General features: G+C 40.7%; 8 protein-coding genes and 1 long non-coding RNA gene across 12 annotated transcripts in view; 2 read left to right on the top strand and 7 right to left on the bottom strand.

Moving 5' to 3' along the window:
• Window positions 1-32,056: 32,056 nt before the first annotated feature.
• On the bottom strand, window positions 32,057-40,652 carry LOC112564722 (transmembrane protein 106B-like). Its single transcript, XM_025239735.1, has 7 exons — window positions 40,257-40,652; window positions 37,595-37,813; window positions 37,226-37,289; window positions 36,160-36,328; window positions 35,097-35,293; window positions 34,671-34,724; window positions 32,057-34,239 (listed from the first exon to the last, which is right to left on the bottom strand). Exons 2-7 carry the CDS (start codon window positions 37,809-37,811, stop codon window positions 34,143-34,145), a joined length of 798 nt encoding a protein of 265 aa, XP_025095520.1. The 5' UTR covers window positions 37,812-37,813; window positions 40,257-40,652; the 3' UTR covers window positions 32,057-34,142.
• A 17,312-nt stretch (window positions 40,653-57,964) lies between these two features.
• Window positions 57,965-96,018, top strand: LOC112564851 (excitatory amino acid transporter 1-like). Of its 2 annotated transcripts, none has more exons than XM_025239924.1 (9): window positions 57,965-58,417; window positions 58,748-59,752; window positions 86,435-86,477; window positions 86,827-86,959; window positions 87,454-87,640; window positions 87,825-88,058; window positions 88,377-88,571; window positions 90,231-90,365; window positions 91,031-96,018. In XM_025239924.1, the coding sequence occupies exons 2-9, from the start codon at window positions 59,199-59,201 to the stop codon at window positions 91,194-91,196; spliced, it is 1,647 nt and encodes a 548-aa protein (XP_025095709.1). In that variant the 5' UTR covers window positions 57,965-58,417; window positions 58,748-59,198; the 3' UTR covers window positions 91,197-96,018. The 2 variants fall into 2 exon arrangements, with proteins under 2 accessions (XP_025095709.1, XP_025095708.1); XM_025239923.1 differs by having other exon boundaries at window positions 57,965-59,010; window positions 59,142-59,752.
• A 625-nt stretch (window positions 96,019-96,643) lies between these two features.
• Window positions 96,644-99,083, bottom strand: LOC112565288. Its single transcript, XR_003099384.1, has 4 exons — window positions 98,920-99,083; window positions 98,561-98,666; window positions 96,952-97,037; window positions 96,644-96,842 (listed from the first exon to the last, which is right to left on the bottom strand). It is a non-coding gene; the product is annotated as an uncharacterized LOC112565288 (long non-coding RNA).
• Window positions 99,084-99,092: 9 nt separating this feature from the next.
• Window positions 99,093-101,145, bottom strand: LOC112563945. Its single transcript, XM_025238419.1, has 5 exons — window positions 100,956-101,145; window positions 100,225-100,401; window positions 99,687-99,836; window positions 99,310-99,429; window positions 99,093-99,097 (listed from the first exon to the last, which is right to left on the bottom strand). Exons 1-5 carry the CDS (start codon window positions 101,032-101,034, stop codon window positions 99,093-99,095), a joined length of 531 nt encoding a protein of 176 aa, XP_025094204.1. The 5' UTR covers window positions 101,035-101,145.
• Window positions 101,146-104,425: 3,280 nt separating this feature from the next.
• LOC112564591 lies at window positions 104,426-108,058 on the bottom strand. Its single transcript, XM_025239515.1, has 9 exons — window positions 107,895-108,058; window positions 107,469-107,648; window positions 107,126-107,296; window positions 106,800-106,943; window positions 106,399-106,519; window positions 106,043-106,220; window positions 105,549-105,645; window positions 105,127-105,212; window positions 104,426-104,656 (listed from the first exon to the last, which is right to left on the bottom strand). The coding sequence occupies exons 1-9, from the start codon at window positions 107,995-107,997 to the stop codon at window positions 104,624-104,626; spliced, it is 1,113 nt and encodes a 370-aa protein (XP_025095300.1). The 5' UTR covers window positions 107,998-108,058; the 3' UTR covers window positions 104,426-104,623.
• A 3,570-nt stretch (window positions 108,059-111,628) lies between these two features.
• Window positions 111,629-115,762, bottom strand: LOC112564478. Its single transcript, XM_025239322.1, has 9 exons — window positions 115,595-115,762; window positions 114,906-115,085; window positions 114,454-114,633; window positions 113,895-114,044; window positions 113,621-113,741; window positions 113,319-113,490; window positions 113,050-113,143; window positions 112,480-112,565; window positions 111,629-111,916 (listed from the first exon to the last, which is right to left on the bottom strand). Exons 1-9 carry the CDS (start codon window positions 115,695-115,697, stop codon window positions 111,893-111,895), a joined length of 1,110 nt encoding a protein of 369 aa, XP_025095107.1. The 5' UTR covers window positions 115,698-115,762; the 3' UTR covers window positions 111,629-111,892.
• A 3,575-nt stretch (window positions 115,763-119,337) lies between these two features.
• Window positions 119,338-124,957, bottom strand: LOC112564617. Its single transcript, XM_025239565.1, has 9 exons — window positions 124,637-124,957; window positions 123,614-123,808; window positions 122,774-122,965; window positions 122,224-122,406; window positions 121,786-121,909; window positions 120,980-121,145; window positions 120,452-120,548; window positions 120,071-120,156; window positions 119,338-119,651 (listed from the first exon to the last, which is right to left on the bottom strand). Exons 1-9 carry the CDS (start codon window positions 124,827-124,829, stop codon window positions 119,625-119,627), a joined length of 1,263 nt encoding a protein of 420 aa, XP_025095350.1. The 5' UTR covers window positions 124,830-124,957; the 3' UTR covers window positions 119,338-119,624.
• A 3,069-nt stretch (window positions 124,958-128,026) lies between these two features.
• On the bottom strand, window positions 128,027-135,084 carry LOC112565333. The gene is made up of 10 exons (XM_025240738.1): window positions 134,993-135,084; window positions 133,259-133,564; window positions 132,190-132,384; window positions 131,902-132,093; window positions 131,337-131,519; window positions 130,893-131,010; window positions 130,203-130,371; window positions 128,922-129,015; window positions 128,624-128,709; window positions 128,027-128,319 (listed from the first exon to the last, which is right to left on the bottom strand). The coding sequence occupies exons 2-10, from the start codon at window positions 133,446-133,448 to the stop codon at window positions 128,293-128,295; spliced, it is 1,254 nt and encodes a 417-aa protein (XP_025096523.1). The 5' UTR covers window positions 133,449-133,564; window positions 134,993-135,084; the 3' UTR covers window positions 128,027-128,292.
• Window positions 135,085-139,016: 3,932 nt separating this feature from the next.
• The window catches only part of LOC112564972, a 10,429-nt gene continuing 6,265 nt past the window's right edge, over window positions 139,017-143,180 (top strand). For all 3 annotated transcript variants that reach the window (XM_025240161.1, XM_025240160.1, XM_025240159.1), the window contains exons 1-2: window positions 139,017-139,359; window positions 142,167-142,361. In XM_025240161.1, coding sequence (XP_025095946.1) covers window positions 139,251-139,359; window positions 142,167-142,361 — 304 coding nt within the window. In that variant the 5' untranslated portion in view covers window positions 139,017-139,250. The remainder of the gene's footprint in view (window positions 139,360-142,166; window positions 142,362-143,180) is intronic.

Raw genomic sequence — 143,180 nt, 5'->3', positions numbered from 1 at the left:
TCTGCAAAATCGCTACAGGGCCATGAAACCGAAGACTGACTTTTCGGACGGATAGAAATAGTTGGAAGTTAGTGATCTTTCATGAAGACAATGACACCATCACAAACTGATTAGAAAATGATTTCGTACAATGTGTGACAAGCGAGAACAGACTGTGATTTTGTGATTTTCACTGACTTGGTGTTGGAGTGATCAGACATTTGTCAGACAAGTAAGGACCGCTGGTATCGTATCTTTATTTCTTTGTTTATTTTATTTGGCCTTTGACCAGCATTGTCGAACCTTAGAAATAAATAAAGATACAATACCAGCGGTCCTTACTTGTCTGACAATTGTATATATATAACCGAATTCCTTCATGGAGGAATAATACAGGCTGCGTCTCTCGTGTTTTCCTTCTTTTCATTCTTCTCTCCCCTGGATGTATTTCATGAGAGATAAAAAAATACAAAAAGAAAGAATTTAAGCTAGTAACGGTAGCTGGTGGGGTAGTGTTGGGACTGGTTTCTACTTGCCACTCCTCAACCTATCCTCACTTTATTAATAACGGTAACCTGCTTAATCTCCGGATGCTAACATTTCGCAAACGAAGTCAACTTTAAACCACGAGACACTTCAACACTCGGTGATGACACGAATGGTAGCGCACTCCATGTGGAAATAAAAATCCATTTCTGTGTGTTGGTGACGACTGAAACTCGAGTCCAGAAGGTGAGAATGTCCCCAGAACAAGAGCCGCCCAGCACTCGGATAACGAAACACAAGAAATAGAGGCGAGTGGCAGCAGGCGCACCTTCTGAGGTTTAGAACTGAAATGTCCCGTGGCTGGGGTCGCTTCATCACCTCCCTTCCCCCAATCTCTCAAAGGACTATTTCCATCGGAGAAGAGCGATGACACGTCGCCGGGGGTCAAACGGATTTCCTGCGCAGCGATCAACGGGAACGGGGCGGACACCCGACTTAAAGATTTACTTACAGGGCAAGCATGTGACCTCTTGCACACGACAAGTCGATTAGTTTCATTTTAGGAGGTTTTTTTTTTTAAGTAGATAATTATTACAGTGTGGCTCATTTACTGATACAGTGTGTTGTAGTCTAGTGGTTAGTTCATATGTAGCAGAAGATGGCTGGTTCGAGGCTTGGACTGTGAACACTTCTCACCCCCTGTCTACCCAACAAATCCGTCTCTCCAGTTATGTCTCGGGTGGCGGGGTAGATCTACAACACTCCACTCGTCACACCATATATTCACACCCTAGACAAGGTGAACCACTTACAGCTCACTCCGCTTAGGTTGTGAGGTCCATATATTTTTTTGCTGACCTTTCACCTACCACTCAGAGATCAATGAAAGTATTTACAAGAATACAATGTTCAACGCACAGAACCAAGAACAATATTTTTTCTAAGTCTTCCTAAGACCTGCTTTCATTACGGAGGGTCTTGTCCAAATATTTTGTGTAATGCCAATGGACTTGGGCTTCCTTGGGAGTGGAACAGGGGATTATTACAGAAGAAGTTCTTCTAACACTTCTGGGATTGGCTGTGTAGGACGGGGTGCACAACAATATTTTTTTTTCTTTTTTTTAATGCGATTTTTTTCTTGTTTTTAGTTGCTTGTTTCATTAAAGTGCTCAAGTCTCCTTTCTTTCCTTCCGATTTAGTTAACTTGACTAATGCAGGCAATTTTCGACCCCAGAATGCCGGGCGCTCCGCTGAGTTAGAATACGAGGAAGAAATATCTGAGGAAATCCTTTTGTTGACGCAAAAGCTGATTAGCAGGAGTGTACAAACAGTTTCGTGTCAGGTTATCATGCAATCGTGTCTGACACGGCCCCTGAATAGGGGAACACGCGCACACACTGCAGCTGTTGCAGGGGATGGGGATGGGGATGTGGCTGCAGTTCGTCCCGCCCTCCCCGGGATGCAACTGTGATTTACAGGCCATGTTGCGACCCTGATCCCACTGCGCTAATCACCTCCTAGGAGGTCGGCTCAAGCACCCGTCGAAATCTCCTCCCTCCTCTCCCACCCGACATGCTGCAAAGTGAGAGTCTCGCTTTTGTCACTGTGACCCGCGAGGTCAATTTGTTTTTCGTCTGTGTACACGTGTGATCGTTTGTCCTGCTGCCGGTCGTTGGAGGGAAGACATGGACAGGACAAGGTCCGCTGCTCATGCGTGTCTTGGGTGATGGTGAGCAGGTCCGGCACAGGACGATCAGTCCAGGAATGATGACAACATCGATGTGCTTGCTAGATATCCTCCTCCAATAAACCCTCGTCTGACAATTGTCCAGTCTACATGATTAGAGCTGATGGTGTTCCAGCTGTTCCATGTTCCATATGAACAGAAAGTAGCCTGTAACTTTGAATCGAACATTTATTTAGTTGTTCTTTGCATTTCTGCTCCCCTCCGCCCTTTAATCATTTCCCCTCCCTCTTCTCTCTCAGCTGCAGTTGTCGAAGCAACAAATACAACGTTCATCAAGATTTAGACTTTCACGAACGACGCTCGAAGTTTGCTTCCAGAGAAGGAAATCCGCGAGTGACCATCTGTCGTCTGAGCTCATTGGCTTCAAATGTCAGCTAAACGGCGGAGGTCACCGTAGGGTCACTGTGACATCATTCGTCTAGGACTGACCTTGAAGTTATGTGGGGTCGAATGCATGGAGAGACACAATGGACAGGACCGAGGAGAACATGCAGAAATCAGGAAGGAGAGAAACACAGAGACGACTTTTGCTTTTTCACTTGCCCTCGGAAATGCGCCCCTGATGCTGACTTCATACAACATCAGCATCCTTTATTATTATTATTATTATTATTATTATTATTATTATTATTTGTCCGTAAAAGTGATGGCCAGTACAGGAGGGCCGCCTGGTGACAGGCTTGTTTCTGGACACGTCTACGAATACCATATCGACATCATACGAACACTCGCGCAGTCCAACCCGGGGAAAGTTTCCAGCTGGTTGTCGGAAAATTGCTTTTGCCAGCAACTACATCAGTCGGACGTGTGTCAAAGGATCGAGGGGGAACCTGCTCCCAGCTTTTTCATCTCCATCGTGAATAAATGGGAGTTATCTCGCCATCAGACACGGCCATATTTCAACCGTTGAGTGTTGGGGGGTCATGATGGCCACTTCACTGAATGTTCTAACTGCTGGTGAGGAACATCAACCCACTTACACTGGTCGGATCGGAGGCATTTCCTAAGAGAGGCATTAACCCCGTGTGTCTTGGTTTCAAGATGTTATCACAGATGAAAACAATAATACCGTTAGGTGAATAGAGCGTTTTTCCTCTAAGAGAAACTTGAATGGTTGATTATAACAGAGGGCAGGTGAGATGGATACAAATTGACCCAGACTGTAGATAACAGAAGGTATTCAGACTGCTATCAGCAAGACCAATGACATATCAAGTGCTGACAGCGACAGTAGACTGTCTTCCACCAAACCTTTCTTTTTTTCTTACTCTCCGAGCCCATTAGTGTCTGTTTAAATAGAGAAGAAAGCGAAGGATGTCAATAATAAAGAAGTACAATAAAGAAATGGTTAATGTTCAAAGGCGATTATTCAACGGTCAGTGTCTTTGTTCAATGTAACGCGAACACAGAGAATTTAAAGATCGCATACACAAACACACGTACGTGAGCACGCACACACATACACGAGGAAGGACGACAGGGGTGGAAAAGAAATGTAGCGGCTCAAAGTACCCGGGACACAGCCGAAGAATGAGCAAACATTTTTACACAAACATGGAAGTCGATCATACAAAGCCATGGAAGGTTCCGCTATGACAGCCACGTGCGTGCGCACCTGTGACAAGCGACCCCCACCTACCCCTACAGTCAGCTTAGCAAGTGTTCACCTCCACGTCCACGCTTCTCCTCCCTTCTCTCCTTCCCGTACCCCGTTACCGTCTTCCGGGTGGCCCACAAGCATCCTTCGCCACCCGGCAGTCACAAACCCTCCGCTAGAAGCACCCACAGCGATGAGGTCTGCCTCCTGTCGCACGGACCCCACACGCGGAAACACACACACACACACACACGCACACACACGCGCGCGTGCACGTGCTACGTTTTATAATCCTTATTATGTCAGGACTCGCGACGACAGCTGCGCATCAGCCTCCGTCAGGCTTCGCTCAGTCCGCACGTGCAACTCATCAACCTAATGGCGTGCTCACGCAGCAGCTACAGCACGTCACACCTTGCCGTGCTCCTTCAACACGCCACGTGCAATACGTCACGCCTGGATGCCGCTCACTCAACACATAAACTACGTCACACTTCACTCAGCCATGAGCAGCTGCTCACCATCCTGTCGCTCATCTCTCCTCAGAATTTCTCCATAGTTAAATAGTCAAAATAGTTCGTGATTTTTTTTTCAAATTCAGCATCGAATTAATAAATCCAAAAAAAAAATGAGATAATCACGTGACCTCTGTCGTTTCCTAATGACGATGAGGGACATTTCCTCTTACTAGGACATCTGGAAATGTGTCACTTGTCTGTTAGTTTGTCTGCAAACCATTTACCCTATGACCGCCACCCACTCTTCTTTTTTCGGGTATTTGTTACGTTTGTACCAAAACACATTAATAACGGGAGGGTCTTACCTGGACAGGCTCGTGCGCACATCCAGTGTGGAGGGTAAATAAAAAAAGAGTAACTGTCAGACCAAACAACGAAATAAAAGGCGGTCCACAAGCTTAAGGGCTCAGGGCGCAAATATAAGTATGGAAGCAATCGTTGCCGATTTCTTTTTTTTTAAGATTCAGGTATAGATGAGTGCATCACTGCATTACCATGAAACGAAGATATCGTCTGCAAACATTTCTTTCAGGGTGAGAGAAGAGGGGACAGAGAGAAAGACGGAAAGAGTCAGGTGCCTGTCATAACAGACTGTGAAGTCAGACGGAAATCTGTCACCTGTGTCTGGGGGGCGTTTTCACTCCCTGCACCACGGAGGATTCCCAGGCCAAGAATTCTCTGCTCCAATCATGTTTCCCCCGTATTGTGAGATGAGCGTTCAGATTAATCTCGGCATTGTGGGTATGACCAGCCGTCGACGTCAGACAGTGGCATGCCGAGACTGTAGAGTTTTCAGCCACCCGGATTTCTATACCCGGTGGCAGCCGCTGGCTGCCGTGTCGTCGCCTCTAATTAGCACAGGAAGGGTTAAGGAGATTTATTCATAGCCTCCTGACCTACCACAGTGCCACTTCTCTAAGCCTCGCCATGTTTGCTGCTTCGTGTCAGGGTGGAAGCTGTGTGACGGGAGAATGTTCCCCCCGAGAGAACAAAATGCCATCCAGAAATGCCAATGAGGAGAAAAATAGAAAACATACGCGTTGTGCGTCAGAGAAAGTTGATAAACATCATTCTTCTGATGACCAGGGCTTCTCTGTCGCTGGACCAGTTGGACTGAAGGTGTCAGAAAATAATGATGACATCCCTATTTAAATTACTAAATTCAATGACTGAAAAAGAAAAAAATGATGGCTGATGATGGGAAAATGCGCTCTATTAATTCCGTATTATTATCATTATTTATTCAAAATGAAAGCACGTTCTGTGACATTCATGATGATGATGATACACCTACATGCACCTACACTTACACACACAGACAAAAAAAAATTTAACAGACTCCATAATGAGCACTTTCCTTTTTGGATTTTTTTTTTTTCGTCTCTCACTTCCCCTTCAGCAAAGAGGACGAATCAAGCACATGATGCCGGGGAAATCCGTCTTGCGAGCCAGTCACAGACTTATTGTCTTACTGTTGTTGCCGTATCACTGCCAGCAAGCCCACCTCTGCTTATTGTTTTGGCGATAGTCTTCGCTTGGATCTTGTCCAAAACGTCTTCTGCTGGCTGATTGGCGCAACAGGTCGAGATACAGCAGACCTATAAAGTCTGAGATTGCCAAGGTTCGCGGAGGTACACAATTCCACCTACAGTGGAATCAAACAAAAACCTCGGTGCAGACAAGGGAGACCCTTTACCCGCTGATCTTTTGTGAGTCGGGTGGATGAAGGAAGGGGGAAGAACGGTGGGAGAAAGAGTTGCCATTTTTGCAATGGTCTTTCCTTTTTCACATTGTTTTTTGTTGTTGTTTGGTTGGTTTCCTTTGAAGTCTGTGAGTGAGAAAGGGAGACTATTGGATAATGGGGAATGATGGGAAAGAAGAAGAAGCGTTGTAATTTTTTTTATTTTTGGGTCATGGTGGTCGCAAACGGAAGTGAACCATGACCTCATTGGCAAAGTCATCTCTATGATGGCGTTAGTCAGCAAGCAAATTTATGATAACCTGCATAATCCGTATCAAATGTTATTTAAAGAATCGGTGATATGATTGGACACTTTTTGAAGGCTACAATTTCAAGAAAAGAGAAAGAGAACAAATAAGAATCAGACAACTCTTGGCATTGAATATTTTCATTGCAAGTAGTTTCTTCTTTTTTATATAAAAAATAAATAATTACACTGAGAATGCAGCTTATTCAGGAAACCTCACCTCCGCTCACCTGTCTGATTAACTATGCATAGACCATCTCACACGCACGTCTGTGAATGTAAACAACAGACTTATCTACCACTCAAAGCGCCACCTCCCGTCACAGGTAGGTGAAATAACTTTGGTCAGTGACTTTGAAACTGCCTCTAATGCCCTTCCATTCTTACGGGTAGAAGACAGGTGGGCAGGTACCTGCTATGCCGGCGTCGCCACCCGCACAAAGAGAAAAGGACCTTTGATTGGGGTCAGCGCGCAAGTCTCTATGACCCCCTAACGCCAGTGTTTACCTGCTTGCGGGCCCTACTCCGGGGGTTCGTCTGCCATCTTTGTGGTCCCCTTGGCGGGGGTCTGTTCTGCTCAGGTAGGAGCACAAGCCTCGTTTTATTGGCCGAGCGTGACTCGGCAGGTAAGAGGTGGATTGACAGCCCGAAAGTTGTCCTCCGCTCCTTCTCGGCCATCGTTAAGCTTATTTATTCCCATCGCTGATTTTTAATAGCATGTGGCCAAGTGGCGATGGGTGGGTGTGGGCCACTTTTATCTCGCAGCGGCTGAAAATTCGAATCACTACAGAAAGCATGGACCGCAGACGATGAAATGTACGACAGCTTTCAAGCAAAGAGGATTTAGGTTTGCTTGTTATACGAGTCGTCAGCCAGGATACTGAAAAGTTTTTGTTTTCTTCTTTTCCCGTCTTTTCACTGTCCGTTGCCCTGTTGATGACTTTCTTTATTCGTTCTTTCTCTTTCTGTAGGGGAGGGGGAGACGACGGAGATGGATATATAAATATATAGTGAGAGCCTGTTGAAATGTCTATACCCTGCCTATGTCCCTCAGGTAACTGGGTGTCTACCACACCTACTCTATTTCGGGTCACCTGTGTGAGCCAGTATCCATGATTCTTGAGGGAACTTTTCTTCCATCATGGCAAGTGTCAGGGCTTTCTGTTCTCACCCTTGGCTATGAAATGGGAAACTATGATATCTATGTCTCTATCCAGGAAGGAGGATTGTTGGAGGGTATCTGGTTCTCTACTTCTGCTTCATCTTTGATATTGCTGGCTCTAGAGATTATTCTCATTGTTTGGTTCTGGACTTTCTCCAGGTTATGTTGGTGTGTCTTGACTGCTAACATCCATGGACTTCATCGAGGTGTGATTTTCCCAAATCTCCTTTCTACATTGTGTACCAGCCAGCTTTCTCATAATGTTTTCTTCTGGCATTGTCTTCAGCGCTGGCAATATTTGCTTCCACACTTCAGTCTTTTGTCTTCAAATTTTAGTGGAGCGTCTCCCATTATTAGTTTGTGAGCTTGTGGTTTGTTAGTGAAAAATTGGTTACATACACCAGTTGTCTGCCGAAGCTGCGATTTTGTCTAGAACATCCTGTACATTGCTGTTGTTCCATACTCTTCCGAGCACCAGAAAAAAAGGCAGCATGGATTCCTTTGGGTAGTTTTGGAACAAGTCGCTAATGAAGAACTCCTGCTTGTAGAACACCTTTCTTCAAGAGCACCTTCCGGCTACAACGGAGGTAGTATATGGTCCACTGGTATTTTTATTTCTTTATACTCATCTATTAATTATTAATGTTATCAAACAGAGAAAAATACCATCTAGACAGAGAAAGTCTGTAACAGTAACCAAACAAGGTCCTTACCAGCACAAAGATGAATTTCTTAAAGGAAATCATTAACAGAAGTTTAACGATGCAGAAGTCTGTCTCACTTTAAGAAAAGCACAATATTCTTTTACATTTTACTGTCTTTTTGATGACTTTTCTCTGGGGTACGGCCTCCTACTACTGGAAGCTTTTGCTGAAATACTTTGCTTCTGTCAAGAAGCCTTCCCTGCCACTCCTCGCTCGTTTATTATCTCTGTGCCAGGTTTAGAGAAGGTGTGTCAAAGATAAGCTGCAAAGCATCTGAACATTTGAACTACAAAAAAAGTTTGTCATTTCTTTTAACGCACTTGACTATATGGTTAAAGGAGTGGTCGGTATAATTATTAGAGGAAGCAGATGCAAAGGAGTTCTGTGGTAACAAAATCAAAGGATGCTGTACAGATGGCATGAGTGTAAATTATGTTTTTCTCCTGTGTTCAAAGGAAGGTGAGGAGGGAGCAGAAGTTCAGTTTATGCTATGGAGCGCAGACAGAAAAAAGTAGTCACAAAAAAAACTCAGATTAATGTGTTGTGACTTCGCAAGAAAGGGTGGGCAGTGAGCAAGCTCTTAATCGGGTAGATCATCTGAGAGGGACCGAGCAAGCCAGGGAGTGAAGAAGTAAACATGTGAGTTTACATGTGTGAGTCTGTGAATATGTGTATTGCGTGATATCGATGACATATTATTTCTGTGTGTGTAACATGTATATATATATTTTTTGGTGTATGAGACAGCGATCAAGATATCTATTTTCATGCGCCTTATCCATGAAATGTCAGGTTTGTCTTCATCTACCTCACAGAAACAGAAGTTATGTTAGACTGCGTTGAATACCTGTTCTTGACATAAAATTTATGTTTTTTCTTCGCTGAAGGCAGATAACAAAGTGAAGCGAGATAAGTTATTCGGGTACATTTACCTGATTTTGGAAGTTTCAACTCCCTCTCTCTTCCCCAGGCTGACAAAAACAACAGCAAGATATTGGGTAGATCACTGTCTTTTGTCTCCTCTTCTTTCCTCTTCTCCTCTGACGAAAATCAAGTACCTGGCTCCAGGCCACAGCCACGTCACATCACGTGTGGTGTGCGCATGCGGACTGGGGAACTTTTCTACTGTAGAAAAGCAAACTTCGTTTGTTGTTGTTTTTTTTTCTTCCCCAGAGTTCTCCTCTAGAAAACAACTTATAGACAGAAGGAAGTGTGAAAACTAGAATTCAACTGAGTTTTTACAGACCAGCATTCGAATGCTGAACATATAGTCCATAATCTATTGTCAGCTATGAGACTAGTTTGATCACGTGACCGAAGTCAGCAATCCAGTATCTTTATGCATATCCGCGGCTGTAAAACCATGGCCTCCAGACAAGACAATTCCTATTCCGAGACTTGACAATCTCCCTTTCCCCTCAAAAAAAGAACTGTAGAGAAATTTGACTCTAAATAGCCTGGCCGATAAAAAAAAAAAAAGACCCGATACATGCAGATGACATCCTCTTGTAAAGTCTGAGTCATCTTACACATCTTGTCACCGAAGAAGGAGGTCTTAACCAGGACTACAATCTCGATGATCGGAAAACCTATTAATGACAGCCGGAAAGTATAACCATGACACAAGAAAGTCAAAACCATTCATCAAGATATCGTTCAGGGATGAACAAGAAAAGAAGGCGGGAGAGAGAGAGAGAATACCGACACGTGGACAGGGGAGACAAGCAAAAGCTCCACGAAGGTTTCAAACAACAGCAAAATAAGAAGAAAATCAAGGAGGGATTTAAACAGTATCACACCAGACAGACGAATGGAGAGACAAAATAAGAAATATCAAAATGAAGAAAAAAAAACGCAAAACCGAAAATATAAAAATAAAAGGAAAAACGAAAAACAACAACAAAGAAATATAAACAAAACATTAAACAGACAACAAAAAAAAAAATAAATAAAAAATAAAAATTAAACAAAAAAAGAGATAAAAAGAGAAAAGTTTAAATTATAATCTAACAACTTCAATTTTTATCATCTGCAGTGATATTTCAAAGGGCAAAGATGAATGCGAAAGGTCTCGTGCTGGCAAGTGAGAAAGTTCATATCAACACCACAGCGCCGAGCTTAGTTGCAATGTAAGCGAGGCTCGCCCAGCAAACAGGAGGGTTTTCATATCAAGGTTTACACACGCTGGTAGCGCAGCTCCCTGCCCCAGACCTTGGGCAACTCCTCACAAGGATCTCAAGTGCGCATCAAAGCTGCGCCGGCTGCAGCGACGCCCATCTCGCCAAGACGCTCGGCTCTCCAAGCACCAGGTGCACCACTCGGGGCCCTCGTCTTTGTCCTCCACCGGTGTTTGCCTCGCCGCTGAGTGCACAACACCAAAAAGTGAGCTGCAGTATGGCGGACAGGGGGAGGAAAAAAAATTCTAGTGGCTTTAAAGTGCTTTGCAAATGAGAACAACGTCATCAGGGCATTCCATTACCCAAGCTCATTGACACACGAGCGTACACGCACGCGTACAGACACACCCACGCAATGAATTAAAAGCTTGGGGTGGTATAAATGTATTGCTGTGAACAAGAAAACATGAATTGATGTCCGGAGATCAAGAATGTACCTATGAACATAGAAAACTAACAGGGAAACTATTTGTAACTGCGAATGTGAAAAGAACTCGCACTGTTAGAGAGAAAGAGAGACAGAGAAAGGTAGAGACTATAACGATGCCTTACACACATGTTTGTAGTTTCAAGTAATTAAACATTATTCTCTAAAGCTCTACACATGAAATCGCAGCTGGACGATCAGCCCTCACATTTCTGACCGACACTACGGAGGGTTGAAGTGACATTTAAAGCTGAATACCTCCGTCCTCTGCCACTCCGAGGGTGAGCATCTCACCATGCCTCGGCCTCTTCATCGACTGGAGGTGAATCCTGCGAGCGTTTTTCCGCACTAAACGTCATTACCAATGCTGATGAACGCGCATTTCGATAAGAGGTCGGCCATTTTGTCTTCGGGGTCCAATTTCCGCTTCCGCTTGGCGGCGGGCGAGCACGTTCAACGCCGCAATAAGCGGAAGGCCCTAAAGAGAGGAATAAATCGTCTCCTTTTCCTCCCTGGCATTTACAGTTATGGCGTTCAGGAGTCGAGCCCCTTCGTCATCAGAAATGAGGTCGAGACAAGGTAGTGATAAAACTGCCACGGAGTTTGATAACTTTGTCATCAGCGAGGGCCAATCTGGGACAAAGCTCAGATTCGCCAGATAGACACTCCAAAAGGTGTCACACGATAGTAGCATGCTGGGGCTTCCACACGGCTCTCTCCTCCGAGTGCTCCATCTCTCCCCAGACAGCAGTCTCCCCAGTGCCAGGTCGATGTGAGGTAGAAAGAGATACCAGGTGTGAAAGGGTAAAATTGTTTTACAGGTAACTTATCCTGCTTTTAAAACACAATATTGGGATGATACTGTCTACTGCTGAGGAAACTGTCATCTAAGGTTACTGGCACGGAATTTCGGAGCAAGAAAAGATAATTTAAAAAAATTATATGTCATATAAGTCTTCGAAGATGGGGAGTGGTGAGAAATCTTATAGTATGTTCAGCTTCAGTGACTTACAATGATCAGACCCAGACATGGGTCACTGCATTGAAATTACGAAGACAGTTGCCACGTCCTTCATTGCCCTGAGACGAAGAAGCGGGAAATGAAAGGGTAGAAGTCCTGACACGAAATAACTGTCCAGCCCTAAGTCCCGGAGCGAGGAGGGTGGAAGTGAAGGTGGAGGATGGAAAGAAGGACTGGGTGGGCAGCCTGCCAGTCGGCTCAAGGTCTCATTAACTCCTTCACCATGCACCCGCCTAATCGACAATCGTATTACCACGGACCAGGAGAGTTAATCACACTGTCATACTCGGGTGTGAGACTATTCCGTCATAAAACTGCGTTGCCGACAGGGGGAAATAACTAGTGCCGATGGACTGACACAAAAAGAAATAAGAAAGTAGAGAAGATCTATCAAGCGATAACACAAATCATTCAAAGTCTCCATGAAATATGAAAGCTATGAACCTTCGTTAATGGCATTGTAAGCTACACATATCTTGTCATGTGATGCAAAATTTCATCACCGAAGAAGTCTCGACCAAGTCATCTCAGCGCTGTGTCTCAGTATTTCTAGAACTTTGACACTACAGTAGGTGTGCGGCAAGGATGACCATTATCACCTGTGCTATTTAATATCTTGCAGAACATTATGAAACTCACCACAGAGCGAAATCACAAAGTCAAGGAAGTCTCCCATCGAATACAACTTCTCATTTATCTTCTCCCTCGTCTAGCCAGTGAGAGGTTCAGATGACTGAGGTTGTTCATTGAACCTTGTTAACATCCCTATTCTCCTCCCTCTTTCTTTCTCTCTCTCACACACATTCTTAAGCCCAGAGTACAGCTAGCCGGCACCTTGTGGGCACTGTTGGATTAAGCATGTGGTATTTTGTAAACACCGAGGCTTTCACCGGGGGCTTGTGTTACGTTGTGACTCCCACTTGGGGGCAGCCGGTGCAGTGGTGTTTTAAAAGGAAACACTCTGAGCACCTTCAGCCAGGAGGGACAAGAATGCTTTGGCATTAGCGTTTACCGAGAGCCGACATGAACTTCATATAGAGCGAGGCCTTGTTTCCTTGTTTGTCTCCCCTGTCAATGTTGTCTGTCAAGCACTGGGAGGCCTGGCGGTCTAGCTTTTCAAAAGAACAGTTTCCATCTCGACTTCTAATATTTAAAACCCCGACGGATCAGAAGCCGTAACACGCGGCAACCACGGCTACGTCACGGCAACGTTGAGCAAACGCCGGGCCTTCCGCCGGCTAACTTCAAAGGCGCTGAGGGTTGTCGGCCTTTTGTCCTCCCTGATCGCAGAAGTGGATGATGTTGACACAACGCCAGACCCTGCGCCACGCAATGATAATTTCAATCCGAGGGCAGTCTGGTGGTCTTTGTAGCTGCAAGACGTGCTTATTCTCCAGGAAATCTCGAGACGAGGGGAAAGGGGAGAGAGAAAGAGAGAAGTGGGGAGCGGAAGGGGAACAACTGACTTGACAGCGGCAAGGGGTGTCAAATCACTTGTCTCGTGGGATCCGTAGATTAAAGTTGCGGATTAAATGTTATTATAGACGGGTACACGGACTTTTCGTCGACGGACGTTTCGCCGCCGGACGTTTCGGAGCCGGACGTTTTGCCGACCGGACGTTTCGCCGCTGGACGTTTCGGAGTCGGACGTTTTGCCGACCGGCGTTTCGCAGCCGGACGTTTCGGCGCGGGGCACTTCATCTCGGCATTTCAGGAGGGACCTTTAGCCGAAGTCAAGTGTGTGACTCCCCTTAGCTCACACATTTCTCTCGCCATTGTATCAATGTTTTTTCTCAAAGCTGTTGCTCATAATCTGTGACAATCAAAGTGAACTGTCTGTGAAGTCTGTGTGTAAAATTTGTTTGAAATAAAGAATTATTGTGTAATCTAGTAGTTACTTTCATTCTTTGAGAAGTAAGTAAGCTCTCTCTCTCTGACATAATGCGGCGAAACGTCCGTCGGCGAAACGCCGGTCGGCAAAACGTCCGACTCCGAAACGTCCGGCGGCGAAACGTCCGTCGGCAAAAAGTCCGCACACGTTATAGACGACAGTTGTACCTTCTTCTTTGCTTCCTGTGTGCGTGTATTCTGGTATACTGAAGCACGTATACACTACTCAGAACTACTGTCATGGCGTTAGACAAGAAAGACGTCTTTGAAGTGAAACTTTGTTTACTAAAGACGTATTTCAAATGAGATCAACATTCAACCTTACATATTCTAAGAAAGTATGTACTTATTGAGTGTAAATAAATTGTCTTTTATGATGTTTTCACCTGCAGACCACGTGAAACTGTTGAAGTCAATGCCAGAAAAGACCAACAGGTGTGCAATGAACGAGGCCCAGGTAACACGAGGGTAAACAGGTGTCCAGCGGTCACTCAAAGTCATTCGACTAAAAGAAAGTAGTGCCCCTTCCCCCTCTTGCCCACTGTCCCCTTCGCTTACCCACTATCCTCTCCCCCCTCTTAGCCACTATCCCCTTCTCGATAAGCAGATAATCGCACCAGCGGATGCACTCGCCCTTCAGTGCACAAGGGAGGTAAGTGAAAGAGACAGCGGGATCTTCCTGTTGGATCCTCATATACCCCGATGTCATTGTGTGCTGAAAAGGGCGCTTCATTCACAAGAGAAAGCCGTTATCTGTTGTCAGTAGTCAGACCCAAAACGAGGCTATGCCCCCCCCCCCTCTTGTTAATACCACCGACTGAAATGTTTGGTGTACGTCGGTTATTGAGAGGACAGGCAGGTAACACCGAGAATTTATTCATGCATACAAACTAATGTCAGACATCTGTGTGATGGCCGCTTGTAGATGATTGAGTGCAGGGTGGAGGCACTCTGAGTTCGGGAAGTGTCTGTACCGGAAGGTGCTAAGCTGACGTAAGCAAAAAAAAAAAAAAAGTCGGGACTAATCTGGATTGCCTCGGGGGTGGCTGGGTAGTTGGGTGAGGGATGGCGCTAACAATTAGCCCGCGGCCGTAATTACGTCGCTCTCATGTTTACTCTATTCTACCTCGCAGTATGTCCTGAGGATAAAAATGGGCTGAAACTCTCAGAACTCGACACCAACATTACGTGGAGAAGTATCTAGCGAACGTGGAGACAGTGCAAACAGAAAAAAAAGAAACACGAAAATAGGTCAATCACCTCTTTGACCTCAATCGTGTGGGGCAAAACATGTGTGTGTCTTGCTAGTACCGTGGGCGAAGAAAGACCAACATCATGGAAGGTGTTGGCATGGTTCTCTTTCGAAGATTTTGGCGTGATGCTGACATTTAGTTGTTCTTACTTAAATAAGCATTCAAGCAAACTAAAAAAAAATTATGAAGAAAGTGTACACGAAAACACACATACACGTGCGCTCGGAAGGAAAGAAAGCAATGCCCTCTTTGTTGCTCATTCTGATGATTTGAAGTGGACGTATAAATATTTCTCCACAGACCCATCAAGCTTGTCTCCGATACGAGCACATTGTTGGCATTGTGTGTGATTACCCGAGTCACTCGATCGGAGCTGGGTGTGATAAGTACTTGCTGGGTACACAGACGGTCCTTAAGAAGCAGACAAGAAAGAGGAAATCAGCTCAGATCATCCTGTTGACTCGGCACGCCGCCACAGCTCACCTCCATGACGTCGCCATGGTAACGGCTACGAGTTACCTGGGATTGAAGTATGTCTAAACATTGGACATTCTTATCATAGTACAGCGCGCGTCTTGTTAGAGAAGAATTACCCAGACTGAGCACTAGATCAGGAACGGAGGTAAAGAAGGAGAAAAATAATTCTCCAGCCTAAAGAACAATCAAACGAACAAACGCGGGTTCAAGTTAATAAAGTTTATGCATGATTATATTGTATTGTAAAAATAAAAATCCCTCGCTTAACTAACCGCCGAGGGGATAGGTGACGCATGAGGTCACGTGACCTGCTTTCTGACTCAGTAGTCAAAGGTCTCTGACGTCGCCCTGCGCGTCAAGGGGGCGCGACTGCGGTGGCGGCTGACGACGCCGCCCGGTGCGATGTAACGGCGTTTTATCACAGTTTGTCAACTCCAGTCGTTGGACTCCGTTTCTCCAAAGCGACTTAATCCGGGGCCTGAGCGACCGGACGAGACACCTTTAGCCCTCGCCGCTACAAAAGTCTGTCAGTCTGTCGGAGAGATTTAGTTGCCATCTTTCAGGTGGTCTTCGCCATGGCCGGTGTACATGACGGGTCAGCACGCAAGGCAGCACACACGAACACACACTCCTGGAACTACTGGGGAAATAAAAATTGAAAAAAACGGGGAAACATCTCCAGTGGGGTGACGAGGAATTAGTGGTGGTGGGGGAGAGAGGGGAGGGAGTTACGAGAGGTGGAGGAGATGGGAGGGAAGCGCGAGAGACTGTTTCATTTGAGGAAGAGCCACATCCTGGCATGTGTAGTCACGTGTCTAAATTCACACTTTTAAAATATTTCATGGAGCTGAGGAGGTCTGTAAAAACCTTCCAGTGGCAGCCGCTGTCTTTTTAGACAGTTTGTGGCTTGTGGAATGTATTCCTGTTCCAGTAGCTGGGCACGCGCTTGAAACTTTCATCTCCTACCTATCTCCAATCTCACGATCAAAACAAACAGTGAAAACAGTCATAAACATGGCTTCACCGCTGAGCGAGGTCCATGGTGCTCGTGGCAAAGGCGTTGTGAGGTTGTGGGAGAGGTGTTTAACAGCACCAATAAACCAATAAACCCAAACACGTACAAACAAGAAACACATCAGAGGTCTCCATTGCAGCTTTGATGACTTTGATGCCGAAGAATTTCCATTTTCAGTCAACAAAGCTCCGGTCTACAACTCCATGAAGATAGAATCCAAAGTCCGCAAATGCAGATTTTCGAGTTGAAATGAATAAACCACTTGTTAGTCGCGTAGAAGTCGCAGGAAAGAAAAGCAGACGAGGGTTCAGTGCTTGTTGACCGCAATCCACTCCATGTCATTCTGGGTTTTTTTTCTGGTCACGCACGACCAGTGCAGGAGGACACGTTCCTGGCGACACAACTAGTAGTCCTCCACAGGGCGAGGTCACCGGGGGCATCAGACGAGCAACTTCCCAGCAAAACAAACAGAAGCTTATTGACAGAGGGGCTGCGGTGGGAGCAACAACAGAGAGGGTCCTGAGTGTTTTATGGAGAGAATAAGCCAGAGTGACCACACGAGTACTGGCGATCTTGTTGATAGGCTCGTAGTAAAAGATAAGACCTGTTTGTTCAACTGTAGTCAAGCGGGTTCGAGTCGCACGCGAGGGCAACGGAGAAAGAGAAACCTTTCTCTTGAGGTCAAGGAATGCGAACATTCCCTGGCCCGCCACCCCACGTCCACGCTCTTCTGTTGAGTGAAGCAGCTCTGTCTTAGAAGGTATTAGAGAAACAAGAGAAAACTTCACACATCTGAGCTATGACTGATGTACATCTGATCACCAACTCCACACGGTAATTTAGAACATGGAAACACCTCAGTAGCTACCATTGAAGGAAGTGTGTACAGGCAAACTTCTTGTCTCGCCGCCATCCGTTCAACTCTTGCTGGGCGAGAGGCGCGGGTGGCGACATTAAGAAGGTCTATGATCTAGATTCTAGAGTAACTTCAGGAAAAGTCCGTTATGCCACAAAGTATGGTCTAGGCGGGGTTAGCGGCAACAGGCTAGTTGAAATCCTCAAACAGACGCAAACACGCATGCGCAGCAGACCTGCTTCTTTCAAATGACGACCTCCGCTGAGAGACGAACACGAGCCGAGGGCTCGGCGAGCTCTCGTCGTGACGACAAAAATGATGAGCTGCTTGATTGACAGACGTAGCACACGGGGTGACACACGGCGCCGGAGGTTTGTGGAAGGGAAGGAGTGGACTTGATGGAAAGGCGGCGTCGCTTGCTGGGGATGAATGTTGCTGCTGATGAGGAGCCGGCGCCCATGTCTGTCCCTTGTGGGCTCACGTGCAGCCAGCGACAGCGAACTTTATACCTTTTCAAAATATTTTGATCCCATTTCAGTGTTGTGTTTTGCTTTGCATTTCATTAAAAATCGTACTGGTCATTGGAGAAGACGAAGAAAAAAAGTGAATAAAGAAAAAGTCCCTGAGGCTCAGTCACTAGCTGAATCATCTCTTAGGAGACTGAGGACTACTTTTATTTGTTTTTTTTTAAGGATTTCAATAGGTTTTTTTCACAAGGTAACTTATCTTTAGAAATTTTATTGTGTCCACCATTTGTTCCTTTATTCAAGAATTCTTCATTTAGCCAATGAAGATCAATGTACTGTCTCAGCCCGCTATCTCGCCTCTTGCCTCCTTTTCTGGGGAAACGGATTTTCCTCCAAAGTCACCGCCTGGTTCAGGATCATATTTTGAAAGAGAATGACAACATAGCCAACTCGATGAAAATCGAAGACTCTAAACATTGTGAAAACCCATTATATATAACATCTGTATTCTGTAAATAAGATATATACACAGCGAGTTCTCTCTCTGTCAGTTCTGATATCTCGAGGGTAAACTAAACAGCCCTAGCACAGTCTTATCAGCCTCTCGATGACTGGAAAACATCTGAAGGATGAGGCTGGCACAGATAAAGCACCACGTGGCCCTTATACATCCTCGTGTGTGTTTTTTCTTGCGATGACGATGATGGAAGGTTCTCTCCACCAGGATTATCCAGTCTCGGTTAGCGAGGGCGTCAGACACAAGGAGTCAGACAGCATCAGCAGCGGACAGATTCGGTCAGTTCTGCTATTTTGAAGTCTTGGGGTCAGCAGGGTAGGATCAGTCAGGTGATTATAAAATGTATTAGTTCCTATCTCCATGGCATTCAGTATACACCCATGCTCGATGTAAAGTGGACCACTTACGAGAATAAAATCCGGGTTTGTACTCCGGCATCCACATTACAAACTTTGTAAGAGCTTGTCAACATTTTCTTGGGTTTGTTTATACTTTAAATAGTTTTTTTCCCGTCCATCAAGGATGTGGATGACCTTAGATTAAATCAGTAGATGTTATGTTGCCTCAGCTGTAGTGTACAAGAACAACAAACGAGATTCTTTTTACTCACAATGTTTACGCCTCCTAACAGAACAAAGCAAATAAAACTTATTTGTTCAAAGCCTCATGTTGAAGTCTTTATCAGACAACGTTTCCGAAGTTCAGAGTTGTCTATAAGGGGAAGATTAGGAGAGAAATTCGCTTTCTGAGATGAATTTTACTTGGATTGCCCCAGGTTCTGTGGAAGCCCTAACATGTTGGTACAAACAACTGTAGTTGCCATGCTGGTCCACCCCGGGTAAAACCCTTCTTGAGATCCAGTCCTCACTTCTGCCACTTGATCAAAGTTCAACCTGGGTGGCAAGAGCCCTTCTCGGGGATGACGGACTCAAAATTAGTTGAACTTGGCTTTGTTACCTGGGAACCTTCGAACTTACCTGTTTGCTCGGCTGAAAGCTTTCTTCCCGCAAAAGCCGCTTATCGGACGGCGGGAGCCAAAGTGTGTTTCTGCCTCGGAAAGTACTTCGTCTTAAATGGTGCGTGTTTGTTTATTTATTTCTTTGCAACAAGAACCACACAGTCTATCCCGAAAAGCGTCTTGTAAAGCACTCATCCCATTAGGACAAAAAGAACAAAAGTGGAGAGTAACAAGGGAGTTGGGGGTGAGGGTAGGCTTGAGTGTGAGAACAGGGAGAGGGAGTGAAAGAGTGTGAGAAAAAGTAAGAAAAAGTGTGTGTGTGTGTGTGTTTCTTGTTTCAGTTTTCTGTTTCCTCCCTTATTACTACTACACATATCCACAGCAAGGATACAAGTTCAATCTTGAAACTGTCGTCTTCATCATCTTAAATTGAAGAAGCTGAGGCAGACGAGTGACACAAGACTACAGCCATAGAAACAAAAGGTGAGAAAGTCTAAAACTCGCGCGGAGAAATAAATGTATCAGGTAAATAAGTGGAGGTCATTCCTTCTTGTTCGCGGGGTCACCTACTCACAAGTGCAAGCAGCAGAATCAACCTCATGCACTTTTTCACCTGTTTCTCACAGCTGTTCGGTCGCAAAAGGTGAAACTCAGAGAATAAATCTCTGATACATTTGCCATGACATGGAGGCGTTCTCGTGCTCAGCAAACCCACAAAAACATCGAGCCATTGTCGTGAAAACAGTTTACTCTTGAAGCTGGATGCTGCATGGGACCACAGATCGTCCCTGTTTGGATGATCTGTACAACACATTCTTAAAGTGTAGTCTTTCCAAATGATGGACAAACATGGTAAAGGACCACAGTTTTGCCTTTTGCTCATCATGCTCCTTATTGTTCTAATTTATTATTTATTATTATTCTTATTCTTATGCACCATCATTAGGGTTTAGTGTCACGTCCCTTTAAATTCTGTAATTTTTTTCTCATTGGGGTGGAAGGAAGACCCAGCTTGCCATCACTCTCTCGTTGTCTCTACCAATCACCGAGCTACAACCGAGGGCCTTATGCTGACGTGGGGCGTGCAGATACAGGGGATAGCACTTTATTTTCCGGGGCACTTGTTAGTAAACTTGGATTTCAACACCGTTCTGCTTGATATCACAGAACTGACACATAGGTTTGACACTCCAGTCTGAGGTCCGCAACAAGCGAGTTCCATTTTCCTCTCCGTTCTCATTACATCGCGAGATGCAGATAAAAACAATGCGGGAGATAACACTGATAACACTGGATGCTTTTCTGTGCATGCAAAAAGTCCTTAATGACAGATCCTTTCTTTTTTTAATTGGCTTGTGGTAAACATTCGACACAGCAGACTGTCGTGAGAGATAAGACAACGCCAAAACAAATCATTATAGTCTGCTAGCATCTACTTGCTACTAATAAGTGTGTGATGTGAGGAATATTTGAGTGCAACTACAGGAAGTCGTAGTGAGAAACGTGAGAAGTTAGAGTAAGGGTTCATAAATGGCTTGTAAATAAATTATGAATACAACAAACAGACAACAGAGTTCCCACTGACTCGTCAAAGAAATGTTGAGCCATAATTTTTACTGGTAGCAGGTATCCAAGGCAACGGTATAGCGGGCTTTATGTTTTCCGTGATAATGTTGTTAGAAGCAATTGTGTTTCTCATGTTCTAATTTCACGTACATTTACAGATTTGTGTTAATGGAGAGGAGGGACAATCAAAAAAGTCAACCATCATCACAGCGTCTGCGTGTGACGTAGCCGATGCTTCGCGGAGAGTCGCACGTGCTTCGCGCATGACTGAGCATCCGTATGGACAGGGTGAGTGTGCGTCTACACAAGCATCCAGACAGCTTCGTCCTCCTCCCGCACTTCGCGGAGCGAGATGGCGGCAACGGACTGGAGGTCCTGCCCTTCAAGGACCCAGCCGACATCCTCCGTCTTTGACGAGGCGACCCTACAAGCAGGAATTCCGTTTTACTGCTCGCCTCTAGACAGGCGTGACCTCAGGTCAGTCATACTTTTACTGTCGCCTGTTTCTGTTTTTATTGCAGACTTGATCCCTTGCCCAGGGATCATTGACTGTTTACGACCTCGGATGCCCAAGTGAGTGATCGCTCTTTGTCTTGAAGGGAAGTACTATAATACCATGCTTTCCGACAGAGGGCGCAGGGGAAGCCGCTGAAGGCATGGCGCCAGAGAGTGCATGAAAAACAACAGGATGGAGTTATTTTCGGACCCCTGCCATAACGACTACATCGCGAGATTCTGAAGCATCCTGCTCAATCCAACAGTGGTGCACAAAAGACAACCAGAGAGATAAGGGTGAGGTAGTGATTAGTGAGAGGAGGAAAGAGAAACATGAGAGAAAGAGAGAGAGAGATAGAAGTAACAAATAAAATTCCTCACAAACGAACCATAAGACCTCATGGAATTAATTTTGTCATCGAAAAGAGCTTGAAGTTAAAAAAAAAATCCAAGAAGAGTTAAGGCTTCTACTTCTTCCATACTCCATTTCCATGCTAAGCAGAAAACATGTCTCTGAACACTAGGTCGTGCAGCGATGCTTCACATGTCTTAAAAACACTTAATATCATAGAAGTTCAGACTAATATAGCAATAAGAATATAGACACATAAACATAAGAAAAATGTTGGTACTGATATATGCAATGTCATTCACGTGGATGAGTAGCAGCCATACTAAATACACTTTCCTGCCATCAAAATAGTCGGCCATAAACTAAACTTTCAGGTGCAATAAATCCATGTAACATTTCTCGTCTAGAAACAGACACCACTTTCAAAGAAATTAATACAGACTGTATCGACTGTTCACTTTACTGGAAAGCACTGAGCGCCACTGCTATAAAAAGGCCAGAATTATTTTATCATCCAATGCGCAGGGAGATGTTAATCGAGTTCATAATTTTTTATCGTTTTCAGCGTTTTGGTGAAGCTTGAAATGCAAGCGTGTCGGACATCATAAAAACAGTTTTGTTAAGTTGACTAATCATAGTGAATCCCCCTCCCCCCAAAATAAATATTTAAAAATCAAATAATGTATTTCTACGCCAGGAGAGCAAACTGCAGGAAGCACGCAGTCTGTTAATTATAGTTCTAGAACAAAGTGTCACAAAAGTGTGATTGCAAGAGAAAGATCTTCAACCGCGCAAACTGAAAAAGAAGTAAAAGAAAAGCAGCTTTTTTAAAAATTTCATTTAGATTCATGTTTCTCCTAATTTTATGTGCGAAGCATGAATAAGTAATACGACAGTAGTCTTTTGAGCGAGATATGTGTCATCAGTTGAAAAAAAACTGCTTCGTCTCCCATTGTTTCCTGTCAACTAGTCATCTGTCCAAGACACTATGGCAGCAAAACATACACTCAGCATCTCAGAGGCAAGTCAACATTACAACCACTCAGTGCAAAGGGTCTATATAGTAGAAAAGATAATGATGATTATTTTTGTGACCTTTCCCGCTACTTTGGTACCAAAGATGTTCTCTAATTTTCTATGAACGGATTCCGGGTTTTAAATCCATGGAATACAACTTGTGATACCCGCCTTTCTTATTTAGAAGATATGTGAGACTGGGTGTGAGGTTCCGCTCTGGTCACTAACACATGACTGAGACAAAATGATCGCACGACACACCCCAAGGACCAAATTAACAGCATCCATACTGATGCTTCAAACCGTTGACAGGACTCTGACAATAGCCGAGTATTTTCTATAAAAATGATGTTACTGGAGACTTGTCGCCCTGAAGTGCATTGACCGCGCTCACCAATCAAAACCACGTGACACATACTGACTGACTAGCAAGTCATGTGGACGGACGGACGGGCAAAAAAAAGGATCCATAACCATCGAGCTCTGGAGCACGGACACGAGAATAATTTTCATCGGATTGAGAGCTCGGCCGTTGCCAGCAGGGTAAGATAATCACTGGACTATGATAACCTCCCTCTGCTGCTCTGAGCACGTTCAATCTGGAGTGAGTAGACGCCGCTTGACAGGAGCTGTAGTTGGTCCGCTGGCCCGCTGAGCACCGAAGCTGTAATAGGCAAGTAGATATGAAAGGGAGCGAGAGATTGCTCATACAGAAGCACTTGTGCGGAAAATGTAGGATATATTGCTGGATGCGACACACAAGCACGGTTTGTGCAGAAAGTTCAAAGGATGACAAGTCCAGTTTCACGTTGAATACTTCTGTTCTCCTTTTTCAAAAAGGAAAACATGGACAAAAGGAAAGATAGAGATTAAAGAGAAAGATGTTTTAAAAATAAACATTGTTGTTGTGAGAGGCGGAGAGGTGTGTAGGTGTGTGTAGGTGTAGATACCTTCACTTGGCTAAGTTTGGATGTAAGGTGAGATTAATGTGTTGATGTTTGAAAGCTGCTGACAACACCAGTTGTGGTGATTGTAACATTCATCAACCCAGATTCCTAGTCTTCTTACGGTGCCAGTCATTTAACAGCTGTCCTTTTAAAAGATTTAGTCGATGACTTTAGCGAATGGTAAAATTTTTTTATCACCTGGTTCTAGACTTTTGTATCGGATACCGGACTCATCAATATTTACTCACTTCTGTACACGTTTTTTTTTCAGTGATTCTTTTCGGGCGAGACAAATAAATTTAAAGAACAATCCTCTTTACCTTTTTAATATACAATTTTCCTTACTCAGGTCTTAGCTGCGACCTAGACAGACAACGAGAGAGCCCTTGTTCAATGTCTAGATATCTTTTTAGTTACAAATTCATGAATCACAGATGTTAGGACTGCCAGTCAAAGTTGCTTTCTGTTGAATAAAAAATGTAAAAATGTCTAATATGTTGCCTTTGTTCCCTAATAAAAAAATTCTTTTCTCTCTAGTGTACAGACAGTGATGATCTTAGAAGTGCTGAACTACAAAAAAGTATAATATTTATCATATTATGATAATAACTACTGTAGAATTAATTAAAGTAGGCGAGCACGTGATCTTTGCGGTCGACGACTGTGGCGACACCTACGTGTCCATGACCAAGACTCTTGCCCTCTTCCACGTCCCGTAAAAGAACTCTTATCGGCCACGCCCTAATAATCAACCTCTGACCTTTACCCAGTGATCCAAATCAAAGTATCAGGTACTGTGTGTGCGCACGTGCTCGTGTACACTTGCACGTGTTCATGTTTGTGTGTGAGAGAGAGAATCATCCACACTCTGTCGTGCAACTTTTGGCCCCTGGCGTGGAGAGCTCGACCTTCACGCGCTTGTTTGTTATCTCTGATGAGCGATGCGTCCTTTGAGCCCTCGCCGACGAGAGATTGTCGCCGCCTCGTCTAGCGAGAGGTTAAAAGACGACGGGCAAAAAGGCGTTCAGGGATAAATGGGACGAACCAAGCGTTAAAACTAGCGGCAGCCTGTAATTTATAGCTTTAGTAACGAGCGGGAACCGCAATCGGGCGACGTCGCCCCTAGGGGCTTGCCCAGGTCTTCTCAGTCTGTTGCACATAAGCTTCTGCGACAGCCTGCCCACGTTTTTTTTTTTTCTCCCTTGACGTAATTCGCGTGTTCGGGTTGCGAGTCCAGGAGCTGTGGAATAAAAAGAAATCATGAATACGAAGCTATTTGAAACCAAGGAGCGTTTGGTTATCTAGGAGAAGGCCGACAGATTAACCCGGATCACAGAGAAAATGCAGAGACAACTCGCACAGGTACACGTACGACGTAGTCCACGCACGCATGCGCAGTACGCACACGTTACGCGCCCCTCGAAAGTTCACGTAAATTCACGTTGTGGGAGTGTTGCAGTCTAATGAGTACGGACAAAGCAGGTGCAAAACGTTGTCGTGCCAGGCGACGTGGAATTGGCGGGGGTGAGGGATGGGAAGAGGGAGGAACAGAAAAAAAAAAAAAATAAAAAACGAAAAAAAAACCAACCCCTCAAAGCCGATAAATGAGACAGCAAAGCAAACAAACAAACAAACAGTAATTGAAAACAGAAAAAACAGACAACAACAACAAAACCATTAACAAAAAAAAAAAAAAAAAAAAAAAGCAAAAAGAACGAAAGCAAGAATGAAATAAAGTTTTCTATTTAAAAACGTGACTGGTTAGTAGTTAGGTTTCTCTCAATGATATCATTTTCCGAACTTTTTCCGACTCAGTCTGTGCACGGATGGGTTGCAGTCAAGGAGGGAAGCCATCCTCTGACCATGCTATCGACTGTTGTAATCAGTCGTCGGGACCTCGGACTGAACGACCTAGCGAGTGGTGAGAGAGATGGTGCATCGGAGGTGAGAATCTTATCCTGAGGATAACGGGGATGATAAACTATGTGAAACCCGCAAGGCATAATGAACAGGAGTGAATGCTTGAAAAATCCCAAACTATTTAAAATAATAAAAGTGACTGAGAAAAAAGTCTGAAAAGCTGAGAACAAACAAACAGGCAGACACGACAACCAGAGCCGATTCGAAAACCATTTTTTGTGCTTAAATAAATGTTCTTTGATGAGGAGTAATGACCATCCGCCAATGACCATCCAATGTGTTCCCACTTTGCAGCAATGTTGACGTTCGAGTGAGTGGAAGGACAGAGAGAAATAAAGAGTTAACAACATGTTTCTCGTGACTCTGTTATAAAGAGTTAATCTCCTTGAAATTTTGTAAAGAAAAATGCACTCAGGAACCTGAACCCGTCGTCTCATACACCCAGTGAGCCGTCCTGGCGTCCACTTTACAGCTTCTACTTATCACTGTTCCAGAATCGTGTTTCTGGTTGTCGCGCTTGCAACGGCTGGAAACAACGAGCAAGACAGGGTCAGGGAGGAACCGCGTACATCATTTGTGGACTCTGGGAAAGCAGGCGATGCGTGCCTATCTCCTGACTGCTGAAGCTCTCCCGTGAAGCCTCCATATCTGATTGTGGTGAAGCCGCCAGACACCAGAGTGACGTCGCTTTGACTTTCAAAGAACCAACTCGCACCATCGAGGTGCAGACAACTCTGGCGTGGCCAGCGAAGATGAGGCGGAATGTCTCTAATGCTCGTGCTCTCAACAATCAAGCCTGGATATCGTCGCTGAATGTCATGTGGAAAATAATTTCATATTGGACAATATTTTGTAAGTTAACGATTTCTGGATTTTCAAGCTGTCCTTCATGCAGAACGTATTTTTAAGTTTTAAATGGTTTTGATTCTCTGACCTATGAGGTTCTAATAATAACACCTTGGCCAAGCTTAAGTTTTTTCTTTTTTAAAAAAAGAGAACCTTTCTAAGAAATCAGATTATGTTTTCTGAATTAATGATTTTTTTACTACATGGTGGCTTTGCGATATTTTTATTCGCAAGAATTTGTGACTGATTTTCTACCCTCATAGTTTCTTTTTCCACATCATCTACATGTTCTTTGGAGACCGTACAACATTATTTTTCTCACATTTCATCTGGAACCGAAAAATACTATGTTTCAAGGACGTCATTGGTGCGAAGTATCGAAAGAACGAAGAGGAATTATTTTAAGTAGATAAAAACAGAAGGATTCTGTGAAAATGATGTCCACTGATGAAAATGTAGAAAGAACTTCCAATAACATTTTTGCCATAGAATATCTGAGAAAGGAACTGAGTGAAGAGGTGACGCAACAGTCTCATTGTTTTCAATTTAGATGATGGCTAGAGACGTGGAGATGATGTTCTCACGGCTTTCCTGGAGCGGAAAAACTTATCACAAGTTTAAATGTAGACAGGAAGAAGTATTATTACAGAATGCTAGATAGCAGTCTTTGTAACAGAGACAACAGGACCCAGCTGGAGGTCCGGCCTGTCATTGGGTCGAGTGATGCCCTACAGACAGGGCAGGACAACTCTTTTCCGAGGTAATTGTACGACCTCTGTGGATGTGCCAGACGTGAAATTATTCAGCAAGACAAACTACAAACAGAGGGGGTAAGAAGTATTGTTTACAGGGTGTACAAGTATTGTTAGAGCATGCAAGAAGTATTGTTTACAGGGTGTACAAAGTCTTGTTAGAGAATGCAAGAAGTATTGTTTACAGGGTGTACAAGTATTGTTAAAGGATGCAAGAAGTATTGTTGAGGTGGTTCAAGAAGTATTGTTGAGAGGGTGTAAGAGGCATTGTAGCTGACTTCTCTCCCGACCACCACCCCCTTCCATTCTTCAGATTCCCGCTGTCTGACTGTGTGGCGTTCCTCGTACTGCTCTCAGTTTGTCTAAACTGTTTGGCATTCACGATAAGGCGGCCGGCGGTTGGCAAGACCCCCATCACAGGAGGCTTGAGGAGATGGAGCTGCAGACAGCGCTCCGACACCACGCCCACTACCTTCTCCGCCATCTCTCAGCGGGCCGTAATATAGCCCTTCATCAGGGTACATCAGCCATCTCTCAGCGGGCAGTACCCCAGCCCTTCATCAGGGTAGATTCAGGGGGCAGTACTAAGTTATATTTACATGTTGCATATATCAATATTAGCTAACACAGAACACACTGCAACAGATAGATACTGTCAGAATTCCTGAAGGTCTCTGTGTGGTTTGTGAGATATATATATAGTGGGGTGGGGTGGGGTGGAGAACGGGGAGAAGGTTGTGGCATCTGTATCGTGACACGCACCTTTCTTGCAGCTACTCATTTTCCCATTGCCCTCTGACCCACCCACTCCCGGTTCATGTTATGACTTTCATCACTCAGGAAGGCTGCCTCTTCACAAAGGAGGCCTGCTTCTTGTTGGAACAAATAAAAGGAGTCACCAGGCCGCCATGGCGGGAGTGCTTACACGATCAAGAACTCCCAACGTTGATACTTTGTTGTGAGAAGTGCACGAAGCCATTGACATTAGGCGAAACCACATTTTACAGCCAAGTAGGAGGGAGTTTTTTTTTTTTTCTAAACCACGGGTATGTGAGAACAACGCATTGCCTTTTGCCTTCTATCAAGAAAAGGAAAAGAAGAAGGAAAAAAGAAATCCACTGACCAATGCCGGGCCCTCCACAGCACCTCTCGTCAGGCCTGGAAATAACTCATTTGGAAACTTTATTCGTTAAGGATAACAATAAACGAACGTGGGAAATAATTCAATAGTTTTGTATGCATTCGCATATCTATGACCATCACATTTTGACTATCAGTATGATAATTTTATGATAGTTAATTAGCTTAATGGTTTATAAATAAAGGTAATTGAAGTCACTTTTTCAGGGTCCCCGTCTTCGTCAAGCTGGAACAGCTGAGACTGGAGGAGCATCACTGTGGACAGGTTCCACCTTCAGCGACCTGATATCACTTCCCAAGTTATTCTATGTTGCACGTACCCCATCTTGGGGACTTCATTAAACACCAAGGTCCTGGAGAGAAATGAATCACAGTTCAATAACAGGCCTGCTCTTAGTTGCTGCTGATTAAAAACCACTTCCCCGCTTTTTCAGCGAACAAGGTTTGTGTGAGTCACGAACGTTGAAAGTTAGGGTTCAAATCAGCGCAGAGAGAGAGAAAGAAAAAAAAAGATGCTTGCGTGCGTGCGTGCGTGTGTGAGAGTTTAATGACCTGGTCGTCTGACCGCCGGCTGAGATGTTGTTGAATGGAATCAATACTCAGGTTGAAATCTCACCAGTCTCGTCGCCGACGGTGGCCGGAACCACTGAGCCCCAAGTCGCCATCTCGGACATACTCCAGCCTGGCCCCCTAGCCCAGCATGAGACAAGCCGTTGTTTGCCAGCTTCTCCTTAATTTTCAATAAATAATTTGTTTTTCACTCAAGAATGGACGATCTAAACATGACCCTGGCTTTCATTTCAAAATATCCTAAATCGAAAATTCGACTTGTGAAGAATTGATTTCACGTTTTCTGAACACACGAAAATAATTTTTAGAGAAAACAACATTTTGATTACATTATTAAAAAAAAAAAAAAAAAAGAAAGAAAAAAAACGGGCAAATAACAAGGTGATCGCGCGTGCAATCACACATATTAAGACGCATGCATACCTGTAATCAAGCACGCACGCACGCACATATTTGTAAAGGTGTGGACGCACAAACACCATCATGACCAAGAGCAAGTATCGCCGCAGCTTGTGAGACAGGCCGCTGGTTCGATCATTCTCTTGCAAGCGCAACCCGTGGCTCTCTCAACATCGATCTGTAACAAGGCAAACAGGGAAGGACCACATTTCCGATCACCGGCAGATCAAAGCTGAGCTCGCGGGGCCCTCGCCAATTTCGCGGCTCGTGTAAAGTTTGGCTAACAAGACAAAATAAGAGCGCTGTGACCGCACCTGTCAAGTGGGTCTGTAACTGATCAAGTGAGAGTGATGGAGGAAATGAGCTGACAAAGAGAAAGAAGAAAAGAATGAAAGAGCAAAAGAAAGAACACAAAGAAATAAAGGCAGACTGGTTAAAAAAAAAAATAAAAATGAATTGAAAGAGAAAGAAAATGAAAAGACTCCTCAGAAGCGTACATACACAAGGTAGGTAGCGCACACAGGCGCTTGAACAAACACAAATAAATTCAGGTAAAGGTGAATGGTCATGGCGGACATAAAAACGACCTACAACAAGTTGTTTTTATATTTACAGTTATTTGCAAAGATTTCACGGACAGCTACGACTGGGATTTAAAGCACGGAATTTGCCATGAATTATCAATAATTACCGAAGCAGAATTTTACATTCTTTTGGGGATTTCATCATCTGTTTGCGCGTCTTCTCCCCCGCTTGACAACGGGAGGTAATCTTTATTTATCCTGCCACATTAAAAGGAGATTTTTCAATCTTTGTTTTTAATGATTATTAAGCATTTTCGCTAATCTGGCATTTTGTTTATTGATCTGCGTTGTTTAGGAAGACAGCTGAATATTTGTGTCTCTCCTCTCACGTAGGGAGCGGTGTACATCACAAAGGCGTCTCCGTTCTCTCCACCCCACCCCCACCCGTTTCACGTGCGCTTTTCAAACAAACGATTCACACTCTTTTGTGACGTACGACAAAGCACGTAAATTCAGTTGCTCACGAAAAACACCCCGAAGAAGACCACCCTGAGTATATCTCCTTAATTTGAGCCGATAAGCAACGCCCATTACTTGGGGGTGGGGGTGTCGTCCCTCCCAGAACTTCGCCGAGTTTGCATTTTATCATATGTTCACCCCTCCTCTCCCCCATCCCAGCCCCGCACGCACGCGTAAGATTACGAGAGGCCGAACACCTCAATCGTCGACTGCATTCCGGTAGGAACCCCCCCTTTTCCTCCGTGGTATGCGCTTTTCTGGGATACGAACACGGGTGTCCATGCAAGGTGCCTTCTTTCAAAGCCGCCTTTATTTCCCACCGCCTTGGCTGGCGAAATCTTAATGCGAACTAGTCAGGCAATGTGGTCGACTGTAATCTGGTGTGGCTGCTGTCGTGCAGGTTCATTAGCTATAGGGGAAGCGCCGTACCTCGGTGGTTATGGTGCGTTGGGCATGAGCAGAAGGTCATCGACTGAAGACTCGACTCGTGGCCCGTGGCTGGAACCCCACCTCGTCACTGCCCACCAAGCGAAAATGACCTGATCTGTCACGCAAGGCTGAAATAGGACCGAGGACTTAGCGCCAACTTTAAAAAGTCGTGACGTAGACACAGTTAACCACTCTGGCTCACTGCCCTCTAAACTTTGTTCTTCTGTAGTTTGAGGCTTGTCAACAGCAGTTTCGGTCTGTGTTGAGTGTTTATGCCCTTAAAGTGACAGTAAATTTTCGTCACATAAGTATTCAGTATTTTTTAATTCATTCATCTCTGGGTAACGATCCAAAAATACACGAACCACATAATCACTATAGATAATAATTCACGAGGGTTTACCCCAATTAGACAAGATTACAGCAGGCGTGATTCAGAAACCGCGGCGGTACACACAGCAAGCGCGATCATAGACATGTGGATGCTCTATAGTCCAGTTTCCCCATTCGCGCTTAGTAAATACAGGTCTCTGAGAGCACGAAAACTTTATGCGGAACCTTTTCTGAATATGGAAGTACAGTATATGGCGCTAAAGGGAAATTCATTCCATGCAAGCCCCACAACGGATGTCCACATAGGTTTATTAATCACTAAATGTTAGACCAGTTTCTGTCACCAAGACAACGCCACATCCTTTGATGTGTAAAAATGCATGCATTATGCCTGGTGTATCGGCTTCGAAACTTTATTTCTTTTCAAGGAAATTTGTCCTGTTCTCTAATCAAAATTTAGCCCTTTTTAAAAATTTATTATTTACATTTTCGTGTATTTGATTTGACACTGGGTCTGAGACGGACATGAGGCAATGCGAGATCTTTTTAATTACAACGACTTTGTACGAAACAAGATTCACACACTCGTAGACACCAGGAACCTCTACTTGCAACAGTTGGGGACGTAAGCTGGTTTTCCTTGGTCTTGCGACCCTGCACGACACATTGTCGAAGACTGTCCTTCAAAGCTACTTTAAGAGGGTAGTCGACGCCGGGGTGGCCAGAGGAAGAACTGGCTTACAAACGTCAAAAACTGGACTGGTCGTCCTGTACAGGACCTGCTGACTTCGCCCACAATAGGCAAGAGTGGAAGGCCCTGTTAGCTGCCGTATCTATCCATGTTTTTCCCCCAACGACAGGCACTGGTCAAGTGACAGCCGACTGAACATCATAACTAAAGGGAGGTAATAGCTACAAGACACTTTAAGAATGGTTACTTCCCATACATTGTAAAAAAGCTCATTGGCAACAGAATCCAGTAATGTTCATAAACAACAATAAATTTTCTTGTTGCAAAATACTTTACTGTCATACACTACAAATTTCAGCTTTTTTGCTGGTACACCACTTAAAACAAATGCAAACTTTTTGGGACTTTTATTATCAAAGACGATGTTTTCCAGAAAGAAGAGTACAAAAAAAAGAGAATTTTGGGCTGTGAAGTTACTGTGTGAACCTTTATGAAAAAAGGATGCACAGATTGTTAGTTATGCATCACTTAATGACAGGTATTCACTCTAAAAAATACACTAGTAGGCACTTTTATTGTTATACAAAAATTATAGAGTATTTCAAATGGGGTGTGTTTTTCATTATGATGACTACAATCTGAATTTTTTTAGCTCCACTATAATCTTATGACAAGATTGTACATAGTGTCTTTTGATAATCAAAACATAATTATGTGGTTCATGAGCATAACTATACAGGATACAGTCTTGTTCTAATCATCAAATAGCGCAAACACAAACTAAAGCACTTAAACTCACAGACACACTCGTTCATTCACAATTATTAAATTTTATGAGTATAAAATATATAAAACAATATCTTTTATAATACTTCTGTGCTAATAATGCACATAATAGCTTGTCATCAAAGTACTAACAGAGATAACCGCAGTAACAAATAGTAATATACGATTTAGGAAATAATAGTTAATAAGAACAGTTCTGAAAAAAAAAATTAAGTCTGGAAAGAAACAAAGCAAGCTAGTGGAACACACATACATAAGGATGGTGATGTCCTTACACACACATCACCTTACACACATCCAAAGGCAGACAGCTCAGACTCTCTTGAACCTCTTCACCCCTTACCCCTTTCCCTCAAACCCAACAGACAGTTTTTAAAGCAGATTGGGCAATGCTACATTTAATATTGCAAGATGTATAACCTTAGTTTTATTTTTTTAATAATTAAATGACAGAAGTATAGTAGAGTATGGACAGACATAGACACAAGCCCACATTTTCATGTTCAGCCAAGTGGGGATAGGGTCTTGAAGAGAAGATAGGCTTCACTCCATTGGATGTCTTTCTGAGTAATCAGAGAGTAGTAGCACAGAAGCCTTTCCAGCAGTTACAAAAAATAATGGCAACACCAGTTTCAGCTGATCAGAAACAGACTGTATAAAAACATCATTTGTCACTGACTATTAGTTGTTAGGAAGTCAAGCATGAGAAAAGTAAGCTAATGAATGGTCTACAGCCAGGCAACCAGACCAGGGAATACTCCTGCTAAGATATCCAAATTTCATAAAATGGCGTAGAAACTTCTGAAATTGGGACGAGATGTACATGCTTGAATTTTTGTATAAATACTGAAGACAGTACAAAGGTTACCAAAGAAATGGTCATAAAATCAGAGCAGCAGGCAATGAGCAAACAATCACTGCAATAGATATAATCCCACTGTTGTTCTCATGTTCCCCTTATTAAGAGCACATGAACACACCTCTTTGATCGAGTAACCTGGTTATACAAACAAATATACAAGTGCATAAGCTGACAAAAACAACAAAATCATTTCTATCCTAAAAAGTAAGAAACCAAAACAATCAAAACAATATAATCACGTTATAATGCCCCCACGTTTCTCGTCAGTCGCTTTAGAATAACCACCTGCATTCCATTGTCTAATATTACCAGAAACGCTTCTGAGTTCCTGATTCTATAATTCACACATCAATGTAAGCCTTGAAAAGAATGCTGTATCTGGCTTCAGTATATCATGTTCACATACACATATCAGCAGCAGAATTAAACATAATTACACATATGGTCGTCCTATCGCAATCTGAATTAAAGGGAAAGTACAGCTATCTGTCAATGAAGAGCTCCTCTTATCTCCCTTGCAACATGCCATATCTGCATCCAACTCAACCTCTTTTTGACGACCTCTTACTTAATAACAAATATAATTAAAAATTAACATGAAAGCACACAAACTGAAGGCAGCAAAACAACACGTATTTTTAATTCAAGACCTCAATCTTTTAAAAATAAAAACTCTACCATCTACCACATCAGATCATTTTATCACAGTTTTAAATCCTGCAAGAGCCAACCAGACACAAGGTGTTAGCCAGGTACTACACAGGCGCAGAGTTGTTGTAACAGGAAACAGACTGGTATGTCATCAGGGTGGCCTGCTCCACGTGACCCAGATATGTGTAATTGGCTGTCAACCTGTGGGGAAATTTAACATCTTTTTTCAGTTAAATCACATTACATGGTGAAAATAAGACTGAAAGAAAACGAAACATCTTTTAGACATCAACTTGGGTTAATCAGCTTGCCTACACAATATCTGCCAGCACTCTGAATGAATGAGTTAAAGAAAGGAAAATAGGAACACAGAAACACAAACAGAAAGGATATTTTCATTTTTTTCAATACTTTCTATGGCATTAGATTGGGTTAATTACAGTAACACTTGTATAGATGTTTTTAAAGGTCAGCTTTCAGTCAAGAAGCAATTATAGCTGGAAATAAGCAATGATTTCCATCACACATTAAACTTGCAATATTTCCAGTTTTTTGCATGCAAAAAAGATTAAAACAATAAATCACTGGCTGCATTCTATTTGCCTGTATCTCACTCCAAGCTGGAAACTTACTCAAGTGTAAGAGGAAGATTGTGAACCCAAGATCTGGGGTCTTCACAAAATTTCCTGGTAAAGACAAAAAAAAAAACCAAGCAAATGCTATACTGTGAACAGCAAATTGTCAAGTCACTGGAAATCTTTCATATACAGTGAACTGAGCTTGACCTCTCATGAGAAACTTTGCTGTACAATATCAATCATTATTATATAAAAATTCATGCATTTTATAATAAAGTTAAAAATGTTTATGCTAAAAAGTACTTATGTTATCACTTTTATGTACAGAACTCTGAAAAAAAATAATTTTTATTTTCTATATAAGAAACAAATTAATGTACAAATTTCTACTTTTCTAAATATGGTAAAATTAATTACAAAATAACAAGATGGTAATCTGATGGATTTCCCTTGAATCATATTAAATACTTCTGCACTTACACTAAGAAACCCCAGTCATTTGTGCTGGAGAGGAAAAAGTTCATTTCGATGCCGTAGGTGATTGTGGACCGCATTGGTATGTTGACTTCAGTTTTATTCAAGGATATTGACATGACCTTTTGGTCATAAAAAGATACCACCTGTGCCCCTGTGATCTTAACATTGTAGAAGTTGTTGTTGCTAAAGTAGTAGAAATTCTGGTGGCAAGAGAAAAACAAATTATTATTAAAATTATGTGCAATACGTGGCATGTAGGAATGGATATATGGTGCTGTTCCCATGAATGCCTAACATGCTTTACAGCTGTGAAACACAAACATACCACAACAAATCTGCAAAAATGTACACAAAATGCAGATAAGAAGAGAAAACGTACAGAATGTTTAACAGTGCAAGGAAATTTGCCAAATGAAACCAAAGATATTCAACAAGAGAGGCACTGATGTCTGAAAGTGTGAAACCAGGTTGCTCCTACAGGGCCACTCCTACTTTGGCAAACATAGCTATGCAAATTTTGGAGCCCTTCTGATGCAACTTTTACCAAAATAAAAACTACACATTTCCATGAAATATTGTTGCTTTTGTGAACTTATACAGTTTTAAAGTTTTTGCAACAGAAAACAATCACAATTTTTAATCTGAAATTCTGACAATTTGGTGCAGTGTGCCACAAGTCACTATTCAGCATCCTTGTCGGAAGAATCACAGTGGGTAAAGGAGGAGTGGTTGTGCTGAAATGCTTGACTTATGATTTAGTGTTTCAGTGACCCCCGTTTAAGAATCTAATCTCAGTGACCCCTCTTCATGAATCTCTTTAGTGTCTTAGTGACCTCCCATTAAAATCTCTTTGATAAAACTAATTTAACCAGCAGAATTAAAAAGAAAAGATTAAAAAAGAAATCTGCAAATACTGACGTCATTAAATGCTGGTTTTGGTTAGTGGTACTTTGTACTTTGCTTTAGTTGACTGGATAAAGTTTGCAAAATGAACTTAATGATATACTATGGAATAAGAGTGTGCACTTAGGTGCTATAACATACATCTTCTGGTTCAAATACTTACCCTGACTGTAAAATTGACATAATAAGCAGAAAGATTAAGATTAACAAATATGGGCTCCAGGAACGGAGGATGATCACTGGTGACCACAACATCCCGAGGAAAAAGGAAAAACATGCACAATCCGGCGATCACAACACAGATAAAAGTGGCCACAGCAACATACAGAACTCTGGAAAATATGTAAAATCATTTGTTAAGCATCTCCATTCAATTATTATCTTTAAATCAGGTAAATAATCTGAAATTAAATTACTTTGTGCTTTTTATTATTGTAGATGTTAACTTTTTATGCATATATGTATAATGTGCATAAAGGTAAGCTTCAAGTGGACCGTACTTGAAGAAGCAAAAGGAAAATTCATTGGATTTAATCCAAAAGTCCCTTGGCAGTATTTACAACAGGAAACTTTTGATTAGAAATTATTTATGAGGGAATATAATGTCACATTCACCCAAACTGCTTAACTGCAATGTTAAAACACATTTCAGAAACATATAATCAAGAGTGGACATTCTGAATGTACAATGTACAATTTGATGTATTAACAGTAACAGTATGTCACACAGAGTGGAGAGCATAAAAAAAGTTTTACTCCCTAAGCCCTAGGATGTTTCAACAGCAAACTGATGATTTTGCAGTTGAAACGATATTCAGTGTGAAAATAGGTAAGGAGCAGAATTATAACACAGCAAAATTTTCTGAGTTGTGAACTTTTCAAAAGCAAATATTTAGTCCCCATTGGATATGCACAGCTACTACAAAGTCAAAGTTGCAAAAGTAGTTCACATTCATGCATCAGAATTGTTGCATTCATTGCAGCATGTCAAATGTGGCCAAAAAATTGTAAAACTGGTAAACATTGGTGCAGAATCTGCCTCTTCGTTACAGTTAATAAAAGGAACACATCGCCATTATGGCTGACTGCTTCAGAGATTGATCTTAAATTGCAGGAATACATCATCACTGTTTTCAAAAATTGTATTTTGCTGATAAACCAATTTCTTCTATAAATCAAAGTATATGCGACCTCCTGTTCCCACCCTTCCCCTGCATCTAACGACTTACGTTCTTCTTGGTTTAAGGCGCTTGTCTTTCATGGGGATCAGTGCCACCAACTCCCCTTCTTGCGCTGAAAACCAGCACGAATGCTTCTTACATGAAACCTTAATTATCAATGCTTCTTACATGAAACATTAATTACACACCCCCACTCAACACTCTACCTTTGATCACCAACTACCTTGACTTCATCCTTAACTCTTCGTACAAGCTCAACAATTCTCAAGAATCCTTTGGAGCTCTTCAATTTCTAAAGAAATTTGTAAGTGTTCAAGCATTACTACTGAACTGAAGCGTAAATTGGATGACCCACCCAAAAGTCTGCTCATGTAAAAGAATGATGATACTTGTAAGCACTTGATAAAATAAACTCACCTTTGGATACTCTTCCCAAACCTCGACAAGTGGGACAGGGAGCACTGTCTTTGAAAAGTTCTTCATAGCCCTCTGTGTTGGTCATACGGCCTGATGTTCCATCCGATGCTGCTCCATTTATGCTTTGAGTGGATTTACCTCTAATAAGAGGTGTCTTGTCATTAGCTGCTCTGGACCCAGAGTATTCACTTGACCTAGTCTCCTCTACCTGTTCCATGCCTGTTAAGCGAGAAGCCTTATGAAATAAGTCTATTCAATCCCATAATATCTACAGTGCTCAGTGATTCTATACTCAATTCCATGTGATAATCAGAACTACAATCTGTTATATCAAGTCAACCAACTCTATCATTGTATTTGACATGTTACCAACCCACAAGACCCAAGGAAAAAGTAAAATGCATAGTTTTGTCCAAAATGCCAAACCCTAGTCTCACTGTCCATGGATAACTTTTTTGTCAAACAGTAACTAATAGATCTGTTAATGCTAGCAAGAGTGAATAGGTTTAGGGTACACAAAACATAATATCTGACTGAAGACTGATGACCTTCTTAATAAGTTATAGAGATACTATTATACCTCTTACTTCAGATTAAGGTTGCTACGAATTTATTTAAATTTTATCGAATAGATAAACCTGTACGGAATTTGTAATGACATTTTGAAGACACCAGTTGCTTATCTAAAGGTTCCCATTAGGATATTTAATGTAATCGTATTAGTGTTTATGAAATGCTAATTATGCTCTTCAGCTTTTTATAATTCTTTATGTTTATTATCGTTATATGTTATTTTTCTTATATATGTTAGTAGGGCCCTAGCATTTATGTTTAACTGCTATTCCCACCCTTTAATATCTCACGTAATTTGTTTTCTACAAATTCAGGAAGTAATTTTACTTGTGGTGACCAGCATTGTATTGCAGCCCTGGCACCGAAAACACTCAGTTCAACATTGAAACACATGTATATATCTTCTTTTTCTTTGTCACAGTTGGGGGAGGGGAAAGAAGGGATATTCTTGCAATAGTTCGGGGAGGAAAACACCTATTACAGAGTGGATTGATTGATTTGTTTATTTTAGGGCCATTGCCCTAATGAAAGAGAATTAAAGCCATGATAAACAGTTGATAAACAACGTTTTTAAGTTTGGCAGAGTATAATCTTCTATAATTCCACTAGCTTACTTAAGGTTACTTACAAAGTCACATTAATGCAGTCATGCTGAAAATAATGAACAGTAATAATTGAAATGCCTATTCTAAATTTTGCCATAATACTCTGCAAATGCAGGTCTAAATTTATTAACAAATAAGTTTTCAATTCTGATCAACATGCCATATGTACAGTAAAATGAGAACCTGTCACTACTTTTAACATGGCTATTTCAATCCTTCCACCTACACACAATTATTCTTTCTTTCAACTCCTTAATAAAAATATTTATATTTGCAACACCTGATTTATCCAGACAAAACCAAATCTAAGGGAGAACAGTTTTATTCCAATAGTAGACACCCAATTTATTTTACTCCTACAATCTAAATGGTGCAACATCTTATATACTTTTGGGGCAGTCTATAATTGTTCATCCTAGTAATTTTTAACCAATAGCTAATACATCTAATATTTAATTCACAATTATTGGGTAGCAGTGTAAATATTCAACTATAAGCCATTGACTCTAGCACTGTAGTCATGTTCCTTTTATGAATCAATCTTTCTTTTATATAGGTTCATTTTTAGGCAAATTATTGTGCAGAATATTATTTATTAGCAGATGCAGATTACTGGTTCATTGATGTGTAAGAATTTCACAAAGATCCCAGTGTCAAATTTACTCTTATTGGCAAACACAGACTTGGGTGTTTTTTTGTATTTTTTAAACTCATTTGGGGTCAGATGTGTGTCAATTTACCACAGATACTAATTAATTTAAAGAAATAATGTTTGACTAAATATGTAAACGAATAATGTACTTTTAGTATGTACTAATAGGAACACCTCAGCATGATATACTTTTCTCTCTCCATCATGTGGCAGGCTGCTAAACGCTATAACCTTTAACCTTTAGCCAGCTTTCAACTAAAATCGTGATCTACACACCAAATACCGGTTACTTATATCTGTCAGCTCGCAGCTTGAGATCTTGAAACTAGATTCAATCGGAAATATCACTATAAAGAATTCTAGCGTGGCTCTGTTGTACGCCTGGCCTTGACCAAATAAGCATGACATAAGCATTAAGCCAACCGTTAAAGCAGTCACGCGCCCGAAGCATGGGAGCACGTTTCTCTAGCACGAGGTTTCTCTATCTCTACACATCGCACGTTTAGACCGTGTCTCAAAAGATTAACATACAAGCATGTAACTACCTAAACATCCTGTGTAACAGGTTTAACACATCCAGACTATCAGTACTGTGATGTTTAGGTGTGCTATGTGTCATTAAAATCGATGGATTAGGCAAATGCAATTGCGCCTAAATTAATCATCTAACAGTAATATTAGTAACATTTTAAAAAGACATCACGTCTGCCAAACTTAATGGCAAAATGTTTAAACTTGCAAGAACCTGTAAACTACGTACTCCGCCCCCTCAAAAACAAAACAAAAAACAAAAACAAAACAACCACATGAAAAAGACGCAAAATGCACAAACCTTCGGTGTTTACAAAGACAGATGTTTGTCCTCGCTTGAAAATGAATTCAATTAAGTACTGAAAAATACTTTCCAATTACGTCTTCGGCCTGCATCAGTGTGAAATGTAATTTAATATGAGAGCTGCATCAGGTATCCTGGAAAAGACTTCACAGAAGAGCCTTCATCCGCTTCGGTTTCATTTGGGAGACCTCGGACTACATCCATTTGAAGATGTTACAGAGATGCAACGAAGCGTGTACGTGTGACTTTGGTTCGTTGCTGACGCAGAAAAATGGCAGAAATAAACGCACAAAAAAACTAACTCAAAGCACCGTTAATATTAAAGTAGATTCCACAATATAAGCTCGGTGGGAGAGTTTCGTACGTCTGTTCGACTGAAACATCCATCGTCTGCTGACATTCTGATCTGGCTAACTTTCAGGACAAAAGTAGTATTTGACCAAATCCAGATATTAATTAATATGAGGATAAAACAAATGATGATGATGATGATGATGTCGATTTGTAATGCTCAGGTATCATTCAGAAGAATGCTCATTGCGCAGAAAAAAACAAAAAAGAAGAAAAAATAAAGTGAACAAATATATAAAACACCAGGAAAATAAAAATATAGATAGAAATGTTTCTTGGTTGTTTAAGACTGGTTTGAAAGAAACATAACTTGCTTAATAATAACAACAGCAACAACTTTTGAAGCCTGGATAAACTTGGAGTGATTACAAGGTGTATAAATAGAAAGAACAATATTTAACATTTTTATTCAAATACATGAACACATTTCAAACAGAAAATCTATATTAAATGGAGGAGAACGCTGGAAGAAGAAACAATTTGAGCGAACATTGATTACTTCCCCTTAACTACTATTGCCATTTCAGTGCCTGGTTCGCTGGAAAAACAAAAACCAAACAAAAAATCAAAAACACACATACACACAAAAACCAAGCCATTACTAAACGGACGAAAAAAAAAAATACCACACACACACACACACACAAAAACAACAACCGGCGTTTCGATGGACAAAATGTGAATGATAAGCAAATTTAAAAGAATAAAGTCGTCTTTTATCTTTGCCGTTTGCCATGTAATCAAGATTGTAAGTGCTCTGATACTGTATTAGCGATTTTATTAGCATATATTTTCTGATGGAGTTAAAATGAGTGGAACAAAGTGTACTAAAATAAAGGAATTCATCCCAAAAACTGTCTTAATTCTCACGGAAACAATTGTATCTGTGTTGGCCTTTGTGCTCAGAACCATGGACGTAGATAGGTGGACTGATGTCTGTACGCCGAGACTCACTGTCGGCCTCTTGCGAAGTGATCCGCGGTCAGTCTCGGCGAGCCTCTGGCCGGTCGTAAATGGAATTTAATGAACGTTTGATATCAACAATATAATTATAACTGTAGTTTGCACGTTTAACCAAACTTGTATCTATTTAGAAACAAAAGTATTTGCTTCACTAGTCGGCATCGCATTTAAACTTCTAGATCTAGAATCAATGAAGTGTTCGCATATATAACCTCGGTCTCTCGTAAGCCTATTCATCTACAGCGAGCTTTTAAAACAATAAGAAGATTACACTTCTCAAGTAATTTAATGAATGACGTGTTTATGTGAAATTGTCGCCTTGTAGTCGCGAACTATAACATGAACAGGATTAAATTCTGCCTTTTTATTACATTCTTCTTCCAAGTGTGAACAAATCTTGGCTGGCCATAGATTGAAACTTGTGTCTGATCACGAACTAACAGACGTTCGTGATCTGATGTAAGCAGCCGCTTCGCCACTTGTCTTGATCTGTCGATATTCCTGATCGCGGAAGGGAAAAAAATTTACTCCGAACGATTGATACTTGCAGTTACATTCTACCAGCAGCAGTATCAACTTTATTGAACTCTTGCAGACTTTGCTGACATAGCATTGAAGTCCTTCGCTAAACCATGGTAGGCTTAACCGGAAGTTCTGAGGTCCCGAGCCTCGTTCTAGCAGTTAAGTGGAAAAAATCGTCTGCAAGCTGTCCAGGGGATCTACGTTCATGCTCAGAACAGCTCGATTTTTTTTTTCGCTAGCTGGGAAAAGCAAGAAAATAACAAATATAGCTCTAGAATACACAAGATGCTTAGAAGTCTGTGGCATGGATTCTAGAAGCATGAATGCCACTGTTGAAATGACGGTTAAAATATAATGGTAATATATTTTGTCTTTCTGCCTACCTCTAGTGGAATGTATGAATACAAGGTATAGATGTTGCTAATCTACATTTGCGCACATAAATTTTTCTACAACTGTTATAAGATCAATATGTCACTATAATAGTCAAATACAAATAATCATGTTATAGCTGAAGTACCTATGTTTTTGCACTTGTTATTGATTTTCCAAAAAAGCCATTTCCATCATGATACCATATTACAAAGAAGTGTTACACAAGCATATCTTGCAAACGAAGCAAAAATCCAGTATCAGTTTTTTTTTTTTTTTTTTTTTTTTTGAGTCTTCATTCTTTATTAATCGTGTAAGTGGAAACGTCGAGTCAATTCAAAATCCAGTATCACGGACCGTTTAATAAACAGATCAGTGGTAGCCAGTACACAGTCCCATGAGGTCTCGTTCTGGTTCAAACGGGCGCTTGCATGAATATGGTCCATTGTGTGCTGTAAAGAACATTGAAATAGCGAGCAACTTAACCCAGCGCAAGCACGTAGCAAATTGTATTCCCATGCAAACGATGGTGTTTGTTGTCTTCTGGAATCAGCTTCAGTAAGAGTGTGTGCATGAGTGATACTGCAACGACGACGACGACGATGATGAAAAATACTGGATAATTAGACAAATAAATATAGTCACAAATGTGAGATGAATGGCTTTCTGTTAGAAGAGCTACAAAGTTGTCAGCATGATTATCTATCCGTGGCCATTACACATTGTGCAGACAGACAGGAGGTAAGCAGTGAGAAGGATGAATCGTCAAACAGACAAAGCTGTCTCCATTACAGGAAGGTCAAATGTTAAAAGGACGTATAACGAACTATCCACAGCGAATAATCGAACAGAAGCCAAAGAACGAGTGAACAATGATATAAAAGTTTTTGAAGCCATAACCACAGCCTACTGCATGCAGAACACAATTATGTCTAAATAACGAAAACTCGTTTGGCCTACTTCTCTGAGGGATGTTGAGGCAAACTGGGATTGTAGATGTTAGCGGGGTAGTGTGAAAGGCAAACACGTAGACTGTAGAGCTTTGCCTATTTCGTCCTTATTCGTGACCTGTACTGAAAGTACGGGCCCGACCGCACGATGTGGATATTAAAGCCACTGGCTCGTGGCTTTTTACACCAGGGGTGGGTTGTATGTTGGGGCTGATGGCAACATTTTGAGGTTTCACTTCCAGCCGCTGGCTGGTGTGCATATAAGGTCTAAGACTTATTATCTTCCTGTTCATTATTTTTGTCATTAGGTTTAAATATGGCAGTGGCTGTGAAACAGCTTGACTGTATAACCAATCATATAAAGTATAAGCTTTATGCAGTATCGGTAGGATAACTACATTAGATTTAACCTTGGGATGCTTATTGCTAGTTGAAAAATTAGGCAAAATTTTTATTATTATTTGACAGAGCAGTATGCGTCCTGTAAGTCAAAGAGAAGACCCCCAAGTTTTACTTACATAATGTGTCAGACTAAGATGTGTCATACGCTCATCTCGAATGTTCTGGATTCACATCCAAGACATCGATTTAATTCGAGTCCGGTCAAATTACATCAGTACAGTGTCTCCAGACAGCCATTGTTTCAGTTTATTAACAGTAGTCAGCCAAGAGCAACGTTGTCTTTTCATTCAGATGATCTGCCCCTTCCATCTGTCGTCGTCCATTACTCTGATGTCATTACCGAGAATGAAATGACTGCAAGACGAGAGCACAATGAAGGCTTAACCAGCCCAATGCACAATTAAAGACATTAATGAAAGGTAAGGAAACACAAGTTAAGCAAAATGAACACCACAAAGCACGCAGGCAGACGAAGATACAATGAGAGTGCGTAGGGCCTGTTCTTCCCTAACCTTTATTCCAGACTCCACAGGAAGTGGTTGTAAAGCCTCGCACTATGGGCCATCAAAGCCTTGTGTAGCAAGAACACGCTGATGCAGTCGATGCTTTCCCTTTGCCCACGAGATGGGAACTCTTTTCTTCCTCTTCGTCCTCTTATTTGGCTTTCACGCACCGGCATGACCATCAGCATTCGTGTCCGCCCGAGGAGAAGTGGGGAGGAGGAGGACTGACCTGCCAATTATGCCATCCGTGCTGCTTTATGCTGATGGAACGCTGGCTGCAGCTGCTGTCCGGATAAACCAGACTCGCTGGCTTTCATGACCAGGGCTGGAGATAGACAAATAATTCCTCTCCATCCTGTCACCCCACCACCCTGACAGTTCTACAGACGAGTGCGCGCACGTATACACACATAGCACTCATGCATGCTGTACATTTGAAATTCCTTGTTTCAAGTGCTGCTATTCGAGTGCAGACACACGGGACCCATGGAATGTTCTGGAAGTACCACAAGCACTTTGGTCGTGGACTTTCTCCTGTCGTCGTATGGAAGACAGCGGCGTGTGTCCCCTCCCTTCTTCCTCCCAAATAATGAATGGTAGTCACTGTCGAGCAGTGGACTGCGTGGCGGGTGCAAATGTTTTTCTTATTGGGGTTTTTTTTTTCGTCCTTTTCACACATTCTGAATGTGATTACATTGACTTATTCACACATCCAGGGTGTGGGTAAGCTCACGTGTTCACACAGAATGTGGTTATAACGACGTCCTTCACGCAGAAAGGTCTGAAAGGTTTTTAAAAATTTCAGAATATGTTTACATTCTCCATGAATTACTCCATACATGACTTTCTGGGTATTCACAGCCTCTGCTGGGCAGATCACAATGATGCGAACATGACCCCAGTGAACGTATAGAAGCTTCGTGAACACCTTGTGTGTCGGCGAGAACAAGGACTGACTGTAGTCTGCCGACAGTAAGACCGGCTAGTCCCTTCTCACAACGGCAAGCTACGGCGGTTGCCCCCCACTTCAAAGAGAGTGGGGCTGGAAAAAGGCAAAGTCCCCCAGTCTGCGCCGAGATCAGCAGAAGTGAAGACAGAGGGAGGCTTTGCAGTGATGGACTTGAATCCACCGGTGTTCTTTAGAGACTCGTCCGCTGCACTTTTTGTTTTAAAACGTCTTAAAAAGCTCGAATCATTGATAGAGAAGGAAAAAAGTCGGTGTATTTTTCTTTGTTCCTTGCCACAAAATTTCTTCTTGATGTAGAGATAACGAGAATTTAAAACGATATTTATACCTAAATGTATGTAGTTAGTTTAGTTTAGTCGTTAGACGTGGTCTTTGGATACGACACGAGAAGTAAATGCTGATGACAAGGCTTTAATGATGGTCCGTCTTCTGCTAGACTCAGCCTGGCTGGGGTATCTAGATAAGTAGATGGTCAATTTTGTTCCCTTTAGGAAACACTTTTTTGAATTGTCTTCCAATCTTTCTTCCTCCTTGCTACATAGCTTTGAGGATAGCATTGGCATAACTGTTGTAGGGTGTCCTATGGACAAATCGTGACAGCTACTTCTTGGTTATGGCAAGAAACTATTCTTAAAGACTGAATAGTTTGTCTACTGCTATGGATATCGATATATATATTATGTTTTGTTAGAACCTTTAATGGGATGGTGCACCTTAATATATGAGTTTTTAGCTGTGAAGATGAACTTAAGCTGTTTCATTAATGATCTCAAAAAGATAAATTTCTTGTCTGATTTTTTCCACGAAAATAACGATAAATATTTAATGATCTGACATAATTCAATGACTTGTATGAGAGATATTTATTCCAACTCACAGGTCACTACAAACACTGTAACTTGCAGCTATCTTAAGTCTCATTGCGACTCCAGGCCGCTGTCTCCTCCTTCTTGCCACCTCTGCTTCCTGAGTGTGGGACTTGGCCTACTTTTTAAAAGTATAAAGACATTTTATCGCACTTTTCTTTAAAGAAAAGCGAAGCAGAGGAAGAAGGCTGGGCGACTCAGACGGAGTAAGAAAAAAAAAAAAGAAGTAGGAAAGGATGTCTAAAGTGGGTTTTGTGTGCGCATCTCTCCGCGCATTGACAGAGCTCTCGCTGGCGGCGAGGCCGAGAATTACGCATTTCTGTTATCTTCTCCGCGCATGCGCATGCCCAGGGTGGCTAGTTCAGTTTGAGAGAGGGAGTAACAGTTCCTGAGAATGTCGTTAAAATGAAAGATTTGAGAGATTGACTGATGGGGTTGGTGTTTGTGTTTCTATCCTGCATTTATGTTTTGCATCAGTGTTCTGTGTTGGCATCCTACATTTAGGTTTGTGTCGGTGATTGTGTTGTTGTTTGATGTTTGGTATGTGTTGTTGTATGTGTATTGTTTTGTATTATGGAATATTTTTAAGTTGATGTTTTGTCTTTGGTATGTGTCGATGTTTGTGTTGCTGTGTTTAATTTCCAGCCCGATTATCGTTTTCATTACAAATTTTTTGGATGCTCTGGAAGTTGGCCTCCAGTTGGTTTGTGTTGATGTCCCACATTTGTTTCTTCCTCCAAAATTATGTTAAGAAAGAATCCCTCTTCTCCTCTTTGCTATTCATCATCACCACCACCGCCATTACCCACTATCCTCATTACCATCACTATCTTCATAGACATTATCACTATCCTAACCAACATGCAACAAATCTAGGATTTTAAAAGTTATTCATTGTCACATATAAAGCAGGAAGAACTTTTTTATTTGTAATCTAGCGATTATCGTAAGCCTGGGTACTCCCGAAAAAGATTGTTTCGAAACACACGATAGAAGACTTCAAAGTGGCCCAACTCAGACTAAGTGCAATTCAGAGAAGGATCACGTGATCTTGAGATGACACGTGGTACTATTTATTCTGTGGAAGACAGACCCTCCATTCTGTCGATAATTATTGCTAAACATTCAACAGAAGTGATGATCCTTGTGATGATTGTTTCATGTTGCAGGACAGAAATACGAGCAGGTGCTCTTTGAGACGGCGTGTGCTTAAAATATAGTTTAAAAGTACAGTTGATCCCGAATACAATTACTTAGTGTCGATTTATTTCGGGCTTAAAGCGGTCAGGTGAATATCGATCAGCTGTGAATCAGCCAAAGGTCAGTAGGTCATCTGCTGATGGTAGTGAAATGATTTTTTCATGAGAATCGATGCAGCGTACTGCTATCACCACACATCAGGTACCCGGCGTTCCCTGGCCCACCCGTCGAGCGTGTCTGCACCTGCAATAAACTGATCACCTTACACTGTGTAAAAATGTTTGCAACATTTTGTCAATGACAAATAACTAACTTTATTAATTCCAGTGGGCAATTATAATTCGGGATGTGTTCATTTACAAGACAAAATAATAATAGGTGTCCTCATGGTATTTGTTGTAAAGGCAACAGTCTACTCGAGTGATTAAATGAAAACACTGATCATACATCAGGTACGAGTGTAGGGTAGGAGTGATGAGGTCTACTGAAAGCCTGACACGAATATTGTCCACGACAGCAAAGTCACGGACAGCAATGTGCATATCCGCCGATGATGTTGTTGCCTAAAAGCAAAGAAGAAATTCCCCACAAGGGTCCCCTGCAAAGTGCGATGTCAAGAGGGACATTAAGGATGAAAGGGGGAGGCTGGACAGAAAATGTTCCGTAAAGTCGTCCCGGAAATGGACTGGCACGTGGTGTAATGGAGGAGGAACTTCACAGCAACCCGTCGTCGTCCTGCTCGAGAGGTCGAAACCCACGCACGGCGCCGGCCCGGACACCGAGGAGACGGAGTCAAGAGTTAGTCAGCTTTTCGAAAGCAAACGTCCTCGGCTCAGCCTGTGAGAAATTTTTAAGAAGGAAAAACTTCTGGTAGCGTTTCCGAGGCTGAGGTTTCAATGACCTGGGATACAGGGTGTGTCAAGAATTGTTTGTGATGACCTCAACAAGAAAAACAAGAGAGAGAGAGAGAAAAAAAAGAAAATTGTGTGTGTGTTAGAGAGAGAAGGGGGACCAGGAGAGAAAAGAACACGAAGATAGCGAGAACTTCGCGAGATTTTGTCGTCATACTTTATTTTTTATTTTTATTTGTTTCAGTGAGCCATCGACAGACAGACTTTATTTTACCTTGACATTTTGGAGGACAAGGGAAGATGGACACACGAGGAGCATGGTGACACAAGTGAAGGAAAGAGAGGGAATGGGGGTGGACCACCCTCCAGTCCATGTCTGTCCGGGGAAGAAATAGTTGCTGGAATTAACGCGCTTGAAAATTAATGAGCTGTCTCCTGAGAAAGGGATCGCAGTGTTGACGCTTCGGACGAAGGAGCTGCTAGGTGGGATTGGCACAGGAGACCTTTTGACGCCCAAAGACTTTCGGGCTGGCGAGGGCTTTCTGAAAGAAAATGCTGCGGAAATTGGTAACATCTTATGCGAACAACAGACAGGCAAACACACAAGCGAACGGACGGAACGACGCACGGACAGACAATGTATTCTAGCATCAAAGTAGAACCGAAAAAAATTAAACTCTTTACACGGAAGATCGAAGAACGGTAAAGGTTTTTTTTTTTTTTTTGGTCATTAAAGTTTCTTTTTCAGCTATAACCACCTTGTTTCCGCAGTGAGTTTTGAATCAGCTCCACGATCAAAATTTTTTTTGGAGTCAAGGACTGTTAAGAAGCAAAGGATATGGGTCTAGGAGCTTATCTCTTAAAGTTTAATGATCTTCCTATTTAAAATGGTTACATTGCCCCTTTGATGAAATAGTTTAATTGACATAAGCAGATTCTTGACTGATTCTCCACAAAATCTCAAAACAGTAATAAAAAAATTGTCTGCTATCGGGGATAGAAAGTCGACAGCTGCCTCCCAAGTGATTAATTGTTGAAGTACGGTCTTGTATGTCTTGGAATCGCTTATCACATAAACCACATGCACATCACAAGAGGATTTGGTCCAATAAACTAAGTTTGCGACATTTTTTAACTAAATGTTTTTGTTTTGTTTTGTTTTTGTTGTTGTTGTTTTGTTTCCGAATTAAGGGATTAAGCATATAAAATGTAAACAACATGTAAACATCACGCAAAGGGACAAGGATAACAAATAATTAACCAACACCTCACACTTGACAGCTTGATTGGAAATTTTATTATACTCTGTCTCATGTCAGTCTTGTGAGTTTGATTGGCAGGAGATGAAAAAAAACTCATTAACCGGACCTCAGACAAACACCGTTTCACTCTCTTACACACGAATAAGCACACACACACACACACAAGCGAACTCGCTGTCTAATTATCTATCTCGAGACTGTATAGTCTCCTCTTGCTGGGCCTCAAAGTCTGGACATCTGCTTAAGACTGGGAAGTCGGTCTCTACGTTGTCATTAAGTCTGATTGGTCCTGAAGGGATTTTGAGTATGTACTTAGACTATAAAGCCAGTCCCTTGATCGCCATTACGACTTATTGGACCTGAAGGGAGTCTGGCGTTTACTTAAGACTGAAGTCCGTTTCTAGGCTCATTACGATTTATTGCAAACACGACAGTGATCGACCGAGCACTCCAGCATCCAGAGCAGTTTGTGACATCAAACAGCCGAGACTGCTCCCCAAAACATCTGTATATCGAACGCACATTACAGAGAAAATTGAAGAACAGAAAAATGAATGTAGCGAAGGACTGAAGTCTGCTGCAACTGTCTCTACAGACAGATGATCGCCATTGAGGACCGGAAGTTGAAGAGTTTATTGGTTTCAACGTCCACAGTCTAGTCTGACATAATTGTTGACAGAAAGAAATCTCAGGTGATGTTTCGCCACTCATGAGAGTACGATCCATGGTAAAGCTGGGAAAAGATTATATCTCAGACTATATGTTATCATCTGAACAATTCTTCTTGTTCCTAATCGCCCCCAGTGGTAGCATAGGGTCCATCTGAACAATGATTTGTGTATATGTTTCTCTGTGTTTGGATGGTTGTGACGAATACAGGGAGGTTTAAATGTATACTCCTGGAGTTTTGTACATGCAGGTATATCGGTGTGGATATGTGAGTACATACATAGGTCTGTCTTTTCTTTTCCTCACAATGATCGAGCTAAGAAAAGAAAAAAATCAGAAGCGGAGTAAAAAAAAAAAAAATCGTGAGAAATACTTTAGAGAAAGAGAATTAGGTGGAAAGAGGAAGATAAGAAGATTATTCTTTCCAATACATAGAGTCTTCGTGTCTGGGTAATGAAAATCAAGTTCAGGCCAGGGACTGGGACTCGCGTACAAGCAGCACTTCTAGCCTTGACACCATGTCCAAACTCAGTCACCCTTTCAGGCAAGCTTTTAAAAGTCAACAACACCATACTTTATCTTCAACAAATCAAACAATAACCCTCCAATGAACATTGCTTTTAGCTGTATTACTGAGGTATACAAGGCTAACCATGACTGGGATTTGCATTTAGCACTCTTAAGTCGTCTTGGTACAACATCTTTGAATTACTGACTGAGAGCTTGTTGAACACAATAAAAATAAAGACAATGTCGACTGAGAATAGGTCAATAAAAGAACAATTCCTTAGAGGGAGAGAGAGAGGGAGGGAGAGAGAGGGGGGGAGGGAAGGACAGAGAGAGAGGGAGGGGGAGAGAGAGAGGCTATTCTATGTTACTCGGATTCGCCTGCAAAACAAGCTCAAAACTCCTTGCGTGTATAAGGCTAGTGCGAGACTTCTGGAAAATCTGGCTGACAATTCGTTTCTCGAAGTCGTGTTCAGATTCTTCCAGGCTGGAACATGGGTACAGGAAATGAATGCGTCTGTGTGTGTTAACGAAAGAAAGAAAGAGAGAAGAAAAGAAAGAAAGAAGAAAATACAGAATGAATTAACAAAAGAAAGAAAAGCAGCAAGAAAAAAGTAAAAGAATAAATAATTACCAGGGAATTGCGATAGACGATGCAGCTGATTACTTCCAACACCAGTTGTAACTCGTTAAAACTTTCGTCGCAAACTTCGATATGAAAAGATGGCGGCTTTCTCGGAAGCTTCTCTCAGGAAACGTCATTTCCGCCAAAGAATCCATGGTTCCTGTCTTAATATGTTACATATTTTCATGGACATTGAGAACTTCTAATCATTTCTCACATCATTAACATTGCCGCTTGTTCTTACACTTTCGAATCATTACCTCGCGCACCATCGGCAAGGTGAATAATTAAACGCGTCCTACCAGAGCGGACCGGCCAACCCACGGTGATCGGATCTGAAGAACGATCTGGCCTACTTCCGCAGCAATTCGCAGGGGCAGAGTAAGCTACTAGGGTTCCGTCAACCATTCATTCTGGCCCCGCCGAACCAGATGCAAGAATGAACAATGAGGTATCCTTCCCTCCTCTGCGCATCCATCACGGCAGACCGCTAATGTCGTCTTGGGACACCATCGACTGGAAGGGACCTTTGTCTCGGGAGGTGTATAGATGTATTCCAGCTTCAGTCGATGAGTGTTGATTATAATTTGGCTGCTTGCTGCTAAAAGATTTATGGTGCATCAGGCACACCAAAAACCCTTACATCACCCCGAACGCAGCAGCATCAATAGAAGTCGAGTCTTGACGAATCAAAATGAATTTAAAAAGTAAAATTTTTTGTTTAATCTGTTGAGTCGCATGCTCATGGTACTAGAAAGCTTTTTCCGAGTAAATGATTACCACCTATGTTTTAAAAATGTTAAATATAACGACCGTGACATTATATTTTATCAGTGCCAGACTTCAACATTTATTAAATTTAACAGCCATTATTGGAGCAATATGCACCTAATGAACCTTTCACCGTTTTAGCCAGTTACATTACTGGTAAATGTTGCAATCATTCATAGAGTGGATGCAGCAGCAGCAGCAGTGGATTTGTGGGAAAAGCCTGACGACTACTCACTAATTTCTGTCGAGAATAAGCTTTGGTTGCAGCTTGGGGAAGAGAATTTCCATCAAAGAAAACTTAGTGCACCATGAATGTTTTTGGAAGACTTGGATTGGATAATGTGAAGGAACTCGTCATACACACCCAGTAGCTACGATGAACAAATCATTCTTCTGGATGTTCGCAAACTGTCATTGTGGAAGTGACCGGCAAAGCCAGGGAATGGTGAAAGTACAGCAAAGAGAAAGAGCATGGCAGGGACAGATGGAGACTGATAACCAACTTTTCATTCTTCCCAGCGAGGCGTACGAGCTGCAATAAATGTTTGATGAGCTTCGTCTCAGATCAGGAAAGAAAATCCCTCAGCTCATTATTATCTCTGCTAGCACCAGTGCCAGGCTTCTCGCGAGATTCAGAGAGATGGAGAAAAATTCTCACGAGGGCGTAGACCTCGCAAGAAACAGACTTTTGTAAATGCTTTCTTTCACAGCGAAATCGTACAAAAGTAGCGAAGCCCTCTTCTTAGTCGTTATTTACCGTCTGCTTGATAACAACAGGCGGATATGTATCCCGGAAAAGGGAAACAACGATGGAAGAAAAAAATGACCAGAAACCGAGCTCGGAATACCAGATGCTGCTTATTGTTGTAGAAAGTCGCCCATGGCAAAAAGACCCAATTTACTAGATAACAACGAGGCGGATTTGGGAGGAAAAAAGCTTGAGAGGAAGAATAAAGGCAGTGTTTGCGGCTAGCGGTGTCAGACGAGTGAGAAGCTATCAATGCATAGCTATAGTGCTAGATCCTTCTTGGCTTACACAGCCCCCGTGCTTTTAGCCTAATGGAATTAAAAACGGGACCCAGAAGCTTGAAAGCTTTCATCTTGATTGCTTCTCTCCTTTCTGCCTTGAAACAGCCACAGAACATTCCCTGGCTGCTAGTTGAAGGCGTCCTTCACACAATGCTAAATATTAAAAAGGGCGAATAAGAACATTTAAAAATATTGGTTTTATTATTTTATGGAATGAAAATGCAAACTATTAATTTAATATTTCTTGCATCGGTCGCGCGGTTCAGTTGTGCAACGGTCATCGCCTGTCACCAGTACAGTGAGGGTTGGTTGTCCTGGGTTCAGATCTCGTGTCGGGAGCTCTGTTCTTTCTCTGTAAGCGGCATTTGTTAACAGGGCTGCTGACTGCTGGCTCGGAGTAAAACACTAATTTCATCCCCTCTTGCATCATAATAGATTATATTACACGTGGTTGAATTTATTTTTATTTCCTACAAAAAATAAAATTTTACGTTTGGTCGTTTCTTGCCTCTCCACGATCTTCTCCCCTTCCCCTACTCGACATATATTAACATATTACACAGAAATGTGTCCAAATGTTCAAAGCTTGTCCTCGTAGTTCTTTTACAAACCTTTTTATTTAAGAAAATGAGATTAAAAGATGGATTCCAAGGAAGGGGTGGAGACAGGAGATGCTGTGTCTGTGCTTTTTGATGTGTGACAGTTTAAAGTTTCGTTGTTGAATTTCTTCAATGGCAGCCTGCCACAGACGATGCTGTCTTCCATTCTTAATGTGCGCTGCTCTTTCTTTCTCTCGTTCTTTGTTTCGTTCTTTCTTTTTTCTTTTGTTTTTTGTTCTCGTAATCTCCTTGTTCTCTACACCTCATTCCTCTCTTATTTATTTTCTTCATCGGCAGTAACAGTAATCGAGGCTCTCATCACGTGTCATATCCTTTTTTAACCCTCAGTCTCACATACTTATACAGATGGATGTACTCTGGATCACAGCCAATTGCAAATCTCAACTGGTGTTGTTTTAATATATAATGATAATGTTTTGGTATATTTTACAGAATTGTATATATATTTATAACCAAGACGCTTGTTGTTCATTTTACCTTCCCCCAATACCACTCTAAAAATAAGTCTAGGTCTAATTTATAAAAAGTTCGAGTTTTTCATCCACTTCGTTTTTAATTCCTTTTTTTTTTTTACATGTTTTTGTCGCTTTCTACCGTTTTTCCTCGGTTTAATGCTGTTTACTCGCAATAGCATGCCTTTGCCAAACAGTAAAGTTAACAAGACTTAGGTCTGTAGACAATCAGGGTTTCAAAGGAAGAAAACCAATTGATGCGATGGACATTTCTAACGACAATTTCTGAGCACAGCATCCATACTACAGTCATATATCTTAAATGCATCTCGATGGATAATAAATCAACAAATGAACCAAAGTTTTTTCTTTCTTTCTTTCTAAAAGACTGGTCTGAGCCCACCATAGATAAGGTAACATTTGTTCAAATCAGGTTGAATACCCAAAACTACCATCTTTCGTGCTCAAAATATGGGAACCACCAACATCACTAAGCCCAGAGAAAGTTAAAATGAAAAAAAGTAAAAAAACATTTCACACGCATTTGAAATGCTTTAAAAAGGGTCAAATAATTCTTTCTACCCAAAATCTACGTACACAATGCCCCCGGGTAACATCCAGCGACACAGTCCATGGCGTGTACAGGTAGTCTCGGGTGCATTAGTGGAGCGCAACCTAACATAGTCTCATGCAACTGCACCTACTGCACTTTTTCCACGTGGTTGGTTAGTGTACTTGTCACTAACTGCGGTAAGCTGGTGCATCTTCACAACGAAATTAGCCAAGCAACTCTAAGACGTGGTTCCCTTCCTTTGTACACCACAACCAGGTACATGACTGAGGCCTCATCCCTGAGATTATTCGTCCAACAGGGTGTCAAACATCAGGGTGGTATATTCATATCCGCACCCGCACTTTGCAGATGAGTCTCGTAACCAGAAATTATTGCTGTTTTTCTCATCAATCATTATTGTTATTATTAACTTGCTTATACTCGATTGTCAGTATGTTTTAACATATAAAAAGATTGATGACGTAACTGCTAAAAATAGAATACTATAGTTCCTCCACTCAAAAAGAGTTAGTGCCACAGGAATGAAATGCTGACAGAATCTATTTATATATCTACATATGGAACGGGTATAATAACCGGGCAACAGTTAAAAACAGTTTTATTATTTTTTCCCCTGCTTACTGCCCTCTCCCAGCAGCCTCCTAATTCCCTCTAACCGCCATTTCCGGGGGCTAAAAAGGGGCGATAAGAGAGAAAACTTGCTGCAAGCACGCCAAAGGGCGTGCGCGGCCGGTTGCCCAGCTTTCATCACCTTTTGTCGAACGTGCTCGCCGCTCGCCTCCCCGCCAGAGGTCGCTGGTGCGGTGATCGATGATAGGCTGGATCGCACTGGGTCCACCGCGCACTGCTGAATGATTCAGCCACGCGTGATGAAGCTTTGTGACCACACGAAAGTCAGCCGACATTAATACCGGCGCCTGCAACTAGGGCGACGTTCACGCTCTAGCGTCACGAGCTGCTAGAGGGCGCTCTGGTAGTATGTCGACCTCGTGACCTGTCACAAGCTCCCTCTCCTCCGTAGTCTTCGGTGACATCGATCGGTTGGCTGTGCCAGCGGGAGACTTCGCACCTGCTCCAAACAGTTTGTGTGAGAGAGAGAGAGGGAGAGAAAGAAAAACAACAACAACAACAACATTGCTGCTTCTAGATTGTATCTCTTGAAGGAAATCATTTGTCACGTATCAGCTCGTATTTCTGCGATGCTGACATTTAGTTTTTGTTGAAAGTGGGTGGTAGCATTGTGTGACTGTTCAGATATAAACATGTTGACAAGATGAAGAAACGAAAAGAAGCCAAACAAACAAACAAAGGCCAAAAGAAAAAAAGTACCGACGTACACATTCTTACCCACACGAACGAACGATGGGTTAAATGCTTAGGAACAGTTTGAATAAACTCTGTAGTGAGCTTTCAGGTGTGTGTGTGTGTGTGTTGTCCTTCATTAACCTGACATGTACACTACATGACTCCTTTGACTTTTCCTCGGTGAGAGGCATGTTCTGTAACTTCGACTGCACCTGAACTTCGTTGGCTACTTGCCAGTTCATACGAGGACAGAAGATTTTGTTTTCTCCTCTCACACGCACGAAGTGGAGCTTGTAGTGCAAGATGACTTCTATGGCTACAGGCCAAGTAGGTCTTGCCCAGCAAACTGTTGTCACACATAGAAATAATGAATTTATATCAACAGAAACAAGATTTAAACCCATGACTATGTACATAGGACAGGATTATGATTTGCAACTACAGATGATGCGATTCCATCATGTTGTCCGTGTACCTCCTCCTCCCCTCCTCCTCCTCATCCTCATCATCATCATCATCATCATCATGTTTTTATTCAAAGCATTCCATGCACTAACTTTAAAAAAACATCCCAGCAAACAACCTATTTTCACATGCGAGGGTATGAAGGGCTTCTTTTTTTCGGACATTTACACAATGTTCTGGCGAAATAGGCAGCGGAAGACCCATTGTCCAAGAAAATAACTTCATTTCTGCTGGCAAACGAGAAGCTTGACAGGCGGGAAGAGATATTTCCCTAGCGACAAGAGAATATAAGGGTCTGGACCTGAGGGTCATTGGCCTGAGCAACAACAGCCAGTGTTTTTGACAGGCCTGGTGAGTGTAAAGAACCTGCAAACATTTCAATCTCAGCAGCAACATAGAAACTGTAATGGCACAAGGTTGCATCGTGAAAAGAATCAAAGTAATTGCTTAGGTGAGGGGCTGTATAAAAATAATTCCTGAAACACCACTTTTTTTCAGGCTTCCTGGAATTTTAATCGAGCTGCAACTGAATTGCCCTCTGGGATAAATAAAGTCTTGTCTTATCTTATTTATTATATTTATTGGGAACTAGAATGTCAGGGTGCTACACATCAGTGTAAATATATTTTTATGTTCACTCTCTTCACACCTACATCATACATCAGTTTGTCTCCCATACTGCCAAGTCAAGCAATTATAATCTTTTCATAACCCACATCCGAAAACATCTTCCAACAGATGTCAACTCTAAAGTGTCATCTCCATTGTTCTTACTTTCATCGACTACTGTAACTTTATTCTCCATGGTCTTTCTGATTCTACTATCCATGTTCTTCAACATTTTTTTTAAAGCAATGCTGCCTGCCTAATTTTTTTTGCAAGAAGAAAACCAGTCACATCCATACTTTGCTTGCCACTGGTTCCCCGTTTCTAAACGCATTCAGCCACTGGTAATGAAACTGTGTGACCACAGGAAGTGTCGGAATGTCTTTGCTCCCACCTTACAGTGCACACCACGTCCGTTCTCTCCGATCCTCTTCTGATCTCCAACCTTCCACCAAGACTCCACGCATTTGGTCCACGTTCCTTTCTGTCTCTGTCTCTGTCTCTGTCACACTCACATGGACCTAACCGCCACTCCATATTCTCCAACAATCTACTCACTCTTCTTAAAAATGTCTCCGACAGCTTCTCTTACTTTCTTGCCATACCCATGTCCTTTTCAGAAATTTTTCTTCTGGCATCAGCATAACTTTCTTTGTGTGCGTGAATGCTTGCACGCGCGAGCGAGCTCCAGCGCATATACGTGCACGAGGGCTTGTGTGTGCGTCATGAATTGCTGTAGTTTTAATGATTATTATTCCGAGGTTCTCTTGTTACATAATGACACAAAAGAGGTTTTACTTGTATCCTACCCGATAATATAAACACCCACACAAGGGGATTGAAAGGGGGATAGTTTTACCAAAAGTACTCTCCATCTCAGAAGAAAAAAACAATCGACGATCTAGCGACTAGCAGGAACTAGACTGGAACGTCTGGAACACTGGACACCGTGTGGCGGTTGGTGGGTTGAGGTTGAAGTATCAAACCCGTGCAGCGGAGAGACACAGTCCTCCATAGCAGCAATGCTGCGCCGCTGCTTGACTCTGTCTCGCCTTGTTGTTACTGCTGCTGCTGTTGCTGCTGCTGCTGCTGCTGCTGCCGGCTCCACGTCGCCCCACTGTTTATCATTTCTCTTGTCGCATCAGTGCCGCCCGCAGCCTGCGCTGCGTTGAGGATACAGGTCCGTGTCTGCCGGGAGGATTCGCCAGGTGCCAGAGATGTTCTACCAACGCCGTTCGTAAGAGGATTGTGCGGTCCTGGGATACAGAGTGGTTGTCAAGGGAAAAACATCTTCAAGAATTGTTTTCGTCTCGCTTGATGTAGCACGTGAGCTTTGACTGTGTGCTCAATTATTTTTCTAAAGTAACATATCGTTTTTAGTAAAGTGAGTAGATTTCGTCGATGTGTCTGATTTAACTTTCCCTTGTCACCTTTTTGCACTTCGTCTGCCAATTTTTCTAAATATTTAAAAATAATTAAATGACGAGCGAGAGTAGAACGACGATAAAGTGTTATAGATATATAGCGTCAACAAAAATAAGGAATGAAGAGGTTTTCTTTTGAAATTTAATGCAGCTAGAGGATGTTTAAAAAACAGATAAATAAAACGTATGTTAAATGAATTCCTGCAATTTTCTTGCTGGCTCTGCAAAGTAGAAAGTATCTTGTGTGAACGACTGCGCAATATTGCCTACTTCACTGGAGAATCAACGACTGGTCAGTCTGCCATGATCCTTGATGTGTACAAACTTACATTTGCTAGCTGATTATCAACGTTCATTGTTCACTATAGATGTTCTTATATCTTTACAACTCTGCTGTGTGCTGGACAAGTTCTAGAAAGAAGTTGCTTTGTTCAGACGACAGCAACAGGCGTCAGATAGCGTGTTCACTGGACTTGCTACTTCAAGAAGAGGAAGGTCAGGGAATGTGTAAATGCAGTGGATTAAAAAGAGATAAAAGTTGGATTCAACTGAAAACGAAATTGTTGTAAATAAAAGAGCATTTATTTCCATAGATTACAGAAAATATTCCTGCTGATCGATTCTAGACAAGCAAGGCTAACAAAAACGGAAAGAGGTTCAGATATCCGACGTGGGTGACCATCATGGCAACGACCAACGCAGTTCCCAGTGGGTCTGTTAACCCTCCTCAGGAGAACATGGACAAGGTGAACACGCACGTGCACATGGTCGTGCCGGAGGAGGACCTTGGGCGCCTGGGCAACCTGAAAAGATGCGCTCGGAAGTGCATGGACAGATCCAAGGAAAACCTGCTGCTCATCCTCCTCCTCGCCTCCGTCATCGCCGGCACGGCCATCGGCTTCATCGCCCGCAGCGCCAAGTCGTCGTTCACGAAAAGGGAGATAATGTACTTGCAGTTTCCGGGAGAGATGTTAATGCGAATGCTCAAGATGCTGATCCTGCCTATCATCATCTCCAGTCTCATCGCCGGCATCGCCAGCCTGGACGCTAAGACGTGTGGCAAGATGGGGCTCCGCACCATTGGATATTTCGCCACCACCACCCTGCTGGCCGTCATCCTTGGCATCGTGCTCGCTGTCACCATACAGCCCGGGGGTGGGGCGGACAGGACCAAGCTCAAGAGGTATGGGGCGGCCACGAAACTCAACTCTGCGGACACCTTCCTCGACCTCATCCGGTGAGTACCTTGTCTTGTTCGACGACGACGATGATGATGATGATGATGATGATGGTGATGATGATGATGATGATGATGATGATGATGATGATGATGATGATGATGATGATGATGATGATGATGATGATGATGATGATGATGATGATGATGATCACTAAGGAGTTGCTAATATTTTACATACGTATGCAGCAGAAAATATGAGAAAAGAAACAGAGAGATGGAGAAGGTGTGGTGGAGAAATAGATTCTCAAAGACAGACAGAATTGAAAGAGAGAGAGTTCTCAGGGAACTGGTATAATATTCTAGTTGTTAACACATGTAAAAATGTCTGAATACATAACAAAGTTTGAAAACAACTATTGTAAAATCTGAATGAATGAGTGAATAAATGAATGAATGAATCCATTTCCGTGGGGCGATTATAAAAAGTTTCTTCGAACTAGGGTACAGACATTACTTGTTAAAAAAAGTGAGTTTGAATGCAATCAAAATGATAATACAAACGTAGATAAAGATAAAAAAACTAGGTGGTATTATTTGATATACTTATTTTAAATTTTAATGATTTGTTGTGATAATCTTGCTTTAAATTTCACTAAAATTGATAAGTTGCTCTCTTAGTCTCTTCTCAAGAGAACAGTACACGCATCATTTAGAAGAGACTTTCAGATGAAATGTCAGGATGAACTAACTCAAACCCCACTGCCACTTCCAAATTTTACGTTGACAGATCATCGACGTGAAGCTGGCAAAAAGATAATAAAACATGTTATGTAAGTTCATCTGCAAGAGTATCAAGATGTTAATTTAAAATACTTTTTAAGTTGAAACGCGTACATTCAGCTCTGCACTGACAGTAAAAATAAACTTTCCTATGACCTTTAACCTTTCTAGCACCTGAATGACTGCAATGAAAGTTTCTTTGCGTTTGGCAACTTGGCAAAAGAGATTTCAGGAAAGAGCTTTGCACCTCTTCACTTACAAACTTGTCATTTATCTTCCTGTTCAGAGTATAATGTAGATATGTGAAAGGCGCATCAATCATTTAAAGTTTTCGCCGCTCATCATAACCCGTGTAGCGCATTGTTCACTTCAGCTTCAATTCTGAGCCATAGTCTATCTTGTTCACTCCACTCATGTGGACTACCTTGTTCACTCCACTCATGTGGACTACCTCGTTCACTCCACTCATGTGGACTAGTATGAGCCAGTCATTGGTTTCTGTAGCTGACTGTAGCTAACAAAGACAGTTAAAAAGTGTGTGTGTGTGTGGTTAGAACAAACAGAGACGGAGGGAAGTCATGCGTGGCCAGGACTGTAGCCCCAAGCCTGTAATAAAAGGCTGTTGTGTGCACAGCCCAGAACACCGGGACACATATTGATTTGTCTCAATTTTCGCCGGGGTTATTTATTCTGTAACGGTTTGGTCGCGCCGGGTATGAAGGGTGTGCGGAGTAGCAGGGTGTGAAGACTCCTAGAACGGCCAGTTACTTGTTAGAATGAGCACGAACTTGTATTACTGGACTGCTGGCAGGGGATTTTTTTTTCCAGATAACTGCTAAAACGAGGCATGAGACTATAAAACTTCCGGTTTAGTCACATTCTTTGTTTAGGCTCGCCGAGACTAACAGCGGAGAACTTCGCAAGAGGCTAAGCGTTGGTCTTGGCAGACAGCAGTCCACCTTTGCACATCCATGGAATGATCAAAGCTCATTTTACATGACATATTGTTAAAATGTTCCCAGTGCATTCCATGAAACAAACTAGAGGAATACTAAAGTCTAAAAAAATTAGTAGGTGAATGAGTGCATACATGTAAGGGAGGGAGAGTGAGTTGTGTTCACGTCTGTCAGCAAGAGTTCCGTCAAACTCCCGATCCAACAGCTCATGTTACTGTAGAAAACACTACTTAAAAGATCAACAGTAGCATTGTTGTCTATTTTACATCAGTTCTGACTCCAAGCAATTTCGTGCAAGTCACTGAAGGTTTTAAATTCCCTTGGCCGCGGGCCACGAAAGAGAACTTAGCCATTAAACTGCTCTTAAGGAGAGTATGAAAGGTTTCCTTGGAAACGACGGGAGCCAGGCTTCTTGAGTCCATTTAGTCCTTTCTCCTTTCAATAAACATTTAGCATTTACCTCTGCAGCACAAAAAAAAGACAGACTGCCACACACTGCCGGAACATAGCAAAGAAAGCCGTTGTTACTTTTTAGTAAAAGGACTAAAACAAGCTCGCCTTTCATTTTTTTTTTTTTTTTTTTTTTTTTTTTGATGAACGGATAAATCGTAATGCAAGATATTATTTCTCAAAATATGGGTGAATTACTTCCTTCTGTCCTCGAGGTACATCCCCGTGCACGCTTGTACAGGTAATATTTAGATATCCACAAGACTTCCACACTCATCACTCAATACACAGAAGAGAAGGAAACTAAGAACCTTATGATACCTCGCACATCAACTTTCAAAAGCACACACGAACGGCTCGGCATACACTTGCCATTGCACGCACATATTACATACAGAACTGTCTAAAGCTACCCAGGGTGGGAGATGCACAAAGGTAGAGAAAATCCCACTAGGGTCATAATCGACCCCGTTGGCACCCACATCAGTTGGGGTCCCTCTGCAGGGCGCTAAGTCCAAGTTAATGGAACCAGAAGGACAGAAGATTAATCAAGAGTCCGCGTCTCTAAGGTCTTCGTCATTGGAGATCAGACAAGTTCCTTCAGGGCCATAAAATGTAGAACTCTCAGACAGGGTTAAGGCGCGGCTACCTGCAGCGGTTCCTAAGGAGTTTGCAGGCAGACTAACTAGACGCTGGGAGGCAAGGAAGCCCCCCTAATGCCTGCCGGAGCCTGTTGAGTACGGTTGATTGCAGAAAAGGAAGAAGTGGATTACCTATGTACGGAAATGAATTTGGCAAAGATATAATAAGAAACCTGACATAGACGCCATGAAATTCATCGTCGTTTTCATTGTCTATAATGGAAATCAGGACCCCCTTGGTCTTTCTGGAAATGACTGGTCATGATTGGAAGGAAAAAGAAATGACAGCTGCAACGACCGTAGTTTGAAACTCGAAGGCAAGCTTTCAGATTCTGTTACACAAGATTAGATGTCATTTCCGCAGGTCCTGTTCTTGAAGGAAAATACGTGTTTCAGTTGCTAAGGCATGTGATTGCCTTCCGGTGCTGCCCTCCCTGCTTCCGCAGTTATTTCAAGACTGGGGGGTATCTCAGTACACTTCAACACTCCATGTTGTTCACAAGGTAAGGAGTGAACAAATGTCAAAGAACACTGTGCAAGCGAGGACAAGGCTATGCCTCTGGGGTTCAAATGTGAAATCTGATGAACTAAAAGCCTTAATGGACACAAAGACTATCCTTTCAGACACACAGAGAGGATTTCCATTGTTTTCAATATACAAGCTGCGGAGAATGACACCGGATATGGATGATGAAAAAGGTGATCTCAGTCATTGACATTAATTTTTAAGCACAGGTTTATCAATTGACTGTCAATGCACTGGGATCAGCTTCTCAGAATGAGAGGATTTGTAATCAATGTCAAGCTTTAATACGTTTTTAATGAGGTATTAAGTCTTGGCCATTTCTATCGCATCAGTTGTGACATGATAGCTGAGGAAATCGATGTCCGACCTGGAAAAAGTCACGAGGATCACGAAGTTTAAACTTTAATGAGCAGTAATAAATTGATGTTTCGTGTTATACCACCCAATGCCATTCAGACTCGAGCATACAACAATGACTGAGTTTGACAATCTCACCAAAAAGACAAAAAAGGAGTACAAAATGTGTATGTCTCTCCAAAATCTGATTTACAAAGCTGGTGCTAGGTGGGATTAATAATTGTTTGGAAAGCCATAGTTTCCATGGGAGGTCCGTAAGAGCTGAATGAACTTTATCAATATTCATTATTTTCTGTACTTTGGGTTCGTGCGTTTGTAACTTCTTTGTCTAAGCTTGACCTCCTTCACCTGGGAACCCTTTCGAAGTGTTCACGAAATGTCTGAAATCTTATTTCCCGTGTGACAATACCCATGTGACAGTGCCACTGATAAAAACAACAAAGTGGGGCAATGCCACATTGCAAATGTAAATGTTTTTAAAGAACATGTGGATCAGTCTCTTGACAAACAACTTACCACCTTTGTGAAATGTCAGTGCCAGGGTATCTCTCAAACACAAGAAGCCACCTTTTTACAAAAATATTTTGCAAGCTCCTTCAGGCTGCATATTAAGGTAATGCTATTAAAATATGTTAATCAATTTAAGATCATTGTTCAACAAAAGACAAAGAAACGCTTGAAAGTATTGTAAGCACCCAGAAAATATAACTGATCACGGGACCAAAGAAAATGTCAAAAGAAATGTCTGCAATAGTCATTCATAAAATCATCATTCCAATGGTCGGTCAACCAGTCAACTATAAAAACGTATCAGTGAATATTGCACGTGTATAAACTCACAAATTGTCAACACAGATCTCCCAAGTACACGTGCCCATCCGTATATTCATTCACACACTCACACACATTGCACGCGCCCTTTATGTCTTCTCTGCATTCATTCACTCACTCGCTCTCTCACCGTGCAGCTGGAGAGCTCACCCCAGACACGAAAAGGGCCGAGTTCCTCCAAACTCTAATCGAAAACCTCGAGGAAGGGCGACATGAGTGAGAAGAAAATCAAATTGTACATTATGTCCCCTGTCTTAAATTACAAGAATAATTCGGTTTGCTTCTTTCCCGCTTTCTTTGTCCTCCCGCCTGAACGAATGTATTACTCTCTCTGTTTTCTTTTCTTTCTCTACATCTTCCATGTTTCTTTTATTTTGTTCTTGCATTAATTTACCTTGTTTATTATTCTTTCTGTTGTATTTTTATCTGAAAAGCCAACTTCCTCACATTTAGGTGTTACGATAGAGTTTCTTTCCCACGCTCCTTCTTTCTCACTCTCACAAACACAGTGAATCATAAAAATACATATTTATATACAGATGTGTCATATAAAAGGAAATTCTAACACAGTAATACAGCATAATAATACTATTAAACTCAATCATCAAAACCACACACACACACACACACACGCACGCACACATGCATACAAGCATTCAAAGATCAGTAAATAACGACATAGATATAGCATATCTTTAAAGGAAGGTAAAGGTCATCCTCTGACCTTTTCAGGTCGTTGGGGGAAGGGGAGGTGTTAGCATAGCTATAAAGGATGTAAACAATATTATAGTACACAACTCACTGCAATATAGATGACAATACACACGTGTTAAGCGCGGGCATCATCCGTTCCCTCATGCCAAGTACAACACAAGGGACAGCATTCTGACAGATCGCACGCACGCACGCACACAAACACACAGATAGGGAGAGATACGACAGCTTTGCTTATATTTTCTCATAGATGTCGCGCCATGTTTTCTTCTACAAAGTCAATAACACATCCCTAAATCTGACATTACACAAAAAGTCAACCAACCAGCCATGATATATTGTCACAGGACCGCGAACGTGACTCTTGAAAGGTCACACGAACACGGTTTGTCTGGTTTGTTTGTTTGTATGTTTGCCTGCCTCAGTAGGATAGTAAAGTAGGAAGCGCCTATAGCGGTGAAAGAACAGAAAAAAAGCTTCTAAATCTCCCGGCTTCCTGAAATTTGTAATGTCCTCTCGGTCTGTCAGGACCGGCAACTCATATAATAATTAAACGTACACTGACTGTTGTGGGTTTTTAAATAAGACAATATCATTTGTAATATTGACAGTTATCATGATTACCAAATGCAAAATTTTTTTACTTCAGGAAGCTAAGTTTTTATTTATTTATTATTTTCTTTGGTATTGTCAAAATGGGACTGGTTCAGGTTGTTTTTGTTTTTCTTTGTATGTCCTCATCGTAAGCATTAAAAAATACACACACAGGTAGGTTGGTGTACATATAAGTATAAACGAACAAAGAAATGAATGTATATTTATTTGTTCTGTATGTTTTTATTTTCTCTCTCCATCTCCTAGGCCTCGTTGGTAAACTCGCCCATTTCTGTCTCTATGTTGTCGTTGCTTTCCTCCATCTTTCGACACCAGAACCGTGAAAAATGGAATCTGATAAGAACAGGCAATGGCAAGACAAGACTAGCAAGGGGGTGGCAAGTACTCGGCCAGTCGGCAACTATTGATTTAATTAAGATAATGCAGATGTGAAGCGATCCCCAGCTCGTGCTAGGCGGCGCTACTGTGCGAACCACGCACGTCAGACACAGATTAACGCAAAGCGCCACCTAGCGAGTCGCCGGATCTTACTGGTGGTGGCGCTGCGCTGTTGTGCTTAGGTCGGGCAGGACAGTGGCATCCATCCAGACACTGGCAGTGCACGCCACGCCTACCCGGAGTACTGCGGGCTAATACCCTCTCCTTCCTTCACTCACTCACTGACTTAGTCTCTCTGGGGAAGCACGGAAAGGTCGTGCACAGGTTTAACTGTTAGATGTGTTCAGTATGCAGTGTTGGGGATGATTTTATTGTATTATAATGTACTACATCATTTATGAGGTCAAGATGTAGATAATAATTATTAATGTTCATCTTCACAATGGCCTCGTAAGGGGAGTTGCGGCTCCCAGTAGTGGTTATAATACTCGCTTGTCACCACTGTAGTAAAGGGTCTTGAGTTCAGATCTCCTCTAGGGATACTCACTCTGTGTGTGACAACTTTCCACAGGGTCTGCATGATAATCGGGTTTCCCGTCCCCTTCCTCTAACCTCACAGTGCGAAGTCACCTCTAGGTTGAAGCACTTTTCCAACAAAGCAGTCATCCAATCTAAAGGTCTCTCTGTCTTTGTCCACTGTCACGAGTTACAGAAAATTTGGTGTAGGAGCTACCCGGGTTTATTCTGTGCCCCTTCCAGTGGTTCATCTAACTGTCGGCCTGTTCGCTCCTTCATCTTCCTAAACCACTTTTTCTGATTGCCTCGTCAACCCATCCCTGGAGGACTGTCTTGGGCAATGTGTCATCTCGAGCGACATACCCGAACCAAACCAGTCACCTTTCGACGGTGATGAGCACAGGTTCCTGGGGACCGATCAGGATAATGACGAGACTGCAAACGAATTCTCTGACTTCTGTTCCCTGTAGGGCATGTGGAGCAGTCTATAAAGGCATTTCATCTCAGAGACCTGGATCTTTATCCCTGTATCACTAACCCTAACCCTTCAGGGTCCAAGTTTGGCAGATGGGAACGACCGGGGACTTGCACAGCTCAAACTTGGTTTTGAAGCTGCCGACACTCCTGCTGTCTCATGTCTTATTCAGCCTCGCCATTGTTGTCCTTGCTGCTGTGATTCTTTGAGGAGTGTCCGCCACGCAACTGTCATCCTTAGAGAGCCTCGCTTCCAGGTACTTGAACCTCTGTACCTCCCCATAATGCATGCCATTCAACTGAATCTCTGCTTCTTCTGTGCGACATTGTTGACCATTGTTTTGCTTTTATCCTTGCTGATGTTCATCCATAAGGGATGAAAGTCTGAGCAATATCGTCTAAATCAGAAGGCTCGTACTGCCTGGTTCGATACCCACAGTGCACTTTCCATAGCTGGCTCATCTGTGAAACAGATACCTGATTCTGTAGGGGCCAGGAATGTAAAACAGGGTAGGAGAGGGCACTATCCTCACAACAATTGCCCTAGGACTTTAATGTAAAGGAACTATCTTTATCCTCACTTTCTTTCTTTCTTGGACTGCGTCTATGTCCATTTATGTTTCTCATTCTTTTCTTTTCGTCCATTTTTTTACAATGCATGTACTCCACTAAATAACCCTTTAGAGAAGGGGTGACTGTAAACTGTCATTGTCAATTTGTCTTTCCACTGTCTACATTGTCGTTTGTTTTCACAGAAAGTAACTCGTCCTTTCTACAGAACGGAAACGACGCTCTCTTGAAAAGAAGGGGAAAAGTATAGAGATGCTATCAATATCAGCTTTGACTCTGACAAGTCTCAGCTCAGCCTCATGCATCTGACCCCAGGTTATTGATCTCTCGCTTTTCAGTCCACTTCAGTACCAGTAGTCGGACCCCTCCCCACTTCCCTCTCGTGTTCTATGTTTCACCTTTCACTATAAAGAGATTTTCCATTAGTGAACCACTCTCCGAAGCTGTGTCCATTTGCTGTGGGATCCCTCAGGACTTAGCTTTCGACCGCGCAAATTTTTTCCCCTTCTTGGTATTGTTTTAGGGGAGTTGATGAGAGAGTGAAGGACACGGGCACTGTTTTCTTCCTTTGTTCTTTGCCGACACCAGGCGCCGGGTGCACTTACATGACGGTTGCGTGACGAGTCGCTATGGCGACCAGAGCGGTGGTGTAAGCACGTTGTCGAAATATGTCAGTCATCGTTAACAATAGTCGGAGATGCTGGATCGAGAATAAAAGACTCATTGTAAGCCTAGGTGAAAGACTGATGTTTGAATTCCACTGTGGAATCTCTGATGCTTGCACACATACATCAAGGATTAAAAAAAAAAAAAAACAGAAACTTTATCCTTCCCAATCCCGAACTGCCATTTGTCACCATTGTTTCCAAAATAATATTAGATAAATGATAAACAAGAACAGTGAAGTGTGTCCTCTTCAAGGTCCTCAAAAGTATTCATAAGAGGGAAAAACCCGCATTGGAGTTATTGACGGGTGCGGTCTCCAGGTAAACATGATGAAACGACGACCTTTAAGGGAAGGGTTAGGCAAAACAAAGAACACACTAATGACTGCCGTTGTCGTCTCGGCTTTTTTTTTTTCTTGAGTATGTTTTGATGGAACTGGGTTGCTTCCTATGTAACAGTGGTAAGCAAAAGAAGTAAATTGATTTGTTTATGTTTATGTACCCGATGGGAGCAGCAAACTTTACCTAGTCGACCGAGGTACTGAATGGGTACCTAACAATTGGAAAGGCAAGGAAGCGATGGTTGGGATATATTCACCGCCCTCCTTAAAAGCTGGCCCCCCAAAAATTGTGGTCTTACTTCCTATCCACGTACAGAAGGGCTTGATACCGTCGAGGGAGATGCAAGACATTGACCACCACCACCACCACAATTTCTGTCTTGAACTTACAATAAAGATTGATTAATTGATTGAACCTCTGATTAAAAGCTATTTTCCTGAAATTAAATAAACGAAGGAAAGTGAGTGGTCTGAAAAAGTGTTCTGCACTGAAAAATATCTGTTCATAAAATGTAGAAGACTTGCAAACGTCCATTTCTATCTTCTTCTTCTGTTCGCCCTATCATTCTCATTATCATCTTCACTAGCTCCACCTGTTTGCCGTGTCTACATCTGAGCACCAATCACCCACGTGACGCTTCATTCCTTGCCTGCCCACCCACTCCACTCTCTCTGTCTCCTCCATAAGTTTACTATAGCTTATGGCAGACAAATCTACTAATCAGTGCCTTCTGACAGACAAGGCAAATACACTAATTGGTGCTTGGGTTTCCTGGCAAGACTCACCTGTGTGTTAGCGGAAGACTTCATGACTAACCCTGCGACATTTGCCTCATCTTGTTATCGACGCTGCACATCAGTCTACCCGGGGTGTTGTGTCATGCATCGGTCTCGCGTTACCGAGTTCCGCGGAAGACGACAGCGTATTATCCGAAGTCACCCATGTTCCCCGCCTGCAAACCCTCTCGGGTATTGAACCGCGGTGTGACTTAGCTCCTAATGTCGAGAAACAGGTCGATTGGCTGCACCGTACAACCTATGATATATTCATACCCGTACTTTTTCTCTTCTTGTCTTTCGCTTTCTTTCTATCTATATATAACTGAAAAAGTGAATTAGAGGGACACAGGAAATGATGGAAGGAAGGAAAAATTAAGAAAGAGAAGAAGAAAGTGAAAGGAAGAAATTAAGGGGGATGGAGGCTACATCGTTTTGCCTTCTTATCATTTTTTTTCTTTTTCTTATGTCCTTATAATTCTGTTTGTTTGCTTCTAAATACATGAATATTGCCAGCGATTAATGGGATAAAAATTTTTCATACAGTGAACTCGTTATTTCGCCATATGTTACATCACCAACCCCGGTTCTCGCCACACTTTGTTCCAAAAAGGTTATAGATGATCATAATACTCTTCACGCCGCCATCGACACTCTTCACCCAACATTTGCGTTGAACGGAGTGGAGCTAATGAGCTGGGACAGTATTCATTCCTTGTTGACCATGCTAAGCATGTTATAATTTCTGGCTATATGCTTACATTCATAACAAAATTACATTGTGCGAATAACTCCTCCTAACATTGATTTTGCTTTCCTGTGAAATCATTAGCGATAAAGCAGAGAAACATTGTCAACAAGGCTGCATTTCAAAGTTTTCCCATCAATTTTCCTCCCTGCTTCGTCTTCTTCTTCTTCCTTTGATGCTCTATTCTTGAATAGGAAAGCTGTAAAAATCGACTCTCACCACAAAAATAATTCTTCCTGAGAATCCATCAATGACGTCACAACGGAGCTGTTGTCGAGTCACCTGCAGTTTTCGGTTACGCGTAAACGTCTTTCACATGGAGCGGCCATTGCTGCGAGGAACCCATGAATCTCTGTCAAGGTGTTTCAAGTATTATACACCATCGATTGGACTTTTTTTTAAAGGTATAGTTTGGGAAAATGTTTCTTCTAATGACAGGTAAAAACTTGGTGAAAGTGCTGCCACCAAGCTAAGTAACTCACTATTCTCGAATTAAACTCCCTGCAAACATTACTATACACAGAAAAAAAGATAATAAAACATGCGTCAGAAGTGTACTTGGATACAGTTATGTTTCAAGAATAGTATGTTGAGAACTGAGCTCTAAGATCATTACTGATATATATATATAGATACATGTTATCACGAGCTTAACTTTTGCTGTCTGTGATGATATTTGTAGGCGTGCATTCTGAGGACGGAAGGGGTTATCTACCCAGAATAATTGAGGAAATAATGTCTTACCCAATGCTAAGAAATTAAACCTGTTTCTAGCTAGACCTTTAAGTAAACAACTGAACGTTTATATCGTGATAATATTGCTTGCTTATGATAAAGGCATCATTTCACATGAAGAAATACATTTTTAAATACACCGTGAGAGTTTTGTAGGAGGACTACTTTGTAGAGGCGCATTGGCTTAAAGAATAAATTTAAAACTGTTTTAATGAAGAGCTTCTAACAGGGGCACAAACACACACAAACACAGAGAGATATACAGACAGGAAACAAAGGCATCTGATCGAAAAATGCGAAAGGTTGAAGGTAATTACGATCCATTTTAGTCCCTTGTCAGGTTCACGACGATCGAGAGCTTGAATGCAAGAATCCATTTTGCCAGATGACACTGCGGAGAAATGTGAAGTTCCTGATGTAGTCTCCAGGGTGGCATCAGTCCTGCTCGAGCGCCTTCTGATCACCAAGAGAAAGTCAGATTGCTTATCAGGTTTCTGGTCATCAGACACAGTTGACTAACACCACTACGAGTCCCGCTGACCCCAGGGGTAAGAGGGTTGACATCAGGCTTATTAAATAAAGAGTTCTCTAGGGGTCTACCCTCAAACTAATGCCAGATGAGTGCCATCCAAATCAGTGTTTTTTGTCACAAAGTAAAAAAGGGATTTTGCGGACAGATAACATTCTCTGTTTGGGTGATCTGTCACAAGGAATGCGCTAACGAGAACAGACTACCTGTGCTGGGATTTGCTGGATCACGTGACCAGAGTCATTAAAGATGAACGGATGTGCTTTTAAAAACCCTCCATGACTTACTAATTTTAAAATGAACTATAAGAGGTTTGGCAGGATATTCTCAGGTCACATGATATGACATGCGCAGTCAGGCATTTCTTCATTTCCGTATTGTTACGGCTGATCATCTCCCCTGATAGGTTACGCTTAATATAACTTTCTAAATAACAGTCAAGCACAATATTGATGCTGACGAAAAGTATTTTTTAAAGTTCAATTTGTAGTCTGCTGTGGCCTGAAGACACTTTGTCTCGAATATTACATTTCCCCACTTTTACTCCCTCACCTCACGTGGCTACCCCCTGCCACCAGCACTTTCGATTATCGTGTCTATGGATGAAAGGTTTTTTATCACTTAGTGTAAAGCTGTCATTTATAGCTGCGTTCTGCTGGCGATCGAAACTTTCATGACATCTGCCTCAAGCTAAAAGTCGACCATTACCTTAAGGAACTAATGATATTTTTTGTTCCTAATGATTAGTTAATGATTCCCTTTCGTTTTTGAGATACATGCCTACAAACATTAGCGCACAGAAAAAAAGGTCAAATCGTGACGTCACGTTTGTACGTACATACATACAGATGGTTTCAGCTCTTCCATTCGTTTATTTTCTCTTTCTTCCTCTTTCACACAATCTCTCTGCCTTATCCTTTTCACTCTCTATTAACATATAAGATATTTTAATGCATATTAAATAAATACATTAATAGGCGAGCACATGCGTATGCATATATCGGTATACTCATTCATTTATCAGGTATTTACAGGTAAGTGCATGTGTCTCGTTGCTATGAACGAACTTGACCACCCTAAGTAGGTAAAGTCGGTCAGTAGATACACGCAAGTTAAGCTCTACCTGTATGTATTTGCGCAGCATGAGTATAAACACGAGGCAGTTCACGAACTCGCAGGTAATTACTCTCGCGACCCATGAGCTTAGAAAGTGCTCAGCCTGAGGTCGGGTAGGACTGCTTGCGCTCCCGCTGCGCATGCGCGATGAGAAACTGTGGTATCCAACATTTCAAACCCGTACATCAAAATCAGCTCCCTCTTTTTAACACCGAGCGCATTTATTTTAAATCTTTTCCTAAAATGCAAAGAAACTGCCACGTGATTTGAAATAATAATTTATCAAGACGAAAAAAACCTTTTTGTTTTAAAGCGTGGGAGTAGCCCCGATTTTTTTTATTCTGTCGATGACTTTTTTTTTTTTTATTCTTTTCTTATGATTGTCTTCTGCCAGCTATGTTTTTATCATCTAATATAGCTGGTATTTGTTCTTTTTTCTTTTGTTTTATTTCTGTCGCAAATATTGGAAAAGGTTGAGAAAAAGTTAGACTTTAAACATTCAAGGGAGACAATCGATTTCCTTGCCATATCCAGGGAGAGAAACAATTTTTTTCCCTATAATGTCAGATATCTTTGGCAAAGGCAAGTGCGAAATAAATCCCATTAACTAAGCTATCAGTCGCAATATCACCACGTGGCATTCAATGTCTCCTATATTTAGCAGCCAACTTTCATCAAACGACAAGAACGAGAAGAAGCGAATGGGAAAAACTGGGTGTGTGCTGAAACCTATCTCGATTCTAATGGACTGGCATCACCAGGTCTGCACTAGCTGACATCCAGGCTCTTTGGTAGTTTATTTCCAGCCTTATCTTTCACAGCTTGTTACAACCACAGGGCTTCTGCTAAGGCTAAATTCTTTGGGGTCCCAGGGACCCCTTCTTCAGAGTTTTAAGGGGTCCCTGTTCTTCGCCCAAATTTGAACGGGACCCCATCGACGAAAATTGAAGGGGTCCTCCGAACTTTTGATGCGTACTGTACGCAATTTTTTGCGTAAGCAGAAGCCCTGAACCATATCACTTAAAGTTCAAAAACTTGTTTTACATTATATTCTCGATGTTTCTACTCACCAGCTACAGCCTGCAAGATCTCAGGAGTGTTTAAAAATATTTTTCTCTCTTACTTCCTTTGCATTAATTCATGTATCCATTTTATTAAATGTCAATCCTGCTGTTTAATTTCCATATGCTTTGCTGTGCCGACTTTTTATTTGTTATCGATGTTTCGCTTTTCCTTTGTCAGAGAAAGCGAAATTAAAACTGATAGCATGCCCAAACTGATCAGCAAATGTAATGAGTAGTTTTCTGACCTGTCCCTATTGTCCGGGGTGGGAGTGAGCAGGGTGTTAAGGATTGTTGTTTTGTTGTCATTGCATGTGCTGTCACTTTTTGCGTGATTGATTCAGGACCCAGTGTCCATGGCAGCCTGTGAAACACCCAGTAGCAGACGCAGGCTCTGGTAATGACCACACCACAGCTAGTATTTCTCCACATGAATGGAAGGTTCGAGCTGTGTCAAAAGCAGCTGTAACATTGTTTACCGGAATGTAATGCCTGTATTATTATTCCTCCCGTTCCCAGCAGGCACCTCCACCTATTAGACAGGGTAGGGTGGCCTCGTGTCTGATGATGATGGCGGCGCTTCCTGTCCGACTTTCAGGGTGATGAGAAACACGCAGGCAGAGCGTGGGAACGATGAATAACGGATAGAGCACAGTTCAAACCCTTCTGGTACTCGCCTGCTCTCTCAGCCCTTCACTAGAGTACATGCTGTTTGTTCACTGACTTTCTCCACCCTGTCCCTCATTCTCTCTTCTCTCATCTTATCCTATTCTCGATTTTCTCTCTGCTCCAATTAAAGCTCTTTTATATTCTTTCATTCTCTTTCTAATAATTTGCTATTTATACTCTCATTTCTCTTTTTTTCTCTGTCCAATGTCTCCCTTTCCTTCTCATGTCTTTCTGTCCACTTGCAGCCACATCCACAATGATGGAGAACTGTTTTAACCTTTGCTAAATTGACACTTGCTGTATTCCCTGCTCACTTAAATAAACAACAGCTTCACTTGTTGTGAAAATAAACATAAGGGAGATTTGATCAAGTCATATCTATTTCAGACAACTTTTCAATATCTTGATAAAAAAAACAAACCAACTTAAATTTCCTTTTTAAATAATTCTGATTATCAGCTCGTAAGTACTAGATGAAAATTATTCAAGGGTTTTATCATGCGACTTCTTAAAATGCATCCAGTGTTTTTGTTCGATCTTCTTCGTGAATAATGATAAGCTCAAATTTCCATTTGCCTTTCAAAGCTGTTTTGTAACTTCTCTCTGGACTTCCTTCATGTATTTTTCATGAGATCGTAAAATTCAAATCTCACCCATAAAACTGGTTTCTGTCTGTTCATACTGTCTCCCTTGAGTCTCTCTGGCATCTATTTATTCAAATTTATTTAAAAAAATTCAGATGCAAAGGAGCTGAAATTTATTTGTAAATAAATACACACGAAAAGAGACAGATACAACAGAATGGAAAGTTTTTCTCATTATTTAAAGTACGGTATATTGATTTACCTTCATGACTTTATTTATTCGATTTTTTTTTTTTTTTTTTTTTTTTTTTTTTTTTTTTTGCTTTTTTAGACTTCATCACCGAATAATGCATCGTTGCATTACAAATTCATGAGACTGCGAGATTTTTTGCAGAGGTTTTGCAAGTAAGTCCCACTTTTTCCTAGGATGTGACCCCAATGAAAGACATAAACGTGGATATTTTACTTAATTAGCGTAGGAAAAAGATCTGTTCCAATGAGGAAGTACCTTTTGTATTTGATCACTTTAACTCGGTATATAAACAATAATAATTGTAATGTTTACGGCGATCACACAACTGATAAATAATTATCAAAGAACACTAAACGAAAATGTAGTGAAAATAAATGTGTGTGGGTGAGTGAAAGTGTGACAGTGTTCCAAGTTAGTCAAGTCGCCCACGTACTAGCGACTTTCAAAAGTGACCACAACACTGAAGGTGTAGACACAAACTGGGAATTATTATAATGGGAAAGGCGATATCAGAGATCAGAGCATGCAGTCCCATCCTGGGTCAGTTCGATACCTGTTTAGGGACATGCAGCTTTCTCGAGCTACCCAAGTATTGGACGGGTACCTCACTCACGGGGAGTTGAGAAATGTAAGGCAGCAAGAGAAAAGACTCGAAATGTGTGACATATCGGGCTAAGAATTTCCCGTTGGTCTATGGTCATGAATGCGAGAATCTAGAATATTCTGATGGCATCTCTTGACAACACGTGATGCTGAATGTACTCATACAGCCAGCGAAAATAAGAGCAGAATAAAACATACAGGCAACAGTGCAAGTAAAGATAAACCTGCCCTAGGGACACGACCTTTGGAAGGCGGATCCCAGCCATCTCCTTCCATCTCATTTAACATTCCCTGATAACCCGGATGTGCAGAGAATTTTTTTTTCAGCCATAGTAATCTTCCGCTCTGAAAAGTCGAGTGTGCGAAACACCAGCCCACATCCTGTGCAACAGTAGGACAAGATGTAGGATAGAAGAAGCAGGGCATCTACTGAGATAGTGGTATAGTCTTAGTGGTATACAGAGCCTTGTATTAACGTGTTATTATTCTGAGACCTGTCCTCACTTAATGTGAGACTGAAATCCAAACACACACCATCCAGTGGCTATTCCTTCAAAGGCACGAAATCAGTAAACCACAAACAATTACACCTCCACCACCTTCCACAAAGAGTAACTGAACTAAGCTTCTAAACAAGTAGATGAAAAGTCCAGGATTCGCCTTTCCTTTGGTGAACTCAGATCAGTCTTGACCATCTCTAATAAAAGGAAATGAAAACCAGGATCAGCTTCCATGTAACACACTGAACTACCTCCTCATCTAACAACACATGGCGGCCATCACCGGGACGACCGTCGAGGGTAAACAGCATTTTCCGACCACGTTGACCTTTCTGCTGATCAGATTTGTAACGAATCCTTTCTCCCTCTCTAGTCGACAATGACGCTGAGAGAGACGAGGGGTAAACAAATTAAATGAGTAAATTTTACACTTTAAAATGTCAGGTTTTGCGCACAACAGATGGAGGGACTTTTCTACAACATTCAGTGATATAAAGGAGTGGAGCGAATAATGCCAAGTCTTATTCAAAAAGTTGGATTAGATATGTCAGATATATCTGTACAAAAATGACGGATATTAAACTAATTTTTAAGTGTAAAAGCCTTTCATCCTGTCAAGCAAAAGATTGGGAGTTAAAAGAATCTGTCCTTCACACAGAAGAATGACAGCACAATGTATTTTATTCAAGACAAGTTTCTTTGCAATCTCTTTAAACTTCGATCCACTTGTTTATTCTCCCATATCTACACACAAGCATACATACATAATACATACATCACACGCACGCCTTCACATTCACATACATATGCACTCACATATGCCTGTAAACAGGCAAAAGCTTTCTTTGTGTCAGTAGTTTGTGGTTGAGCAGACTGTCCAGCGTCCCTGAACGCACAGCCCATTGGATGAGAGTGGCCTCCATCTCTCCATCCTACATATACTAAGTCTCTATTATAAGATTTTCTATCGGCTCCTCGCATAAGGACGAGAAACGACCATCTTTCTTCTGTGCTTCACATACAGTAATCATTAAGGTAGTCTCCCTTTGCCCTGTTTTGGTAACTGGCGTTTGGGGAAATTATGCATCAGTCTGGCAGTTTGTACTAAAATGTGATTTTGCACAGAAGTGCTTTTTGCCGTTGGTTTCAGGGTGCTATCCGTTTTTAAACACGCAAGACATTTTTAAAACATTAGTATGTTTTAATTCTATCTACTTAAATTTTCATTCATGCTTTGTCCCGCACCAAATGTAAACAAACAAGGAGGTAGATGAAGACTAAATGACTACAGCACGAAAGAAATCGTACAGTAAGGATATTTTCTTTATTCACGTCCTTTCAAAAGTGAAATTGATTATTCATGGATATAAAAAGTAATTATTAAAGCTAGTAGGCGGATCACCCAATTGATAGATGTCGAGGTTTAGAGACAGACAGACAGACATGTTAATCAAACATGCTTGCTGATCTCGCGACATCCTGTTTTAATGTAAACGTGAAGTGCATTGCTAAGACGTACGTGAACCCTGCCAGCATCCTGCAGATGGCACTGCCATAGAGGAAGGGTAATAGGGAAACGATGAGGACAGCTGTCAGCAGCCTTTGCCGAGTTTTGCGACAGCTCTTACAATGAGACCTCCATGATCTTCTTACAGCAATCGCATTACAGGAACTAGTCTGGCTTTCTCGCTTTGGTCCTGAACCATTGCCGGGGGCAACGAAGTACGTTCCCATACTTCAATGATAGACATTGCTACATTTCTCTACTCACTCATTTTCCAACGTTTACAGAAATTTCATGCAAATGCGAAATCGATAATTCAACAGCTTTAAATGATTAACGAGCAGCAACAACCCCGATATTCTCACCCCACACTTTAATGTCAGTTGACCTTTCTTACTTCATGATTCAGTGTTTGTTTATTTTATTTTTTAAATTTTAATTTGGTTTTCCCCTATACGTAGAATATAGAATGTTCATCTTTTGTTTCTAATTTCTTTTATTAGGCAGAAGAGAGGAGAGCAAAATATTTCTTCAAAATCTTAGTTTATTATTTTAGTGTTTTTTCAGCCAAAGGTTTGAAGAGAGAACCACCGTCTTGGCATCCATTTCATAGTTTTCTGTTCGCACCTTCCAGTCTCAGCAGTAAACACACTTCTTGCTACCCAGCTAATGGGTGGATTTCCGTCGTGGGTCTGGTCGATTGAATAAGCAGAGTGTGTGATTCTGCGGTGCGAGCCCGAAGGAATGAAGGAATCGAAGCTTGGGCCCGCCATTGTCGACTGTCGCTAAATTCATGAAGGCAAACATCCCTGCTCCGCCGTGGCGGTCTAAGGTTCATGTTATTAAAGTGTCAGTAAGTTACTGAGACATTTTCCGTTCCCTTGCCTGTCTTGCGTCTGTCTGAGTTATTTCGCTTGTATTAATTTTTTTATTGAAACCGAAATATGTCAGAAAAGGTCCTGTTTCACAAAAACCTAGCTGAAAGCCATTGTCAATAAACTTAATGTTTGTAATACAACTGTAGCACCAACTCATTTAAAGTCATTATGTTTGCTCTCTTGTTTAAAGTTTTTATAAATTTTGAAAATTAATTATCTAGAAAATATTTCTGGAATAAATCTGGGTTTTCAATAGAAACATTCTTTGCTTTTATTATAGACAATAGTAGAACAAGCAGGACACAATTTCCTTGTTTATTATTTCTATCGTATAATTCTGGGAATACACTTATTGCATGAATTGTAACAAAACATGTAGAAACCTTAAAGTGATTCCTAATACAGCTGTCTTGAAGTCAAGACATTGAATAGTATGCAATGAAAACATGAAATTAGAAAAAAAAAAGCGTCTCAAACGCACTTTCAAACACCTGAAAGATTCTGTCTTCAGGTTCATGCCGAGTGTACTGAGTCACATTATAGTTGTACACCTGAGACTAGGAATGTTCTCGGCATAAGATCCGTTAGTCACGAAAGACACACAGTCTTGACTTTACTTCTGTTTTAATGATGTATTAAGGTTTGTTGATTATTCGCAGTGTCTAACCATCTGCTTATCTCCATGTCTGCCGGTAGACCCGTGGAAGCAAACTGACTGACACGAACTTAATGAACATGTAGCAGGATCTAATACTTTCCAGACCCGCCGATCCATATTCAGGATTTTAAAAAAAGCCAAGGAAGATTCTGTACATCTTATCTACCTTTCCGTTGTATATATATATCTAGTTGTGTGTACAAAATTTCATCTTTGAACTACCTTACAATTGATGTCCTGTACTTGGCAGTACACCGTTAGCCAGTTTAACTTCAGACCTCATTTGACATCAGTCGGTCTTTTCTTTGTCAGTAAAGCTCCTCACACCAATATTGTTCCTGCCTGCTTGTTCGTTAGTAAGAATCCAGAATGTTGAGGATAATTTGGAGCAATATGTTCAGGACATTAGGACCTAATACGTTTAGGACAAACATGCTCTTTGATCGTTTTCCTCGGGTATAGCAACCTTTTTTTAGTTCTTCTGCATGGTTTATTGAATTTGCATAAGCCATTACGTCCTTTTACGTGACTGACATTCAGCGAATGTATTTAAAGTCGGATGGTGTGCGCTGGGAAAGGTCGGAGGTGAACTGTCGTTAATTTCTAGCGACCAGAGCGAAGACAAGGATATTGATGTAGATTCTGAAGAAAGAGTTCATTCGAAAGCTCGCTAAGAACACTTGAAGTTCTAAACCCCTAGAACTCAGAGTATCGCAAACTGGTTGAAAAGCATATGGGGAACGTTTATACAAAAGGTTAATCCTGTTCAAGTAGTTGCAAACAGCTCTCTAGTTTTGTGGTGGAGCTGAAGGGGACAGCCTGCTGGTCAGTAATTAAAAATTACAGTTTACAAAATAGAAAGTTGCCAAAACGTGACAGGAAGCGACAGTCCGTCTTCTTGGGTCTGGTGTCACTGCTCAGAAATGGTGGAAATTTTAAGGGAGTGGCAAGTGAGCCTAGCAGGTTGGGATTCAATGGTGGATACTGACTTTTTGAAGTGTTACCACTTGCAGAAGCAAACTTTTGATCTGCAAACGAATTTATTGTTGTGGCCATATGTACCTCGAGGAGTAACAAGGACTAAACTCAAACGCTATGCAAGGAAAAATATAAATTCCCAACACAACTAGATTAGAAGGCACAATAAAACAAGAAAGATAATTTATAAAAGAATTTCATAAAAATGCAGAGAAGTATATTTTGTCTGTTGGTATTTTATATACAAACCTGTATTTGTTCAGCAGTCCGTGAAAGAGAGCATTCATAAAGCACTCTGTGCATTGTTTTCTTTAATGTGTCTTCTTTAATTCGTGTGCTGACTTTGGAATCTCATAGTAGTTCAATAGAAAACTACAAAATTTACTGGTTTCTTTTGCTAAAGCTGTTGAGACAGATAAGAGAGGGAGAGAGAAACCGTTACAACCATTTAAATAATTCATGAAAGCTAAGGCGCCTTCATTTCGTATTATGAAGCGGGAAACGATGGCAATGACTTATTAATGGACCTTTGGTGTCATTGTTATTTGATTTTCCTTCCATCAGGTCTTGTACGCTGGTCGATGAAAACAAAAGGCGGAAGAGAAGAGAAACGTTTATTTCATCTTGTCTTAATTATTCTGCTCTGGCAGTCACTCGCATCGTCCGCCAATATCTCCTAATGATGCGCGCACATACGAACAAAAGCAAGAACGTATTCACACATTAACACGATGAATTATGCAGCTCACTGACATTTGTAAGCAGCGGTTAGTTTTAACACTGCTGCCCCTTCTTTAACGTAGTGTTGGAGGACCGCCAACTGTGCACCATCACAAAATATCTGTAATTTCCAATGTCCCAGTCTTACACTAATTTAAAGAGTAAACCAACAACACATTTCAACACATTTATCGTACCGCAATTTTAATGGATTTCGATTTCTTGGAAGTATACCTTAACATCATTTTATGGTATTTATGTATTCACGTACACGTACATTTTTTTTTTTTTTTTTTTTGTAGGTTTGCACCCATATAGCTACAACAGAAATTACGAATAAACTTGACCTAAAGTTTGGAATACATTCTTTCCTATGGTTTTTAATGTCCCTTTGCCCTAAAAGTTTAATGTTGCTGCAGTCAGTAAATTGATGCATGGGGAGGTTTTCTGGGCGATTCCTTCCTCTCCTCCATAGTTCTTATAAAACAAGCGTTCTCCAGTATAAAACCATGCAAACAGCATGCAGCCAGCGTACAGCTTTGCGAATTGCCAGGCTCTCCATCGAGAAGGACTTCCTGACCGCCATGCGAGTGCACCATTTCTAAGTGGACCAGTTCTCATTCGGATCGATTCTCATCTGGCTATTCCACAAACAGACTGCAACGGTGACAGACGGAAGCGGATGCTGCAGCCGTGTTTGAGCGCCTCTGGCGGGTTGAGTTTCGCGGGGAAGTTAATTTCATTCTGAACACGTCCTGAATGGTGGCGCCCCCTATCAGATGGATTAAAATTGCATGCTGTTTGCGAGCAGGCGCGGGGCAAAAACGTTCTGGCCTCTGGCAGGGTCTTCTCTAGAGGACAGAGCAGTATAACAGCTTATGAAAGGGCTTTTGCTGTACAACTAACCTTCCACTGAAATCATGTTTTCCATCACTGAATTTTTTTTAAAATAGTTTTTCAGTAGTTATGTGCTTGCAGGTCTGTTTATGACGTCGAGAATTGCTTATTACTTTACTGCACTAATAAAAACGATACAGCTTTTCGAGAAAAATGATCAGCCTTTACTGACAGTAAATGTCAATCGTTGACTGTTCAATGCATGAAATCAGTGAAAGGAAATAGAAATTAGACTCGGCAGATGTTTGGAGAATTCAACACAGATGATGCGGAGGAAGGACACTGCCTCTGAGGAGATCGATTTTCGACCGACAAAACGAAACTTGATTACGAGTGACATAGACCGCAGAATAAAACCATACTAGAATTATCGAGCTTTTTAAAGACCTAGTGGGACACAATTTTTTTTAACGTCTGTATATAGTTCACTGGTAGATACTATTTTCCAAGTTGTGTACAAACTGTGACATATTTCTTTAAAGTGAATGGTAAATGTTTGTAGATGTTTAACGAGAGAATGGAAAGGGGTTCAACCTTTTTTGGGGAGGAACGTATGCTGTATTCATCCATTACAAACAAGAGTATGCTTTCTACTAGATCTTCAAAAAGACAGAGAGAATTAACTTCTGAGACAACGCAAATACAAAGGATCAAATCCGTGTTTCTGACTAAAGTCTGTTTTGAACTTGTGATACGTGTGCGTTAAGGTCACTGTAGCCTTTCTGTAGCCCTTTAAATGTATTTCTTTTTGTCGCTAAAAGCGTGAGAGACTCGCGACGCTTCGGCGAAAACGTTTCCTGGACTACCGAGTGCATAAAAGCGCGGATGACATAAGGCTAGGTTCAAATGTCACCCTTGTGCGAGAAAAGCTTTAGTGTCGGATTCCCATCTGACCATCGTGATTACCTCCCTCGGTGACCAGAAGCTCGCCTAACTCAATTACTTCTTGATGCGCAATCCGAGTCGGACATTTGACGTCACGTCCTTGCCGGCAATAGGAGAGACAATCGATGCTGCGCGACGGGAGTGCCCTCCCCTCAGAATTTTCGTCTGTCGCTCGACAGCATCCATCCTTCATTTCACACTACCCACCATCCATAAATTAAGCATGACACTTGAATCTTTGGACTGATTTTAGAAAAAGAGTAAAAAAAAAAAAAAAAGAAGAGATCATTTTTCTCAAAAATTCACAATAAAAGAAATTATTTCTTGAGCGTCCTTCGATCGCAATTCCACTGCATCTGTTAATATCATTATCATGGTCTCGATTTTCTTTCTCAAAGACCGAGTGGAGTTGTCTTTGGAGGGTCTTTGAACATCAGGTCTAGCGATAAAAATCGGAAAATATCTGTGGACAAACAACATACGCAACTCAGATTAAACCGTTAGCTAAATAAAGATATATATAGACTAAAACCTGACGTATTAAGTTTACATATATTTTTTACATAGAAATGGATACGCTAGCTCTGTAGTTCTCTATATAAGTAAGAGTTTTTGTACTTTCTTCTTTCAGAGTATTTTAAGACGACCTGCACTATTGTCTAGGCGTGGTACGCAGGTCGTCCATGTTTTTCTCGTGGGTCTCCTCTAGAGCAGTGACGTTAGTACCTGGCTGAACCTCACCTGTAAGAAAAAGATTTGATGCATCTACCTTGTATTTCTGTCTTCACTGCCGAGAAACTGTTCCCATTACCTTTTCTCAATCTTTTACAGCCGTTGTCTACAAGAAATGACATTTACTTCCAGTTGCTTAATGGCGCTGTAAAATATTTCTGTGTTTTGCCGCCAAGTTTTACAAACTGCAATAACCATTGTCGAAAGTCAGGATAAGACATTAGCAAAGGACAGACGACAATATTATTTCTTGAATGGTATTAAGAACCAGAGAGAAGATCTCGGTGTATTATTGCAAGTTACTCCGGATGTAAAGAGAAAGCAACAGAGAAAAGTGATAAAAACTGAGCCAAGGAGGGGAGAGAGAGGACATGTAAGAGAGAGGGTGTGTCTGAACGCTCACATCGAGATTTGAAATGTTCATATAAACATACGAAATGCAATTCCGCTCGACTAGAACTGTTTATGACATACCCGTGGCTCGTGACATGAACATATTGTTTGTGAGAAATTTGTTTTTCAAGACATATGTTCGTGACATGCTCATTGTTCGTGACATACCCGTTGTCCCTGACATATTCGTTGTTCGTGACTTGCCCTCGGCACACGATTAGCTCGGATTTCTGTACAGGTCATACACCTGGCTGCATTTACAAACTGCCCACAGATGTAATTGGTCTGGTCTGTGGCCGTCGCTAAAAGGATTGGCACCGGCAGAAGTGCCAGGGGACGGACCAGCTCAGTGAAGCTTTCACCGATCGTATGCCTCGTGGGAAATGGGCTTATACTTTTAATTTATTCGTTCTTCATCCTTCACAAAGACCAGAGTAAAGTATTCTATCGAATAGATGTGCCAGCGTTCCTGTTCAGAAGAGAGTTGATATTTTTCATGTTTGTCTGTAGCCAGCGTCTGTCACTACCCGGATGTGGTTTGTCTCTTTATATAAATTCAATGTGTTTAAGACAGTAAGCATGACTAAGAGTGTCTTTCATGAATAATAGTGATCTTGTTAAAGCCCCCGTACAGGGATTTGACGATACTGTATTAGTACAATCCACATCCGACCCAGCATGTTTATTTTCAAACTACGTAGCGGAGAAAAGTTTGCTGACAACAGTAGTCCTTGTTCTTCGGATCCATCTTGCAAGTCTGTTGTCTAGGAAGTCTCCTGATTGAGCTATCTTCAGTAAAGGATGTCCAAATCAATTATTCAATAGTAATTAGGCCGTGGTAGAGGGGTGTATAAAAGGAAAAGATCATGATGGGAAATTTGTGTATGTGTGTAAGCGCGCGTGTATGTGTGTGAGTGTGAGAGAGAGAGAAAATCTCAACTTGTTTACAGAGGGGACGCAGCCTTACGAGGTGACTTCTCATGCAGAGAATTTAATTGTCTTATTATGGGTATATCAATAGAATAGTGAACTAGAAAAATTTTCTTACGAATGTAAACATTGATTTCCATGGAAACAATGTAAAACTTCCACCAAGCAATACATTTCAAAATTTCATGACATCAAAAATATTATCTTAAACCTGTTTCTTATTTTATTAATATCAAAAGAGAAAGGCTGCACCATAGCTAAAAAGTCAGCGACTGTTCGTTATTGCCTTGGTGACAGGAGCAGACAGGGTGTGCTGATCAGACAAAAGGGGATTTCAGGTGGGGATGTAGGGGAAGAGAGGTTCGGGGAAGTGGGGAGGACAAGTGCCTTCCACGATATCAAATCAGTTCACAGACGACTTGTACTGAATGCAAGCATGAGCGGGCAGCCAACGCAGAGAACAAAGGAGAGGAGTGACATGGCCCCGTTTCTTTGCTTGGAGCGGATTGTCCTGTATTTTCTGAAGTTCGTGAATGACATATGAAGGCCAGTCTGAGACATGAAGGCCAGTCTGAGACATGAAGGCCAGTCTGAGAGCAAGAATTATGAGAGCAATAATTATTGTAACTTTACCTTGAGGTGAGTCAGCTCTCCCAGAGGTCTTAAAAAGAGGATAATTTTAGCCATTATTATATTTCTTCTTTCCTTTATTAAATCAGCTTGTGAAATTTGACTGAATGGGGTTGAACTTTGCCTTGTTTTGGTCCAGCTCTTCATTTTGCTGTTTGCTGATAGCATAACACTAATCTCAAATAAAATATTACATTAGACTGACTCATCGTTGCAGTAAGTGCAGAAAACTTTGTGTGACCCCGGTTCAAGATTACTCGTACGCTGTTCACTCTACCCACAATAAACATTTAATGTTGCGACAGTGACCTCTTCTCTTCATGCAACTGAAGCGCAACACACTTTACAGGAGTCAGTGATACACGTGACAGACACAGACCCTCAGAGGCATTGGAATAGACTGGTTTATCAGTGTCAATATTTTATGAGCTTTTGTGGGAATTAGGAAGAAAGACATGTTCCATGAATGATCGGTCGATTCCTTTCCCCCAGAGAAAACAGAATGATGCTCTGTAACTTTCACATGCATAATATAATAAAACGCTGGAGGTAAATTTTCTTTAAGAATACACTTATTATATAAAAGCAATGTTGGTGCCATAACAAAAACAAAATGTCAAAGTTTAGATCGCTTTCTGTAACAAAAATTCTTCGGAAATATTAAGAAGATTAAGGTGAATAAAGCAGATCCAATATTTGTTGAAATATTGCTTGAATAAAATTTTTGTGAAGAACAAAAGTTTTATTTGTGTTTTGGGTTTGGAGAGGTTTATCTTCTGTCGCTGCTTGCTTTCATCACATCTCATAATTATGTTCTCAATGAAACTTATCAAATTTTACGATTTAAAATAAATCTGTGTTCCGTTTGTATCACGAAAGAAAATGTCATCAGTTATTTTTATTTTGTTTATAGAAAAAGGGAATCAGTACGGTTACATGTAGTAAACATCAGTAAATAAAATGTCTGTTGTTGTATGTATATGTGTGTGTGTTTGTTTGTTTGTTTGTTTGTTTGTTTGTTTGTTTGTTTGTTTGTGTGCTGCTTTATGTTGGCGTCTCTTAAATTTTGTGTACAGTCAAAATGTCAACATCTCATCGATAATCTTACTACATTATTATAATATTATCGTTATATTTGCTTCCAGGAACATGTTTCCTGACAACCTTATTGTGGCCTGCTACGACGCTGTAAGTAATCATATCATCGAGGTTTCTTCACCTGCATTAACAAATGCCATATTAAACATTCAATAAAACATTAAGCCACTTGGTGGTAGATTATATAAACGAATAGATTCTTCATTTTTCTCTGATAATGATAAATCCAAAGGCCACGCTTCAGTCATACCATCTGTAAATCCTTCTTCAAGCATTGTAGCTGTCAATACCTCGGAAATGACACAGAAGTGTGTTCAAAGAGCGAAATCTCAGCTTTTGAACAATTTAATATGATCTTTCTTGTTTGTATACAATGTCTCTTGGTCATTGGGGTTTCTTTTTGTTCATCGAGATAAATTGCTGTTCATCAATCCTATAGTACAGTTCGACCGAGGTTCGGGAGGAAATCAGGCGTGACGAGGTGGAGATAGCGGTCAACGCCACCAATGTAACATCCGAGTTTCTGAGTATGACCACCATGGCCACAAATTTGACAGAAAACGTGACAGCAGGTAAGGCTCAGTGCTCATTCTCTCGTCCACAATAAACATTTCTCATAGAATTGTAAAATCTCACTCTATGAATATGAAGAAATATGTAAAACAAAATTACCCAGACAATGTGAATAAAAAGAAAAATATTTTTCTGTGACATGTTAGTCAAGTCATTGCTATACTTCTTTGCCCACTTGTATGTAAATTCTCTGTCTCGCTTTCTCTTCCCTTGGTCTATCGTTATTTCTTTTTTAAAGATCCATCAGTATATGTATATTTCTTTCTTCTTTTCTTTCATTCATTAAGTCATTCATTTTTATTTATTTTATTCTTTATTCATTCCACTCTTTAAAAAAACCAAAACTCAAACTTGCTTCCAAAAACCCACGAGACACGTTTTTTGCATCTTTCCCTCCCATTTCTCATTACGATATTATAAAATAGAAATTTAAGGAATGTAGAAAAAAATACCTTCTTCCCGCTAACACTGTCGGTTATTCTGTCCCTGGAAGCTCAAGTTCTGTATCAGTGGGTGCCGAAGAAGGGGAGCACTGGGCAACCTAATGTCCTGGGAATCGTCATGTTCGCCATGTTGTTTGGTGTCATGTTGGGCCGCATGGGGGAGCGAGGTCGCCCTATTCTCGACTTCTGTCAGTGTGTCGTGGAGGTGACGATGAAGCTTTTCCAGGTGTTCCTCTGGTACGTGTCCATGGAGCCTCCGTGCTCTCATCGTCAGAGTGAAATAGCTAGGGTTTCCATCCCTGTAAGGTCTTATGCAAGAGAGAAATAAAATGTGTGTGTAAGTGTGTACCGATGACCAGCATAAAATCTTAACTGTTTAATTTGTTTACTTTTCAGTGACCATTATTCTCTATTTTGCAAGGTACTCACCAATAGGTGTCGCCTTTCTTATCGCCGGAAAAATCGTGGAGATGGAAGACTTCAGTGTCTTGCTGGGGCAGGTCGGCTTCTACTTCATCACCGTCCTTGTCGGTCTTTTCATCCACGGGTCCCTCGTCTTGCCGGGAATCTACTTCCTCGCCGTCAGGAAAAATCCCTACAAATTCATAGCGGGCATTTCACAGGCCCTGGCAACAGCGTTCGGGACATCGTCAAGGTAAGCAATGGAAGGCGTCTCTGGAAATATCGTGAGACTTCACGAAAACATTCTTCTTTGTTTCCATCCTCCAACGCCTGCAATGAAAACGAAATAAATAATGGAGCATGTGTCTTGAAGTGTATACGTGACTGGTCTTATCAAAGCAGTAACGAAGAAAAGTTTTCTCAGTTGTGTCCTCTGGTTTGTTTTCTATCCTAGGAAATATAGTTGTGCTCGTATTTGTTCCTGACGGCTGGATGGGTAGGTAGAAAAAGAAGGGAATGAGAAGAAGAAAACCAGATAATATGATATCTTGATGTTTGTGTTTGTGTGTAGTTCAGCCACAATGCCCGTGACTTTGAAATGTCTGGAGCACAACAACAAGGTGGACCCCCGTGTCAGCAGTTTCGTCATACCTGTGGGCGCCACCATCAACATGGACGGCACAGCTCTGTACGAGGCAGTGGCGGCGCTCTTCATTGCCCAGGTGAACAGCGCTGACATGGACATGGGGAAGATCGTCACCATCAGGTAGGCTAGGCTATTCACAGACTGAATAGTGATTGGGGGAATAAAATAAATGATTGTATCTACACTGCTAATGACTCATGCTGAATACTTTAATTATGCAGTTCATTGTTTGCCTGTCTTAAAAAACAAACAAACAAAAGCTTCTTTAGTTTTTACGACTTGTGGATTTTCGACATTGTCACGGTTTCTGTCGTGTCATCAAGAAGACTTGGGAATATCATTAAGGTTTTATTGACTGCATCACAATATCAAGGGTATATTTTTATTTTGACATCCAGACGTTGGAGATAGGGAAAGCGATAGTGATACATACAGACAAAGTTTAAAGTCCATGAAGATAGTGTTCATGTTCATGTGAGTGTGCTGTGCTTCATCATTCATCATTTTGCGGAAGTCGTTTGATTGTTACTATGCGACCAGAGCAATTCATCCCCGATCCCCTGGACCAAGGTGTGTCCGTTTGGTGACTATATTAATGGCTTTTTTCCCTGAAACTCTACTCGCAGGCTCAAAGTTACTGTCAAAATAATTGATTATTCAAATCCCTCGATAAATGGCTCGGATCCCGCTGGTGGTCGGCAGACTTGATTGATGAACAAAGAAGATGTGACATTTTATCGTGTTAAGTTCCGTCGTCCACCATTTGCGAAAGGGAGATAATTAAATTTTGATTTTTGTGTCTCCTCCATCATCGATCTGGGCTTTTCTCTTGCATACAATGGCTGATTCCCCGGGCACTGGTGGTGGTTTGGACTGTGCTCTAGAACACCTCTTAAGATGAGCCTGGAACTGTTCTGGAAAATGAGGTCCCATTGGCGATTGAAGTGTGAACGTATCTTCAAGCCTCCTCCCAAATATGCAAATACTTTCACCCAGGTGGTGTAGCCCAAACGAAAGGGTTCTAGTGTTCTTGGTGTTGCATTGTTTACCCTTGAATGCGCAAGCGCAAGTAATGCAGATGCACCAAAGAAGGGAGGGAAGTAGAGAAGTGTGAACGAAACCTAATCTTTCCAATGGAGGAGGAAAAACAAGGTACAACGACACAGCCAATCTTTCTCATTGACCCTCGTGGTTCTGTTGCTACAGACTGTACAGTATTTCTACAGAGACCTAATTTTCTGCGTCGTTAAACTGATCCCATCGCAGCTGAAGCAGAAAAGACTGGCTAGAGAGATTGTGCCCCCTTTTATTACTTCCAGTCCAATCCGAAGCGTATTGAACAATGCCATCAGCTTGCCCGACGGCTGGGACCAAGCAACGGTTTTAATGAAAGCAAATTGAAATGTCGCTCAAAGACACTGTCGTCTGCTTATCAGTGTCGGATAACTTAATTCTCAATGCTTCCAAACACGAAATGTGAATCTCTAAGAAAGAAAATGCTATTAATAATTAATAGCCGTTGTATCATTGTCCCTCAAACAGTATTCATTCGAAGTCTGTGCGTGGGAGAGAGAGAGAAAGATAGAGAGCATGCCTGCTTTCCACTTAATATGATTAAGATTACAACGGTGAATTAAAGGCATTGTGACAGTCCTCTATATTTCTATCTTTGTAAAGCATGCATAAACACATTCATACATATTTACATTAATGTACGCATACGTACACTCACAGGTACATATATATATACACACATATTTTTCTCTTCTTGTCCTGCAGCATCACAGCCACTGCAGCATCCGTGGGAGCCGCCGGAGTGCCGCAAGCTGGGCTTGTAACCATGGTGATTGTGCTGGCTGCTGTGGGATTGCCCATTGATGATGTCACGCTCATCATCGTTGTGGATTGGTTCTTGTAAGTCCTCTCTTCTTCGTATTTCTTCTTTCTCTCCTAAATGTCTGAATAACTTCAGCTCTTGTTTTTGTTCTTTGGCTCCTCTTTGTGTGTTCTACATTTGATTTTATTCTTCCGTTTAATACAGTTGTTTATTCTTTTATAGTTCATATGCTATTTGTTTGTTTTCCTGTCCCTGATATGTTGTCTATGTTTCGTTTTTGTTCTTAATGGCTAAGAGCATGCTCCTTAGGAGTGTGAGTATGCGCTTTACAAATTTTGCATTTATGATTATTATTAATACAGATGTAATTACTTTTGTGGGAAGTTTTCAAAGCTATACATTACAATATTTTTAAGTGACTTAGTAGCTGTGTCTTAAAGGTCTAGCGGGATGAATTTTTTTTCTAATGACTGGTAAAGTTCAAGCGTATTTCAAGATACATTGTAAATACACCCTTCCTTTTCTCAAGATGCACATCTGCAAGTATCACTATAATTATAGAGAAAGAGTCAAACAAAGCAGACGTCAGGACTGTCATGAATATATTTACTTTATGAAGTCTTCAGCAAATCGAATTATCACCTTCAGACTAGGAAACCTTTCCTACAGGCTGAGAAGTCATATAATAAACGAACATTGCCCATTGCTACCAAGGTTTCATCTACCTTTTTTCCCCCTGTAGGGATCGCTTCCGCACCATGACAAACGTGATGGGAGACAGTCTGGGTGCCGGCATTGTCTACCACCTCTCCAAGGACGAGCTGGCTCCGCTTGACCACGAGATGTACGAAACGGAGGCAACCAAAGTCCCCAATGGCCAAGAAGGCAACGCCATCACGGCTGTATAAGTCGCCTCCGGCCAGCCACATCTCCCCCGACACGCGTATCCCACTCCCTTCTGAGAGTCTAGAACACGAAGACTACCATTGCCGGAGCAGGTGGGAAAGAAGTTTGAAGAGCGTTTTTATTTACGTTGGATTTCACAAGGAGCATTGCTCAGCCTGCGGTCGTTTAAACGTGTTTCGCAGGGGAAAATGAACTGAGGTGACTTAGTTTTATTTTTGATCTTGGTCTGGGCTGTTAGGCGCAGAAATGACCGTCGGGAAACTGTTTAAGAAGAGCTTACAGATTAGAATGGGGATCGACGGTTTTCTTGTCCCGGCGTATCGTTCGAAAAAGACTAATCTGGTACCGTTTGCACTATGGGAACTTTTTTTTTTCAAGAATCTGTTTTTAGTATAAGTGAGCGTTCTGGCTTACCGCTCCATTTGTTGTACGGAATAGGTGCTTCATTGCACAGAAAACCGTTAGAAGATACAAGAATTGTAGAACCGACAGTTAATTTGTTTGCGAAGAAAGGAAATATAAAGGGAGACAAATTGACATACATGCATGTTAAAAGATCCGTTACTCTAAGAATGTAAACTAATGTTCAATTAAAGTAGAATTTAAAACAAAAATGAACGAACACTTTTAAAGTACAGGTACACACGGGCTATGGAAGAGCAAGAGGAAATGTCCAAACAAGAACATGTACCGCCAGTCATGTATAGCTTTACTTATGCTCTTACCATCGAGAGTTGAATGGGTAATAGCCAGATAGCAATTAAACTGAGTTATTTGCGCTTTAATTGGTCAGTATTAAATTACATAGTCAGTGTAGACTTCCTTTATATCTTACACGTCGAGCATAACTGTCTGCCTAAAATAAAAACTCATATAAATACTCAGTTAAAGCAGGTTGCACATTTTACATCGTTCGCACGAAATATAATAGATTTTTACTGCAATAAACAAAAAAGAGTTTGTGAAAAACATTTTAAAATTCAATGTTACAAAAGATTTGTGTTCTTTACCAGCCTATTATAACTTTTAAAGAAACTTTGAGTGATAATAATAATAAAAATCATGATAGCCGATACTCCAGAAACTAAGTAGAAACATCATCATAATAAATGTGGTATCAATCAGTGACATTGATGACAAAACCTGTCAAGCCAACCATGACAACAAAAGATGGAAAAGAAAAAAAACTGTTCAGACAAGGTACACGTCTTCTACAGAGTCAGACTTTGCAAATGAAGGGGAAATTGCAGTTATTCGATCTTCCATTCAAGACTATAAATGTGCAACATTAGGGAGCTCAAGAGTCTGGCATTGAAAACTAACAAGACAGACATTGATATATATCCTTGCCAGGACTTGAAGAAACGAACTACTGGTCCCTCTCTCAGGAAGAACGTTTATCATCACGTCCCTCAAGCACCACTGCCTGTAACGAATATGCCAATAACGAAAAGGCAATGAACACAAATAATACGATGAAATAAACGAGATGTTCAATGACTCGAATGAAAGTAGTTATCCAGAGAAATAAAAACAAATTAATTACGAAAATGATTCAAAATTGATTTTTGACATATTCTGTATGCCAAACTGTGTAAAACGAAATTCGCTTTTTTTTCCATTTTCAAATTACGACTCATTTTCTGGTTGCATAAAATCGCATGAGGCTTAAAAGCAAAATGTTGTTTACTGCCAATTCCTTATTAACATCCCATATAGAATTCAGTGTCAAATGCATTTCTTGATTTACTATCTTTTGTAACTTTCATTATTGTATTTCGCTAGAATGTTCCGAGAAGAAGAAAGCATTTCCAACTTTGTCATGAAAATGTGAAAGGGATGAATATTACAAGGTTATGGCGATGTTAATCTATAATATCAACTCATAAATATAACTAAACATACAGATATAATTAAATATTGTTTTACTTTCGTTGTTTGAATATACATGTGTAAATGAAAAGCAACTTGTAAATATGTAAATAAAAATTAACTTGTGTTTCCAGCGCTTAGTAAGAGAAGCAGCCTGCAAAGTCGATTGTATGCTTTTTACGTTTTCACCTAACTTTTCTAGTTCTGCAATTTCGTTTGCAGCATCAGCTGACATTGCTGATAAGATTGTAAACGATTAAAGAATATTTTTAGTTGTGTCTAGATTAAATAGCAGATATGTCTGCACCGTTTCCGTTATATTGCTGTTTTCAGATTTGTAAGAAGCTTACCAAGACGTGTTGCACGAAGTCCTGTGTAAATGATTTTAAAACGACTCTGGTTATTTTTCTCGCATAGGTTTCATTGCCACACTGGTTGTGAATAAGTGCTCTAAAATTGCATGTAATTTACCTGAGATGTACTATCTTGACGTCACTAAGCCCTCGTCTGGTTCTTGCACTGCGTGTAAAAATTCCGCGTGGACGTTCCCGCGTGCACTTCTCTGTAGGCCTGCGTTCATTAATGCACAAAAGTCATATATCTTGAATATACAACATTGTAATCTTGTGTGAAGTATTGTCAGCACATTCAGCGCACGGACACAAGGCGCTAACTCACGCGCGCATGCAGACACGTGTCGGGGAAAGAAATTCCCACTTCGAGCTGTCCTTCTCAATATTAAAGCCATGAATCATAATTTCTCATATTCCAGTTGTCTGAAAATCATATACCGTTCTCGTAGGGTTTTTTTTATAGTTTAAAACGCACTTGCCATATTTTAAAATGCATGGGTAGTTTCAATACATTTTTCATCAATTATTATGACAGTCACGACTCGGCTTCCCATTACAAGGGTCGTTGAACTCTCCATCCTCATAAAGAAGCCACGCAGAAATTACTATTTTTAAACTATGGGAAAACTGAAAATCTTTAACATCGGTGCTCGCTATACTTTTTGAGCTTAATGCAGATGATAAAAACCATCATCACGCTCATCGATAGCCATTTTCTTGAATTTAATTAAAACCACTCTCATTAGTTTCTGCTGCAACAAGATATATTGAGAGCGGCGTCATTTTTCCCATTTGTAAATTATGAAAATGTAAAACCTTGATATTTACAAAAGCTGATTTCTTTTTTATTTAAAGATCTGTCAATATACTTAAAGGCGAGAAATATTTTCAAATTTCTGTGGCCATTGCAACATTTCCAACATGCCGCCAGAGAACGTTTGGCGCCATCGTGTCACGCGTGTAGCCAACGGCGATTGGCTCGTTGAAGTCTCCTATAGCTCCCGGAAGTGACGTTGCAGCGGGCAGGTGTTAAGCTAATCAGTTAATCTATAATTAGATAAAACTCGCGTTTGTTATCGAACATCACCCATTTTAAAATACCGAAAAGTCTGTTTCAGGTAGTACCGGAGACTAATTTTTTAAGATGTTATTGCTAGATCAGCTAATATATACATGCTTATATATAATCATATATTTGTGTAGAGATCTTGATATTTCTTGGTAAATTTTCATGGTTGTGATGGAAATCTAAAGTAAAATAATTTTTGTACACTTTTATATTAAAATTCATCATCGTGTGAACACAATGTTAGTTCTAGTCAAATAAATTCAAATATAGATTTTGATAGAGTTTTCTATGTTCGTATACATATATGGTGGACAAAAAAGAGTCAGTAGAATGTTTCTAGAATATCATAGAATACGATTTCTGAAAGTAGATGAGTTGCAGGTAGCGTGCCAGAGCTTTTAGTATTTTTGTGAATGATGTATCTCAGTTGCTGTAGCTCACGAGTAAATAAATAATGAAAGTCTTCAAGTGTCTGTTATTTAAGAAAACATTTAGTGGCGGAGAAACGGAGGCTTGGAAATTAAGCTTATTTCTGAATAAACAACAGTTGTTTTTTGCTTATGTTAATCAAGCTTCCTTCATTAACCGAGAACTATAAACAGCATCTAAACATGGCATAATTTTTTGTGACTCAATTTATTTTGGGTCTTTCTTAAGCATTAGAATCGCTAAATTAGAAAAACTAGAAAGATTTCATTAATTAATAAGGGATGAATCTGGATTTTGGAGGTATTGTCATGTCTAGAATATGAAATGTATCGCATCCGTTACATTAGAGCCAGTTTTATTTGTTGACATTGTTCTTGTTATGAAGCTGATGGGTTGTGCAAATAACTTTAAAATTACATCTGTTGTTTTCATGCTGGTTCTTTATCAGTTGTAAGTTATATATATATATCAGTTATATTAAAACAACAGTACAGTTTAAATGCCATTTAGTGTCTTAGAGGATTTAACTATACTGTGACTCTGTTGGAAAATGGAATCTGTTACTAAGACAACCGTTATATAAATCTGAAGGTGAACAAGCGTATATACTCAAACACATCAGAGATTTTGTTATTGAAAAACAATTCATAATTTAAAAATTCTATCGACGCTGTTTTTGTTTTATTGTAGTCTGTTATCACTTTTTATAATATATTCCAAAAGTCTACACTTGGTACTGAGTCTGTATGTGTGCTATTTCTATGTTCTTTCGTTTGTGCAATTGAAAGTTTTAAGAGTTTTACAGATAAAAATAGTATTCAGTTTTGCTTGTTTATGTTTATGATTAAACTTAGAGGCATTCAACTTAAGTGTAAGATCTTAGACGACTGTACCTTTGCAGACTGTGACTTTTTTCTCCATGGATATTGTTTACAGAGATGAGTAGAATCCTGTGTGTGTTGTGGTAGATGCATTAGCTGGTTCACAACGACGATGTGTACATGTAGACGTTAACACCCCGTAGATGTTAACAACATGTAGACATGTTTTGCTCATTGTTCATTACTTAGTTTTAATAAACCTTCCTAATTACAAAAACAATTATGAGTTGAGTGCGTGAGAGAGAAAAAGAGAGAACGATCAAGAAGAATGGATCGGTGTTTACTTCTCACCTCACCACACATTCCAACACACACACATACAAACAAACACACATACAAACAAACACACATATAACGCTCGTAATATACGTTAACCTCGCTAAGGTCAGTTTTAGAGAGGTTAGTGTGGACGACAGGGGAGGTAAATTAACAGGGGAGCTAACCCTGGGCCCTTGTTACACAGCTAAGACAATCGAGGCCTTAGTTATGAGCCAGAGGTAAGTCTGTACCCTCAGGGTTTGCTTTCTTCCGCTTAATACCTACAGTCCAAACATGACTTCTGTAGACAGAACTGTAGACCGTAGACTAGACAGCATCACTAATTCGCAGCCAGCCTCCAGGGTCTTTGTTTCATGCTCTTATCCCTGAAGAATTCAGAGAGGTTAGGGGCAGATAAAGCAGGCTAAATGAATGAGGCATGCAAGCTATTTTAACTTAATGAAAGGAAATTTAGCTTTGAAAACCTTTGACAGCAGAGTATATGTAGTTCGTGTTACAGCTAGAAATGCTAACTTGACGGATGCAGTTGAACACAGAAAACAACAGTCAGTCAAGCTCATCATTTACTTTTCATGCTGTCTGGTTTGAATGATATATCATCAGTATATTATTTTTTAACAAGTTTCCAGAAAAACAAAATTGCAGTGACAGTGCTTGGAAACAAAGACACAATTTGAAGTCAGTAATTTTGGGGAAAATCATCAGCTTCCTCTTACTACAGTCGCATGGTCAGTACGATGACTAGCATTCCCTCACAAGTTTCACCTGTAAAAGAAAAACTCCAATTATAGAAAAAAGGCAACTCTAATATTAGCATGTGTGCTCTGAGTTTATTATTTTTAAGTATTCTTCAGCTGAAGCAATAAATACTCACTCTGTTTATTTGACCTTGAAGACTGATTCTTTTATTTGAATTTCCAATATCCAGGCCGCAAAAGGTACTGGCTAGACGGTCAGTCCCTGGTAAAAAAAAATAGAGACTCAATAGAGACTCACTGAATTGTGCTAAAAGTTCTTGAAATTTGACATTAGGACAACGTGCATAAACAGAAGGTGGGTGTGAGAAAAACATAATTATGAAGACAGACGTAAACAAACTCACACTTACACACCTACGAAGACAAGTACATGAAGTTATACCCTGGAGGATATAATTGAGCAAATATCAAAAAAAATTGTAACACCTATTGTAGAAAAATGTTTTTAAAAGAGAAATCAGTTTTCAGACTTTCTTGAAAGTTGTTCGAGTTTAGCGAAGCGCAGTCTACAATTTAATCATGCACGGATCTCTGTCTTAATTCGACCAGTAGTCGAGGGGAGGGGACAGGATGAGGCGCAGCAATAGTAGGTCTCCCACCTGGCGGCCTGCTCACTCCTTGATGTTCAGCCACCACCTTTTTGTTTGCCCGTCGACATCTTTCCTTCACACATTCCTGGTAGACTGTCATAGGTATTGTTGTGTCATGCCAAGTGACATACTCAAACCAAACCAATTTTTGCCGCTTGACGGTTTCAGCAGAGGTTCCTTGGGACTGTCCAGGGTGGTGACCGGACTTCCGAAGCATTTCACAAAGAATTCTCGAATCTTTCCTTCCTCTTGGTTACCGTGGTTTCATGATTCGCAGCTATACAGCATGATGGGAGAAGCCAGGGACTTGTACAGCTTCAATTTCTTCTCGAATCTTATACTCCGGATACCCCATATCTTGTTAAGCATCGGCGTTGGTGCTATTGCTGCTGTGGTTCTTTGACGAATGTCTGGCCGGCAAGTACAGTCCTTTGAGAATATTTCTTCCGGGTACTTGAAGCTCTGTACCTTCTCAAGTTGCACGCCATTCAGATGTATCTCTGCTTTTACTTGCCGGACAATGTTGACCACTGTTATGTTCTTGTCCGTGCTGATGCTCCACATGTGTTGACACTGGCGGCGAGTCTGTCTATGACAGCCTGCAACTCATCCTTGTTGCCTGCTCTCAGGTCTTTGTCATCAGCAAAGCGAAGGTTTCTTGGCGATTTTCCCCTGATAAACACAGAGGTATATTGTTCATGCATTGTATCTTCCTCGATTCTCTCCAAATAGAGGTTGAATAGCACTGGAGACAACTGAATCTTTGCCAGACTCCAGTAGTGGTAGTAAAGTATTCTTATACTTTTCCCTTGAGCAAATCAGAGCTTCCAGAACTGGCGTATAGCGAATAAATGCTTCGGACTTTGCCCTCTTTTGTTTAAAAGTTTTTCATCAGGAGCCACTACCCCTCGTGCAGATACTTTCGAAGACTTTTTTGAAGTCAAGAAAGTTATGATACAGATCTTTTCCGCGCTGAGGGGTTTTCCATGAAGATTTGTTGAAATGTGCTCTTGCTACCAAACCACAAACCTATGAGAGATCTCTTATCTACACACCGTTATTCCGTATATATTTGTTAATAACGATTAAAAGTCATTTTCAGAGACTAGTAACACAAGAGTATCGCACGACCTACCGAGACCATCGTATTGAATGACTTGGATGCCGTTAACAAAAATAGTGATGGTGCCTCCCCGTCGTTCAACCCGGATTTCGTTCACCGTGGTCGTGCTCTGCAAACACTTATAATCATACACACCACTTGTTTAAAGTCCGATGAGAAGAACACATACAAAATAGTAGAACAGATATAAGTTATACAGTATACAAATTTAATGTGTTATCACGAATGAGTTCGGGCGACGATTAACTTTTGTGTTTGTGACTTGTGCTTGCGATCAGAGAGCAAGAAAATGAGTGTCTGGAGGAGAGAGAGAAAAGGAGAGAGAGGGAGAGGGAGAGAGTGGCTGAATTTTGTGTCTGCAATCAATCTACCGGAATTGGTGCTGAAACCGATGTTGTCTTAGGCTCCACGGTGACTACTGTTAGGATCACAGTTCTCCGGTTAGTGTCCAATACAAGTTCAAAGGTCGGACGTTCACATCCAGGTTCGCCTGCACGAGAATTGCTTGCAAGAGAAATAACTCCCAGCACAGTATTGCTGACGGTTAAGCTGCAAGAAGAGAACAAATGATGTAAGTATGATATATCGTCATGCTTATATTTTTCTAGCTCGTTACTTGAGGCAGTGAGATATAGAAGTATATATATATATGTAGTGTGTGTGTGTGTGTTCCTTCTTTAATGACAAAGCTAAAAAAAAAAGACAAAATACAGGTATATGTTGAAGAGGAAATCAACTAAGACAAAATAAATGCGTTTTACCCAGTGATATTAAAGGTGAAGTCACCAGTGAGTTCGTTGGTGTCAAGGCTTCCATGGTGTATGCAGATGTCCTACCGTTGAAACTGAGATTCTGAATATCCCCCAAAGTGATAGGGCATACTGGAGAGAGAAAAAAATACAGAAACTTGTATTTTATATTATATTCTGTTAAGAAAAAAGGTGGAGAAATGGTATTAAATACCAACAAATGGGTTCTTAGTACTTGAACCAGAACCATAGCCAGTTCGTAGTGATTTTGTTTTGATTAAATACAATTCACAAAACTTGGCATAGCATATCATTCATGAACCCTTTCATTCTTAAATAACATTCGTTCAGTGACTCAATAATTGCTTATACATGACGTAATCGCTTACTCCTGACGTTACTGCTGACGCAAACGCACATGGTGGTGTTCATGACGGTTCCCGCGCTGCAGCTGACGTCAACATTGTACTGAGTGCCGAGCAGCACAGCTGTCTTTCTGTACAAGTTGGTGTTTGGGATTTGGACACAGGACACTAACCCTGTTGTGGCAGAAAACGTAGATTGAAATAGACTGAACTCCGTTGCACGTGATTTAGTTTCTCTTCTCAAGAAAGCAAGTGAGAGAGCTACACATTTACACACGCGCACGCACACATTTCTGTGTATGTCAGTCAGTCTTTCTACATGTTTAGCTACCTGTCCTTTTCCTTTGCTATAACTTTTTGGGGTTTTTTTTAATCGCGAAAATGCGTATGTTTATATGCATTACACGTAGCTAAGTTTAAAAATAGACATGTTTATATTTATGATACCGGAGCAAAATTAGAATACCCCATTTATATCTATATATATATAACTTTAAGTTTAAAGTAAGCAAGGAAGTGACATCTCGCTGCAGACACGACATCAAGAGACAAGAAGAATTACTTTCAGTGGCGTCGATTCCTCCTTTAACGCACGTTACATCCGGTGCACACTGGGATCGGGTCCTGTTGAAAGACTGGCCATCCGGGCAGCGAGCGGAGACAACCTGGTTGTTCTTACATGTCAGGTATCCAAAACACGAGCTGCAGTCACTGATGTTTCTTTGCGTGGTGCAGGGACCTAGAGGTGATAAGCAAGATAACGTACGTACGTCTACAACCTTTGAGATTATAGCTTCTTATCTTTGTAACATTATATTATTTTCATATACTTAATCTTTCTCTCACAGACATTGCGAGGAGTGGACAAATTTACTATGCTGAGGTTGAAAGGCTGTTCTGCTGAATGAATTTTTATTTGGGGGCGATGCCATCGAGAATTCAAGATTTTGGATAAAGGATCGAAGAATGCAAAATAAGTCAGTCGAAGAAGAAGCCGTTTCAATGTAGCTGGTCTGTGAAATAAAGATTTCATGCATGATTTTCAATTATTGTTTCTTTTTGTGTGTAAAAGCACGAGCAGCATGATACTGACAAACAAAATGATTGAGATTTGGCTCCGAAGCAATGTGTCACAACGAAGAGTGACAGCATGGCAATAGGCTTTAACAAAAATTGGAATGAAGCATTTCAGAAATAAATTGAAAGCAGCATGAACCTGATGAATAAATAGGATATAATAAGCATAGGACAAAGCAACCGAAACACTGATTGCAGAACGGGATGTCAGCTTACTCTGAGCGCAACTGCCGGCCTGCAGGTGGACAGGTGTGCTGACAACGTTGTCCCATATGGTGCCCTCTGGCACCGCCATGACGGTAGCCCGTGTGACGCCATCACACTGCACGAAGGCAGCGCACTCTGTCGGATGAGCCGTGAAGTGGATGCCGCGTGATTTCAGGGCGCCACACTATCTGTTAGTTCACACAAGATGATGACTCACACAGACACACCGACACTTTGTCTGCCTTTCTTAATCCCATATTATTTTTGAATAGCTTTTTGGTAACATTGCTTGCAAAAACCAAAGGGTAACTATTAAAACTTTAAGTTGAAACAAGAACTCTATTAAATTTATAAATATTGTTTCATCAACCTCTTACATTTAAAATCACAGTGTCACTCATGAAAAATCAGTTTCCACCATCAGTTTGAGACATTGTAATGTTTAGATATCGGGAATTATTTTTACTCTGGTTTAATTTTGAACGGCAGCCTTGGAGCTTGTTGATAACAAACCATCACATAAATTAATTTTTTCTGCTCAGTACTATCTGGTATTTTAGAGACTGAACCCCTGATTCAAAACTGGAATATATTCTTTACAGAGTTACATACTTCATAAATTTCGTAATTGCCGTCAGGACCGAGTTAAACGTTTCCTCCCTGTTCGAGCCAACACGCGAGAAAGGAAACAAGACAGAAAGCAAAGCTAGACGCCTGTTTGACAAAGCTGTTGGAGAGCTGCAAGTATACACTACAATGATGAAGAGCTACATACCCTCCGCTTCTGCATCTGTCAGAGGACACCTGGCTGCTGCGTTGTTAACGACGATGGTGGAGGCCAGGTCCGCCAAGCCGAGTACGAGGAGGAGGGTCTTCATGACGGCCTTCTGTCGACCCAATACTTGTTTACCAGGCTACAGATTCGCGCTGAGTGAACTTAGATCCTTTCTCTTATACCTGTAGCAGGTAACAAACCTCAGTCTGTTTAATTTAGCCCCACGCATGCATAAATCGGTATTATGTCTCGGGTCCCCGGCAGCCATTGTCACTTTTCAATCACACCTAAGAACTCTTCAACGTCATCGCCAATCCTGTATATAAAGGTGTCTCACAATCTCAGCCCATCCTTCATTTGTTCTTATTGTCCATTTCTTTTGAATCTTTCCACCCGGATGGCTGTTTAAAATTTTGCACGTTTATGCAGATCAGTTGGTTTTCATTTCACATATCAAGACTATGCCCCATTGTTGGTTTATGCAAATAAATAATTTTTAAGGAAAATATATATTAGATGTTTAAGATTAAGCAGATTCATGAATATTAGTTGTCAGCTGTGTCTTTCGTTGAACGAATCAAGTGTATGCTCTCCTGTTGGTTTATGCAAATTTTGTAAGGATGGTGTGATGATAGAGCTTCAGGGTTACAGTTCACGTTATTTGCAATCGACTGTAGAATTTAGACAGATTTTTCTTTCTAAATAAATGTGGTATTTTGAATTGTATATATTGTATATATGTGCCAATTACATTTTAAGAGCTGCGTGGTTTCTTTAATGAAATCTTTCCTTTTGTGATATAAAACAAACAGTAGATGTAAATAAACAAGATGCATATACCATAGCAGCACGGAAAGCCAAAAAGGCAGGTCCTAAGGGTATAGGTGTAACGACCAGTCCATGCTTTCGTGTTTTCCACATTATTTTGATCCCTTCGCGACTTATGGACTGCAAGTGTAGATAGAATGTATGAGAGAATGGATGAGAACGTTAGAGGAGAAAGGGTTAACCGTGACATGAAGTTTATGGTGAACACGGTTCAGCAGTAGGATTTTGGCGGGAAAGAGGTAGAAAATTTACTCAGACCCGGAATATTGAAGAAGAAGATGTGCCTGAGTCACGACATGTAAATCTCCCGAGTTTAGATTACATACTAGAGCAAGGTATAGTGTCCATCGACGCTGGATGCGGCCGGTACTGACCCCTTGTAGATTAACCTCGCCTGGACGAGGTTTTTATTGTATGGGCTGAATGAATTGGAACCCTTCTGGATGAGGAAGATCCGCCTCACCGGACCATTCCTTGATCACCTTTGGTCCAGCAGCAGTTGGGCTAGGAGCACCGTTAGCCCCGTGACGTCATCGCTGAGTACCTCCTCCGTGACCCCAGACACCGCCAGACACGTGTCGGCAACCGCCGAGTTACACGGAGCGATCAAAGAGTTCCTATCCTACCTCCCCACCCACCCAGGGTAAGGATCAACCGTTTCTACGGGGAGTGTATTTGTGTTACATGTATTAGGATTCTAGGTTGCTGGAGATGTGGAGGGTGACAAGCGGGACGATAAACTGTGAGTAACGTACACAATGATTGCTAGAGGTTATAAGATAGATAATTGAACCGGGATTTAATAAGCTTTAAATGTCTGAGGAAACAATTTTCGCTGATTGTAGAAACATTTGAGGGCAATAGGAAGTTTTTGCGTATAATTATCAAAAATAACTATTTATTGTTTTATCCTTCATTTAGCATCCCTTAGAAAAAGGTATTGACAAAATCTCATTCGTAGCCATAAAAAAATCAGTGATTGTTGAGGGTATCTATTTTTAGGAACCGTTTCCTTTATTTAGCTACGAAAACTAAGAATTTGAAATGAGGTGCTTTTTCTGTGCAATGCAAATTTTGCGGTAGAAATATAAGTTCACTGCATTCGCACCACACCTTGGATAACCAAAAATGCTGCATAAACCACCAAAATACCTTCTTTAGTAATGACCGTATTTTGAAAAGAAATATATTGCTTCTTGAAGTATTCAAGAAAATATTCAGATTGTAATTTTTGTTCAATTTCTATACTTCACATTTTTATTTGATAAACAGACGTAAGTGGGGAAACGCTAAGAGCATGTACACGACGAATTTCTAGAAGACATCATCGAGGCAACAATTTTAAAATTAACGGAGTTACATTAATTTAAACGGCACAGAGAGAATATGTTGCCGTTCGACCGATTCTGTAACACCGAAACTCTATAGACAAGTTTGTTAACTTGATTAATACTCTTGTATCTTCGTTACCAATACCCTTGACATTTGACAATTTAGAATAGAAATTCTTGGTGTACTATCGCCTTATGAGCGGATAAATGATACATCAATTTTTGTCAAGTTTTATCTAGGATAGAGCTACTGATTTATTAGAGATATAAAAGTATTCATGAATCCTTAAGTCAGAGAGGGATATTGATGCACTACATGTGTGTGGCAGAAGATGCTTCTGGACCTAGAAATCCGACTTTGTCTTCGTCGACCATAGTGGCTCGAATGGAAGAGACTGGTTATAGTGTCACTGATTCAGACTTGTTATTTTTGGTAACTCTCACTTTGAACAAACAAGATGCCAATGGCACTCTCCAGCAGTCAAGCAATCCAATAAAAGCATGCATTTTTTGCAAAATATTTTCAAAAAATGTCCAAAGATTTTGCGGATAGCAATTTATTGTCAAACAATCTTACTTGACAAAGTCAGTATTACAGAAAACAATAGTTTGACATGCTTATTACTTTGTACCATGTCAAGTGCACACAAATTTAGTCAAATACTATTGTTATCTTCGTGTGCCAGAAGACTGTAGGCAGTGAAGGTACAGAGCTGCTGTAGTCGCAGTCGATGTCCTGATCACTACTGTGATCTGCACTCACGCACAAGTTTCACCTGAAAATTAAAATTCATCTAAAATTAATATGAAATATAACAACGGCAGGTTAAGCATTTTTTCACATTGATAATTTCATAATTAGTTCAAGAAAAGCTTTTGGTAGTAGAAGTATTGTCATACACATCTTATTCAGCTGTTTGACATAAGCTTCTTCACGTTTTGTTGTCGCTTGATGCATTAACAAATTGACAATACTTCTGGAAGGGAAATTCAGCAATAATAGTATTTATTTTAACAAATATGTTTTCTGAGACTTTTAAACAATGAATACGTACAGTTAACATTTGATGAAGATGATTTTCTGGTAATCTCCCCACATGGGTCAGAAGAAGGTAATTGATCAACATTGACAGTTTCAAATTTGCGAATAGCATATCCCCTTGTGTATATATATTTTGTTTTATTTGTGCTGATTCTATATTCATATATCGTGATGTGCAGAACATTTGCAATGAGAAACACTCACTCTGCTGATCTGGCCTTGGAGGCTGTTCCTGTTGAAGGAATTGCAAATGTCCAAGCTGCACAATGTGCTGGCTAGACGTTCAGCTCCTAGTGAAGAGACAAAAGAGATGATTTGGTGTCCACAACATAGATACTAGGGTTACAACACACACACACACACACACAAAGCACCAACACAGGCTGAGTAAACAGGCATAAACTGATAATTTTCTTGTAAATATTAGAGAAAATATCTTTCTACTTTTCCAAATGCTGTCCTCGCATTTCTCCCAGCGTGTAAAGAATTATTGTCATCCAAGCGGTACTTTCAGACCACACGAGTACAAAGTAGACATAATGACGAAGTTGGTTTCGCTTTTGTATTTCTCTTTACAGTAAAAATATTTTTTAAAATAAGTAGTCTCCGACTACAGCGAGACTTACCGAGAACGCTACTTTCGCCTCCTTTGTTGCCGTTGATGTAAAGGGCAATGGTGACTCCCCGACGCTCAACTCGGATTTCGTTCACGTTGGAAGGGTTCTGGAAAGTGATAAAAACTTTATCGTCATGCACATGAGACTATAAAATGTAAAGAAAAAAATGCGAAATAATGTATATGATATATATAAACCAGTCTGCACAACTAAATCTGTTTTGTATATCTATATCTTTGAAAATAGCCTTTTTGCATTTGTATAAAAGCTTTGAAAGACAAAGAGAAAATATATTATACAGCTAAATGTAGAAAGGGTTGAAATATTTCCATCCTTGTCCTTTACAAGATCAGCGTTATGCCTACAACTTACTTCATTTTTTAAACTTTCATTGGATCGAGACTTAATTAGAAAGTTCACTCAAAGTTGTGAGTAAGAAAGCGAACATATCGTGTTCTGTCGGTTATCAAAGAAACTATGTTGTGGGTAAATAATCAGAGTACCGATATTTGTGCTGAGATTGTCGCAGTCTTAGGCTCCACGCTGACTGCTGTCAGTGTGACAGTTCGCTGGAGAGTGTCCAGTACAAGTTCAAAGGTCGGATGATCACATCCTGGTGCATCAAACCGAGAGTTGCTCGCAAGAGCGACAACTCCTGATGCGGCGTTGCTGATGGTTAAGCTGCCAGAAAAGCAAATTAGGACATTTTCAAATAAGCTTACAAGGATGCATTAGTGTTGTGTGTTTTTGAGTGCCTTTTATTTTGTTTGAGAGAATGTGTAGACAAGAAAAGTGGACACATTGAACCGTTGGCACAGAAAAGACATGAACATGAAAAAAAGAACAGTTATCTTCTTACCCACTAACGGTGAAAGTGAAGTCGCCAGTGAGTTCGTTGGTATCCAGACCTTGAACAGAATATTGGGTGGTTTCGCCTTTGCATTCTAGGTTCTGAAGATCACCAAGGACAACTGGACAGACTGAAAATAAAACACAGTTCAATACCGGACTGATTATCTGTAAGAAAGCAAACATTTTTTCCTTGCATAAGACAAGAATCACTTTATATATCAATATATATATATACATAAATTTATATATAAACGATTTTGTGTGTGTGTGTGTGTGCGAGGTTTCGCTCTAGTAAAGTTGTATTAATGATGCGATTACTCTATTACACTTCTTCGTGCAAGGATTTCTTTAACCTAAACTTTGTGGGCAAGACAAGATGTAGCCTGAGTGACATACATCACTGCTTACCGTCGCTGTGGACGCAGACGCATGACGTAGTGTTCATGACGGTTGCAGCGGGACAGGTGACGTCAACAGAATACGGAATACCACGCGATAGTCCAGTCCTTCTGTAAGCGTTGGTGTTGGGTATTGGTGTGCAGGAATTCAGAGCTGTTATTTTAAAAAAAATTATTTTTTTTTTTATATAGAAGACTGGTCATAATTGAATGTTGAAAAATTACACACAGTGTTTCAGATGAGAAAAAAAATTTTGATTTTTCGGTATGTTAGTAAAACTCGTGATTGGTTACCTAGAATCTAACCCTAACAGAAGCACACAGAAATTCAATTACTTTCCTGTTCGGCAATCCTTCGGCATGTGGGATCAGAAACGCATCGTGACTCGGTTCTGCTGAAACTCTGGCCGTCTGGGCAGTAAGCGGAGACAACTTCGTTGTTCTGGCAGGTCAGGTAACCATAGCACGTGCTGCAGTCACTGATGTCGTGATTTATACGGCAGGGACCTGGTGGTGGCCAAAACAGTCGGGAAGGACAAGACACTGAGCTTGAGTTTGGCAATTTCAAGACAGAAAAAATATCACCTTCCACAGACTCTATCTACTTATGAATGAATATTTCGCTAAAGAACATAAGTCTAGCAAAGATGTTAGAAAAATGCTAAAGGTTGAGGCTCACTCTGGGGGCAGCTGCTGGCCTGCAGGTGGACGGCGGCTCCCACTTCGTTGTCCCACATGGTGCCCTCAGGTACGGCGGTGACGGTGGCCTGTGCCAGACCATCACACTGGACGAAAGCAGCGCACTCTGTCGGGTGAGCAGTGAAGTGGTTGCTGCGCTTCCTCAAGGCACCGCACACCTCTGTCACCATACACCAAAAGAATATATACTCAAAAAAACTTATAAATTATACTTGCATTAAAATAGTCAGGTCCTTAAAATATAAATACTCTATCATCCTGACCTGACAGAAAGTGTTACGTAGCAAAGAGATATTTTTGATGTCTCCATTTAGTTGACAGCTATTCCTACAAACAAGCTGACTGTGGTCATATCATAAATTTGTAAACCACGATTGTGTACTACGAATGATGAATAACTGCTTACCTTCAGCCTGCGAAACAGTGATGGGACATCTCGACGCGGCGTTGTTAACGAAGATGGCAGACGACAGCCCCGTAAGACTGAGAAGAAGAAGAAGACACTTCATGATGGCCTTGTTTTCAGAAATGAAAAGGGTTCAACGGGCTTTTGCCTTGTGTCGAGTCAACTCAGATCCATTCTCTTATACCTGCCGGTAAGGAAACCCTGCCTGTTTAATTTAGCTTCTCCCACCCTCCATGCATACAAGTACCCTTAAGTGTTCCAATCATCCGTTCCTACTTTTTTCATCAGACATACAAACTAAACTCTGTCGTTCTCGCCGACCCCTAGTGTATCGGTCTTTTAAAATGTCAACCCATCCCTTCTTTACAGCGTCGAGATTTTTTGTTTCTTTTTCTTTCCGAATCGGGGTATTTCCTATGGGCTTATGCAGATTGTTTGTTGATATTGCTGCTCTTTCACAGTGAAAGTGTTGGTTTATGCAAATGAGTTAATTTCTAGGGAGCGTATATAACAAAGTGCAGTGGTAGGATTGGTAATGAAAATTGGGGAGTTCGTATAAAAATATTTTGCAGTCAATGCTGCTAGAAGTTTACTAGGAGAGTTACTGATTTAAACACCTAGACATTTTTCAGCAGGATTTGTTGCTTTGGTTGTTTTGTGCCATAAGACTGAACAGTTCTTCTGCAAGTCTACTGAATAGACATTGACTGAACATTCTTGGTGCACAGGTTCGTTTGTAAGACAATTTCAGGTTTTACTTTTTCTAATGGTCAGCAAGCTGTCGTCGATGCGCAACATAAATTGTGCTGGACCGATTGTTTACCGTATATTTAAAAAAATAGTTATTGTGTTCGGTGTTTAGACAGTTCCTAATTTTTTCACCTTTCCATATCCATTAGTCAGATTAATTGAAAAGCATGAAGAGGCATATTACATTAAAGTAATTTGGATTTAATCTTGATAGGCGAGGTAAGAAGATAAAAGCCGCGAGAGAAAACCGGGTTGAAGCTCAAGACTGTAGGAGAAGGCAATGACACTAGGTAACAGTCATAGAAGCCTCTCAGTTACTAAAGACCCTAAATGTGATATGTTCCCAAATCTTCAGATATCGAAGACAACGACGGTCAGCTTCTCACAGGAAGGACTAAGACTATGTACAGAATATTGGAATATTGCAGAGACCTGTTGGGAGGAAGCAAAAATCATTACAAATGTAGGCAACTAAAATTGTCCTATATCCTACATGTAAGAATCTCATACATTTGCTACTAGTACCCATTTCTAATAATGAAAACCAGCATTGTGGTGCCAAAACTTCGGTATGATCATTTGAGGTTAAATGCCTGAGAAATTGCTCAAAATTTCTTAGGGAACACAAAGACACCTAAAAAAACCCGATAGACAACATATACAGACATATACGCTCGACCCTCTTTTCCAATTTGGTATGAAACTAAGAGAACTGCTAAGTACTGGTTGCCATAGGACACCGATTTAAACGAAAGACCCTTATTACAAAAGATTACATATCTTTGTCTGTATTTGTTTTCTATTGGGTTTTCTATGTGAATTGTCAGTGGGCGTTTGGTTTGCTAGTGTTTTGCTTTTAATTGAATGTCAACACATGTAAAACAGTAAGAGTAATACAAAGAAAATATGGTTTTGTATTCATGGAATACAAATTGTCTGTATAAAATTTTGTCCTTTAGAAATCTAAGTTACTAACCCAGAAGACATAAAATGGTATAAGTAATAGTCTTTGTTGATTGATACTTAGTCATATAATTTGTTTCTGGTGCTGGATATTTTCATGATCAATGGGTGGACGGAGAATTGCAGCTTTACAACTACCCTCTTACGACAGACTTCATGACATCCAGAAAGAGAACACCACCCTAGAGGACCTGCAAGTTCTACGCGATGAGGTCGAGCAGGCTATTCGGAGTCTGAAGGGAGGAAAGTTCCCAGGGGCAAACAATGTCACCGGAGTAGATCAAAGGCGGTGGAGAAGAGATAGTGAAGGCTTTTATCACACTATGCCAAAAGATCTGGGCAACCAAGCAGTGGCCACAAGAGTGGACGCAGTCCCTGGATGTTATCTTGCCTAATAAAGGTTATGTGAGGCAGTGTCAGAGCTATCAGCATGATCAGCTACCCGAGTGGCTTAACGTGATCCGAAGCAACCTCTACTCGGCAGCAGTGATTCTAGCTGAGGAACAGGCAGGTAGGAGAACTATGGAGCAGATTTTTAACAGTCAAATAAAAAAAGCACCTTCATTATGGTAAAGATCTGTACCATAACTTTATTGACTTTAAGAAGGCGTTTGATAGAGTATGGCACGAGGGGCTATGGAACGTGATGTGCTCATTAAATGTGCACGAAGGTCTGCTACGCACCATCAAAGTACTGTACGACGGTTCAAGGAGCTCGGTTTTCTCCTATAATGCAGAGGAATATCTCTTTCCTGTGACCAAGGGTGTACGCCAGGGATGAAATCTGTCTGGGGTGCTGTTCAGCATCTAGCTTGAGAGGCTCATTCGCGATATACTGTCTTCCGAGGTTACTTTGAAGGCGATCGACACCGTGGCAAACAGAAGAAATGCTAGGTGACTAACGTGAAGATGTGTACCGGCTGCTCAAGGGGGGACATTCTCATGCGGGCCCAAGACCGGCCTCGCTGGCGTGAGTTCAAATCATTACTTCCATACGACTGGTATCCGTATATGAGAAGCAGATTACCTCTGTTGTTGACTTTTTTTACATCACTTGTGATCTGTACATGATAATATAAGTGCAAGAAGTTTTAAAATCGTTTGAGAACTAACATGAAAAATGTGTTGTCTTCTTGTAGAAAGAATGAAGTCTGAAGCTCCAGTTTAGAAAGAATTCGTAAACACCTTTTGTTTACATTCTCTATTCCCTTTAGCCTGTCAGTCTGTCCAATGTACAACCACATGCGCTCTTTAACTTCAACATAACTTACTGCTTCTTCAATCTAATTATCTTACTTTAAGGGTAAAAATAGAGTGAAAGGGTAAAAGGAGAACAAGCCACATGTTTCCTCTATATATATAGATCCCAGGTCTCCTGGCTAGGGGAGCTAACCCAGTGTGTGGTCAAGCGCACCCCTCAATCGTCTCATAGGCTTGGGAAAAGTAAAGTAGTGAGAACGAGAAGACCTCCCGAGAAATGTGTGATCTCTAACAACTCTCTAACAACTCCGCACCATCCTAATGACCTTAAAAAGGTCAGAAAACGATTTTTACGTAAATTTAGTCTCTTGTAAATTAAAATTCATCAGTTTGCTGAAAAATACCTAGTACGAACATTTTTAGTAAGCCTTATAGTTACAAAAATCTGTTTAATTGTATTACACTGATACAGCAAGTGCTCTGCCCTTTCTGCTTCTCATTCCCTGCCTAACCAAATTTTAATTTTTTTCTAGCTAAACGATGGAAAATACTTTATTCTTAATCAGAGAATGATAATAATGTACCATATTAATTTAATCATATTTTATTCATTATTAATGAAAAGACAAATAAAAACTTCGGAAATAGGTTTAGGCTTCTAGAAAGCAATGCTTTATCTTATCAGCCTGAAGTCGAGGGTGTATGCCACGTTGTTTGCCGAGTGAGTACAGTTCATCCCAACCCTTGCATACTGTCACGCACGCAAACAGACGAAGCCATTCAACCACCAGAATGAAAAATACCCGCAATACAAGACAAGATTCGTTCGAATGCACTTTATTATAGTTCCATGTGATTACTTAAAGTTGGAAAGCAGTAGCCACGCAAACTGTTACTTCGTTTATTTTAAAATTCAGTCTCTGAATTGAGTTTTTCAGTCACATGTTTATTCTTGGAGAAAGTATTGGTAAAACAACCGAAAGAAGGGGTGACAGTGATAGGAGACGAAAATCTAGTCTTCGTTCCGAGACCTTTGTCACAGTGTGTACTTTCTCTTGCACGAACCTCTGTTAACATTATGCTGACTAGCACTCTCGTAGAAATCTCACCTGGAAAGAAAAACATAAATGGCATCACTGGAATTTCTCTGTTAATCTCACTACACATTAATAGTTACTAAGAGGTTTCACCTGCAGATACTTCGTTTTGTGACAAAGTTCAAAACTACATATAGTAATATAATTTGGACACACCATTTTATGTGATATATGATATAAATATGAAATGATTTTACGATAAGAAGTTTAAACGCTGGGATTTGAGTGGTCTCCTTTCTGATAATTATGTTGTGCTATGTTTAGCATTACACAGCGTACTTTAGTAGCTGGAAAACTTCCCTTGAAAACTCGTCATATGCTCTGCTGGAATATGTATCCGACTTATAAAGGGTGGTCAAGATGGGGGAAGGAAAAGGTTGTGCTATACCTTCTACATATTGTGCAATAGAGAGTGAATCATGCTCACTCTCACTACATCTTCTCTGTTATGGCACAAAGCCAAATATTTAATTGTTTATGCTTTTAAAATAAATAACTATGAAAGTTTTGTTAACAGGCGTGGTCTAAGATAAGATGTTAATGCTGTTTGTTGAGAGATAATCACAATAACTCACCCTGCTGATGGTGCCTTGGAGGCTGGCGCGATTCAGAGAATTGCCAATGTCCAAGCTGCACAAAGTTTTGTCTACACGGAAATTTCCTGTGAAGACGATAAAATACAGCAGATAATGTTTAATCTTTTATTCAATGGATATTTGTAGTAAGTTTAAATAGTAAATAGTAATTTTTTAAATTTTACTCACGTCGCAAACATAAAAGGATGAAACTAAATAAACTAAATTTTCGCACATACATGTTGACAGACACTTTACTTCACACTGATGGCCATAGCAAGAGGTTCCGACATTGAGATCCATATTTAAAGCTTCTGAAAGGATTTCCCATACTTAGTCCACTCTTCTGAGTAGCTAATTCAAACTACCGACCTAGAGTATAGACAATAAAAATGAGTTCTCAGCCTAAACACTAAACTATACCAATTACCTTTTTAACTACAGTCTGTTATTAAGGGTGAACACCAGCCACAAACTTTCCATTTTAAAAAGCTTTTATACATTTAAGTCAGGTATCTCAAATCTTATTTCTGCTATGAAATATTTTAAAATGTCAGAAGTAAGACTTACCGAGAGAGTTGTTCTCAGTTCCTCTGAGGTTGTTGACATAAATAGTCAGGGTGCCTCGTCGGCGCTCAACCCTGATTTCGTTCACGAAGTTGCTCTGAAAAACAATAATAAGCTTTATTAAATCACAAACACCAGGCATGTAAAGGAAATCAAATTCCTCCGAGATGACGAACCCAGGTCTTTATTATCTTCAGTGAAGTGGTTTTCTACGACACAACCGAACACCGATTGTTGACGAAGTTGTATTTTAGGTTGTATTATCAACCTACCGGGAGGGGTGCGGAGACTGAGATGGTCCTAGGCTCCAAGGTAACTATGGTAGCAGTCACAACCCTCTGGAAAGTGTCAGCTACAACTTCAAAGGTCGCACGTTCGCATCCTGGTGCATCTGCGCGAGAATTGCTGGCAAGAGCGACAGCTCCCTGTGCATTGATCGTTAAGCTGCCAGAAGAAAGCATATTTATCCAATTTACACCTTATGAAGATATGGAATATGTCGGTGGTGTGCAATTTATATACGAGTGCACTAGCGAACAAACAAGAAAACATTAATTGACAATAATTATCTCACCTAGAAATGGTGAAGGTGAAGTCACCAGTGAGCTCGTTGGTGTCCAGAGATTGAAAGCTGTATGGAGTCAGTCCACCTCTGAACTCGAGGCTCTGAATATCACCCAAGATAAAGGGACATGCTGAAAAAAAATTAAGTTGACGTTGAGATGGACTTTAACGCGCATGAGCGATCTTGCCAACACTTTTTGTTTTTTTTCTTTTTTACTGGGGTTAAATATAAATGTTCACTGATGACATTCTGTCGTCTCTAACAGACACACACACAGGCTTACGTGGGTTAGGGTCCATGACGCAGATGCATGACGTGGTGTTCATGACAGTTGAAGCGCTGCAGCTGACTTCAACAGAGTACTGTACACCCCTCTGTAATCCTGTCTTTCTGTAGAATCTGCTGTTGGGGATTGGCACGCAGGAAACCAGTACTAACGCAAAATAAAGTGTAGCAGGTTGAATTTACCACCTTACAATTCTAAATTCACTAAAATTTAAACACAAAAAATAACAATAAACAAAACAATCAACTACTTTAGATAAACAATTAGTAAACATAGTTCATCGTGTTTATGAAATCGTGTGCGTGTGTGAAGATCTACAGCTCGCTAGGTGGAATTATAGGTAGGTATAGGGTGTGTGTGTGTATAAGAAAAAGTAAGTTAAGCCTGTTTACAAATACGATGAAATAGTTGATATTATGTAATGCTTATTTACTGCCAGAACTTAAATTTCGCAGCTGATGTGACTGACTTAAAAAAAAGATCCTGGCACGTTTTTTTTAAATTATTCTTTTGTCTGTACAAAGCATTTAATCACAAACTTATAAGAAATTACTACCATCATCGAAGAAAGGTGTAGAAACACTGTGACAAGTGCTATCTGTAACACACTGCGAGAAGGTTCGGCTGAAACTCTGGCCATCAGGGCAACGAGCGGAGACGACCTGGTTGTTCTGACATGTCAGGTAACCAAAGCACGTTCTGCAGTCACTGATGTCCCTCCTCGTGGTGCAGGGACCTGGTGGTGGTGAACAGAGTCAGGTATGAAGTCACAGCATTGGACTTGAGAGTGACAGTTACAAGAATTAAAAATATTCCATATTCTAATCTTTTTGAACACGCCGTTTCTAGTTTGTTTGTTTTCGAAAATGGGGGAGATAATGATTATGCAATTTTATGAAACCAATGCCATTTTTAAAAAAAATAGAATGAGCATAAGTGTGAAAGGGGACAGCATAAACTGAGGAATGTATTAAAGAAATATAAACTTTAAGAGGACTGAGCGCTCACTCTGGGGGCAGCTGCTCGACTGCAGGTGGACGGCGGCGCCCATGGCGTTGTCCCACATGGTGCCCTCGGGTACGGCGGTGACGGTGGCCTGTGCCAGACCATCACACTGGACGAAAGCAGCGCACTCTGTCGGGTGAGCAGTGAAGTGGTTGCTGCGCTTCCTCAAGGCACCACACACATCTGTAAGAAACGCACAAAATAATGACGATTTATGAATCTGGGTGGTTTAATCCAGACTTTTATGGAGTATAAAATAGTTTGAAATAATTGTTTTGAATGATTTGAAATAAATCAAGAGCACGTATTAAAAGAAATTTTTTTAGCGATAATTAATGTAATAAAAAAGAATTTTCTTCCATCTTTACCTACACCTAAATTGTCCATTAATAGAGACTAAGGTAAATTAAGATGTTCTGTACACTTTGACAGTTGTTTTATACCTTGCTGAAGATGGTATGTTGCATAATAAATCTTCGCTGGTCTTGATATTCAAATGATGAACATATATAATAAAATTTGTTAGGTTTCTTTAAATCCTGCTGAAGCAGTTTGAGTAGTGGGATTTTCACGAGGAATTAAAGATCCAAACTACGGCTATGCACCATGAGCGAAGGACAGTTTTAGCTAGATAAGAATCAAGATACAAGATTTTTTTTTTTCTTTGCGATTAATGAGTAAATACTACGTACCCTCTGCTTGTGTCACAGAGATGGGGCATCTGGATGCGGCGTTGTTAACGAAGATGGCAGAGGACAGCCCCGTGAGGCTGAGAACGAGAAGGAGGCACTTCATCTTGGTCTGTTTTCGAGCTTCAGCGCTGGTTTCCAGGCTTCTACTTCGTTTGGAAGCTCCTTAGACCTGTCCTCTTATACCTGCCATGACAAGACAGCCCTGCCTGTTTACTTACCTCCCACTATGCGTACAAGTAGTCCTTTGCATTTTTTTTCAGTCGTTGTCGTGTTGAAAACACACCTACGAATCGCTGTCTTTTCGCCGATCCTACATATAATGACCTCTTCAACTCGCAACCCATCCTTTCTTCACAAAGTCAAAGTTGCTTGTTTATCGCATGTTTTCTTTGTCTCGGTAGATGTATGATGTCGCTTCAAATTGAACACGTTTTATGTAGATTAGCTGGTGACGATGTCGCCCCTTTCAGACAGCAAGGGTGAGTAACAATATTAGTTTATGCAGATGAGAAATGTCTCTAGGGAGCAAGGTATTGATATGGATAAAATGTAGTGACAGGGCTGGGGCTGGAAATCTTTTAAATTCTTCTTTCTGAATTAATTCAGCTTCGCTGTATTCACATACACTTTGTGCATGTTTTAAGGATCGTTTACAGTCTTCTAAGCGGATGGTTGTCTTTTTGACTGATTCTTTTTTTTCTTGAGGGTGTGACCCTTGAGCTGAAACGTGTCTTGAGAATTTACTCGGGTCTAATTTGCATGCACTTCGATTAAAGAACACACTTCATGATCTTCGTGGATTACGAGAGGATCTTCATGTCCACAGAGTAAATGATAAGGATGCTTGGTATCACGAGCTCTGCTTCAAGAGAGGATGGCTTTCGAAGTCTTGTCGAGTGCAAACAGATCTCTTGATGAAGTATATTCTGTCTTCAGATAAGATCCACCAACTCGTCTCGAGATATACAGTCGAAGGTCTGTTAACTTGAAGGCTTCAACGATTTTCCCGACGGTTTCTCACCAGAAGTTAGGAGGCATAGCAAAGGAAATGATACAAAGATAAGTGTACCACAGAAGACTGTTCAGACGGTTGGACGTCCATTTCATTTTACCAGTTGCTTCATTTAAACTGATCGTGTCGTGTGCAGGGGTCTTTAGCAAAGTTCAAGTCAAGTTGAAAGAGCAATTTTAAACTAGTACGCCAAGGGGCTAGATGACTGTAATTTATCTAAATGGCAGCAAGTAGGACTAAGCAGAGCTCACCACAACCGAGTATCCAACAATTTAAAGGTTTTAGGAACAAACTAGAGGTCACAACAACCGTGATCAGATAACAGGATGTAAAATTTGTTTTATTAGACCCAAATCTTTCTTCTTATTTATTTATTTATTTTGTTCCCTCTTTTTAAATTTATTTTGTTCCCTCTTTTTAAATTTATTTTCCTCGTTTGTCAATTTTATTTCATTTAGTCGAAATTTGTCTTTGCAATCAATAAAGATTTTATCATCTTGTTTATCTCCACGACAAAGTCGTCCATGTTATCGTGGATGTCTTGCTCCCACCTACCCCAACCGGTGCAGGGTGTACCCGCAACGTGCCGCGTGCTCGAGGGAGGACCACTTTAGCATAACCGTGTTTGACCAGGGTGTAGACGGCGGCGCCACCTTTTCTTGCTGCTCCTCGTGTCAGCATTGTTCGCGTAATGTTGAATCTGTCGCGCACACACGAGGATGAGAAGAGTCCCGCCACGCGCGCCATCAGCCGCAGGACCTCGACAAACGGAGGAGTCTAGGTGAGCAGGTCGAGTGCCCACCTCTACCTGGGCGGCTCGCGGCACCAGCAACAAAAGGCACGTCGCTCCAACGGGTCTCTAGAGAGTTTGTTTCTTGTTATGAAAAGCACTTAACAGCGAGCTTTAAATTATGAAAAGGAGTTCATGTTTCTAGCAGGTGATTCTGAGGAATTTTCTTGTTGCGTTATGAACTTTGGTGAGAACGTTTTAATTATGAAACGCAGGTTTTAAGAATGTTATTGCTCTATACATCATCTGTTTAAATTATAAAAAGCATTTTCAGGTGGGTTAGAAAAATTTCTTGTGTCCAAGGTATCTTGAGGGAGAACTTTGAAGCATAAAATGATGGTCGTTTTAAGAATGATATTGTTGTACCCGGCAACATTAAATGAAAAAAGGAGTAAAAAACTTAACCATCATGATTTTTTTCAACTTTTCTATTCAATAGAAGATAAGGGATAAAAGGCATCAGTAATAGCAGTAGTGCCACTAGAAGTACTCAAAGAAGAAGCAGTAACAGAAGTAGTACTACCAATACTACCAGTACTACTGCACCTACTCCTACGTGGCTTTACGAGTGCCAGTATTTTCCAGCCACAGGCACAACAAAAGCAAAGACAACCTAACTTAGTGAAAGTACGTTGAATGACATTTAACACAACATTTAGTCATCAAAGGCCAGACAAGACCCTCTCGTTCCTAACTCAACACCAAAGTCTGTTCCGGGTGAAGTGCATGAGGCCGGCAACATGTCCTTCCCTTGTGTGTACTCCTCCTACATGACAGTACCTCCCTTCATTGCTCATTGCACGGCGGTGACAAAACGTTAATTAGTCGCGAGGTCAAAGTGCTGCCACTTAGTCAATCATTCACCCTGTTTCATACAGGTGTTTTGACAATCCTGTCCTTGTTGATGGCGTTGCTGTCAGTCTCATTAAATGAAAAGGGATGTAACGTGGCCAGGTGGGTAGTGCGCTCCCTGGAAAAGCCCCGTCTACCTATCCTAGGAATAGGGGCTTGATTCATCAGGTGAGGTAAGAACTGCGGAAGGAGAAGGTTGGGCTCCGTCTTACACATATCGTGCTCTAGACATGATGAACCCTTTTCATTGAATATGAGTGTTATAAAACATAATTATGGACCTTCACCTTCTTATCATTAGCTGACCAATGTACTTCTATACTTCACCAGGGTTAACAATATCCTCTGACAGCATTAAAAACTAGCAAATGCCAAAAGTCTGCTGCTGGTTGTTGCCTGTGTTATATTCCACGTGTGAACAACCAACACCTATTGTCCTGTCATATCCCGACTCTTATCTATTTTACTATGCTCCTGCTGTTCTTTTTCATTGTTTGTCAAATTATTCATTACCTGTCCGTTTGAATATGTATCTGGTTTGTGCGTGATGGTGTATTTGACTCAACACTGTAATGCCGGTTTGTATATGTATGACAAACTCAAGTACAAATGCATCATTTTGTTCTTCAAGTATATTTTTGAAACACGTGTAAGATGGTATGTATTAAAGCTCTTACATCGGAAACAGCTAATCTGCCCATCCATCGTTCGTTCATTCCTCGACCAGTCCTGCCTGACCTCATCTACTAAGATTTGAGGTGATGATGGGAGTAGTAGAGTGGTGATGGAGTTGATAGTGACAGCAACGATGGTGGTTGTTTACGGAATGGTAAAGTACCTACATCTTTTAGCTGCACTATTAATTGCTACAGTAAAATATAAATATATGAGTCCGTGCTTTTTTATATACGTGTAGTGCATTTCAGTGTGTTTGTTGCACCTAAATATTTGTGTTAGCAAGGAGAATGTATGAGTGTTTTCTAGACACACATGTGATTCCAAAAAGTGTAATGAAGGACCAACACATAAGTAACACAATGCGACACAGTAATAAACAATATTAAACCAATTCTTCTTTGCAGAACTTTATTGTGATTTCTCAAGCATCTTTTCAGCATCTTTCTTAATAATGTAGGCAACGCCAAATGTCTCAAATTATCTCACAGATAATATTCATTTACCCTTCTTTTAGATGTTGAAAAAAAATTGTAAGTTGTTAATTTTTTGAGTACAGTTTTCAATTTTTAGTTTGAGTTTCTTTTCTCTCTGCTCGAAATATTCTTATTAAAGGACAGTTGGATTCCATTCCGGAGAACTGGAAATCATGGGTCGTCGGCAGCAAATCAGACGCTGACCAGTGGCAGGAGATCGAACCTTTAGACACAGGGCAATGTCATTCGGAACTGAAACAAAGTAGAATTAGGTAGTTATTATCAGGCTTTCACACTACTATTTTTTTTTTCTTTTTACTGGAACGCTTTTTGAAAAATTGTTATAGTTGGGTATATATCTTTCATTGAGTCGTGTGTTTAAAAACTTAAATATTAATAACTCTCTCTCTATATATATATATACACTTATTTATTCTAATATGTAGGTTTTATGAAGTCATTAGATAAAAAAATGTAACTCTTAATATAACGAGAAGTTTCTATCTTGCTATTTTTGTGGGGGGTTTTTTTCCAGTAAACATTCTTTATCAAGAAATTTTTAAAGTACAGACGATAAAAGCAAGTCTAAGACTACTCATGCCTAAAGAAGAGTTTAAAGACAAGTTGCCAAACAAGGAACAAACAGAAATTACATATCTAACTCGTCTTACATTTTCAATGGTTCCCACAAAGTTTGCACGAGGGTATCCTCGTCCCAAACTTAAGCCGCAGTTTGTCTTGGCGAGCCTAGATGTTCCTGTAAATAGAAAACAAAAACCGTGTGTTACATGAGACCTTATTACACACTCCTGCTGTTGCCACAGCTTTATTTTTAAATTATCACATTTTGCACGAAAGTCATCTTCATTGTTTATCTAGTATGCAATGGTTAGCATTGAGAGTGTTTTGATAGGTGTTTATCACAGGCGTGGTTATTTAGCAGAATGTTTTAAAGATTGAAAATTTCTGTTTGAGGATGATGATGATGATGATGATGATGATGATGATGATGATGATGATGATCGCACTGGTTATGGTGATGGTGTGCTAACCGATATCAGCAGTGGCTGCCTGGTTGCCATTCACACTCAGAGTCACAGTCCTGTAGCTGCGCATGAGCTGGACGGTGTAGGTATTTCCGGTAGAGATCTGTAGCAAAGAGAACATTGACAAAGGTGTTGCAAGAGGGCGAGTACTCAAACCCAAAATTTTCCGTAAACATTTTGCTTTCCTCACTTTCTGCCCTTCCTCTCTCTCTCTCGTAGTAATGTAGTACATGTTTTTTGTTTTCTTGTAATTTATTCCTTTTTTTAGCGAGGGATAGTTGTAAAAAAGCAGAATTGTTATTTACACTATATTTGTGTGGTTTTTCAGTAAAAACAGAAATTTCTTCCTTTAACTGCAAGTTTTGTTGTTGATATATGTGTGTATATATAACTATAGCCTAGTGCCACTTTACTGTGGGAAATGGTGCTAATCGTACATCGTTGTCTTTTTATTGTATTTTTGGTTTATTGTATGCTACACGTAGCGTTAGAGATATTCGTGAATATGACTTTTTGTGTATTTTTTTTTCTCACCACGTTATTAGTGGTGAGAGTAAAAGTTCCCCCGTTGATGTTCACCAGCCTGGCGCCAATCACGCCGTTCTCCAGGTAGACCTCCAAGGTGGCTGTCCGGCAGTTCATCGTGTTTCTGGAGTTGCTGACCAGAGATGCGCTGGTGGTGGAGCCGGAAACTTGAAAACTATTAACAAAAATTCCTGAAATTCACTCATGAGGTCTTTTATAAGCATCTTAGCAATCCCTTTTATCAGTTCGTTTGTGTATTGAACGTGTGTATTCAACGATGCCTTCAATTGTCTTGTTGCCCACCCTTAGACCAGCTAATGCTGCAAGGATGTCCACACGTTTTCATTTTCGACTGCAGCGACTGTACAAGATTTTAAGCTTTTAATCTGACTATTAAATTTCTCTTCAGAGGTATGCTTTAGTTGGAATAATCCGTAAAAATATTTCTAAGCTAGAAATCTGATTATTAAATTGCTGTTCAGAGGTAAGCTTTATGATTGGTAGTTGAAATAATCCGTAAAAATATTTCTAAACTAGAATCTTATTTTATTAGACTTGAAAAACATAATATAACAGCACACTGGTTTTTAACTTCTTATTAAAATATGAATAACTATATTTCATTAACATATGAACTGTATCGAAGTAAAGGTGTACAACTTTATTTATCCACGCGCTTTTCCATACCCCTATGTTTGCTCAAAAAAAAACAACATAAAAATGCACTGATTGACACAACAACGGAATGAGTGTAAAAGTTTTATCTTTTTGCACAACAATTCGTTTTTGATAATGCTATACTCATGCTGGCTTACCCGAAAGACATGGTGAAGTTTCCTGCGATTTCATTGGAGGCAAGGGCAGGGAACTCAGCAACAACATTGTTTGTGGCCCCTAAGGTGAGGCTGGCGGTGCGCTCCAGTACAACAGGACAGTCTCCTGTTATCACATTTTTTTCTTATTTTTCCAAAGCATGAAAAAGTCTGTATTTATGCCTGCCTGCTGTCCGTCGGTCTGTCTGCCTTCCTTGTCTTTGTCTGTCTTGTTTAAATACTTATGTCTGTCTGTTGCAGGCGTAGGTGGTTTTTTTTTAAATACAAAGTACAAAGCGCTGAACTGTTATTTTCCTTTCTGTTAATGACAATGTCATTCAATAAATGTAAGCATTTTTCAATAACATTCCATCAAGACTACTGCTCTTAACTCTATGCTATAATTTTAAATATCAAAGATGGAGGGATGTGTGCACTCACGTTGGTTAGATGGAATACAAGTGCAGTTGTTCAGGTTTCTCATATCAAGGACAGTATTAGCTGGACATTTCAGTGTCAAAGTTCTTTCCTCAGGCCTACCATCGGCGAATATGATGAGTTGTGTTCGGTTGTAATCAACCACCGGAGCCTGCACGCTAGTCAGTGGAGTGCAGCTGATGATGGCTGCAAATGATAAAACTTGTTTACATACAATGGGCTACCAACAGGGCTTCTAAATACATTAGAATAGGTGAAGGTGGGGAAAGTGAAACTGAAGTAAGTTATTTACACTTTGAAAGAATTATTGTCTAACACTGGGTAAAATATGACAATGAAACGTTTTGTACACGTAAAAGAGGATAATCGACATTAACACTCTTCAACGTGTAAATATAAAAGAATGCCTTGATCCTCGTAATGTCCTAAAATATGTCACATGCATATCTCTTAACATTCACCAAACAACTTTATGGTGTCAGGATCTCGAATTTCAAGACAAATGACAACTACAGGTAGGTATCTATGTTACGGTCTTAGAATAAATACTTACTGTAATTATAAGCCGCAACTTGAGAGCACGTGTCATCTGGGACGCAGGGGTTGCTGGGATTGGATCGAGCCTGAGAGTAGCTGTAGCTGGTCCTGTCCGCGCACTTTCGTGTTTCTAGTTTGCCATTCACACAGATGGTGTAGGAGTAGCAAGTCTGTCCGTCCGTCGTAGGTATTCCAGTATTGCAGGGATCTGTGGAGAGGAGAAAAATACGATTCCATTGTGGTGAAGGCTGAAGGTTTTATTTATGATTATTTCACGATACGCCGGCTCAAATAACAAAAACAATCAAAGTACACCTTTAATTAAGAGGACTGTTATTGGTATAGTCAGGTGGTATATGCATTTGATGTTGTTTTTCTTGTCCTAGCTAATCGTGTTTGCATTTGAACTATAATCATCGGGTTATGATTTCCCCTTCGTTGCTTTCATGGCCCGACCATGCAGGTGTAGACCCCAAAGGAATTTATTGCCACGTTTGAAATTTATTTAGAAAATATTAGTTTATATATTCAATTTATTTTATAGCTATAAAACAACTATTTCTGTAACATAGATACATCACTCGCAAAAAGGAACTTTATCGTTTACTAAAAATTGTTTTAAACGAGGTGATTGGTCGGTAAGTGGCTTATGTGCCAAAATTAATCTGCTTTATACGCTTTTAGCATATTTCAGTTTAGTGAACGACTTGATGTGTACGTACTTTAGTTTAAGTAGTAACCTGATATAAGCCATCGCACTTATTAAATACCCATGGGTTTAGTAGTGAAAATAACTCAGTCAAACCCTTTAAATGTTTTCCTGATGTTAGGGAACATTCACTGTCTTGTTACTTACTGGCAGGACACGTTGCTTCTGGTGTGGCCCGTTCAAGAGTGTTGTTGGTGGACCAAAAGGTTCCTCCAGCAGTCGGCCTGATGTAGACGATTCCATAATTGGGTCCGTTGTATTCATTGCAGGTATAGAAGGCACTGCATGTCTTGTTATACCCGGTTTCTCTGGCTGTCTCACCAGCAATAGGTGAACATACAGCTGAAACATTTACCGCCATGACAAAATCCACGTGGATAGCATTAACACAGCTTTGAACTCAGACTTAACAAAATGTAAACATGACAATAAAACTTGCAAAAGAGAGGACGAGAGAAATACTTTTCTCTGACTATTCTACGGGTCTGTCTGGTAAAATAGGTATTAATGTATCATGCCATGGTATTGTCTATTGTTGTTCTTGTGCCGTGTGGTTCAATCCATTGCTTTCCAGTAGAGCTGCTTCTAATTGCTCTCAAGGATAATGTCGCATCATATATAATTTCCTAAATTTATTTTTCCACAATCCAGTAATTATTTTTCTCTGTTAGTGACATCTGCGCTATTAACTCATTGTGTATATGTAAAGGATAAGAAATAGTCTTGCATTAAGATACAGCAATAGATCGAAAAGAAGCACGTTCCTCCCTCGACGGAAACATAGGATCTATTGGAAGACAGAAAAAAGTTTAATGTAATGTTTTGAATTTCTGTAAATTTGAGAAGACCTTAAAGGTTATATATTTTCATATGCTGATATCCATCTACCCTTCAGTTATCAATACAGCAGGGCTTCTGCTAAGGCTAAATTCTTTGGGGTCCCAGGGACCCCTTCTTCAGATTTTTAAGGGGTTCCTGTTCTTCGCCCAAATTTGAGTGGGACCCCATTGACGAAAATTGAAGGGGTCCTCCGAACTTTTAATGCGTACTGTACGCAATTTTTTGCGTAAGCAGAAGCCCTGATACAGGTCTATTCTTTCACCGGAGCCGTTGGGCTACATAACTGGATGGCTATACCCGTTATTGGACAACTAAATTGTAATAACTCACCGATGGCTTCTTCATCAGTGAGCTGAAGTTGTGGAATGACACCAGCATTGACAGGTGCATAGTATCTGGCTGCTCCTGAAGCTTTCTGTGTCTCGACTCTGACGATGGCGTCCACAATGTTGTTTTGTGCCTGAGTCTGGACAAAAAATGAAGCGCTCAAGAGAGCGAGTAAGAAGACGGTCGGTTTGTTCATCTTGGTCCCAATAACACGCAAACGTAGCTCAGTTGTTTAGTTTCCTTCTGAAATGATTGGATTTATTCGTTCTGTTCTGTTCCTCTGTACTTATCCAGATTGTTGCAGCTACGTTTCTGTAGAAAGACTCGAGACTTGACTTTATATACATTTTAGGGTGTCCTACCCATCCGGTCAGCCACCCTGCCTAACCGCATTCTTAACCATTACTCTGCCGTTCCCTGTCTTCTTATTTCTCTCTTTAACTCCTCCACACACGCGCACGCGCTCACACACACACACCCACAGTATTCGTGAACGCACGATGTAAGGTTTATTACGTCAATGGGTGCGAGAGTGTGACGGGATGGGTGCGTGAGACTCAAAACACTAGAGAGCCGCATGTCCACTTCCATTACAGTCACAATGTGATTTCCTGTGCGCCTCCCATATACACAAACGTTTGTCATCGTCTTGAAAGCACCTGAACTTCTTTTCTTCTCAACCACTGTCTCGTCTCTCCCGCTGCATAAGAGTTACACTCCCTTCGCATCTTCAAAGGAAAGGGAGGAGTAAAATAAACGAACTGTTTTTACTTCATAAAATAACCAAAAAACTTTTGCATTTCTGCCATCTGGTTACTGCTGTTAATTCACCCTGTGCGGAAAGGTCAAGTGGCTCACGATAACCTATTAAGTATTCAGTGCAATCTTTATCCATCCTCTTTCTTTCTCTCTCTCTCTCTCTATCTAATTTACTCTTGCTTATCTTCTCTCTCTCTCTCCCCTCTCTTCGTGCCTGTGTCAAAATGTAAATACACTCATCTCTATATGCACGTGTATGTACAATTTCGTATTTTCCATGTGCATGGGTGTGTGCAGTCGTATGCTCATTCTCTTCTTTGTTTGTTTAATGAATTATTCAGTTCCTGTCCATTTGGACAGGACTGGTCGCATCCGGTGGGGTAAGGGAGGCTGAATAGTTCAGCGACTGGCAGATGTTTCCTGTGAGATTTCATCCTTATTCAAGATTCAAGGTTCTTTATTCTGTCACCCTCTAAAAGGGGTATTGAGATATTAAAAATATATCCATACATATTCACACACTCACTGTTAGGCTAAGGATCATTTTGTAGAATCTTAGCTTAACAGAAATATCACTACTCCCAGATGCCCATATGTCACAACTGTAAGTATTGGAAGGACGATCCGTCAAACATATCGAGTTATCTAATAGTAGTTGTGACTGTTTACATTTTTTGGTAGAGCAAACATGAATCTTGAGGCTCTGTCATATAAATCTTGTTGTGTACAAGAAATTTGTCATTATAATTAAGTTTCAGGCCAAGATAGAAAAAAATAATCTATTTTAGTATTCTCACCATTATAAATAAATGTTAGTTTCTTTTTTATTTTACCGCTAGAAAATATAGCTATCTTAGTTTTGTCTGGGTTAATTTCAGGTTCCACTTGTCACAATACATTTTATACTGTCTAAAGTATTCCATAGGCTTTCCAGAATAAATTACATTATCTTCTGCATACAGTAATATGAATAACTTAAGGAGTTCATCAGTTTATTGAGGGGTAAGGTTATTTGGTGCCTGGATAATTCTGATAGACCATCTACAGAGTGCAAAGAGATGTGTTTTCAAGTCATTGAGATAAATTGCAAACAGTAAAGGAGATAGCTCTGACCCTTGCCTGACACCGTGACTACTTTTAAAAAGGCTAAAACTGGTTTCCGCTAAACTCAACACAGGATTTTGACTTTTGTTTATATCTTTGATTACTTTATGAAACTTCCATTAACCTCATAATCTAACAATTTTTCCAGAGATGAGTTCTGTTTATTTTGTCAAAGGCTTTTTCGTAGTCTACAAACGTGCAGAAGACTAGCTTCTTTCTTCTTCGATTTCGATAATGAGTGCAGGATGAATAGGTAGTCGAGGGTGGAAAGGCCCTGAGGAAAGCCGGCTTGTTCCTGCCCTAGGAGTTTATTGTCCTCCAAATAGTGTTCTGATCGTTATTGAAGACACTTGTGAATATTTTACAGAAGCAGCTAATAAAACACTGTACATGAGCTCAAAGAGAGTATTGCAACACAACACCAGCTAAAACACTTCTTTCAGACCGCATTTCTCTGTCAAGAAATTGCCCCTTATCGTCTGCTCTGTTGGAAATTAAAAAGAACCTTTATGATCACCATGCCTCCCCCACAGGTTGGAGTCCCATCTGCAACATGTGTTTTGCAGACGACAGCGATCTGGTACATCAGCAGTCAGCTATATCACTCATTCACATTCCAACATCTTAATAGCTACTGATACCATTTTGTGCATTCTTTGTTCTCTTTATCTTTTGTTCTTTACTTTTTTAATGCCATAAAAGTTGTAGTAACAGCAGCAATGACCCGAAAAGCAGCAGCATGGCAATAGCAGCAAAGAATAACATTTAAATAGGGGCAGCAGAAATTTTTTTATCGAAGACATTAAAAGTGATTTTATCTTTTGTGTATTGTAAAAAAGTAGGATAACCACAGGATTAACCTTTACATTATTTTTAACCTGCTCGTAAACGTAAATAAAATATGACTTCCTTTTAAAGTAAATTTTATAGAAAGCAAATTTTCTTGAAAACAGTTTTTTTCAGGTATGACGTAGACATCAACTGAAACTATAGATGCTGCTGTAGCCCTAATAGTAACGACACGTTACTAGACTCAAATAATGTCATCGAGACGTCCTCAAATACACTAAACATAGACACGGTGTAGGGACACTAATCACACTACAGTATGAACACAATGTTGCTGGCACTTGTGATCTTCTGGCTTGTTGAACATTTGTTTGTAAGCTAATTCAGTCCCTCCTCCTGTTCAAGGTTTCACTCCTAGGAGTTGATGTAAAAGTGTTGTTAGATGAGTGTTAATGGAGTTGATAAAGGAAGCAAAGAAGGTGGTTGTTAAAGGAAAGGTAAACCACATACATCTTTCAACTGCATTATTATAGATCCTTAAGGTAAGATACAAATACATAAGTCCGTGCATTTTATTTATGTTAGATGAATTGTAGTGTGTGTATGTTGCGCCTAAATGTTTGTGTTAGAAAGTGGATTGTGGGAGTGTGAGTGCCTTCTAGACGTGATGCCAAAAAGTGCAATGAAGGACCAACAGATAATTAACACAATGCGACAACGTAATAAACAATATTAACTCAATTTCTCTTTGCAGAAATTTATTAACCAGCCATTTGTAGCATCTTTCTCGATAATGTAGGCAACGCCAAATGCCTCAGTTCATCTAACAAATTATATTCATTTACCGGTATTTTTGATGTTAGTAATAATTTGTAAGTTGTTTTTTCCAGTACAGTGTTTAGTTTCAAAAATACTGTTTCTTTTCTACTTTTTCATTTCAGAAGAACAAAGAATAATGGATGGTCGACATTGAGTTGGACGCTGACAAGAGGCACTAGATCGAACTTTTAGACGCAGGGCAGTGTCATTCGGAACTGAAACAAAGCAGAATTAGGTAGTTATTAGCAGGTTAATCTTTAACCTCTTAGTTTTAAGGCTGTCACGTTTCTTGAAAAATACTATAATTAGGTATATTACATATTTTGAGTAGTTTGTTTATATATTGATTATATACATATATTGCTTTGACATGTTGGGATTTATTCACAAGTCACAAGAAGGAAAAATAAATTTAAGTCTGACTATTTAAATTTTGCTATGAGTTCACAGATCATATAAAAGAAAAAATGAGTTGCTGATCAAAAAACAAACAGAAATTATTTATCTAATTCGGCTTACATTTCTGATGGTCCCAGCAAAGTTTGCACGAGGGTATCCTTGTCCCAAGCTTAAGCCACAGTTTGTCTTGGCGAGCCTAGACGTTCCTGTAAGTATAAAATGAAAACTGTAAGCTACATGAGACCTTATTACACAGTCCTGCAGTTGCCATAGCTTAATTTTTAACATTATCACATTTTGCACAAAAGTAATCCTCATTTTTGATCTAGTATGCAATGGTTAGAAGTGATGATGATGATGATGATGATGATTTTGGTGCTGATGCTGATGATGATGATGATGGCATTGGTTTACTAACCAATATCTCTAGAAACTGCGTTGCCATTCACGATCAGAGTCAAGGTGCTGTTGCTGCGCACAAGCTGGACAAAGTTGGTATTTCCGGCAGAGTTCTGTCGCAAAAAAGAAATTTGACAAGGATGTTACAAAAGTCAGAACATGTAAACTTGAATTTTTTTCCGGAACAAACACTTTGTCTTCCTCATAACGATTCCTGCTGTTTTGCTTTCCTAGTAATATAGCGCATTTTATTGTTTTGTTTAAATGTTTCCTTTTTAAGGCGAGGTGTTTGGTGTTTTACCCCGAGCCAGCAATTAGGGTTAGATCACAGCATCCTGAGAAATGACACAGTGGATGTAGTGTGCTTTATTCTCTCTGCCTCGTGACCATATGCATCCTAGTACTCTACGATGAATATAATTGGTGGTCTTGCGTACATACAGTAGACACCTGTCTTCTGCTAAAGTAATCTTTTTCAATAGTTTAATAACATTTTTTTCTAACACTAGTTTGCATTTGCCCTTGATGAAGGAGGACAAACAGTAGGACGCTTTGATGCTTCTTTATCTCTGGATTTGCAAGACTTTTCTTCTGACGGCTTGTCAACTCATTGTGGTTTTTGAATAGGAACTATGTAGGCACCCTAATGAACAACATAAAAAGGCTTCAATATATTAGACCCGTTCTATGAGTGGACCTGTGGTGTGAACAGAAACATTTGCAGCTGGAGGACAGTTTTTCAAATGAATTGTGCACGCTGAGAACAGCTTTTGCCTACGTATCTTTTTTCACATATGGTACTCTTTGTTTGTTGCGTGTGTGTGTGTGTATTTTCTGTAAAAAAGCCATGAGCCTGCCCATAGGGCCGGAATATGGCGCTATATAAGTTCACATTCTTATTATTAATTTTAATTTAAAAGCTGTAAATAATTTAGAAGCGTTGACAACTGATAAACTATCATTAAATATTGAAAGACTATTTTAAATTGCATTTTTTGAACTTTTAGACTTTTTTATTATCGATGTTTTTAGCTGCCTCAAGCGGAACTGACGACAGTTTGAACAAAGAATCTTCTAATGTCAGCCCAACAAACACTTTGTACTTTTGTACAGCAAACGTTTTTGCGTTTCACTGCAATATTAAATTTTATTCTTGATGCATACAGCATTGCGCTAGTATATTGTGAGACATGTTGCTAATCGTAGGTAATTGTCTTTTTACTGTATTTTTATTTTGTAGTTTGCATGTAATGTTAAATATTTATGTAAATACGAACGCTCTGTGTAATTAGTTCCTTACCAGTCCGTTACCACCTTGGAGAACATAACTTCCCCCGTTGATGTTCATCACCTTGGCGCCAACCTGGCCACCCTCGAGGTAAACCTCCAGTGAAGCTGTTTGGCAGTTCTGAGTGTTTCTAGAGTTGCTGACCAGCGCTGCATTGGTGGTGGAGGCGGAAACTTGGAAACTGTTCAAAAATTCATTTATGAGGTCTTTTGTAAACATTTTGTTAATTTTTTTTCTCGACCTTTTGTGTATTTAACAATGCTTTCGGCAAAAATTGTCTTGTTGTTCCCATGCCAGGACCAGAAATGTTGCAAGGATTTTCCATTTTGTCATTCTAGACTGCGGCGACTGTAAACGATTTTAACCTCTTTACCTGCTTATTAAATTACTAATCAAAGGTAAGATTTATGATTGGTTATAGCAATAATCTATAAACATATTTCGAAACGAAATCTTAGCTCATTTATACCTCTAAAACATAAGTGTCAAACTTATTTTTAAAAAAGAAAAAATAAAGGTGTATTTTATGTATTAAAATATGTCTAATTTAAGGTGTACAACGGTTTCTCATCTACTGGCTACGTTCACCCCAAAAAAGAACACAGAAATTCGCTGTTGTACGCTACAAAGAAATTAGTGTGATTGTTTTATCCTTTAACAAAAAAATTCAGTCTTGATAATGCTATACTTATCCTTGTTTACCTGAGAGTCATGTTGAAGTTTCCTGCGATTTCATTGGAAGCAAGGGCGGGGAACTCAGTGAGGTTAACGGAGGGCAAGGAGAGGCTGGTGGGGAGCTCCAGTGTAACAGGACAGTCTCCTGTTATCACAGAGTCTCTAGTTTTTCTATCTTTTTCTGAAGCATGAAAAACTCTGTATGTCTGTATGTGTGCCTGCCTGCTGTGTGTCAATCTGTCTTCCTCGCAGTTGTCTTTTTTGTTTAAATACTTACGTCTTTCTGTCGCAGGCGTACTTCTTGTTTTTATATATGTGTGTGTGATTTTGTGGGATAAGGTGCTGAACTGTTATTTTCCTTTCTGTTAATAACTATGCTGTTTATTAAACGTAAGTATTTTCATAAACATTCTATCAATAACTCTATACTTTAATATTAAACATCAAAGATGGAGGCATGTGTGTACTCACGTTGGTTAAATGGAATACACGTGCAGTTGCCCAGGTTTCTCGTATCTAGGACAGTATTAGCCGGGCATTTCAGTGTCAAAGTTCTTTCTTCAGGCCTTCCATCGGCGAATATGATGAGTTGTGTTCGGTTGTATTCAACCACCGGCGCCTGCACACTAGTCAGTGGAGTGCAGCTGATGATGGCTGCAAATTATACAAACACATTAGGAGTCAACGCGCCAGGAGAAGTATTTTTGAATAAAGTAAAGCAGGTGGGAAAAGTGAAACTGCAGGTAAGTAATTTACACTTCGAAAGAATTATTGTTTAACAATGAGCTGAACGTTACAATAAAAGAAGTATGTTTTTATAAAAGAGTACAATCGAAATATAACAAGTAAATACAAAACCTCAGTATTAAGGTTGGGTGGTCGGTGGAGGGAGAACATTCAGTATGTCCAAAACCTTGTCACGATCATATCTCTTAACATTCACCTAACAACTTTATGATGTCAGGGTCTCACATTTCTCTGGCAAATGACAACTACAGGTTGGTAGCTGTGTTACGGTCTTAGATTAAATACTTACTGTAATTATAAGCCGCAACTTGAGAGCACGTGTCATCTGCAACGCAGGGGTTGCTGGTATTGGATCGAGCCTGCGAGTAGCTGTAGCTGAACCTGTCCGCGCACTTTCGTGTTTCTAGTTTGCCATTCACGCAGGTGATGTAGGAGTAGCAAGTCTGTCCGTCCGTGAGAGGTATTCCACTTCTGCAGGGATCTGCGGGGAGAAGAAAAATACGATTTTATTACTTTGAAAGCTGTGAATATTTTGTCTATTTTTATTACCATTATAGCTATCTGTTTTGCTACTTACGTAGAGGACATGATGCGTCAAGTGCGGCCAGTTCAGCAGTGTTGTTCAATGACCAAAACGTTCCTGCAGCCGTTGCCCTGACGTACGCGATTCCAAAGTTGGGCCCGTTGTATTCATAGCAGGTAACAAAGGCACTGCATGTCCTGGGATGACCGGTTTCTCGGGTAGTCTCGCCGGCAATAGGTCCGCAAACCGCTGAAACATTCACCGCAATAAAAAATGCACGTGAATCGCTTAAACTACCTGGCAGTCAGGTCTCACAAGAACGTTAACGCAAAAGGAAAAATAAAGAGTAGTCTCTGATTTTAGGGAAGATGGAGAGAGAGAGAGAGAGAGAGAAATATATTTATTTGACTCTAATTGTTCTAAAATAGCAAAAGTGACATCTGAATGGCCACAAATAAACTGTGTATATATAAAGGTATACACAGTGTATACCTATAATGTTATTGGAGGGAGAGAAAGCACATTGTATTGCAAATATTAATTTCTGTAAGAAGAAAAAGAGAACTTTAAAGGTTACAGATCTGAATTTGCTGACATCCATCACAAGCTTAGTTCAGTTCTGTATATTTTCACCTTGTTGCTAGGAGTGGACGGCTGCAGCAGCTGACATAACTCCACCTTTACGCACAACTGAATTTGAAATCTCTTACCTGTGGCTTCAGTATCTGAAAAACTGAAGTTGGGGAACAACGCTAATATTAACAGGTGCATTGAACGGTCCTGTTTTCCCTTCAGCTTTAAGTGTCTCAACTTTAACGATTGCGTTCACAATGCCTTGTGCCTGAGTCTGAACAACGAACTGAACGCTCAAGAGAGCGAGTAACATGACGGCGAGTTTGTTCATCGATAGAATTGCTTCTAATTGCTCTCTAGGATAATGCCGTATCTTATCTAATTTCTTAATGTTATCTTTCCACAAGACCTTACAGATTAAATATTTTCGTAATCTGATATCCTTCTACACTTCAGTTATCAATCGAGGTCTATTCTTTCACCGGAACCGCTGGGCAACATAACTGGATGGCTATACCCGTTATTAGACAACTAAATTGTAATAACTCACCGATGGCTTCTTCATCAGTGAGCTGAAGTTGTGGAATGACACCAGTGCTAACAGCTGCATAGTATCTGGCTGCTCCTGAAGCTTTCTGTGTCTCGGCTCTGACGATGGCGTCCACAATGTTTTGTGCCTGAGTCTGGACAAGGAATGAAGCGCTCAAGAGAGCGAGTAAGAAGACGGTCGGTTTGTTCATCTTGGTCCCAATAACACGCAAACGTAGCTCAGTTGTTTAGTTTCCTTCTGAAATGATTGAAGTTATTCGTTCTGTTCTGTTCCTCTGTACTTATCCAGATTGTTGCAGCTACGTTTCTGTAGAAAGACCCGGGACTCGACTTTATATACATTTTGGGGTGTCCTACCCATCCGGTCAGCCACCCTGCCTAACCGCATTCCTAACCATTACTCTGCCTCGCCCTGTCTTTTCTCTATTTCTCTTTCTCTCCTCCACTGCTTACATATACGCACGCGCACACACCCATACACATACCCAAGCACACACGCACACACAGTATGGTTACGTGAGTGGGTGCAAGAGTGTGAGGGGGTGGGTGCGTGGGACTAGACACCTACAGGTTCGTTTCCTTGACAGTCACAATGTGATTTCCTGTGCGCCTCCCATTGACACAAACGTTTGTCGTTTTGAAAGCACCTGAACTTCTTTTTTTTTCAACCAGTCTTGTCTTTCACAGTGCATAATAGGTACGCTCCCTTTTCAACTCGAAAGGAAAGGGAGGAGTAAAACAAACTAACCGTTTTTGCTTCAGAAAAATGACCGGAAAACGATTTTATCCCTGCCATCTAGTTGTACCTGTGAATTGACCCTATCCGAGGTCGCTTAGCTAAGTATTCAGTATAATCTATCCATCCTCTCTCTCCCTCTATCTCATTTTCTCTTCTGTCTGTAACCTCTTTCTGTCCCTTTTAATTTGTGCTTATCTTCTCATCTCTCTACCTCTCCTCATGCCTGTGTCCAAACGTCTACTTAGATAAAATTCTTCTTAGTGTATGAGTGTATGTGTAATTTCTTATCGCCCACGTGCATGGGTGTACACTTGTGCATATATTATCCCCGAGTATTTTAATCACATGCTAATGAAATGAAACCAACAAACACCGTGCTACATCTTAATTCCCGATTACACGTCCTTCTGTTACAAGCAACGAGGAGGCCAAACACACGGAGGGGAAGACGTGGAATGAAGAGGCAGTTTTGAGAATGACACGATGAAAGGAGCGGAAGTTTAGGGAGCAGGGGGTGGGTGAATGAAGAAGGACCTGAGAGACTGCAGTCAGGCAGTTGCACCCTTTTCTTAACATCCTCACCTCCCGACTCGCTCGCGCTGCTCAAACATTTGCCGAAGGAGGGATGAGTGTCTTGTTAACACTGCGTCTTCAACCTCGCGTACAACATCGCACGAGACGCTGTCTGCGTCACAGGTGGTCAAGCGGCTCGCTGCCCTAAGCCACTATGTGCAGTAACGTTTCCGGTGGAGTACACATGCAACGTCATCTGGGTTCCACCCCGCTCCCACTACTTCACCACCGCCTTCGAGGTTGACACAGTGAAACGTGGGTGGTGTTGATGAAAGGAGTTTGAACTAAAGGATCATGACCGATGTTGACTGTCATAAAAATATTCTATGATTCTAGATTTGACATCAAATGCAAATAATGACGCGTTGCTCTGTTGCACCCACATAGCCCTTACACACACACACAAGAAGAACGTACACCTACCTTGCATACACACATCATAACGGTCGACGAGCCCTCTCAGATGACGATGAGGATGAAGATATTTGTAGATGAATCGAATCGAGGAGGCACAAGTTCAGAGGAAAGTCATGATAGAGTTATAAAGAAGATGGCGGACGAAGACGTTGTTTTCCAGCTCACTTTTGAGAACAACTGCTTCTTTTCTTAGATATGACGTCTTTTTCTGCTTCAAGTGACGTCGAACAAATGACGCACATAAGACGTCAGACACAAGAGACCATTCGTACACGAAACAATACGAGATCTGCCACAACTCATCACACACACACACACATATGCAAAGTTGGTACAAACGTTGTTTACAATGTACATCACGTGACGTGATGCATTTAAATGCCAAAAGTGTTTGCTTCTGCACTTTTTGATTATCATTTCTTGTTGTAGCACATGACACACGATTAAATGAAACATCAAATCATAATCACTGTGCTGCTGATCTGTAATAAATAGACACGTGATGCTGTGGTAAATAGTTTACTTTTGCCTTGACAGTTCTTAAAGATTTTCTAATCTTGTTTTACCGGCCATTAAATTAGTATAGTCAGTACCTAGAGGCTTTTTAATAGGTAATGAAATTGGTTTAGTCAGTGTTTAGAACGTTTAACATTTTATCAATGAATAGTTGATGTTTATTTACACATGGACAAACTACATCGAGGACACCAAATAAGGGAGAGGATTTAAACTCCTAAAGCACAGCTTCAACACACAGCTAAAAGCACTCTGATGCCATTGAGCAGCACACCTGTAAACAAAGTCACCCAGTCACCCACGCCTTACTACTTCCCAAGAATTTGTGACAAAAATGTTTAATCAATGTCAACATTCCTTGGGTCAACAGCATGGGAAGGACGAAGGACGGTTGACTGCCTCGTCATGCTGTGTCTTATTTGCCGATGTTACTCTCTCAACCAAATGAAAATTAGACGGTTGCCCTTCTCTGTATTTAAAGAAGCTGGGAATTTACTGATGATTTTGTTGTAAATAATGTAATGTCGTTGTAAAACGTCTTTTGTTGCTTTGTCCACGCAGTTGCTAGATGTTCTGTCAATATTGTTGGTAATGATGTTCTCCAAGTTGTTGCCAATGTCGTTGTTGATGTTAATCCTGGGTCTTTGTCGATGATGTGACAGCTGCTGCTAGGGATGTTGACCTTGTTGGGCTTCCAGCAATTCTTTACACCATTGTGGATCATCCCCTAAACGAGAGTTAAGTGCACTGCGTAATTATCGCGTGACCTTTGACACTTGGACGCGTAATGCGCGTGAAAAGAAACGTTTTTTCCTCTACAGCCAAAGAGAGCACATGCCATTTCGGAATGAGGCGGAGACCATGGAGGTGTTTGACTGTCAGGTTTGTCAAACACCAGCCTTTTGTGACACCATTCCAACCAGAATGTGAAGGTCGGGTGCCACTGAAGACGTTTGAAGCACAGTAAATACCCACCACCCCGGTTACAGCATATGACAAGTCCAAAAATCACATTTTAGAATGGTTTTAGACAGGTAGTTAATCCTGCATTTGCATCTGATGATCTTCTGTGAACTGAGGTTCGGGACATTTCTTTGTTTGACGTTTCATGTAAACCAACTGGATGTTATCGGAACATGCTGTGGAGGTGTTATGACAAGATTTCTATTAAAGGAAGGCTTTTTAAAAAAATAATGTGGCGGATACTCCTTCATGAAACATTTTACTGTATGTCTGCTAGTAATTCTTGTACTAGTAAAGATATTGCTGAGGAAAGAAATGCCCATAAATACTCAGAAATAATTCAGCAGGCAGGCAGGCAAAGGGTTGACAAAAGGTTTACAAGTAAAAGGAACAAAATGGAAAAAAGTGTGAGCTGTTCGTTTTTTCTTTTGATCTTCATATTCCTGCATTATAAGTACAATCCTAAACATTGGACACATGGCTTACATTTTGTGGCACTCTTCTTCCAAGATGTCGGCTAAGCTTAAAACTTCTCCAGCCCACTGTCGTGTATTTTTTCGTAGCATCACGGCAACATTCACGAGAAAGCCAGGCCGTTGGTCCAGACCTTACCACGATGTTGCTATAAAAGGTCCATAATCTAATGGACGCTAATGAATAAGATCTGGTGTGGCTGCTGGTGACGTCATGTCGGCCCAGCACGTGCACGTCGACTCCCCAACGCTTAACCCCTCTTATCACCTTCTTGCTACTTTTGACAAAAGAGGGCGCTGTCGAATAAAATTATTTATACGCTGCCCTGAGAGAGCAGGGAACTGCTGAGGCTAACACTTGCGAAAACAAAATTACTCTGGCTATGGGGACTGTAAATCGGAGCAAAAGCCTTAATAATTGAGTATTGCCATTAAAGTCACAGCACTTATTGCAATTCTTGAAGTCCCAAACCTCTAGCCTACTTGTAAAAACATAAGCATTTTTGAAGGTGTAAGAAATAGAAGTCCCTTCTTTTTTCTTTCTCTTTTTTTTTCTTTCTTTCTTTCCTCTCATTGACGATTAGACATAAAAGTCCATACGTTTTAGTTGTTAACTGGAAAAAAATCGTCTGCCAGCAGTACAATAATACAAGTTCATGGTAAAATCGTTTCCCAGACGGACACATCTCGAACGCAAAAGGGAGAGCACTGTTTCGCGCGGCCATTTTGAGGAGCAAACAACTTGACGCGAGGTCTTAGCGCGAGCTCCTGGCCCATGTCATCCGTCGGGAGGCGTAAACAACCTGTTTGTTCGCACTGCTCTGCAATAGCCGTGGTATTTAAGCTCGGTCGAAGACCCAAGTGTCTGAGTCAACAGCACCGAAGTCAGTCGAATCCTTAGTTTCATCCCTTCGATGGCTTTCTGTTTGATGTGAACGGATGGACACGGAAGACAAAAAAATTACAGCATTTGTTTTCATCTTTTTACCTTTCAATACGTCATTCTAGCTTTCTATCAGTCTGTCTTTTTGCGTTTTTGACTTTTGTTGTGTTTTTTTTATTTTTGTCATTTCTTTCTTCTTTTTGTCCTTTTCTTCCTGTTTATGCCTTTATTTTGTTGTTTTCCTCAAAACCTTTGGAGACATTTCCACAGGAAGTATTACACCTCTAGCAATCATCCTGTTACACTTACTGTACCAAACATTTCAAACATACCAAACGGTTTTTGCCCATTAGAATGTGAAAAGATAAATGTCATATAACAACTAATATGTTGGTCTACATCGAACACAGAAGAGCAACGATCCGTGCTGTCAACTAACGTCAACGACAGCAATGTCTGTCATTTGTGTTTTTATTTATTTATTTTGGTTGTTGTTGTTGTTGTTGTTGTTGTTGTTGTTGTTGTTGTTGTTGTTGTTGGTTTGCTGACATATGTTGGACTGTGTCTGTATGTGTATTTTTATATTTATTACCCTTTCTTTAGTAAAGTGCAGTGAGCTTTATGCTAAGTCGTGAAATGCGTTGTATACATTTGCTAGTGACAAGGTAGCTCATTGGACTTCATTATTCCTTCCAACAAAGCTTGACCATACAGGAATACAATATTTAGTCAAAACTACTGACATCTTAATGTCAAAAATAACATTTTTTGAATACACAACAGAAACCCCTGGGAAAGTTTTTAATAAAACCTCTCTTTTTTAGCTATTGCTTTGTCTGTCTTTTTAGACTGAATATCTCAACAACCACACACATACATGCGACATTTGTTCATCCATTTTTGTCTGTCGCCATTTCCGTTCTTCCACCTGCAGGTCAATAAAACATCACCCCAACCTCCACCCTCCCCATGCCTCTCTACAGATGTCCAGTACACATTTCCTAACGAATCTTTGCTTTTTAAAAAACAATATCTTGTGACGCAGAAGAAAGTTTGCTAAGCTAAATCTCCGGAGGCTCAGGCTGGCCATCTTTAAACACACACAGGAGCAAACCAAAAGGATTTTTCCCTAATCTTCGGCCAATTTGCCGACCTTGAGAGTCCACGGCCTCCTGAACAACGCAGATGGTCATCAGCAGCCTGTGGATGGTGGTATCTATTCCTTGGGGCTGAGGAGCTAGATATTGGCAGCTGCACCAGAGGAGGATTTCATTTGAACCCGAAACTTCTGAACCGTCCAAGACTACCTTCACTTCTTCCAAAGGAGTAACGTTTCATCATAAACAGTAATTCCACGAAGAAGACACTTTTCCAGTGATCGCTTGAATACTGTGATACTTTTTTCCAGCTTTTTGCACGTCTAGACAAGATGTTTCCTAATTTTCCTAAATTGGTGTTGCTAGGAAGCAGCCTGCTTGGCTGTGTTTTTTCTCTTCCTATGACAAACGACGAAATCAACAGAGGGATCAACATGAAAGGTAAGACATTAATTACTCGTAGCAAAAGGTACAGATGATCAAGGTATTGAGGACCAAAGGTACAGATGACTAAAGTATTGCAGAAGCATTTAATAACTTTTATATAAAGCATCATCAGTTCGCAAGGTTTTCGATGTCAAGTGTTTCTAACCTTTCAGTTTTTCATGGAGCAAGCGTGACATTGATGTAAAACCGCAAGTAATTCCCAGGAAGGACGAATGAAATAAGTCACTTAGACCCCAACAAGAAAAATAGGAAGTTCAGATTATAGTGTCCTTAAAATGAGATATTCTTTTAAAAATATTATATCTGTTCATGGAAGAGAAGAGTGGTCTCCCAAATGTTTGATGTCGAGAAAAAAATCAGTTCTTTCAGTTTCGTTTAGGTTTGAAGTGTTTCTGTCCTGAGTGTAACTAGAGAGAGAGAGAGGACGAACTCTTCCCAGATTCAGAAATTTGGATCGCGATGTAAGATTTGAATGCAAAATTAACGAATATTAGTACAGGATCCCTTCACTCGTGCAGTGAAAAATGATTTACTGATGGTCTTTTTCCAAAGAACTGTATAATACTCCTCGCCATGTCCATCAAGCAGTTGAGTTGTAACGTATGATCATCGTAGCACTGAGGAAAGCATTGCAGGCAAGATGAAGATAAATTCCAGCCAAGATGAGGAATGACACCTGAGTAATTAAGGAAGCAGGCCAAGACTACAACAATCAAAACAAAGGTCAGCCGACGGTGAACAAAGAAAAATTCACGTCCAGCTTCATCACAAACTACTCAAACTAGGGATAATGGAAAATCGAAAGCCGCCATGTCAGTTGGACGCAACCTAATTCTCAGACTATGAGATTATTGTCCTTCACCTTTCTAAAACCTCTTACACTCGACTACTTGAATTTGAAAACAGGTAAATAGAGTCCTAGCCTATTTCTTTTGATATCTACGAGCGACGGCAGTACGCTGTCCTTTTTGCGCTCTCTGAACTCTGAACTTTGCTCGTAATTAGAGCTAATGATGTTCAGGAGGCTAAATGTCGAAGGGACAAGCTCAGCAGTAATCTCCTTGCACTACAGCTTTGCCATTAAGTTTACGTCCGTCTCTAGGATTCGTCTCACGGAGAAACATCCTGTCCTCATCACCGACATAATTTGTTTTCTGGGCTTAGCTACACAACACACTTAAGTCTTAAAACAGGTTTTTATATTTACAACATGTGTATACAACTTACAAACAGTTTCATAAAAATTCTTCAAAATTGCTTCTACAAAATATGTGAAACTGAGCTTTGGTTTCTGCACAGATTTTTTGATGTTGTTGTTGAAACATCAGATTTCTCTTTTCATTACAAAGGCTGAGAGCTTAATGATGGCCTACGTGTACCATCTAGATTGCTAGACACACCATCACACGACATTTAGGAACCCTCGTGACATTTCGCAGTCAACAGACCAGGAAGAGGACAATTTGAGAACACTACAATTTGATAGAAACGACACGTTGCGTGTTCTGATAAAGTTTTTGCACGACCTCATCCCTTCAGATAATAGTTTTGTTTTTCATTTTGCTTGTCTAATCGTCAAGAAACAGCATGTCCCAGCCATAATAAATCCAAATTTAGGCATGAAGTTGACTGCTTGGAAAATACAGAATTTTGTGATTCAATGTCAAAGCCCGACCATGTCAATGCTGTACACTATGCTTCTAGATAGTATTCAATATATTTTGAGCTCAAAATATTATTTTTTATCTCTCTAGTAATTTCGTTGTCTTCTTTTAGAATAATTTTTAAAATAATATCTATAAGTCTACTCACTAACAGTATGTTTTCTGAAGGGAACAGATTGCTCTTCAGTTACAGTATAGCGAGCTAGTTATGGACACGAGATGCAGAAATAAAAAGTTTTTGACTTTATTTGGCCTCTTGCACTGAAGAACAAGACTAGACTAGTTACTAAAAAATCTGCATAGTGAGTCACCCTATAGATGGGTTACTAAGACAAGAGCGCATGATACAATACAAAAATGGTGGAAGAACATCATTTCCACGTTCATAAGAAGATGATTGGTCCCGGAGTCCACATGGCTGGCGCCTGGCATGCAGGACACGAGGATGTCGCGAGACAACAGCCAGTGTCAGGCGCCCAGTTCTTTACATTCCAGAAGGTGGTGCAGGAAAATTGCTTCCCACAGGCCACATGCGTCTTCTTGCGACGGGACGTCGCCTTCTAATTGGTCGCCAAGCGACAAGACATGAAGCCGAGCGCAATTAGTTTTGTCACCTCCATGGTGGAACTCGAGTGTGTGTGTGTGTGTGTATAAAGACAGACAGACAGACAGACAGACAGACAGACAGACAGACAGACAGACAGACAGACAGACAGACAGACAGACAGACAGACAGACAGACAAATTCAGATCATGAATATTGCACTGCTAGAGCTAGTAGTTTTCTTCGTCAACGATAATTCGCCTCTGCCTCTCTCTCTTTCCCCCTTTTTTCTTTCTCTCTTTCTCTCCATTTCTGTCCTTTTTACTTCTTTTCTTACTTCTTATTCTGGTTCATTGTTCAGGATGTCATATGTTCCAGCATTCACACACTTGTACACCCCTAAAGGATTAGTGTTCTCAATATGCATACAAAGATTACTTTTGTACGCGCACACGCTACCTTTCACACAATCACACTCACACAATGTCAGTTTATAGACAGAAAATCTAATGGAAAACAATTGTATGTTTATGATTGCTGTTTTTTTCTGTTGCTGAATAACTGATGCACCCGTGGCGACTGCGTGCCGCCAGATCTGTGTGAAGCTTGCGACACCTCCACAGGGTCCGGGTACTCGTACCACCCCAACTACTGCCACCTCTTCGTGCACTGCTCCCTGGGGGCCGAGGGCGAGCTGCTCGGCCAGGTCAAGGAGTGCACCCGTGGGCTGCTGTGGTCACAGAAAGTCAAGCAATGCGTGTGGCCCATGGAATCCGACTGTTCAGAAAGTAAGTAAGCACTGTTGTGACGTATGTAGGTAAAGAGATATTTCTCACCTGCCATCAGCACCGACTTACCGACAACCTCGACAACTTGCCTGTTGGTGGCTGCCATGAAAAGGCAAATGTATGGTACTTTAAAAGTCATGGTTTCGATTCTTAAAGTAATTTTATACATCTCTTTGTGTTTATGTTCTATGGGAAAATATTGCAACTGCTAAGTCGCTAAGGAATAACTGGAGTCTGTCGGATAGGTTCATAATCCTTTAATGTAATTGTACTGCCATCTTTTAAATAATAATGTAATGTTTCAGACAGTGATGTTTGCCATACAAAAAAATTGAGTTGGTTTTAGAATGTCTTGACTGTCGATTATAGTAGTAGGGTATGAAAAATTCGAACGCTTATCCTTGTTTTTTAACCTGGATACATCAAAGTGGTCACATTTAAGCACTTAGATAACTTCGTCCAATGGTATTTGTATGCTCTAAACTCCTAACAATTCATGCAGAAAAATAAACGAACAAAATTATTTAATCTTCGTGACAGATTTTTTAAATAACACTTGATGTCCAGTTTCCATGTTGCAGAAAAAGCCATTAAGGTCCCTGGAAAATACAGGCCACCAAGTTTTTCTCTCTTTCTCTCTAGTTTTTGTTGGAAGGGATAAGAACACACATCAAAAACTCAGAAGCTGCCGATATGGCGATTAGAGGAAGATTGCTACTTAAAGCGCAAAGGCGCAGGACCCTTTGCATCCTTATCTGTGCCACGAGAGAGAAAAAGGGGAGACAAGCTGACGAGAGCAGTGAGAAGTCGAGCACAGGG

The sequence above is a fragment of the Pomacea canaliculata genome, linkage group LG5 (genome assembly GCF_003073045.1).
Source record: "Pomacea canaliculata isolate SZHN2017 linkage group LG5, ASM307304v1, whole genome shotgun sequence".
NCBI lineage: Eukaryota > Metazoa > Mollusca > Gastropoda > Architaenioglossa > Ampullariidae > Pomacea > Pomacea canaliculata.
The sequence above is the reverse complement of the archived record's forward strand: the minus strand, read 5'-3'. Positions and strand labels throughout refer to the sequence as shown.

What these genes read in the sequence shown, in the direction of transcription:
- LOC112563945 (XM_025238419.1), bottom strand. Translation starts at nt 101,034, where the DNA reads ATGGCGGTGCCAGAGGGCACCATATGGGACAACGTTGTCAGCACACCT. An exon ending in GGCCGGCAGTTGCGCTCAGA is followed by an intron (nt 100,402 to 100,955) that starts GTAAGCTGACAT and finishes TATCACCTCTAG; the next exon opens with GTCCCTGCACCACGCAAAGA. An exon ending in AGGAATCGACGCCACTGAAA is followed by an intron (nt 99,837 to 100,224) that starts GTAATTCTTCTT and finishes CTGCCACAACAG; the next exon opens with GGTTAGTGTCCTGTGTCCAA.
- LOC112564722 (XM_025239735.1), bottom strand. Translation starts at nt 37,811, where the DNA reads ATGGAACAGGTAGAGGAGACTAGGTCAAGTGAATACTCTGGGTCCAGA. An exon ending in TTTGGGAAGAGTATCCAAAG is followed by an intron (nt 37,290 to 37,594) that starts GTGAGTTTATTT and finishes GCTGGTTTTCAG; the next exon opens with CGCAAGAAGGGGAGTTGGTG. An exon ending in AATGACTGGGGTTTCTTAGT is followed by an intron (nt 34,725 to 35,096) that starts GTAAGTGCAGAA and finishes TGTCTTTACCAG; the next exon opens with GAAATTTTGTGAAGACCCCA.
- LOC112564851 (XM_025239924.1), top strand. Translation starts at nt 59,199, where the DNA reads ATGGCAACGACCAACGCAGTTCCCAGTGGGTCTGTTAACCCTCCTCAG. An exon ending in TTGTGGCCTGCTACGACGCT is followed by an intron (nt 86,478 to 86,826) that starts GTAAGTAATCAT and finishes TCAATCCTATAG; the next exon opens with TACAGTTCGACCGAGGTTCG. An exon ending in GCGTTCGGGACATCGTCAAG is followed by an intron (nt 88,059 to 88,376) that starts GTAAGCAATGGA and finishes GTTTGTGTGTAG; the next exon opens with TTCAGCCACAATGCCCGTGA.
- LOC112564591 (XM_025239515.1), bottom strand. Translation starts at nt 107,997, where the DNA reads ATGAAGTGTCTTCTTCTTCTTCTCAGTCTTACGGGGCTGTCGTCTGCC. An exon ending in CGTCTGCGTCCACAGCGACG is followed by an intron (nt 106,520 to 106,799) that starts GTAAGCAGTGAT and finishes TTTTATTTTCAG; the next exon opens with TCTGTCCAGTTGTCCTTGGT. An exon ending in TCCAAGGCCAGATCAGCAGA is followed by an intron (nt 104,657 to 105,126) that starts GTGAGTGTTTCT and finishes TTTAATTTTCAG; the next exon opens with GTGAAACTTGTGCGTGAGTG.
- LOC112564478 (XM_025239322.1), bottom strand. Translation starts at nt 115,697, where the DNA reads ATGAAGTGCCTCCTTCTCGTTCTCAGCCTCACGGGGCTGTCCTCTGCC. An exon ending in GTCGAGCAGCTGCCCCCAGA is followed by an intron (nt 114,634 to 114,905) that starts GTGAGCGCTCAG and finishes CACCACCACCAG; the next exon opens with GTCCCTGCACCACGAGGAGG. An exon ending in TCCAAGGCACCATCAGCAGG is followed by an intron (nt 111,917 to 112,479) that starts GTGAGTTATTGT and finishes TTTTCTTTCCAG; the next exon opens with GTGAGATTTCTACGAGAGTG.
- LOC112564617 (XM_025239565.1), bottom strand. Translation starts at nt 124,829, where the DNA reads ATGAACAAACCGACCGTCTTCTTACTCGCTCTCTTGAGCGCTTCATTT. An exon ending in AGAAGCAACGTGTCCTGCCA is followed by an intron (nt 122,966 to 123,613) that starts GTAAGTAACAAG and finishes TCCTCTCCACAG; the next exon opens with ATCCCTGCAATACTGGAATA. An exon ending in GGCAGCCACTGCTGATATCG is followed by an intron (nt 120,157 to 120,451) that starts GTTAGCACACCA and finishes TTCTATTTACAG; the next exon opens with GAACATCTAGGCTCGCCAAG.
- LOC112565333 (XM_025240738.1), bottom strand. Translation starts at nt 133,448, where the DNA reads ATGAACAAACCGACCGTCTTCTTACTCGCTCTCTTGAGCGCTTCATTC. An exon ending in TGACGCATCATGTCCTCTAC is followed by an intron (nt 132,094 to 132,189) that starts GTAAGTAGCAAA and finishes TTCTCCCCGCAG; the next exon opens with ATCCCTGCAGAAGTGGAATA. An exon ending in TCCAAGGTGGTAACGGACTG is followed by an intron (nt 129,016 to 130,202) that starts GTAAGGAACTAA and finishes TTTTTGCGACAG; the next exon opens with AACTCTGCCGGAAATACCAA.